This window comes from Apteryx rowi, unplaced genomic scaffold (assembly GCF_003343035.1).
Source record: "Apteryx rowi isolate R43461 unplaced genomic scaffold, aptRow1 scaffold_247, whole genome shotgun sequence".
NCBI lineage: Eukaryota > Metazoa > Chordata > Aves > Apterygiformes > Apterygidae > Apteryx > Apteryx rowi.
Window position 1 is genome coordinate 654,867 of NW_020448830.1, and position 131,546 is coordinate 786,412.

The 131,546-nt window shown below is 41.5% G+C and overlaps 2 protein-coding genes across 2 annotated transcripts; one reads left to right on the plus strand and one right to left on the minus strand.

The window, feature by feature from the left end:
• Nucleotides 1–36,859: 36,859 nt before the first annotated feature.
• On the plus strand, nucleotides 36,860–46,910 carry NCALD (neurocalcin delta). The gene is made up of 3 exons (XM_026066735.1): nucleotides 36,860–37,249; nucleotides 44,912–45,017; nucleotides 46,595–46,910. Exons 1-3 carry the CDS (start codon nucleotides 36,872–36,874, stop codon nucleotides 46,690–46,692), a joined length of 582 nt encoding a protein of 193 aa, XP_025922520.1. The 5' UTR covers nucleotides 36,860–36,871; the 3' UTR covers nucleotides 46,693–46,910.
• Nucleotides 46,911–65,330: 18,420 nt separating this feature from the next.
• GRHL2 (grainyhead like transcription factor 2) lies at nucleotides 65,331–120,913 on the minus strand. The gene is made up of 17 exons (XM_026066746.1): nucleotides 120,846–120,913; nucleotides 119,236–119,425; nucleotides 116,194–116,261; nucleotides 114,197–114,581; nucleotides 110,715–110,767; nucleotides 109,504–109,509; nucleotides 107,293–107,446; nucleotides 104,362–104,473; nucleotides 97,569–97,663; nucleotides 88,072–88,230; nucleotides 82,104–82,191; nucleotides 81,879–82,018; nucleotides 79,604–79,635; nucleotides 78,056–78,150; nucleotides 72,263–72,348; nucleotides 66,755–66,819; nucleotides 65,331–65,445 (listed from the first exon to the last, which is right to left on the minus strand). The coding sequence occupies exons 1-17, from the start codon at nucleotides 120,911–120,913 to the stop codon at nucleotides 65,331–65,333; spliced, it is 1,911 nt and encodes a 636-aa protein (XP_025922531.1).
• Nucleotides 120,914–131,546: the final 10,633 nt, after the last annotated feature.

Sequence of the window (131,546 nt, forward strand, 5' to 3'; positions counted from 1 at the left end):
GTCATAGCTGTTTATCTTGTGTGGGTGTTTTTTATATAAAATCTGTCTGACCCTACTAATGCAGTCACATCTGAAGGATAGCCTGCCTTTTTGTAGACTTATTTCACAGGCGAGTGTGAACAAGAAGACTCTAAAATTATGGCTGGCCAAGGTATATCTTTCAGTATAACCATGGTCTCCTCTTGCTTGAACATTATCGCTAATTTTGCACAGCACTAAAACCCTTCACATTCACTTATTTCACTGCTAAAAATTTAAAAACATTATTGGAATTTGCAGTTCTTCCTTGCCACATTGGAGGGTTAACCGAAATCCCCAACGAGAGTATCATGGCATGTAATGTTCAATGGCACATGATGTTAAATCACTTACAATTCTGAAATCCTTTTGGGATTATTCAGTTACTGAGTTATGCAAGAGCCACTAGTTAGTTGGCAGTTCTGCAGAAAGTCCTTCTAGGTTTTGTTTTGTCGCTGCTGTAAAAGCTCTGCTGAAGGAGTATAGTCACACCTGTGAAGGAGGCCTCACTTGTCTCAACTAAGGTAAAAGCTGAGAAGCAGAGCTAAGTGAAAGAGAGAAGTGCTGTAACTTGGGAAGTTCAGAGGCAGTGGAAAGAGGAACTGTTCCATTTCTGAACAAAACATAGATTTTTCTTTCCTCATACTTCTTCTGAAAGGGAAAATTTAGGGAGCAGGGGTTTTGCGTATGTTTGGAGCTTTTTTCCTGAAATAAAACAAACCCTTTTCTGAAAATTCAGAAATGAGATTGAATGTGAGAGTGCAGCCCACATCCCTGCTGCTACATGGCAATGCATGGGGCATCCCAGCAGATGCAGACACAGCAAGGCTGAAGCAGAGCAGTAAATGTTTAGGAACTGAAAACACAAGAGCTCAGATCTAAGTTGTTCTTCCTCCAGCATCATCATGGCAGCAGCTCCACCACATTTATTTGTTTCCTATCTTATCTCTGTTTTGCTAGGTTTTAGCCTACACGGGAAGGCAGCAGTTCCCTTTTGTSGGAATTACTTGCAGAGCTGCCCGCAGCCATAGGCCAGACATCACCTGTCTTTTCCTTCGGTGAAGGACCCTGTAGGCAGGAGAGTCATGCTGCAAAAAGAGCTTGCAGACATGTGGTCATACTGATGGCAAGCATGAATGAGAGTTGATGAAACAGCAGTAGAACATGGTCCACAGCAGCTCCTCAGTGGGCTTCATGAATTTATTAAGTATACAATGGCAAATATTTACCTAGGTTTGCAGTGTTGGTGGATTCAGTTTCTTTATTTGTAATGATGAATATCTTTTCTCTGCAAACCAGAGGCTGTGAGTTGGTGTGCAGGGTTAAACCCCCACTCACTATGTCTGCTTAACACTTGTGATATCCCAGTTTAAAAAATATGGCTGTTTTAAATACAGCAAAAGGTGATGGAAGAACTGGTAGTGTAACTGCTTCCTTGATTTTTKTTCTGCTTTTCATTAAACTCTGGGACCTTGCAGAAGCCTCCACCTCACTTAGTTCATAGTGTCTGATCAAAAAGTGAACTGAAGTTTGCTACCCATTCACTGTGGTGGTGCTCCCACACCAGGAACTTGTAGTAAAATTGCACCTTCAGTGCCTGACACTCTGGCCATCCTTTGGAGAGAAAGGCTCTCCAGCATGAGGCACAGGGGAGAGCTAACTTGACCCATGTGCAGGGCAGTGGGGCAGCAGGCAGGAGAGAAGGAGTTGAACAGGTCATGATTAACAGTTTGAAGCATTTTCTAAAATAGCAGCTTTTCTTTTGTTTGCTGAATTCCCCGTGCTTTTACAGTGCTGTTCCCATTATTAATTTCTTTCCCAAAATAACGTTTTTAACCAAAGGAATGGCTTGAACTCTGAGAGCAGGGGACTCTGTAGCCAAAACCGGACAGCTGCATGCTCTCCTGTGTCTGTGTCAAGATAATTCTGAGCTGTCATTGGATGTTAATGGACGATTATAAGGCAGGTGGCAATTCCCAGTATTTAAAGCAATTTTGACTCCTCAACCACTGAGCCTGGTAATTCTTTTTTGACAGCCATCAGTGGTGTTTCTCAGGGGTAAGCTTCAGTTTTGCACTTGCAGCTGCTATTACAGAGAAACATTTATTATTCTTCTTTCAAACGGGAAGCTTGAACGTGTCCAAATGGCTTCCAGCTACAAAGGGGGTGTGTTGCTGGCCAGTGTGGTGGGAAGGTGGCCTGGAAGGCAGCATACCCCTACCCCCGTACAGCGGCTTTGCAGCTGGGCCTGGCCAGAAGCATTTCTTGCTGGTGGATGTTCCTTTCAGGAGCACAGAGGGCAACCATGTGGGAAAATAAGATGAAGGGACTATCGCCCCGGCGCCAACGAAGCAGGTGGATACCACCGAGCTGCTGTTGCTGGAATGCAGCTCCAGCCCTCAGGGTCCCTCTGGTGTCCTGTCTTTGAAAGCTGACCTGGGAAAGCAGCTGTTTCAGAGGGGCTCCTGGCAGCACTGAGCCAGGGCTGGCTGGTGATACCTCCCTCTTGCCACCTCGTCTGCCGCATTCAGGCACTTGGACAAGTTACCTCATGCTCCAGGACTGGGTGCCAGTGCTCTGCCCATGAGGGTACAGAGTAGAGGAAAGGAAGCCCTGAGAGGACCTAAAAATCACAACCTCATGGCAGTGTCTTGCTGTTGCCACATCCTCATGGTCTGCCTTCATGTGGCCTTCCAGCTGTGAAAGTGCTGCATGGGAGGTGAGGACCTTCCTGTCCTCATTCCCCTCACTGGAGACAAGCCTGCCCCTCTCGCTCTGCCCAGGTTGAAGTGCAGGAGAGGAGCTGCCCCATGCTGCACACTGGGATGCGTTTCCGCATGGAGGAGCCCATAGCTCTGCCCTGCTGGAGCGAGCTGTGCCCTCCTCTCTGTGAAGGGTCCCCAGCATCAGAGTGAGAGGCACCACGGGAGAAGGTGGCCAGACCCAGATGAGTCACGCACCTCTTGGACAGAAGGTGTTGCTGCTAAATATGAGGCACTGGGAGGCTGGACCAGCCAATCCACACCCATGTGCCTGCACACTTAGCCCTCCTGGGCTTGCTGGCCCCATCTCTGGAAGCTGCCCAACCCTGAAACCTGCTCAGAGTACCAGAAAGTTCACCTCAGAGCCCGAGGTCTCTTGCAATGCATACTCCAAATCTGGTTTGCTCACAAAGATTTAGGGCCCTGAGTCTTGTTCATAACCTGACCCTTTTCCCAATGGGTAATAGCTTGTTTCCCCCAAGTCTAGACATTTCTTATTTTTTCATTAACATTAGGGGCAAAAGCATGTTCAAGTGTATGATAAGTTATCTAGTTTTCTTGATTCGATGGCTGTGTCTATATGCGTGTCCCTGTCAATTTTTGTTTGACAGTCCCTTCCACAATTTTGTTCCCGGATAAGTCATATCCTCCCAAGGTGGTGCCCAAGCCCAGTTTGGGGCTTAGCTTGTGCAACTGGACCAGTCCCAGGAGGCAGTTTGCACATAGTCAGTCTTCAAAGTTTAATCATATGGATGAGGGTATTTCCAAGCAAGTTGGCCCCAGTTCTGGGAAAGCCACCCAGATGCATTTACTTCACAGGCATAGGTGATGTGTTGTACCTCCGCACCCATATCTAGGTGGAAATCCTTGGAAAAACCCTTAGAAACAGAAAGGTGCTTCTCTGAAACCCAGAGCTCGGGAGAGCTCTTGTTGCAGCCACCAGCAGGAAAACAGCTTGCTGAAGCATGACAAAAAGGCTGGCAGTTCAAGTCTGTTCAAACAAAGCAGTGGTTTTTTAATAGGACTGAAGTGAAGGAAGTGAAGAACATGGCTAGAAGGAAGGATAAAGAAAAACCACCACTTAGTCTATAGAGAAACAGGCTCCTTAGCCACCTGTAAATCACCATGTACACTGCKGGCCTCATTCTGTACAGAGTGGTTTCTTTTTCGGTATGTGGGTTTGATGCTGACTTGATATTATTGCTTGGTGCAAATGCTTCATACTGCTTGATTCAGTTTTAAAGCTTTTCTAGTATACAGTGCGTTTATTTTAAAGATGTGAAAATTGCAGAGATGGATATTCAGTATCACCCTTCCTTCTGCTCCACAGTTTCTCCAGAATTAGTAAATTGTTATCATCTGTATTAACCTTGTCAGCTATAGGTTGACATGTTCCATTTTTCTAATGTTTATTATGCTTAATATCTGTTTTTTAAACCCTCCCTTGCCTGAAGTGCACGCTGTGCGCTGCTTAATAACATTGCAGCTTACAGACTTCCACAGCCCAGCACATAGCATTAAGTTCGCTGTACAGTGCTTGAAGGTATTTTGTATTTCACTTTGCAGGAGGAAGGTGGTGTCCAGGTGCTCTCTTCATAAAACTTCAGTGTTGAAAGAGGTAGAAAACAAAGAAGATTTCTGAGTGCAGTTTGCTGCCAGTGCTTCTATTTTTGTTGAATTCTACCTTTATGGTTTTGGTCTTGGAACATGATGTCAGTGGAGTTTCGAGAGAGCCAGGGGAGCATTTACCTACTTCCTTGCCCTTGGCTTCTCAAGAGTGTTTGATTGTTTTTATTAATTCCTCTGTTTGACATGGAGCGTTTTCCACTTTCCTCAGATTTCCCAGTCAAATCCGCCTGCTCCCAACTCGCTGCCCACCCTTCTGTTCAGGACAGCAGGCTCCTTTCCTCGGGGCAGCACCAGCCATGCAGCCAGTACAGTGAGACCAGGCTCAGCCCCTGCTGCATGCTGGAAATGCAACTGGTTTTTCAGATGCCGAGATGCTGAATGGAGGCAGGCTATGTCAGTTGGCAGCATGCAAAATCTGTCATGCTGGGACTCTTCAGGCTGGGTCCTCATTTAAACCCTTCCACTGACTCACTTGTGACCTTAGGCAAATCACCCAGTCAGTGTCTGAGGCCATCCCGGTCAGATGAAGACGATGACAATGATGTCTTGGCAAGTCTGTTCATGGAGGCCTTTACCTAAGCCTCTTTGTTATTACTTACAGCTTTACATCAAAGCCCTGTAAAACACCAGGTTATTGGCTGGGATATGTTTTCAAYGGTGGGGGTTGTTGAAGCAGGACCCCAAAACACGGCATGAAACTGAAAAGTTTTCCCCTTTCAAGTGCAAACAGYGTTGCTGTGCTCTATTTTGCTCCAAATAATACAAGAGATTTGGGGAGACTGGCATTAAGACATTTTTCAGAATCACTGAATATGTTTTAATCCTTATTAGCCTTGAGCAATTGTCTCCCAATGAACTTGCAGAAGGATAGGTATAATTAAAGATTTGTCCTGTGCAGCCTACCATGCATTTATAGCTACACAACTGCTCTCTCTAGTGAAAGTGAAATGTCTTTCTAAAAGAAACCCAAACAATAGGAAATATTTCTTTAACAACAAAACTGAAAACAAGTTTTTCCTCCAAGTATCATCAGATAAAAACAAAAACTTTCTTAAGATTTCTAGTTTCACTGAATGTCTGTCTCTAATGTACGATTTCTTGACTTTTGTTCATTTTTTAACCAAAATGTGCTCCTATTTTAAAGCACAGTTGTTTCACTTGGCAATAAAAGCCTATTCAGCTGTCTGTGTGTTTCATCAGTGTTTGTAGTCATTGTTCTATATCTTTTGCATTTTGCTCCAATCTTTCCACTCAACAGTGTTGTCCAAATTGCCACTGCTCAACTGGACATAACTCACTATCGCTTACTAATTAAAGTTGGCTATCTAATTTTGCTGGTGGGCAATTTTGTTCAAGATTTCACAGTGTATAAATTTGTACCTGCAAACAATTCAGTGACAGGCTTTTCTCTCAGTCATTTCTGAACTCTCCCACTCCACCACCAGTTGCAAAGCTTAATAATCGCTGCCTTTTAGGTGTCTGGCACAAGTGGAAATGGCACAGTCGTGTGACGTACTCGTTACTTCAGGCATTAGCCTTGAGAAGTGCTGGATAATTGGATGGATTGTCACATTAGTTTAAGCATATTATTTCTAAAACTCCTCCTCCCTCAATCAATAAAAGACTGTAAAATTGCTTAAATATGTTAAGAAAAATGTGATTTACTTTAGGAATCTTTATTGCATTTAATTATAAGCCACTGAATCTAATATATGAAGGAGATCACTGTAATTGTAAGTGGACAAAAGGAAGATCTACAGTATGCTTCCACTAAGCAACTTTCAGCAACATGCACCTTCTTCATCAAATGCAGTTACATAAACTAATTAGGTTTGGTGTTTCTAATAGGAACATTGGTTAAATATATTACATGCCCTCTGAGAGAAATTGGCATCAGATCGATTTATTAGGTATTGTGGTATCTGTTCTCAGCTACTTTTTTTCCTGCCCTGAGGAAATTCATGCGATAACCAAAATGTGAGCAGAGAGTTCAGATGTTGATCTCCCTGTCTCATCTTGAACTGGTTTCATTTCATTAGGTGATGCCTTCCGTGTGCTCATCAGATAGCAGGCTTTCTCTTCGTTTGCTGTGCAGCATGTGCAGGTCTAGCTTTCATTTTACAGAAAAAGTGAAGTCTCTTGATATCATTCACTGGTGTTTTATACTTTTTTTGCTATTTCAAATCCAGGGCCGATAATTTCAGGGGCTGAAAATGGAAAACTCCATGCAAGGCTGCATCCTAGAGCAATAGCTCCCCTCCAGTTGTGATCTTCCCCATTATGTGGACAGTTGACAACTTTCATACAGGTTAATTCCTTAACTATTTGCACATAAGCACCTGTCAGCTAAAAAGCTGAAASGAACATCTCTTGTACCCTGCAGCATCCAAAGAATCTGTGCTATTTACTACAGGGGCAGCCCTGCTTAAAGTTGTTATTTACAGTATTTGAAATATCTAAATAATAAGAAGACATATTGAGGGGGGAATATTAAGTTATTTTATTGATGTTTGTCATGCTGCTAATTACTGCTTATTTATTACAACAACCTACARAGTATTTCTCAGTCCTTAATATCTGAGGCTTAGCTTTTGCCTTGGGAGGGATGGGGGGTGCTGAAGGCTAGTGAGGAAAGAAGGTGGTTGCTGTGGTTGTGGTTAGAGCATGGATGGGGAGGATGCGAATAGGGAGAGCCAGTACACCATGGCCATGGGAGATGAGGAGCCCCATGCTCTCAGGGTGCTGTGAGACCTCCTGCTGCATCAAGGCGATAAGCTGAGGGGTACCTCCATGTTCATTGTGATGGGGCTCATGCGGGGAGCACAGGTTGAGACATCTCACAGCTGTCACAACTGAGATGGTCCTAGGCATGCCCTAGAGCAGAAGGACGGGCATTAGGAGACTTAAAGTAGCAACAGCCTTTGTGCCCTGGGACTTCAGATGTCTGCAGGGTTGGGCAGTACCTGAAGAGCACTTGTCCTGCACCTAATCCCGTTGTGAGTCTCTGCGGATCCAGCCCTAGGAATCAATCGGCTCCTTGAGCTCTTTGAAAACTGACCCCTGGTGGTCTAGGAGCACTGGACCAGCTGATATGAACAGTCACACAGACATTTACAGAAACCTTTCCTCCCTCTTTCCGAACATCAGTTCAGTCAAGACTGAAATGCAGGTATCGCTCAGCAATCTTTGTAAATGTTCAGAGATCTTCAGATGAAAATGCTATGTAAAATAAATGTTACTGTGTTCCATCCTGGGGAGGAAGGGAACACCTCGAGAAAGAAAGGCTGTAAAAAGCCCTAGCTGCCTAAAACAAGATGACTACTACGTGCCCCATCAATACTGGATAGAAACTGGGCACATGGTTCACTTTCAAAGAAAACTGAAAACTTACTATTTCACAGATTTGGACAACATGTTCTGTAAAGCCTCTTGACTCTAAGGTTAAGCCCAGCCAGATGAGAATTTTACTGAGGTTGCTTTTAAATCCTAATTTCAATTAATTTTTGAGCTAATTGTATTGCTGCTTCTAATGCTCTTTAATGCTTGAATTGACAGAGCTTACTGATTCTTTTGACCTATCTGCTTTGTCCTGGCACTCACTCATCTGCTTATATAATCCTCTGTTTTACATTCTTGCTGCACCGTATTATTGATGTGCAATGGTGGGATATTACATAGTGCAGAGGAAGACAGAGACATTGTAAACACGTTTACTTAACATTACTGCCTTTGGCTCTCCTCTTGGTGACCCCTTGTGCCAGTGGTGCAGTAAATCCCATACATTCTGAAAAACTCTGTCTGTTTTAAAAAACATTTTTTTTAAGATGCCATTTCTCTTCTAGAGGAACACAGGACAGGAGGGGACCTCCTGAGTCACCTAGTCTATTGCTGGTAACTATGTCATGTAAATCCTATTCATGGATTTTTCAAACTCCTTTTTCACATGATTTAGGCCGTTTTTCTTATGCTCTAAGGAGAAGGCTGTTCCACAGACTTTGCTGCTCCAGTAGTTAGAGATTTGCTTCTCATTCTCAGCCAAAATTTATTCATGGCCAGTTTATACCCATTTGTTCTTATGCCAGCATTGTCCTTCAGTTTAAATAGATCTTCTCCTTCCCTAGTGTCTACCCCTTCTGATGTATTTATAGACTACAACCATATCCCCTCTTGGCCTTTCTTTAGCTAGGCTAAACAGACGAGCTCTTCTGGTCTCCTCCAAGAGCACAGGCTTCCCATTCCCTTATTTGGCTTAACAGTCCTCTGCATCCACTATGTGTTGAATCCCCTTTTCTCAAACATGATTTCCTGTCCTATTGTTGGTCATGTACTACAGTAATCCAGGTGAGTCCTCGTATCACCAAACTCTTGTACAATGTGCTGTATTTTGATTAATAGCATTGATACTTCCTAGTGCTGGGACTCTCTCACCAGATTCATTGCAAAGTTGCGTTTGTCTTCAGCAGGTCACATTATACTGATGTTTTATAGTTGTCTTATGGCTAGATGGGATCTTCAGGTTTTTCTCCCACTCTGTCACTTCCAGTTAAAAGGATGAGTTCTTCCTACTGGTCCCTCAGAAACTGCATTCTGTAATGAGGAATTTCATCCCATTTTCACTATTCCAGTGCTAAAATCATCCCATTTTTCTTGTGTGATAGCTTGGCTCTCTAGCTGTACTTCCCACCTTGGTGTTAACGGCAAAATCACTGCTTTGAGATTTTGCACCAGAATTATTAATGAAAATGTTAAATAAGATCTATCCCAAGACTCATCTCTGAGGAACTCTATTGTAATCATCTTCCACTTAAGATTTCCTCTTTCAGTTCAACCCATTATCCTTAAAGAGGAAACATTTGTCCTATTCTGTCCAGCATATTCCTCAGCAGGAATCATTTACTTTGATTTTACCTATATAGTTTTGAATTAACCACTTTTTAAAAATGTATCTATTAGAAATGAGAGCTTATGTGTTGGTTTGAAAGCTAGTGCAAACAGACTTTCTATGAGGTTTCCATATAAGGTCAGTTCTGCCAAGAAACTTCGGTTCTAACCTCTAACATTTCTACAGTTGCAGTTTGAGATCTCTCTTCAGCGGGACTTGCCAATTGTGGTGCTCAAGTCTGGGTGTTAGCAGACGTGTTTTGCTCTGCTTCAGTCTCCCAATGGGTTATGAAGCCAAATTCATGATTCAAATAACTAAACTCATTATGCAGGCTTAGTGAACTTTTTAATGGGAATTTGGAATGGGGTGAAAATTCTTTTATGCTCTGGACTGTGTTGCTAAGATCTTGGCCTGCAGAGGAATAGCAAAAATGATATTTGTACCCTTTACATTCAAAATGGGTAAGACTAAAAATATCTTGTAGTCCTAAAACAACATTCCTGCTAGTTCCTCAATTAAGACTGCAAGACTTCTCCCTCAACTTCTCCCTGCAATTCCCCACAAAGATCTGACTATCTTCCTGTCTTCCTTTGTGCCAGAGGGTTTAGAGACTTTAGGAAGAATTAGTGGTGACATCACACAAACCTGAGAACAGAGCTGCATCTCTTTTAGGTGCAAATGAAGCAAGAGAAGAGAAGCTATTGAATCTTTGGCTTCCCTTTTGATGACAGCAAAATGCAGTGTTTGCCCTCCTTCCTTACAGCAGTTGAGGTGCTGGATATCTCTCAATGTTAGCATCTACTTCTGAATACCTTGTGTAAATAAGTGAATGATTCACACTTTAAAAAAAAGAAGGAAAAAATCTTCAGAAATATCAAATGAATTCTTAGTAAAGAGTGTTCCCTGCATTATAAATACATTTCCTTATTAACATTAGAACATTCTCTGATCTGAAGAGTAAGCTTTCATCTTTGCATGTTGAGGGGTGGTTGGTGAGCCTTCATCTCGTGCCTACATCTGAGCTGTTCTAAAGCCAATGACCAGGTATCCCCATGACAATCCAGACTTCCTCTTACTCGCTTGGTGGACAGTTGTCCTGGCTACAKCTCTAAGAATAATTGTTTTGAGTATTTGTCTGGTGAACTGAGCTATCAGGCAGAAAAGGCTTTAATTTGGCATGAGGCTGCATTTTCCATCTCTTTGTGCTAAAATGAAGGAACCCCACAACAACAAATGATATAATTTAATTTGACATTGGTGTTTCAGAATAAACTGGAACTGTGACCTCCTCAGGGAGTTCTGTGAAACTAGCCTCTAATATTTCTGTTTCTGTCTGAAATTAGCCAATGAACTTGGGATTGAGTCAATCACTCTCTAAACTCCAATGATAGTATTCACTAAATTTCCATGATTTGCATGGAGGGATTAGACTCCTGCACCTGTAGACACCTAACATTAGGTTTCTGAATCTGGAGCCATGTCCTCCCTGCTTTCTGTAGTTAGGTAATGTGGAGAGTTTGATGCTAAAATGGTCACCTCCTAGGCTGATATCCAGTTATCAAAGGATATTACTTGTAAAAGGTTGTGTCTAGATTCAGAGCACTCTGTGTGTATCTGTACACATATGCTCTGATACAGTCCAGTGCCCTTGCTCTGTTCAGGCAACACCAGAGGCTCTGGCTGTGAACTTCCAGGGGAGCATCATTTCAGCAGGGCAGTTGGGTCCCCAGTGGATTTAAAGCTAGTGGTGTTAGTCAGAGAAATCTCCAGGAGCTGCAGACCCTCAAGCTACTGTGGCCAGCTGGTGCAGAGTCACAGTGTGCACCCAGGTGCCTGAAGCCTGATCTGTCCACCTCTCCTTTCCTCACAGAGCATCATCTGTTGCCAAGGAAAACTTGGATATAGGGAGCCTCCAACCCTTAACCTGTGGGGAGGGGACTGTATAAGACTGCAGCTACTTAGCATCTCAAAGGAAAGACTGAATTCCTTGTATCTGGCAATCAAGATTCAAACAGTCACTTTATTGACAGAATTAGTTCATATTCCAGTCCATCATGTGTACAGATAATGCACTGTAAGATTAAGCTACTGCAGCAGTAAATTTGCTAACCTAATTTTAAAACATAAAAGCTCCATTGAAGTGAAGCCTCATGGCACACTCCACTCCATTCGATTTCTAACACTTCAGAGGAGCGGGAAATAAAGCCCTCCCTCAGGTAGCTGTGACGCTGCTCTGATGTTCTCGTCTGTAAGCAAATCTTCAGGGGAAGTAAATAGAGCAGCACTAAAACTTCCCTCCCTCTGTATATGAACATCTGTTGTCACTCTTCACAGCTCATGTCAAAGGCAGCACAAAGCAGGGTTTAGAGAAACCCTTCAGGCAAAATAGAGAGCAATATTGTCCTGCATGAGAAGAAGACCTGCCTGCCCTTGCCCCTTCTCACCAGTTCCCTTCCTTTCCACATTCTGCAGCTATTCCTGGCCGCTGCTTTCCACTGCCCTCCTCTCCTTTGGGTGTTCGAGTAGCCAGTAAACACAGCCAGCTCAGCAAAGCCACTGGTTTCAACGCTTCCAGCACTGCTTGGCCTCTGTGCTTCTTGAGGCCAATAGCATACCTGCTGCCTGTCAAAAGTCCTCTCTACTACACATACAAACACTGGATCTTCTTCATTCCTGTCCTTCTTGAGTAGGCAATGTGAGTCGAAGTATAACAGGGAAAATATGTCAACTAAGCAAGGCTTCTATCTGCCATCTCACTGGTCATTTGGCTTCTATATTGCATCTTATTTCTGCCTCCACCACCTGTCTGCTCTGTCTTACATACCTCCACCCTTTTTAAAAATATAGGCTCACAGGACTGGGATAGTCTTTGAACATTTGTGGCACCACAGGTGACTAATTCATTTGGGTTGTTGCAGTATAAGTAGCAAGAAGTAGCATTAGAAGGTCTAGAAACAGAGTAGCAGCCCGTGAAATGCTGATGTTGGGCAGACATCTCACTGCCTGCAGGGGCTGTACACATGCTTCAGAGTGAGGAATGGCTGAACCAGCTGGGCACAAGGTCAGATGGGGTCTGGGATTTGCCCAATAACCACAGGCCTCTCGTGGCAGCAGTGAGAGGCAGGCTGATGGGTTGGTGAGAGTGAGAGAGAGACAGCAACATGGGCTTTGTCAGAAAATGAGATTCTGTAACAGGGTGCTCCATGGGGACAAGGCTGTCCCAATGAGCAGTCCCAAAGGTGGTGATAGGAGAAATTTTGCAAATGATAAGGAAATCCTAAGAGCTGGGAGTGTATGGGAGTGAACCTGAATGGTAGTTTGGACTTCAGCAGAGAAGCTCCTGAACTTGTTTCTCTCTACAATCCAGGAGAAGGGAAGTAGCTCTACTGAGGTGTGATCAATACCTGGGGAAGGAGATGGCTGCATATTTACAGGACAGCTGTGAAAGGGGCAGTCAGATGCTTGGTGACCCCACAAAAGATATCATAAGTCTTAGCAGGTCATTAATTTTCACTCATGATCAGACTGTCCTGCATTGTTAGTGGGACTGAATTTTCTTATGCAACTTAACCGAGTTAAATTCTTCATCTGGCCACATTATGAAGATGGTGTTAGAAACCACAGGCGTGAAGTCCATGTAACATTGGTGGCAGTAGCTCTATGTAGCTTTATTTCTGTTGGCCATGCTAGTGGAGTTTGCAAAGCAGCACCAAACTTTCCCTAATGTTTAGCTGACTTCATATTTGAAAAGGGAATATTTACATTGTAGGCTCTAGCAATGTGCTCTGTATGGGCTATTTTAATGTCAGTTTGGAACCATTATTGATCAGGACAAAAAGAAATTCTTTTCTTGGTTACGTTGTCTTGCTTTATGAAAGCCCTAATGTACAATGCTCCAAACTGCATTCTAAAAGCATTTGTTGTTAGCTCATAATGGAATCTTGTTAATGTGAAACCCCCCAGGAAAAAATAAATATTGCTTCTATATTACCAAAATCCTAATAAATTACTCCTGTTTGTGCTATTTGAGCACTTACAGTGCACAACTCTTCAAAGGGAAATTACAAAAAAATTAAAAAATGAACATTTTCAGTCACTCCCACTATGTGCTTAATTCTTGCCTGTTTAGGAAGCCATTATGACCTATTTACTCACACCTAAAGCAAGAGACAGGTTCACAACTACTTTCCAGACAGCAGCTGCGGTTCACCCCAATTATGGATGTGAACCTCAGAGCAATTTTTCAGGAAACCTTCAAAAATAGCAACTGGTGGTTTTAGTTGGGTTCACCAGCTCCCCAGGCCTTCCTTTGCCTGCTTATTTTCAGGCCTCCTAGACATTTTACCATGTGTGCATCTCAAAGAGGAGTGTTTGTAATTTTTGTGTGAACCATGGCTGATATTGGACAGTTGGGTGGAAAAATGTTTTTTGCCTGGACTCTTCAGTCTATATTCACATTGCTTATAAGTTCCTGTTTGAGAGAGTTGTCACATGACTGCACATAACTTGTACATAAACATTGCACTCAGAGAAGGCTTTTTCTTCACTGCTGACTCTTGGTACGAGCAGTTTCRATCATCTTGCACAGTTCCTGATCCCCTTTATCAGCTCTGTGTGCAGTACATTTGTGTAATCTTCCACCACCTCTGCTTCAGCTTGTCCAGCCACTCTCTGTTGTGGTTTTTATTTTGTTTGGCTTGGTTTGCCTAATGATCTTTTCCTTCTCAAATGGTACGTGCCTGAGGAGCTGCAAGGTAGAGTGAACTATCTGATCCAYGGCTCCCAGGCAGGACAGTGTAAGAGGAGACAGAGGATGCATTAGGAAGTGACCAGTGTTGGATGAGGATAGGTGTTTTGGGGGAGTTTCATCAGTTTCCATTAGTTCTCCCCCTGCCAAATCAAGTTCTCAAGGCTTGGTTCTGTATTGGAGAAGATCTGGCCTGCTACCACCGCACTGCATTATCATTTTCTGAAAAAGCATTTACCAGCAATTGCCTCAGTGAATTGTCAAAAAGTAGCAGTTTTCCTTCCTTCAGATAAGAATTAATGTAGCACTTGAGACACACTGTGCTCTTATAAATGGTAGTTTCTCACAATAAACATGCAACATACATATGAAGAATCATAACAGAAGGACCAGAGCATACATCAAAGCTTTGACTGTAAACTTCCAGCTCTGGGATGGAGATGAGCAATCTTTATGTTGAATTATAACTTCAGATATTTCCTTCTTCCAAAGCTGATGTCTGTTACCATGGCCACAACTTTCAGAATTTTCTGGATATTTTGCAGTCATTAATAGGAGTAAAAGAGCAAATGCTTAATTATGTCCTTCTTATTCCATTCACTAAGGTACAGGTGACATATTAAAAGTCTTCAGTYGAAAAAAATCCATTTTTATTTTTTATAATTTTCCTAGAGAAAAGTTGGAGAAGATAATTAATATATGCCAGCATGCAAGCAGGGACTTCATGTACAACTTCTAAGTGCAGGGTGAAGAAACCAATTTCTTTACATCTTGATGACTGAATACTTGATAAGAGGAACAGTAAGAAGCATGCTATAGAAAATAGAGTGGGAGCTTCTAATTCTTCTCCTGGCCACTGATGGCCCCAAGGGTCTGAGAAAATCTTTCGGACCCTCTGTGCTCCTGGTTTCCCACCCAAAGAAAGGCTGTTGAGCCAGAGCCTCTCTCACCGTGTATTTGCATAATGCTGTCAGAGTCTTGCATGGTCCCTGCAGGTGCTGCTGTTAATCTGTCTCTATGTTATAAATGTAGTCCTACCCTCAGCATCTCCACTGYGTAGACAAACTCCCAGGAGTTATTAAAAAATGGTACCTTGAAAGAAGTTTCTCCACCACATTGTGGCACTTCTGGTTCATGAAGAGAAATAATAATTATCAAAGAGATTGCTTGGTCAATAGGACTATTAGTATACTCAATCTATTACATCTCTCATAAACTCTTTTTGGTTTGTTCCTATTCACTTAGATAATGTTACAACACACATGTCACATAATACAGACCTCTGCCATCAGAGCTTTCTGGACAGAGAAAAGCAAACACAGGCTTGATTTTCTCTGCTCTTTTTGCCCCCTCCCCTTCTGATTACTGAAAACTTCTTTCAAATTCTTCTATGCAATCAATATTTGCTTTTGGCCTAAAGGCAAACAGTTTTGGAAAGTCTGAGGAAAAGTCTGTTGTTTTGGAGTTTTTACAGGAAGCCTTATCATTTTAAAAGAAGAATTTATTTTCCGTGACTTTCACTGGGGATGAATTGATAACTGTGACTGCCTTGTGGAGAGGCACACAGATTACCAGAAAGTGCCAGGCCATGAGCACCAAACTGCATTGGACAAAATATATAGGAAGGCTGGAACTAGTGTGTTGGTTTCTTAGTGCCCGAACTCCTGGACTCTGCTTTCTGCCTCCCACACAGTTTGGCTAATGAAACTGGAATTCCTTGTTCCACAGAAACACTGAGCCATCAGGAGGGATGAATAATTTATACTTCTTTTGCCTATGGGATATAAGGAATATTCCTGAAAATCAAAGATAATAGGAGGAGAAGGCTTAACGTGGTTAAGAGCTGCAAGGCCTATGTTTAATGTTTTGTCCTTTAAGTGGTAGTGACCCTGGGATTTCATGAGAGGCTTAGCCTCTCTCTGTGCATGCCTTCCAGATGGACTTTATCAAGAGTCTTAGCCAAAGGAACAACTAGTTTCTGGATCTCCAGAAAAATTGCATATGGGATAAGTGCTAGGCCCTATTAAGACTGGTATATATAACTTGGATTACGTTGAGAGATGTGATTAAGAAGGCAATCTCTCACATCTGCACACTTCCAGGGACAAATGACAGCTGAGCAGGACCTTTCAGCTCTTTGGTTTGGGCATGTTTGTGTGGAGGGGCCCTACTTTTCATCTCGCTCTTACTTTAGGTGTCTAACCCTATTTGGATCTGCTTCTTGTTGCTCTGTGCCTGAACTCTTCATCAGAGACTTCCTTGGTGGACGGAAGTGTTGGGAAGATGAATACCCTAAAGGAATGGCTCCAGAGCTGTGACACATAAATTCAGATCTACATATTCAGGCTGCTGTCCCATTCCCTTCTAAAGATAGTTGCTCTACTCCTATGCTACTTGACTCCCTCTTTAGTATTTTATTGACTTGGAGCTGCCAGGTATCACCTTTTTGATGAGTTATGAGTTTTCATTGTTTTGCTGTTGTTGCCTGGCTCCGCTTGGTGTTGGAATTTGCTCTAGCTAATGTGGTTGCTAACTTAAAGCTATCCATGTATTAAATGGAGCATTATGCTGATAATGGAGATGATGCTGATGAATACTGATTTAAAGATTTTGCAAAACAGGGAAAAAGACAGTGCCACCTTTCCCTCAAAAGCAGAACACAGGCCTATCCAAGGATATGCAGCATAAGATTCTCACTGAAACCCTGAATGGAAACACAAATGCTAAAAGAGGGTTTCTTGGTCAACATTTGTGGAAAGTTCCACAATGACAGAGTTGTGGTCAGCATACAGTAGCTTCTCACAGTCTCTGCTGCTATGTAGTCCTTACAGCATCTCTAGGCACAGCTGCCTCCGGGAGGGAAGGGGAGTAGCTGGCAGGCAATGTGCTTCCCAGTGGTGGAGGAGAACAGGCTGGCTGCTTAACAGTCACTTCTCCTTCAACCATGTAAATGCTGGCAGTCACATTTTTGTCTTTATTTTTGGCCACATAATTATTTTGCTGAGCTGGAGTTGCAATCCATTTTGTTGTTGTAAAAGCTGACTAAATGAGTCCCCTCTCATTATTTCATGCCCCAGCATACTATCTAAAATTCATGCATTTTCCTACACTTTCTTCCATTCGCTTGTTTCTTAGGAGTGTCATCTTCCTGGTGGCAGTGAGTCCAGCTCATAGAGGGAATGAGCTTCAGGCTTTAGGAACCTTTCTTTCCACCAGAATAGTGTGATGTTATGGACTTATCCTAAATAGTTTGGCCAAAGCTTAATAACATGCTGCCCAGCTTGGCTGAGTTGATGTAGGAGAGAAATAATCTGTTACTCACATAGACCAGAAAGTCTCCCTGGAGCAGGAGAGGGACCAGGAGAGGATTTGTTCAATGGACAGCACATTTTTAGACAACCCCTTACTTAAGGCACATTTTTAGGTTTCAGTCATGGAAAAGGGAGGCAAGCACCCAGCTATCAGCATCTGCATCCTATTGAGTGGATGTCTGATCACAGCTCTCACTGCAGCAGCTTAACAGACCTGCAGCTTCAAGGTCAGATGAAAGTGCAGTCAATTCTGTACAAAGCAGCTTTGATGGCTGACCTCAAGTCTGTCCCATCTGGGGATGTGAAGGAGCCATTTGATTCTCTCCTCAGAGCATGAGTACTTCAGTTTGGCATCCCAGCTGTGCAACCTAGTCCTCACTCAGGTTTGCTCTAACCTACCTGGTAAAAAAAGACCTAATCAGGATGTCTCTTGTTTTCTCCTCCTTTGAAAGTGCATCTGTCTTCCTATATTATTGATGCTAATGTTGTATATATATATTGTACATTAAAAGATAATGGTGAATTTTAAAAGTCAAACAGTTGAGTTTGGAAAAGCTGAATTCAGGTGATCTGTGCTTTTATCTCTCAACTCTCTTAGCTTGCATCTATTTTTATAAAATTATAGCATATATAATAATATAGCTAGATTTGTCTGTCCTTTATGCTTTATTTTTGTGTCACCCCTTTGAAATTACTTGCAGAAATTCAAGAGCAGAATCTCGCTGTGAATGAGAAAGACTGATTTGGAGAGAAGGAATTTACCTGTAATTCCAGAGCTGTGCTACCCTTAGCCTTTTATTCAGTGCTTCCTCAGACACAGGAAGACTCTTTATTTGCAAATTGGTGGAACCTCCCCTGCATATCACCACTAGTCCCCCCTACCCTGCATATTCTGAGTGTGTGTGTTGTGAGGGAGGTACACAAATACATATATATATATCACTATCAAATCAAGTGCAACCTTACCCATCCACTTGAGTATGGGCCTGTACACATCTCAGTAAAGATCTGCAGAGCTCCCTATTTCAGACACCCCAATCTGTATATCTTTATTGGAAATAAGATGCATCCGAACATTCTTATTCAGTGGTGATTACCATGCATCTTTCAGCAGGGTTTTGGTGTGTTTCTAGAAGACGGTCTCATGGAGGAGCCACCCTTTCTTCTGYGAATAAGATATTCTAGACATTTTTCAGTCTAATTTTAATTAACTTTTTTTTGGGGGGGGAGGGTGTTAGCAGCTAATTTGGTAAAGGAATGGTTTTAGAATATATAAAAGCTGCAGAACTCCTAGATTCAAAATATAATTTCCCAAATGACCATAGGATGGATAGAGGAGTGGTAATCCACAGAGACAGAATTCTGTAAAAAAAAACAACAAAAAAGTCTTCTTATTTGGAACTACTTTCAAAGTGAATGTGTTGTGTTTTTTAGGGAACGACATACTGTTGAGTTCAGTGAYAATATTTTCGTCCTTCTTTGCATCAGTTATTTGCTCTGCTTAAATTTGGGTGTTTAGATCTGGCAACAGTACTGGAAAAAACAGTCTGTGCTTTCTGTATAATGTGTGTATATGAAATACAGCAAGGTATTATACAAATCTAAGCAAACTATTCATTCATCTCTGTGACAACTAATATGGTGGTAATTCAGCAGGTGWACGTAGAATGACTCAGAAATGAGAGACAGAATCATCCTTGCTAGGCATTGTATCAAACCCCTTTCGAAGGTGGGATTTTTGTTCCCTAAAATGTAACTCTTTTTGTCCTTTCTCCAGCCCAGCTACTACACACAGAAAGTACTTTCTCTGAGCATCTCACTCATATTCTGAAGGATAAATAATTTAATGCTAAGTCTGAGCTGCCTAATCTTCCCCAGGCATCCTTGTTTACTTTTAACCCACCTTAAACTTGTGCTTAAAAGGACTGACACATTATTTAATAAATAATAAAATTGGATTGTATGTGATGTGTAAAATACTGGGATGTCAATGCTGTGATTCGAAGGGAAACTGGACATGCCATATTCTGTTTAGTGTAAGGCGCCCTGCACCATCTGGTGCAGAAGGCATTTGGAGGTATGTCCTCAAGTCCTTGCTATGGGTTTGGCCTAGGCAATGCAGTTCTGCCTGTCTTCTACCTTGGGGTAGAAGGAAAAAGTTTCTTCTGCATATGTGTATAGTTGAACAGCTTGAAACTGTTAGTCAGCAAGATGCTGACAAAGTTGAGCCTCTGCTTGCTTGTGAGATGCCTGTGTTTAAACCCATTATACCATTTGGGAGTTTCCTTCTCCTTTTCTTTATGCTATACTTTACTGTAACCAGCCAAGAATTAGACATGGGAACACATGTGTTTGTGTGCATGGATATACTAGTCCACATAATGTGGTACAGGTGTTATTATGATGGCTTGAGAATATAGGAGATTTGTGTGGGAGCAAATATTTTTATTAGATTAGTTCATATACTAGGAAAAAACAGAATGCCTCTTTGACACTTACTGCTGAGTCTTGCAGGCTGGAATCTATATGGAGAAGTCAAAGAATAATAGCCTGTGCAAGAATGAGATCACACCTTGAAATACATTTTCCCAGAGCTCTTCCACTTGATTTCCGACAGCTGCCAACCTTGCCCAATTCACCAGCTGAAGTATATTATCCAAGGAACCAAGAAAGATCAGCTGAAAACAGCCTTTGCCAGAACCCCCCCAAGACCTTCAAAAACAGTGGGTTCTGTACATACCTGTCCCCAAATATGATACATATCTTCTAAAGCATTAACTGCCTCCTTTAAAAGGAAGAATGTGAGACTACATAATGTTCAAATGTCCGAATGAACTGACATGGATGACTGAGAAGGACTTTATTGGGAAAATCACATAAACGTGACTGGGAAAATCTTCTTTAGTGAAATGGCCGCTCCAATGCTGGCCTTACGGGAAGGCCTATATAATATCTTTAAAGTGAGCTTGAAGCATCTAACTTTGACCATGGTCTTAGGCGTGACACAGTTTGTGGCCCCTTGCAATTTACCCCTCTCCACACTTTCACTGATCCATCACTGCTTTTCAGGTGCTAACTGCCTATCTCTGTTTCATAGACGTTAATGACTGCCTCCTCCTCCACTAATACCCCTCTCTGCTCCACACATGCTAATTACCCTTTTCTGACAAGTTTCTAGCATGCTTTGAGGGATTAATTTATGGGCAATCTGTTTCTGTCCTGTGTTTTGCTTAGGGTTCACTGCTTTGTCTGACCTGCTAAGGTACCTGTGAGAGTCTGTTTATTCTGACTTCATTAGTTGCTCAGGTGAAAGTTATTACCTTTCTTCACAAACACAACTTCTTAGCAATGGTATTTATCCCTTCTCACACAATTCTGTGGTATCTAACCCTTTCTATCTATTGCAAGCATAGAAGAGGGGGATGACAATTTTTGTATCATCAAGGACTACCTGATGGTACCCAGCTGAGCTGTGGCATGTGGAGCCTTCCAGGAGCACTCATGTAGACTTCCAGTCAGAAATCAAGCCCACTGTTGGATTTTCAGATGCATATCTAGCCAGCAGGTGGGGAAGGCTACACAAAACATGTTTGGAGAAACCTTTGTTTCCTTGAATGAGCAAGAGGAAAAATGTAAGTGAGGAGACTTCCATTTTAACAGCAGATCCCTCAGTTTCAGCTTTGTGCTTGAGGTGGCTACTACAAGTGTTTTGCCAGTACTCCAGCAGAGCATGTCATTCCCACGTGGATCTGGATGTGGCCTCTTGGCCAGCTCCAGTTCTTTACCACCTGGTAGCCACATGCAAACCTTCCTTATGGTGGAGTTGGTGTCATGAGGTACAGATTCCCTTCAGTGCACTCACGTTCCTGGTGCCCCCGTAGTCCCTCTTCAAGGCCCTAATGAGCCCACATCCCACACTCCCTTGGAAGGAAATACAGATATGTGGGTGAGACGAGTGCTTGCAGGCATCTTGTGCTGCATAGGGAGCTAGTCAGGATTTATTCGGGGTCTGGGACTTGGGGGCTCACCATATGAGGCCCCCACCCTAYAGCACTGATGCACATGTTGTTTCTGCTCACATGTAAACTCAGAGTAGAGGGATCCTATCGTTTAAGTGAAGTACGTGTAGTTGAACTTTGACCTCTACTGCTTTGACTACAGCAGAAAACAAGGGTCTATAAATAAGGAAATGTTTGCTGCTTGGAAATTTTCTAAGCAATTAATCTAAGAATTATTGATGTTTCTAGTTCTGTTAGCACAGGGAGGACCATCAGTCATGCTCAGAAATGCCAGCTCTTTGCTGGTAAGTCATAAAGTGAGAATGGCTGTTTAATGAAATTGCCAGGAGAAAGGTTTGCTGCCAAAATCTAGGATATTGCTCTATCCCACTCCTACTCCTTTGCAATGATAAGAAAATTCTGGCTTTCTCCCCAAGTTGTTGTGTAGGATTTTTTTGAAGGTTTTTTTAAGTGCTTGAAAACCAACTTCAAAGCCAACTTTAATGCTAGCCTTTCAAAACTCAGAGAAATGACAAGATATGATAATACAAGGTTTCATAAATCATTATGAGGTCACTGAAACCAATTCCGGTCTGATCACAAATGAACGATGCGTGGGTCTGAACTGTGTTCATGGTATAATGACAGTTACATCTTTCATTTAGACTAAATAAAAGATTGAGATTAAATGAATCTTACTGAGTGCCAGTTAGTAAACTGTTGAAAAGTGACTGTTTTATCATTCTGTGGAAAATAATGTGAAAACATCCCCCTTTTAATTTAGCCAAGTGATAGATTTTAGAGCACCTTGCGTGAAATATATATTGCTTCTTCATGAATGGCTCATTTTCCTAGAACATTCATTAAAAAGCAGTAACTCTCATGGGGAACATCCTCCTTCTAATAAAGAAAAAGCAAGTAGAAAGGCAGAAGTTCTATATACATTTGCAWAGTTATCAATTTCTTAATCTTTCTTGGAGGATTCCTTTGGCAATTCACAGGAGGATTCCTGTGTTACTCACTGATTTAAGTGACTTTCCAGTGAAGTCATTAGAACATTAAGATATGAGACATGTTTTGTGGAACAGGATGTGCTTTTATTATTGAATAAGTAATTTGTATGGTGATTTTATATGGCACTTTACAAACAGTGGGCTGATTCTTCAGTGTTCATGCTGTTTCTGTGCAATGAAGCTTCACTGATTTTCATAACGCTGGTAGTAGAGGAGAGAATTAAGAAACATTAGATGCATGAAGTGAGAGGAATTGTGGAGTGTTCAGGGAGTGGGTTGGGAGATAATTATTGGTGAAGATAATGTGAAAGAAAGAGTTGTTACCTGAGGATATTTTAAGGACATCTTAAGAGGTATATGTAGCAGACAGTGGGAGGAAGACAATTTCAAATGCAAGGCCTTTATTTTTATAAGATATGATACTGAGGATGTGAGAAGTTAAGGTTACTGTAGGAAGATTATATAGGGGCATACAGAGCAAGAAAAGAAATTGGAACAAATAAGGCTAGAGATATAGATATCAGTGAGATTATGATTATGTAACTGCATACTTTGCTGAATGGATCTGAAATATTTACCATTATGTAACTGATTAATCTTCCATTAATGACAGGCAAAACATTTTGATTAGAGTCAGCATTTCACATACTGTTTCCACTCCTTTCCATGTCTGAAAAGTATTGCTTCCCAGCAAAATGAATCAGATCAACCATATCTGAATTTCTAATGAAACTTTGGTTGTGATGCTGTGAAAAGTTCAGAAACTGCTCTCAATACCAGCTGTACTTATACTTTACCATTAAGACAAAGGCAGCAAGACAAAAGGATATGGCTGAAATGGGAATAATTTGCAAAGAGTTAAATCCAGAATAGGTCCTCACTACCTATTTCTTTTGCAGATGATTTCATGAGAGAGAAAGAGATTCTGCTATAGATGGCCTCCTTCCAAAGTTTCCAAACCCTGCTGCTTGGGTCATAACATATTTCTTTGTTAGGATATTGTTTCTACACACTGTACAGTCTGGGAAACACTAACACTGGGAACAGAAATACAGACGAAATAAAGAAAAATTGAAAAGAAAAGATGTGACATGGACTTTTTCAAAGATAATAGAAAAAGGAAGAAAGATGTTTGCTCTAAGGACTTAAGAAATAGCAGATAAAAATCAAATAAAAGGGAAAAAGAGAAATAAAAAAATCAAAGGATTTACTGTGTAATCAAGGTTACTGTGTTATACCATAAGACAGTAAACAGAAGTCCTAGGAAATGAAAAATGGGGATAGGCAGTAAAAGCTACATACATGGGAAGCGAATTGCAAACTGAAATCTCAGAGAAGCTGACATCTTGAAAACAGTAAAGAGGCAAAAGTAAACAGGCCTGAAAATGTAATAGGAGCAGCATTTTTATTTATTTACAATTGCTAAGAAGTGGTGGAAAGTAACAGTTTATTCAATATTGGATAATATCTGTTATTCCTGAAGTTAAACTCTGGAAAGAAAGAAAGGGTTCTCCCACTTATGCTTTTCAACAATAATATAAATTGTTTGTTGTTTGCATGAGAAAAAATGGTTTCTTTGTCTGAAAACAGTTATCTAATGAGCTTTGTTTACTTCCTCAGAGGATGTTAACCCATTAATTTGCAGAGGAGTTCATCTTGGTTGGCTTTGTACGAAATAATTTTTAGTGAAGGCAGAAAAGCATTCAAATAGATAATTTAGATATTTCAGTCTAGATTCAGTCCTGATTTTTCTACAGTGTGGGTGATGCTATGAACATCCAAATATTTTTTCTTGACTTAGTTGTTCATAAATGTTTTTTTGTTTTACTAAAGTCTATATTATGACTAAATTACAGATGCCATTACAAAGTCTCCTTTGTAAAACAGTATTGTTTATAAGAGTAGCTACTACCTGTGCTTAATATGGAGAACTGTTAGTGCTTTGCCTATGGATAAAAAGTAATAGGGAGAACACTAATCCATCATATCCAGGCCAAGTTTCCCATGAAGTTAGTGTGCAAATTGCAGTCAGAGGGAAGCAAATCCAGTGTCTCTGCATCAGACGCCTCTTGTAGGGACCTGGGTGCAGCCCACCAGGWTCACATTCCCCAGACAGTCAATAGAAAGAAGCAAGTACGCTGAAGATGTGCCGGTGGGAGACACCCCCCCACTTAACTTAGGCTGTTCCCTCTTTCCATTGCTTGCATAAGGAACAGAGGTGCCTGAAGAGGGCAGATTAGTACACGTAAGTGAAGTGTTTGCCTCTCCCATGGGGAGCACAGGGTACCTTATCTACAAATGGACACCAAGAGCAGTACAAGCCTCACTCCCAAGGTGGTTCCCTTCATGTTGAGATGGCCTTAAAAGATACAGACACCCAAGGATCGGGGTCTGGAGCCCAAGCTCTTTTCTCACCCAAGTGAGTGTCCAGTCTACTAGCTTAGAGTGAAGCTCTTCCTTGCCTGCTCTACCCCATGACTTACATTCATGGTTGAAGAGCACTCAGCTACAGAGGAAGAGAGAGGATGAGTACCTTCCTTGGGCTGCCCACTACCCCGTGCTTATGGTACTGCTCCTATAAAGGGGTTTTAATTCTGGTTGGGTTGAGTAGAACCTTGATGAGTGGCTTGAATCATCAAATTATTAGAAGAAAAGGAGGCACCATCATCACCAAAGTTAACTGCATTCTTGTCCACATGGAACTTTTCAGGAGACACAGCTGAGCTTAGCAAGTAGACTGGATTGCTGTACTAGCTTGGGGACAAATATGTGTTCTTCCCATACCTTACCTGCAGCATGAAGAATATATCTGTAAAGACAGGGAAGAGTTTTTAGGGAAAATAACACAGGTGATGTATTAAACCAGAATCAAAATGTTATTTTATTTTGTTGGTGCTAAAATCCATCATGTCAATATGACTTCTCAAATAGAATTCAAATTATGACTCATCTGAGTGATGAAAATTGAAAACAATTAGATTTATCTTCCTGTTAATGTTCAAAAATAGGAATTTGTCACAGAGAAAATAGCTTATTTAAATTATCAATTTAAAACCTTTGTAAAATGAAAGTAGCTTACTGTACTGTAGTTTGGGAAGGATCTATCTGCTTAAACAAATTATCTTTGAATGTAGGGGCTGTAGGCTGTGCTATATGTCACTGGGAGGTTATTTTCTCATACATTCACAGGAAAATCTTGGGTTTGAATGATCAATTCCTTGAATTTGGCAATACAGTATGAAGAATAAAAATGGCTAGCCTCAAACTTTCCCTAGACTACTAGGAGCTATAAACTTGCCATATGTCATTGACTTCAATGAACTATGCTGAAGAGCAGAATATTACTCTGTTCTGCAGTGTTGCATACTGCCCCAAGTCATTAATACAAAGCAGATGGCTTTCTTGTTGATTAGGGCTGGCTAGAATCTGAAATTCCCATTCCACAGGAAATTTTGACATTTATATTTATTTTCATAACAAATTGGAACAAAACATCAAAATTTCCCAGTGGGATGGAAGTTAAAAAATAATTTGAAAACACCGAGTTATTTCATTTCACTGATAATGAATTGTTTTTTCAATAATGTCAAAACCATTGTAACACTAAAACTAACATCTAATATAAACGTCAAAACAAAATTAATAAAAAGATAAAGTCAAACTGAAACTTTTCACTTTATTAAAATGAAATGGTAAAGTTGAAATGATTAATTCTGACATTTTCCCAGAATTTATTTTCCTGAATGTGACACTTTCCCACAAAACATTTTTGATTTCAACTAAGCTGCATTATCTGATAGAAACAGGTTCTACTGAGAAAATGTTCACCCAGTGCTTCTTCCAGAGCCGGTAATTCACATCCTCATCTTGCAAGATCAAGGACTTAAAAATTATTAGAAATGCAGCAGCACAGTGAAAAAATTAATGTTTTCTCTGTAGTTCAAAAACTCTTTTCTGAAAACTGTTTTCAAAATTCCTACAATGACTATGCCTAGTCATAAATATCATCCGTTACATTAGGATCTCTTGTGTTCAGTCAGACTTGACATGGCTCAGTGCTGAACAAATAATCCTTGGCATGGACATTCATATTTATAAACCTGTAAACACCAACATTATCTTAGTGCATCTTGTTTCTATCTCCTTACAAAATTCTGATCCTGGCTGCCAAAACCTCCCACTCCCACTCTCCTGTTGCCTGCTTTCCCTGAGAAAGTTCCACTAAATTTCTTCAAGACGGATCAAAAACTCACAGTCGCTCTCCAGCTAGAAACCTCCACTATCATTATTTTCCCCATTGTAAGAGCATCTTTAAAAATATCTAGTTTGCCAGTTAATGGCTCTGTTTTTTTCAGGATCATGCTTTCATTTTATCTGTCAACACYGAGTCTCTGCTGTGGGATAGGACACCATCTGTTAACAATTTTTTAAGGGTAGACTAAGCACAAATGTCACTCTTTGGGAATCACATGCTATTTATTTACAAAGTTTTTTAAAAAAAAMCAAGATCATGAATTCACATAGGCTTCTCATGTTACTTTGTGCAATAGTAGCTTTCTGCTTTAGTTTCCACTACCTTGCAGCAAAGGTATTGCATATATGGTTACATAAAAGGACTGAAGGAGATGTAGGACAGATTAGAAACCTGATAAAATTGTTGCTAAATGAATTCGATGACTGGTCTACTTGGGTGTATTGGGGAAGATTTTGTTACTGCCACTTGGTGCCTTATACAAAGGAGAGAGGCACTTCAGAAGAGGGGAAAACAAATTCTGTTTGATGTAACTGAAGATGTGAATATCAGTATAAAGACAAATTGCAGTGACCCAGACATGTAGGTAGGCTGGCTTTTCTAAAGCACTCAGGTCCTTGTTAGGTACTAAAATAAATGGTGTGATTTTCTGGGTGATCTCAGTTTACCGGGTACAGATTCTTTCTGAAAAGCTGCCTATTGCACAGGTGTCCAAATGGAAGTCATGTTCCTTTTCAGAAGACCAAGTTTAATTGTGGGTACTGAGCACTTGAAAAATGCGACATTAAGCATTTTAGAAAACATGGTCCAGAAAGGGATTTTTAAACAAAGAAACTTTAGGCTCCCATATTACTCTCATAACAGAAGGCTCAATCACTGCAGAAAAAGTCTGTCATTGAGATCTTGATATATGGTCTCCTTCTGAAAGAATGCCACTAGATAAAGTCACCCCCCAGCTGGACCTGGCTGAGAGATACTGCCAGCTCCCCTGCTGTTAGCTTAACACCAATGTTTATAAATACTCCAAATATCCTGTGCTTAGTGAAACAGTTGAATGTAATAAAAGCTGGAAAAGTACCCTCCCAAGGCTGTATGTCATAATGTACTGTAGCAAAGTCTCTGTTCCCCTTTAGCTTGAAAAATTAGGCAAAGGCAAACATACTTTTAGAAAAATGCTCTTTTCCAGAGAGTTTGAAGAAATCGAATGTATAAAAATAGATCTAATTCCCAAAAGAATTATCTGAAGTCTGGAAGACAAAGAGTTAGTTATTTTAAAGACTTTAGACAGTTCTAATCAGGATTAATGAACAAATCACTTTTTTCTTACAAAGCCTATGGTAAATTGTTGTTCCTCAACTCTTCCTGAAAGAATAATTATGAACCAAAAAAGCGCATGAATATTGATGTGATTTTTATTCTAGTGAGCTCTCTAAGGATGAGGAAGAAATGACATCAATAGTAGGAATAGTTGGGAATCTGGAAAGAGGGCTTAACCGTATTTCCATGAGTTTTCTCCCTTTTGTTTGATTTCTATTTCTTGGCAGTCTTTATTGCTTGTCTATCCCTACATGGAGATACAAGTTATACCTTAACTGAGTAGAAAACCTGCCTAAAAGTCTCCCTAGAAGCTGCACTCTGCCTGAAACAGCAGAGATTTTGTGCTAAGGTGAGTGAGCTCCACCTCCTGTGCATGGTGGCTGTGCTCTCAAACCAGTAGGAAGTAGCTGATTACCAGTAGTTTACGAACAGACTTGGACCATGTCCCCGCACTCATTTGTAAGGCAAAATCTAATGAGGGGAGATGGAACAAACAGAGTCTATTCTACGAGCAAATACAGAGACATTTCCCTTCAATGCATGGATATACACCAAGTTTCAATTARGAGTAGTTTTACAGACAAGCTCTATGTCCTAAATTCAGGGCTTTACACTGGAAGAGTGACAGACCGTGAACGAGAGTGGAGTTACTGCACAATGCGCCATTCTATGCAAATCTGCATAACGTGGTCTTTGCATCCACCTCTTAATGCTATAAATATTCATGCCTAGTCATATGTTCCTGTACCACACACTCAGCCCTACAGGAAACGCTGTGGAAGCAGAGACCTTGTGCGGCAGCCCCGCTGGCTCTGAAGCTGGTGCAGAGGTGCGGGAGGCAGGAGAGGAGGCATCTTGATGCTCCAACCCCTAGCACCACAAGCTTGTCAAAATGATCCCAGCCAAAAGCGTGAGCGTTGCTGAGAATGATGTGATTAAACACTAGGCTGTTGTCCAGTGAACCCAGTGATGCTGAAGATCCTGATGGTAATAAATCAGCATTTATTGACGAGACACTGCCTTTTTGCTTCCTTCCCTCTCCTTTCCTCCGCCCCCACTCACTGCCAAAGTGTACAAAGGAATTATGACAAAGAGAGACTGGAGACAACGTGGACCAGCTGTAACATTTCTCTGCCAGGGTAGATCTAAAGGGACGAGAGCCTACGCTTTTGATGTTTAATGTCTGTAAGYGTCTCCAAGTTTGAAGCACATGAATGCTGTGCAGCTGCTCCTGCTTGGACTGCCCRCCTCGCTTAAAGGACAGTGCTATAAGGGTTTTATTTTTGATTCTTGTCTTTAGCTTCTCGTGGAGGCTGTAGTAGGAGAGCACAAAACCTAATATTGTCCAAATAGCAAAGAGGGGCACTTTCTGCAGGGGAAGGATTAAGGTGTTGTAAGACATTTGGAGGAGCAGGAAGGTAACATGAAACAAAAAGTAACTTGCAGCAGCAAAAACATTAGGATCCTGGAATCAGACCCAAGAGCCTAGTCTAAAATCAGTGAAATTTACTGTGACTGAACCAGCTTTATAAAGCTGAGTAACACACAGGATATGAAGTAGCCAATGGCAGTTTGGTCGTGTATGTGCGCAGTGTGTCTTCTGTTAATAAATAAATTTCTTCTGCTTTTTTTCCTCTGTGTTCCTGCATGATTCTTCCATCCTGTTCTGTATTGCCAGCTATAATTTAAAGAGAAGTTTTGCTCTGTGGTACGTGTTTCAGGCATTTTGTGCTTGTTATATTGCACTGCAAATATATTTTCTGCTATTCCTTGTGAATATTCATAAAATAATGCCAGACTTTTTTAATGAATCTTGCTTGTGAATTTTATCCATTTTTTGCTGTTTGCCAATATAAGCAGATTAATTGAGGATGGCAGGCTGAAAATTTTACTCTGCATTTTTTTTGGTTAAGTCCCTGTATGCTTTTTAATAAGTTTGGTTTTCTTTCAAAAATATGTTCTGAGATGCTGCTTTAAAAAAACTAAAYAAAAACCTTTCCTGGCAAGTACCACCATAGTGGTTATTCAAATGAAAGTATGAAAACAAACTAGAAGGTGCCAGAATGAAACAACATGGATGCTTTCAAGGGGCTGTGGGATAGTTTTCCATAGAACTGTGAAGAAAAGCCCCTTGACCAGATGGAGTCCGCTCTTCACTGCAGGAAACTAAAACCAGAGAAGTTATTCTTTCCAGTGCAGTTACTGCTTTACCAAAAGCACTATGTCCCAAGAGTGGGATCCTCCATTGGTATTAAACTGTTCACTTGCACCAGAAAGTAGACAGCACAGCTGAAAGTATCTCTGAGGCTATAAACAGCAGAAAGGCAAAATCAGAGCAATGAGAAAGAAAAGTGCTCTGCCTGACTTGCTTATCAGGAGCTCAGTGAATGTTTACACAGCTTTCCTGATGCTGCAGCGCTGCAGAGATCACTGAACACAGGTTCTTACCTTGCTAAGCTGAGTTTCACTGGAGAGTTACAAGATGACAAGCAGTGCATTGCCCTCATACTGGTGCATTTACTGTAGGACTTGCTTTCATTACCAGGCCATGGCAACATCAGTGTTCCAGGGAAACAGTATACACAGATGGGAAGAAAATGTGTCATTTTAGCTAGCTGCTGCTTTGAACCATCTCATTACATAGCTTGTAGAGCAGTTAGGAGTATTAAAGCCTGAAGGAATAATTGACCTTATGAGGGAAACTCAGCATCTGTCCCTGAATGTGCTTGCTAAGACCTTGACTTTTGTAAATACACATGCCTTCCCCCATTCTGTAAGGGAACTGACAAAGAGGAACCAGAGAGAGGCATCTGGAAACATGCATACATTTGATCACAAATTGCTGCAGAATTTTCAGAGACTGCCACATGCTCTAAGAGTGAAAGTCTTTGGTATCTAAAGCTTTACCAAGCAATGACAGCAGCTGGCAGACAAAAAGGAAGAGAGTAGCTCCAGCTCTACAAAAAGTGTTGAGAGCAAGGCAAAATTCTGGCCTGGAAACCATGGGAATATGCAACCAACCCAGCCTCCACTCCATGACTGTAAGACAGTGTCATAGGGCTGGTCCATGAATGTCCGGGTCTAAACTTACCCTTGTGGTAGGGTTTGAGGTCTTCTTCGCACTGGAGTGAAGTCACTGGAGAAAGAGAGCAGGAGTTGGCTGTACTTTTCCAATACAGGCCAGTAGGCAAGATAAAGGGGCTCAGGAAATGCACGAATGCATCTGTCTCTGCCTCAGCAAATACTTGAAAACAAGACTGACCAGAAGGCCAGAAGCCAGAAGAATTGCATCTTCCAGGTGAGACATCTATTTCTTCCCAGGAAAGAGGAAAGGAGACCTGAGAGACACTATAGTCTCCCACAGACATCTCTCTCACTCCCCTCCCCACATATTCTGTCTTTATTGCTGGGTAGGGGGATCCCATGCTATAAATCCTTCCTATGAGATGGCTTGAGATCTGGTTGGTCAACCAGAACAGGGCAGCACCCTTTCTTGGAGCTTGTGACACAGACAGAGAGGAATTACACAATGACAGGCAGAGATGTTAGTAGAAGGAGAAGCAGAAAGTGATGGGAGGAGAATTTAGCTGGAAGGAGCCCTATACACTGAATTGTGGAGGCTGRTATGCAGTCACGGGAGATGACTATTGGTGGATAAAAGTGAAAGAAGTTGAGATCCCTGCCATGTCCAGATGTGTAGACGGACCGAGAGATAGATGGTGTAATGAGCCTACTTGTCACATATCCAGATTTTTGTAATAGTCAATAGTTACTCTGGAGGAAAAAGGACAACGGTGATGGTGAGTGGAGAACCATGTAGGCTGCAGAAAGCATTCATATTGTAGACAAGCCATTAGGCATTGCCATTGGGGGTTGACTCATGCCGGAATGCTACTTTCTTGAGACTATTAGGTAGTAGCATTGCATGGAGGCAGTGTTGTTTCAGAAGTGATGTTGTCTCGTTAAACCTTTGGCTCATTCCAGCAGTTGTCAGGAACTTCTTCAGCTGCCTGGCAGAGACCAAAATCCCACGATTGCTATTCTCAGGGAAATTCTCAAATTATGTGTTAGAAATGTTAAAGACAGCATTGCCCCATAAGTGGATTTTTTCTTGGAAACAGATCAGACTGTGTGTATAAAAGAAACCAAGAAATGACAGTTTCTGAAGACAAATGAAAATGAAACAGAGATGGTTCATCCTCATTTTCTGTAAGATTACACAGACATACTACTAGTCAAGTGAGCTGGTCCTGGTCTCAACCAGGCTCTTGTCTCTTGGCTATGCCAGAGAAGTGTCCTGCTTGCTTTAGTACTATGCTGCTGAAGTGTTCTCCTTCCATGACCCAGAACTGCCTTTGCGTGAATCCTGTGCATTTAGGATTTTATAAACTGACTGTGTAAAAGGCTACCTGCATTGTCTAGTATATATCTCTGCCACTGAAAGATGGTTGCCCAAAGCTTTTTTGTTGCTGTTTTGTGCTTCCTAATTTTAAATTGTATAACAGAACTGGAATCATATAATGGAGTTCTCATTGTTTCTTTCTGAAAAGTTGTCTGCCTTCATTTTTACACAGATGGTCTTTGTAGCCAAGCCTATGGTGTGATTTGCCTTGTTATCCCCACAGCAAACATCTCCAGCAGGACATCTCTCCAGGCTGGTTCTTTACACCTTTCAGGGGCTTTGTACTTTGTTAGCTGCAAAGTACCCAATATTCTAAATTCTCCCTTCTTAGAGCAATACTCCCCCAGAGAAGTGCCCCTTTCTCATTATACTTTTTCTCAGCTGTGGCCTTTCCTGCAACTTAAAGCCTAAATCAAAATTAAGATATCTTGCTGTCTTTGGCAGGCTGGGCTCAACCAAAAAAAAGGGATGGGATGTCTTTATATGATGGCTGTCAAGATAAAAGAGCCACAGTTCTTGCAGGCAATAGAAGATACAAAACTGTTAGCACATTCCACGTCACAGCCATTGTTAGAACTCTTTCTAATACTTGCTTACGTTAGCTACTCCCCAAACAAAAAAAGCAAAAAAAAGGGGGGGGGGATTTTTTAAAGAAATATGTTCAGATGGTTCCATTGCATTAACGTGGTGGTGAATTAGCTTCAGTTCAATGGCACGCTCTCGGCTGCTGCAGTCTCCGGAAGGCAGGTTCCCAGCTCCTGCGGGGCTGCTGATTGAGCAAGGCAATATGTTTGCCTTACCTTGAGGTTTCAGATCTAGGTAACAACTGTAAGTGAACAGCAGCAAACTGCTGGCAAGAGACACATGATAGGATAAGGGTTCATTGCCATTCTGTCCAGTCAGTTCTCTCTGTTTAAGTAGAAGGCTATAAAAAGCATTAAGGTTTGTCTGCACACCATATACTGCACTGAAAGTCAGTTGGTGTAGTGTCAGTCATTTGATTTATTTATTCTCCTAGATGCTGAACTGTCACAGCCTGTTGTCTGTCAAAAAGCTCTGTCTTCAGTCTCAACTTAAAAATTCCACTTCTAGACCTGATTAGAGCTAGCTCTAAATATTTACTTTATGGAGCAGCTCCTGTGACATTTACTATAATAATCATCACACACAGTTTCTTTCCATAGCAACCGCATAGTAGTGATAGCTTCCTTTTTGATCTTATGTAGTTGTTGGTTGAAATTATATCAATCCTTCAAGCCATAAATGTATCACCAATACATTTTTAACACATAATATTATCTTCAGAATCAAGACCTTAATATTTTTGTTAAGTATGTCRTGTATTCCCATTTAGGAGGTCATTCATGTATGTTATGTCTAGCACCACTGCATCAGAAGAAGAAATGCAATTAAACATAATCATTAAACACTTAATTTCTCTTTGTTTTGCACACCTCCAATATTTACTTCTGGGTACAGTCAAAATTTTACTTTGCCACTGTAATTGTTATCCGTTTATTACTTGCATGGTGTATTACTAACATTTAATGATTTGTAAGAATTTTGAAGGATCTACAGAGGCAACATACCATGGAAAAATGCGTAAAATCACATCCAATTTTGTTTTATTCTATGTATTTATTGTTGTCATTGTTAGCTGGAAGTTCCTTAGCCCACTGTACTCTCTCTATAATCTAATCTATCCTGAAGAGGCAGGCAGCAGTGATTATAAGGATCTCCAAGTGTCTTCAAGGATTTTCTGTACTTGGACTGCAAAAGCATTTTGATCTGTTGTTGATAGAGCAGGCACAATAAATCCCATTGTTATGGTTCCTAGAGCACAACCTATTAATAAGGAACAATTCTGAAGGCAAAGAATATGATCCAAATTTATCACAATTGGACTTGGAAATAATTCTACGGATTTTAACTATGTTGTCTGACATCACAGTGACTGAATTTCAACCCGTTATTGCAAGTCATATATAGTTAGTTCTCCCATTATGCCTGGAGAACATAGTTTTTTTCTGATCGTGATACTTTGCACTTAACAGTAGACTGCAGTGTGTTCTGCTACGCTATGTTTTTTATCATTCGGTAAAAATATGTTGCACCTGCAGGCTTGTGCAGCTATAAATACATCTTTTTTTTTGGAGTGAAACACATTTATATTAGCTATCTCTTGAAGGCCACTGCCTAAATGTTGCCTCACTATCTTATTTTTCAAAAGATTCTGGGTTGGAATGTGCAAGCTGAGTTTTGCATTTTCAAATGTTTGAGATATTAAAAAACAGCAAGAGATTATATTGCTAATGCCAGCTCACTCCTACTGCAGCTGGCTTGCACATTATTCAGGCATCTTCCCTTTCTACTGCAATGGTCTGAAAAGCGTGCAGCCCTTGGGGCCATGTAATAGTTGCGGACTGTGGGTGTGGATAGCTACTAACTACTGTGGGATTTTGCTGGTTTGTTCTTTATTAAACTGGTGCTCCATTAAATTAAGCCTCACCACTTCTCCTGTCCAGTTGCTCTTCCATCCTCCTGGCAGACCCAGCTTGTGTCCTTTTGCCTTACATCAACCCATCTGACTGCTCTAATGTAATCTGTTCAATCAGCTAATTCCCGGGTTGTTTATTATAGACCCCATCCAACACCCACTGAAGGTAATGCAACCCTCGGCTGCCCTTAGCAGCTGTCAGATTGGGCCTATAAAACAGCGGCTTCTTTGCCACTTTCAGAGTATGAAGAGCTTGCAGTCTTCAAAAATTGTAAGATATGTTTTGATCAGGATGCAGGGAGGAGAGGCAATAGAAATATTTACCTTTGAGGTGGCATTTTCCATCTTGCAAGTGTTTTGGAGACACTTTGGGAAGAAAAGGCATTATTTGGATTAAACTAATCATCTAGGCCCCTGAAATGGTCGGGAGATGGAGAGGCTCCCAGCAGGCAGTACTTCTCACCCCTTTAGACTCCTCTCTTGAGTAGGGGAGCCTATTCTCCATCAGCCTTAGATGCAATAAGCTTAGACTAAACTTCTAGACAGTCATCTGTGGATCCTATGGAGACTTAGAGGCATCTAAGATAGATACTACCCTTTTGCCTTTGAGAAAAAAAAAATTTTGGTGGCTCTGATACAAAAACACAGGAGATTAAGGAGATGATCCTCAAGCTGCCTTGGGAGTTCAAATTCACTTTGGGGAGAAGTGGAATGCACCATAAGAGACAATTAGCATCAGTYGGGGGAGCCTCAATTTGTTCTTTCTGGTGCCAAATAGAAGAGGCAGTAATTAGCTACAAATGATTTTCGCTAGTTGTTGCTGCCATTTAATGATACCATTTTATTCTTCATTATTTAAAAATATTATCTTGATCTGGAAAGGATATCTTATTGAATGTTCATTAGCCACTCCAGACATCATTGTTCATAAATTCATCTCTATGGCACAGAGACTCCATTAATGGCCTCCCATAATTCAGGGACAATGTTAAATTTCCAGTAAAACTAATGATGTTGTTCTTCAGAGCCAATATGCTCAGGCTTCAAAACTTAAAACCCAAAGGGCATCAATCCTTAGTAAATATGCTGAAAAAACGTGATATGTAGCAACGTGCCTTAAATAAAATATAATTAAGGTGATTTAACTGAAACACTGGAGATAAAAGTGGTATCCAGGAATATTTCTTGGTGGTTAATTTAAGGGAAATGAATTTCCAGTTGTATGCGTACTTTTTTCCTTTTCTTTTTTTTTTTTTTTTTTGGTCGGCGAGAAATTTTTTCAAAGAACCTTGGCCACCCAGCTTACTATTACTTAGAAGCTCCCACTTCTGGCTACAGGAAGAATTAAAAAACACATTTGTAGTTTATGGAGGGAAAAAAAATACCACTGCAACTTTTCAGACTTTATCCGAACTTGAAGTAAAATGGGAATTGCTCCATGCTGAACAAGGGAGGCATCTTAGGAGTTGTTCTGTTGCTCTGACTTTGGCTACAGAGATGTATCTAGAAGTGCTTCAGAGTTCCTGATTTCAGTGTGCACTACAGATGCATATTGATCCTATTTTGGAGCAAAACCAAGGTAAAAACAATCCTTTGTAGCACCCTGGTTTCCGCCAGAGGTACAAAAATATGCAGCTCATCCAAGCCAGGTCCCTGAGACAACTGGATGACTAGGATGTAGGCTGTGTTGTAACACACAGCTACCAGTCAGCCTACACCCTGTAACGTTCTTTGCTTACATTGCGATTTAAAAGGTAAAGCAGGAATGGCAATAAATTCAATGTAATTACTGTTCTCAAGACTGTAAAAAGACAATGTAATCAACATGTAGATTGGGCTTGTTAATTTTTTCGGAGTATACATGTAGTAGTGGACACTGCCCAAACTTTAAATTAATTCCCTGGAATCAACTGTCATTAGAAAACTCAGAATCCAGCACACTGCTCTTCTAAAGCCTCCAAGCTAATAATTATTATTAATAATAAAAAATAATAGTAATAATTTATGTATTTATTTTTCCTCTGCAGATAACATTTTGACACCATGGGAAAACAAAACAGCAAACTACGCCCTGAAGTCATGCAAGATTTGCTAGAAAGTACAGACTTTACAGAACATGAGATCCAGGAATGGTACAAAGGCTTTTTGAGAGACTGTCCAAGTGGACATTTATCTATGGAGGAGTTTAAAAAAATATATGGAAACTTTTTCCCTTATGGAGACGCTTCTAAATTTGCGGAACACGTATTCCGCACTTTTGACGCTAATGGAGATGGAACAATAGACTTCAGAGAATTCATCATAGCCTTGAGCGTAACATCAAGAGGTAAACTGGAGCAAAAGCTGAAGTGGGCTTTCAGCATGTATGACCTTGACGGGAATGGCTACATCAGTAAGTCAGAGATGCTGGAAATTGTGCAGGTATGTTCTGCTCAGAGGCACCCTTACACCGCTCTCATTTCAAACAAATTGTGAAGCAATGTTGCAAACAGACTGAATGAAAAGCTCTGGCAGCATTTGAGGGCTTATGCTCTCSGATCTCAGTAATGTAAAATGTTATTTCATTTGGCAAAGATCTTATCACAATCCAAACTCAAGCATTTGATATGCACTGCAAGTTTTCCTGAGCATCACATTTGCATGGCAACTCCTTTGGGAGTTCTTCAGCACAACAACTAACCTGCTGATAAATGTGATTTTGTCCTCTGGGAAGACCTGGCTTTCCAGTTAATTGCAATTGGCCTGAGTAGGTATCTCAGATTAACCAACTCAGGTAGTGTGCTGCTAAGCAAGGCAGGCTCCCTCTACAATAGAAAACAAATCTACTTTGAAATTATGTTGTTATGAAGAACCAGTGAGCAAAACCAGTGATCACATATTTTAAAAGATGTCTGTCTGTCTAATTCAAGCAAGATCTTCACGCTTAATGTCATATTAGCTATCTTCGTATTAGGTTGCCACTACAGATAAACCTTAACTGGGTATATCATGATKCCATACACAGCTACCCTGGATGCATTTTCTTGTGTTGCTAATAGGAGTTCCACCTCATTTTGTCTTTCTCTAACATGTCTTTACCTTTAAGGCGCATCACTCTACTGAAAGCTTTAAAGCATTTTTGGTTCTGTAGTATATTTACACAGCTTGAATCTGTGCAATGCAGCACTGTTAAAGCCAGTTATCAGGATCCTTTATTTCACTGGAAATTTTGAAGTGCTAAATATGTACTGTATTATTCAGGTTTATATTTGTGCTAGAAATCAAGTGAAAGAAATGTCCACAGATTACAATCTGTGATGGCAAACTGCATGTTTAGAATCATTCTAATGCATTGTCTTTCTTGTCTTTCTTGTCTTTCTACTGGGGCTCTTTCAATGTCCTCCAGACAGTAGCAAACATTAGCACTCTCACAGTTTCAGTAAGACCAGAGACAAGGCTCAGCTGCAAATGTAGGGGGAGGGTTTTCCAATTATTCTTTTTTGTGTTCTTGTATCTGAGTTAAAAAGCAGACTCAGACATCTCCCTGTCTCAGTGTCATTGCAAACTCCATGGAATATTTGAATTAGAAGATGCTGTACTCCTCACAAATCTTTCACTCTTCTCAGTAAGGTAACCAGGCTGTCAGTTATTGCTTTTTTCCAACTGTATTGCTCTTCATGAAAAAATAAAGAGAATCCCAAAAGACCTGTCAGAGCACAAAGCAAACACAAGGGAGGCCAACCCAAGCAAGTGTCTCGTCAGCATGAGRAGAGGCCCCGAAGACCGCAGAACCCCTTACTGTTGTCAGTTAGTCAGGGAAGGCCTAAGTGCTGAACAGCAGTATAAACTCCTGAGATCAAAGGACTTGCAGACATGGAGAACAAGGCCACAACTGTGTTCATGTCAAATCTAATTAAAATATTGATGGCTGGATTCTCTGTAGCGATCCAAGCAAGGAAACATGGCTGTTTTTTTCAGTTACCACAGATTTGCTCACCAGCTTGTTTAGATGCTGACATGTTCTGCCTCCTATTCATTGTCCTGTCGGTATCAACTCTAGCATCATTCTTTGCAGTCATGATGTCATCATGAAATGAAGGTGCAGCTTAGGGATCAGTGTAGGGTTATATTTTGTTAATTTGGGACACTTGATGGAAGCGATCTTTTTGTTTAATGTTTCTGAAATTGCATTCTTTGCAGCCAAAAGGGGAAAAATCAAATGGATGTGTGAGTGTCACATGGGGCTGTGYGAGTTACTACATGCATGCAAGCTGACTGACATGTTCTTCCATTTGTGTGCATTACTTGATGTGAGTTTTCAAATGCTTTTTTCACAAGGCTCACTCAGTATATGGGCAAAATTACAAAACATAAGATAGCAATGAGTCCAAGAACTCACTGGGGTCAGAGAAACTCAGGATCAGAGGAGCCTGACCAGTGTCAGACCTGAACAGCCCTTGAGCCCTTTCTCAAACTGTTACAGACAGCTACCTCTCTCCTCTCCTTCCACAGTGGCTGCATACATAGTTTTCAGCCTGGCCCTCCAGCCCACTTGTCCTTTCTGCTCCCTCGCTGCACAGCTGCAGCACCTGAGAGACTCTCACTTGCTCTGTGGCTACATTCATGTTGCATGGCAGGCACATGTTGCTCTCTATCCCTCTTTTCTAGCACTGCATTTCTTGTGAGGAGGTTTAGCTCTCACCTCCTTTCAGAATGCAGACTCTGAGAGAGTTCTCTCTAAGAGATCCATGCAGAATGAAACTCTATTGACGTATGCTTTCTCTCATTTACTCTCACCCAAAATTTTGAAGGACCATATAAAAATTGCTTATGGATACAAACAGGTTCACACGCCTGAACAGCAGTCACTTCTGTATCATAGACCATCAGTCCATACAGAAGAGCTGCCCTTTGTGTGATAGAGTTTCTCATGAGGCAATTTGCTTGTAGATCTCAGCCTGTTCTTTTCTTCCAGTTTTTAATGCTCATACTGAGCCTCCTGTATTGCACTTCCCATCCATAGCTCCTCCCAGTGGGGTAAGATTTGCTGCAGAGCGTCTGGAAGCATGTTTGGTTGATAATGTGAAACTAAAGTAAATGAGCATATTTTCTTGCTTTATTTAGCTGTTCCCTTGATGTATAGTGATTAGATTTATTTAAAAAACAGCTTTTCACTTACCAATGTTTATTTTTGAATATGGAAGAACAGGACTCTGCTTCAAATGTGTTCCAGGGGCCCTCAGCTGTCACAGTCTTTTTGATAGTGAAAAATAGAACTCTGTTATATCTCTGATATAAGTCTCACAGGAACCTATTGCAAGTCCCTTATCTAGCATACATTTGTATATTGATATGGTAGGATTTATTATGTTTTCATCAAGACTTTTGCATGAGACAATACATCAAAATGAATGCTAAAAGAAATACCATCAATTTAAAAGTCATAGCTTCACTGAAAAATGCTGCCCCCATTATTGTTCCATGGTGCCCCTGGGATTACTGTATCTGAAAAAAACATAGAGGCAAGACATGCATTTCTTGTTTTCCAGTCTGCATTTCTTTGTGCTTTGAAAGTCATTTCTCTGTAGTTCTTTTCAGTGTCATGTTGATGGCTACTCGCATTTTCTCTCTCATGCTCTGGTCTAATCTAACATTCCTGCTGGCAATGAAGGCTTTGCTCTCTTGCTCAACATCACAAGGTGTTTGCTGGAAACAGGGGTAGCAGCAACACTGAAACCACAGAGCTATTGGGTTAAGATGAGGGAGAGAGGGTCCTAGCAATAGCATGAAATCAGGGCTTAAGGCTTTGTAGACAGCATCAGAAGCTGTTTGCAGACTGTTCTGGGACATCATCACTCCCTCCCACTGCCAGGCAAATGACTGATTTAGCCCCAATACCAGCTAACGGACACTGGTCCAGGATCCTCTTTCATAGTAGAGTTTCAGGCTGCTGGATTGATAAGCACCGTGTATAGCAGTGCTCCTGTCTGTCCGAGAACGCCTGTGCAGCCCACCATCTGGGCACACACCATGCATGACAATCCGGTGGGACCCTTCCTCAGTCACCCAAGGATATTTCAGGGTTCTTCTGCCACAGGAGCCTTTGTGACCACCAGCTGYCAGGGAGATGAGCATGAATGGTCAATAGCAGCTTTTTGAAGCCCAATTTCTCTGCAAAACAATGGACTAGAGGGCAAAGCACCTGCATTCCTTTAAGCTCTGTTTACCATAGTACTGTTTACTGCATACTCGTAGCCTGTAACGCACTCATCATCCAAAGGGCCTGCACATGACCTTCCCCTAGACAAGTCTCCCCAAAGCTCTTCTTAGAGAAATACATGAACCATCCACATGTATGGAGCTGGCAGCACAGTCTGGAGCACCACATAACATGAAGGGTGTTAGTGATGGACTCACTGTTGCCCCTCACAGAAGCTAACGAAAGAAAGTCCATGGGATAGTGTTATACCTACCCTCCTGACAGACCTTGCCACAGAWCTTCTCAGATTGTTCTTCTCTAGAAATGCTTTCCATGTCTCTCATCTGTTTATCCACAATCTAAATAGCCCAGGCAACTCAAAAATAGCTGAAAACTAGGAAAAGATTTGTGTTTGTTCCCCTTGCTGAAATGGGACATATTTGACAAGATTTTCTTAAAATAAGAGTTAAAGTAAGAGATGGAACCTAGTGCTAAGGGTACATTTTATTATAGTGTGGAATCATAAGGCACCTTAAGAATATTGAGCCAAGAGATGAGACTAGCACTTTCAGTTTATATACAAACACAGCATACCCAATTGTTTCACTGGGCTAACATTTTAAGTCAGGAAGAAACAGAAGCTGATATGGCTCTCAGTAAGGACAGTATCAAAATCCCCATGAGATGGAGAAGAGAGCAATTTTTTCAGGCCAGTTATTCTCTTCATGAGACCATTTTAGCTGTCAAAATTCTTCCATTTTATTTCAGCAGAGTAAAAAGGATTGCCTCAAAATTTGTGCTGTCATCATTGTCATCGCCATAAGTAGCTCTTTGATAATTTGCCAAGTATAGCAAGAAAGTGCAGTCTACACAAAGGTTTCTGGACCAAGTTCAGCAACAGCAGACAGAATGGCATAAATTCCACACTGGACAGCAGCTGGGAGCAAAACAGGTGTGAATGGGTGCAAAGGGGTGACATTTGCACTAAATCATCCATTGCCATTCATGCAAATATAGGTGGAAAAACAAAGGGGAGAGCTCAGCAGGGAATTAGCCAGTTGATGATGAAGCAGGAGTCTATGCTTGCTCCAGTGACACACACAGGGGTCCTAAGGCATAATTTCCTGGTGACACTATGGGCCTCAGGGAGCTGTATCAGGCCCTCCTGATGGATGCCTACCTGAGAAGGCTACCCTGACTCCAGGCGACTCTGCTGATGAGCTGCTCCATACCTTCTCCTGCTTAATGCCACCAATGCCTTTCCACCCAAGGAGTTCTGTGCCATGTGGAGTGGAGAAAGCTCTCCATAGCCCCTGCAGCCTTTCATTCCCAGGTTATATAGGCCACAGTTAACACTTTCAAGCAGTTCCATGTTGTTATTGCATGAAACCTGCTTCCTTTGAAAGCTTTCTCTTTTAAACACACAATAAAGAACTCAGCATAGCTGCACTGAATTAATATGGGGCTAGTCCCAAGTCTCTTAATCAGCCTTAGCTGGCTTTTACTTTGGGAAAGCTTCCCACTGAACTTCTGAGTAACACCATAAGAATTTGTCCAGAGTAACCATTTTCAGTATGAAAAGAACGTTTACTATGTTATTCCCATCTGGCTTTCCTAGAATATCTCATCTGTTATTCCCTTCACACGCCTCTGTGAAAAGGACCCTTTAGGATGAAGTCATGTTGAAACAATTTTTTTTGTCCTAAAAATCTGCATATTCTTACTATGGTTATTTTGATCAGAGCAAACACGACTGCACTCCCAGTCCATGGCATTCCTCCCACACTTTCAATACAGATTTTCTGCTTTGCCATCCTCTCACCCAGAGTGAGGGAATGACCCCCTCCACCCTTCCTTCTATCCCACACAAAAGCCAGACTGGAGATGCTTAAACACTGGCAGATTTATAAGCCTCATTTCTGCTCTGACCCCTGCAAGTCTTGCCTGCTGACCAGGAAGAGGCAGGTGTAAATTCTGACYGTCCATCCTCTCCTTTTTTTCCTTCCCCCAGCCCCCTCATCACTATGTTCATTTGCTTGTATATTTGTCCCTTCTTCTCTTCTCCTGGCTATTCGATCAATGTTGTGTGGACAGCATCCATATCTGTGTTAAGAGACTGCCCAATTCTGTAACATCCTAATTCTTTTGGGAGTCTTTGGGCACTTGCAACAGTGCAAACCATGATGATGATGATTAAATGGATGCCCATCACTTTTCCATTCAGCCAGAAATTGTTCATATTGAAATGTTCTTCTCTGTTCTTCTATTTATTTGGTTCTATAACCAGTGTTACAGAATTACTGGCAGACCAGGAAATCTGCGGCCACAGCATTACTGACATAACTGAGGGAGCAGATGTTTGACTGCATTGAGCATAAGAAGTGATGAATATTTAATTAAACAGACAAATGCCATTCTCAGGGTGTAATGCTTCAAGTTATTTAAAGGCTAGGAGATCTGAAAGGTGAGCTAGTTCTGCTGACAGAAGAGAAGCCAGTGAGATGGCTAAGGAAGTGGATGCTCACTAGTGCGAGGGTAAAATGTCTGAGTTACCTAACAGCRTCCTCCAGCTGGTCAGTCTGTGCTGCCACGCTGCAGGAGCAGTCCCTTTGGGAATCCCCAGGCCAGATGACTAGAACAGGCAAGACAGAGCGCTTTCATGAATGGGAAAGCTAGACAGCGGAGGTGAAGGGAGTAATCTTGGGCCTCGACCAAGGATCAAGTCTCCCAAAGCAAGAGAAGCAAAAGCAGAGAAGAAGTAGCTGAAGTAATGATGTCTGGAGTAAGTTATCAACTGACTGCTGCAGACACTGTGCTGGGGGGAGACATGAATTTGAATATCCACATCTACAGACAAGGACTGGAGGGCAAGCTGGCTACCCAGTGCAGTGCTGGTTAGCTAGAGCCTAATGAGCTGGAATGACAACCAGAAGGAGCTGGTCAGATGAGGGCAATGCTGCCTTGGGCTAATATATCTGCCTCTCAAAATGTCTGAGAGGCTTCGCCAAGGCCACCACACTACAGCGGTTTGACTGCTTCTGTTGTCCCAGCTAATCTGGATGCTCTGCATGGCTCTGTAAAGCTATTTCCTAGGCAAAACACCGGTTTACTTGTTCTGCATGCTCTCATTTGCAGGCAAAATTTGGATAACCAGTTCAGAGACCATTACTCTCTCTTGTTTTAAAATTAACATTACCTCTCTTTCAAGTGTGGCTAATACCATACATGACTAATGGATTTGCCTGTACAAAGAATAGCTATGGGTGGCACCAGCTTTATCAGGGATTAGAACATCTGCTCTCTGTGGAACAAATTGTGAACAGGTTTTTTTAGCTGTGTACACACAAAAATCCTAAAGGAAAAGGCCACCTTATCGTTGGTCAAGTCTTCACTATATGCCACACACTGCAAAATTAGGGAGTGAGTCACTGCCCTCCCAGCAGGCAGAAAGTCAATGGAGGGAAAGCAAACATGAGGTAAGGGGAAGGCAGAGTGAAGATGGAGCCTGTGAAACCAGCTGATAGTGGCTGAAGCATGAAGGACACTGCAGGTGGTTGTCTTACCATTCCCCCAAGTAGTGTCAGCTGCGAGGACCTAATATGCTGTAAAAGGGGTAAATTAATCTGAAGACTATTTTAATATGGAAAAATGTAACCTCAGTCCAAACCCAGATTGTGTTCAACGGTGACTAAATAAGGAAACACATTATTTCATAAATAAATATCTCGCTGAAGAGAGCAACTGTATATTAGTGCCACTAGACTCCCATAGGGAGTCTGGAGAGCAGATCCAGGCTGATGTTCCTGAGATATTTTCTACTTATTTCTTTCACCATGAAAAAATCATATCACTCCATTAAGATGATGTATTTTTTACCAGCTCTTTGCTCCTGTCATATCACATAGGCAATCTATAAGATGGTTTCTTCTGTAATGAAGATGCCGGAAGATGAGTCAACACCAGAGAAAAGGACAGAGAAGATCTTCCGCCAGATGGACACCAACCGTGACGGTAGGCTTGCCAGCAGGCGCCGGAGGGAGCATGCCTACCTGGGGGACAAGGAGGCAGGAGGTGCCCTGGCCACTTCGTGTGCCCATGAGGAGTCCCGCTGAGCCAGACGCAACCTCCCGCGTCCTTCCGAGCAGAGCCATGGCGGATATGGCTGCTGCAAGCGCAGGAGGCTCGGCCAGGCAGGAGGGCACGGGGAGGGGAAGAGGAGCGGGCCACGGCCGGGGAGCAGCCTCTGCGGCGGCGGGGGCACAGAGGTGCCCCGGGGCCCTGAACCACCTGGGCAGCCCCTGGCGCGGCCCCTCCATCGGGATGCAGTGCCATGACAGCGCGCGGCAACCCCCCAGGGACCGGGAGCCCTGTGGCCCCCTCTAACGCCAGGAGAAGCAACCCCACATCAAGGAGAAAGGTTCTTTTCCTGCACTTGCTGGTCTCATCGCAGCCGTCCCCGAGCACCCAGGTCAAAACCTGCAAGTGTTGTGCAAATAAATAGCAAGTGTCGTTAGCAGGTTAAGAAAGGCGGGTGGGGAGGGGGCTATGGGGACGGGAAGCTGGGAAAGGGCCGCTCCTCAGGAGCGTCCGTCCTTCGTGCCATTTCCTCATTATAAATGTTTACTTCTTCACAGTGCTCACTGAAGCAGCGCTCTTGGGCTTTCAAGCAGTCTTGAAACATTCATCAACTTTGGAGGCTTTAGATTACGCCCACTAATTATACAGCTCACCAAAAGCCTGCATGCAAACCCACGGCCTTATCTCCCGTTTCATATTTCAGGCCGTCACTTTTTTTTTTTTTTTTAAGAAGGAAAATAAGCAGCCACTGCTGCTCTGTGAAAGCAGCCAAATTGAGGTGAAATAATTTGCAGCTGGTGAGGCTGTTTGAAGAGAGGCGCTGCTTGAGGAACATCGCTTAGACACGTGCATCAGGGKTTTTTTTTCCCTAAAATTAATTTTTTTCCTGACAATTAATGAACTTAACATTGGGGAACAGAAATCTTGTAATAAATACCCAACACCTTTCACTGAGGCACAAGGTATGGATGTGCCAGTGTTCTGGATCTTAGGTTTTTAAAAATCCTTTTCAGAGACCACAAGTATCGGCTTTTACCTGGAAAGGTGGTCATTGAACGAAAGCGAACAAAACCACTCTGTACCTCTGCTATACAGCTTGTCTCCTCAGTACTTTACTGCGGTTAGTTTGCGTCCCCGTCAAAACCTCATGAAATTATTGAACGAAGGGAAATGCTGAAGTGGCCACGGCTGCGGGTGGTCTCCGGGGTTGGCGGGGTCCCAGCGCCGGGGTGACCAGCTCCTGCCTCTGCCGTAGCTCGCGCTTGAGCCCTCGCCCTCAGCTCAGCCTTAGCCCCTGGCGGGGGGATTTGGGGACGCTCCCGCCTCGGCAGTTTCTTCAGACACCGCCGGGAAAGCGATTCGGGAGGCACRGGGGAGCGCTGAGGAAAGGCAGGGCTTTGCTTTCCCAGGGATCCTCCTCGCGTTCCGCTGATTCCTGCGCACGGCGGGAGGCTCGGCAGGTGCGCGGCGGCGGCGTGGGTGCCCTGAGCGAATGTGTGTTTCTCTTCCAGGAAAGCTCTCCCTGGAAGAGTTCATCCGAGGCGCCAAGAGCGACCCGTCAATCGTCCGCCTCCTGCAGTGCGATCCCAGCAGCGCCGGGCAATTCTGAACCCGTTCTTTGGATGAATTATGTATCTGCTTTTTTTTTTTCCTTGCCAAACAACATTCACGGTAGTGTTGCCTCTGTATGGCCAATTATGCCTTCTTTTGTGGCATCTTATAGCTTCTTTTGTTGTGGATTAATTATAAGAATGCTGAATTGCTCTTAACGGTTTGTCCAGAGCACGGGCAGTACTGTTTTAAACAGATATTGTGGTGTTATCATTGTTTTAAAGATTTTATTTTGTTTTTGTTTTAATGTGTCTGTTTTGGAAAGTATGCAATGAGAAGGAAAAGAAAAAAAAAAAAACAACAAAACCCTTGGCAGCAAAACATATTGACAGATTTTAGATTGCTGCTTTAGTAGCTGAATAGTCACCCACAGGACCTGAAAGTGTAGTAGAGACTGAAGCAAAAGGGTTACGGCAGGTGTAGAGTTCATCCAGACCTCTGTTTCCTACCCAGGAGGCACCAGTTAAGCTCAAAGACAGTATCACGAAGAAGTACGCACGTGCAAAGTTGGTGAGGACTATATTGCCCGCACCCCTGCACCTATGCCTCGTTGTTTCAATGCTGTGAACATTTTCAAGGTTGTGAAGGAGAAGGAAAAAACAAAGATCAATGGTCTTACTAGGTTTACAATGGTTGATTTCACGTGGCTTTATCTGAAAATTCAGCAATTCGCGATCCTGATTCCAAAATCCACAACAGACAATACCTCTTGCCATTTGGGGTCAGCAAAGGCAGACACAGATATTGCAAACTGGGTCTTGACAATGAATTTAAGGGAGATACATGTTGAATGTGAATTTTTCAGGTTAGTAATAAAGCAGTTTCTACTAAGGAGAGTGGGCATTCAACTGAATAGATAATGCAACACCTGCAAGCAGCTAAACCTGAGGCAAATCTGCTGTTCTGAATGCTCTTGTGTAGTATAAAGTTTTGGGGGTGTTTTGTCTCTCTCCATGTAGTTAATGCAGTTTCTGGGCCTGCTCTTGGAGGAAGGCTATCATCAAAACTTGTTTTAACCATAAAATTGTAGCATTTATATTTCATTTATTTTAGTAAAGTTCAAAAATCTGTACTGAAACAAGGAAATGGTACTCTTTATGGTATATTTATATATATATAAAAATTAAAACAAACAAAAAGATCAGCTCTGAGAGAAATGTTGAATGTTTATCTTTTCACCTAGATGCAGGAGTTCTGAAATTTGCTGCTGCAAAATTTTATCCTTTGGTCAGAGTTGCTGTGTTCAAAGCTAGTATGCATGTGTGGGATTGCTTAGTGGCTTTACAAGCACTGCTGCAACAGAAAAGCTTTAGCGACAGGAGGCATTATGCTGACTAAATTGGAGTTAGTCTGTCGTTAGCTAAAGTCTGCTCTGTGGTCCTGTTGGTGAGTTATCCATGTAGGCAGTGCACAGTGTTGGGAACTGGTGAGCTTGTTAGAGTAACCCCTGTCTGAGCAGCAAGGTTGGCACTGTGTCAAGTGACCTTGTAGATGCTAATCCCCAAGTAGCCTTAATTTAAAATAAACTAAGTAAAATAAGTCTGCTTTGCAGATGAGGATTAGCTAAGCACTAATTAGAACTCATGCAAAAGTAGCTGAGTTATGAATAATTTTTTGTTGAACGCGAGCTAGCATGCACAATAATAAGAGATAAAATATCCTGGACTTAATTTTTCAATACCATTTGCTTTGCCAGGTCTAATATGAAGAGCATAGTAAATCTTTGATTTACTTTTAATTTAGATCAAATTCCTAATTAGTTGTACTAAAATTATTATCGGTGGCTAAGCACACTTGATAAATACTTTTAGACACACACCTTTGTCTCAAACAATCACAGAGAACCAACTGATGACATATTTCTGCAAAATTCATTAAAATTCTGGGCAGAGGTGTGTGTGGGTATATGTGAAAGTGAGAAGGTAAAAGAGGCCCAAACACAGACGCACAGATGCAAACAGATTACAACACTTAGTGCTGGTAGCTGTTACAAACATCACTGGCTAATTTTGCGTCAATTCTTCTAGTTGATGGAGATGTTTCTTATTTATTTCTTCCTAATCTTCATTAGACATCCTGTGCGCAAATCTATTCCTTCAAAGAAAAGCCTGTGCCTACCTTTCTCAAGATAATTTTCAGTTTTACCTGGAGAGGTTCTGTGTCCATCCCCTCATGCATATTCAAAGACATGTTCTCTCTTTAGCGCTTCGAGTGTTGTTTTTCAGTAGGACGAACCTGGCTAGATTGCTGTGAATTGCTCCATGAAGGTCAGTGGACATACATTGATTAATATCACTTCGTCAGATATAAGCAATCAGTCCTGCTGCACCAGCCACTTCCTGGGATGCTCTATCACCACCACTACACAGGGAGAATTAAGTGATGTGTTAGAGGAATCCTCAAGTCTACTAAAAAACACTGAAATTCTAATCTCTGGGTTCAGTGCAGGCCTCCAGATCAAAAGCAGCCTGGTAAAAGTTGACATTTACTGAAGATGAATTTGGATACCTTCTACAGTTCCATCTTTTTTTTTTTTAATATTGTGGAAGCAGCTGCATTTATCTGAAACTATTAAAATGTTGCCTTTTATTTAAGCAACTGCATTCCATCTCCTTTTAGTTTTATAAGATATTTCTGGCCCAGAACCTAATCTTCCAGTTTGTTTTAGCTCAGTAGTTTTGGGCTTTTTGGGCCAGGCTTGCCTCATGTGTTAATACTTTACAACGCGTGTTTGAAAACACAACCTACAATATGACCCCAGGCCAGTGGAGATGTAATTCTTTCCACAGTTCACAAAATCTGGAAGAATAAGAATTAGCCTACAGCTGCAGAGGACGTAACTGCAGATAAGAATATTGTATAAACATTTACAGAGTGAGCTAAGGTTATTCTTTACCTGACTACCACTGATGATTGGTATTGTTTTAAATTATTAACTGTCCCTTTCTATCTCTTCAAAAATGGACTTTGCACGTACTTTGAAAGTGACCCATAACTGAATTTGTTATATGAACATCTGCAGATCTTGGATCAGCAAAACAGCAGTGGCATGCAGTGTGTTGGATTAGAATTTACTGTTTTGCTACTGTTATCATTTACAGTCATAATAGCCTTCATAAATCTCTTGAAAACAGAATGACTTATCCTGTATAAAATAACACGGCAAGTTAAACATTTTTAAGAGATCTATTAGAAATATTCCCGTACCTGAAAGACGGCAGGGAGTACATGCTGTTTCCCATCACCTCTCAGTGCTGCAGATATGTTCTCCAGTAATACTTGCATGTGCAAGAGGTAGCCTTGACTCATGTGTTATCCGAATAAAAGAATGAGTATGTCCAGCATACAGACTTAATTGGTAGAAACGACAGCCCCATTTACCCAGCATTCCCAGTCAGCTTACCAGGCTGATCTAGATTCTGGGCCAAAAGATGTGAAGTGAGGACTATGGCTTGTGCTATCTGCAGCAGCCTGTCTTGGTTTTACTGTGCTCTGGGACTGGAAATGGGGAAACACAACCTTTGTAAAACTAGCGTGTATGTGCTTTTGTGAGCACTTAGGGTTTGAGAGGGACTGAAAAAAGATCGATATCTTAACATTATTTGAAACACTGTGTGTTCACAGCAGTGAATGTTCCTGAGGTAAATGGAGTTGTGCTGTTCCTCTTACTATACTTAGGCATTTTTAGGATTTTTACCTTACTGTTGAGGGAGTTCATCCTTCATTGTCCTCTGTTACAATGCATGACCTCCATATTTTCTAGGTACTGCTGCTTAAAACAATAAGCTGTAAGAGCATAACTTCTATAGCTGGAAGAGGTCTAAATGCAGAAGTAGTGTGTACTGGCGCAAGAAGTGTTCACACAACACCAAGTCACCACAGCTTCATAAATTGCCCCCCCCCCCCCATGAGCTGTGCCACAGGAATTTTCTGTATGTGCTCTCTTAACTCATGGCAAGCATAAAGTAACATGGCTTAGCTTAATTTTCTTTCACCATAGACTAGGCTAAGTCGCATTACCTTGCATTCACTGTGGGCTGAAAGCACGTACACGGAGAGATACCACAGCTCAGCTGACTCATGGAAACTTGGTGAACTGTGGTAACTCGATCTTGAGTCCTAATCCGCAAACTAAGCTGAGATGGGAACTTCACCGTGGCTGTAGGTCTCTGTGTACATGTGAACCAGGGAACCCTTTGACAGCGGCAGGCTCGCTGGGAGCGCGTGGTTGTGGGGAGGGAAACCTTTACATCAGAACTAATGCCCTAAGCTGTGAGCAGTTTCCCCTTTTTTAAAAAGCCGTCTGGTTTTTAATAGCACTGATGAAGATGTAACATCACAGCAATGTAGCACGGTCAGGATGAAGGAGGCATCCTTGACGGTCCTAAGAGTTTCCTTTTGAAGCCTGGTGTACTAACACCAACTGAACAATGTGGAAGGGGAGGGTCAGGCCAAGACCTCTCCCAAAATCTCACTACATCAGCACCTCCTGTTGTCTTTCTAATGGTGCTTATTTGGTTTTCTGTGATGAGATGGTCTTTGGACTCAGGAATTAGGTATCAGGTAATTGGTGCAAGACCAGGGGAGCAGAATATTTCACCTGCCATTTGCACAGGTATTTCGATGCATTCTTTACTCTGTATCTTACTGGATATGATTTCATGGAGCAGTCTGAAAGTGGGGGAAGTTGGTTTCCTTGGCATCATGGGCAGGAAATGTGCTTAGAAGCATAAAGAAACTTGGCAAGCATCAGACAGTCAGGCAACGCTCAGAGCTGAATGGCAGAGTTTTCCATTGACTGTGCACCAGAGACATAAGATACACAGCAGTGATAAATCAGACCCATGGTATGATGTGAGACAGGACTATAACAAAAATGGCACCTTCTAACTGAGCAGCTCTGTGTTCTGTGCACCCAGAGTCAGGCATGCTGACAAAATACATTTTAAATACCTTTAGCATGAGCATGCTGCTAGACAAGGACAATAACTCTGTTTCTTCTTACACATCAGCAACAGAGCTGTTCGATGTGCCAGTTAGAAGTCAAACAAATGGGTGACAGGAGGACCAGATGGCATTTCCTAAGCATAACTGAGGGCAAAATTTTGCCTGCAGGAACTTTCCTCCTGGTCATGGTAGACAAGAAGGAAAAATTCTATCTGACTCTCAAAGCCTCAATGCCATTTTTCAGGCTGCTGAAGGTGAAAAGATCTTCACCTGCAAATTGAGAATGTTTGATGTAAAATGAGTGTGAGCCACTTACAACACAGAACCCCATGCTGACCATTTTACAGCAACTTTTTAAGATAAGAGTAGGATGTTAGGCAGGAGAAGAGCTGTGCTTTAAGCACATGGAGGAAAAAAAAAGAACCAGGGTTTGTAAATTGGCATGAAAAGCGGTCACACTAGAAACTGGGACCATTGTGGGAGAGGTCTGGACATAGTTAGATCACTCTGAAATTCAGAACAGTAGGATGATCAGTCAGCTGCAAAGTGAATCTTCTAGTCCCTTCCAGAAACCATCTCTGGCTACTTGAGTGTCTCAGTTAGCAACATCCGTTATTCCAGTTTGGCTTCTGCTGTTGTTGGTCCCAAATTATCCATACTGAAATAGAAGTTGTTTCAAGGCTGGGGATTTTCACAGTATAAGGTGTACAAACTTTTCAGATATACTCTGCACATCTTGAGAAGTAATAGCCAGAAAGTGCAGATGTGAGGTTTTTTGGGGGGATGTGCAGATTTAATTTCCTCTTTGCTCCCACAGGTCATAGTGTTATTTTAACATATATAGTTGAGATTAATATATCACTTGTAAAATGCTGACTAATGCACAATAAACAAGGCAAAAAAAAAGCTTGGGTTGTAGTGAACAATATGAAAAGGTTAGAGAAATGAAAAACTGTAAGTCACATCACTGCCTTTAGACTGAAGTCTGAATTCACAAGGTGAAAGTCACCCTTAGCAATAGTCAGTGCAGAATAGCTCCTTTGCACCACTTCAGTCCATGTGACTTCCCGGGCTGCTTTGCCCCCACGTATTACCCCAGTCCCAGCAAAGTCATGATGTTCTAAGGCTGGGAACTCTGTGTCCTTCCACAAAGATTGTCATTTGATCTTTTTCAGTCCGCTGAGCTCTTCTGTGGTCCTGAAGCACGCGATGGCCACCCTCTCTGCTGAGTTCACTTACTGTGGAGTTCAAACATGTCTTAGATCTTCCCCTCTTGCCCTGATATTATACCAAAGATGCTCTCACTTTCCCAGGGCAGGCACTCAGGGTGTCAGGCCATTAGAGGCTTTATTACCATCTTCCAATAGCCATCCCTATCCTCTCTCTCTGAATGAATAACAAACACTAGCCCATGACATCTGGGGGAGCCAGGCTTGACACTCTTATGTGGAATAGCTTCTGATTTGGTTCCCAGCCTTTGCCCCCTGGTGTGTACCTTGCCAAAATGCTATTTATTTACTATTATTAAGTAATGGTATTAATAGTATTAAACTTTTCAAGAACACATTAAACCTCTGGAACAATGTGGTTTTCATTATCATATATGCATTTGTTGATCTACCGCAGACTGAACCCGACCAGTGTTTGTTTTCCACTCCCATGGTTTATTCCGTAGAGAACTGATTTCTTCCAGGCAGGAACAGTGTCTCCCTATGCRTCAACATTCAGCGTGCGGTGCCCTGGTGCTGCCTGGAGCATCCAGCTGCTACGGTCCAGGAGACACTCTGGCGCAGCAATGTCAGGCTGATACTCTTCCAGCCATCTGTCAAAAGCACATGTGAAGGGGGTGGTGTCTGGTTTTCTCTGTCCTGCGGATAGGGGTTTCAACAGTGTTCAGGGCTGGCCCCACATTCCCCCACTGGACTGGATGACAACAATTAGTGAACCCCCCTGAGAAAATCCTCTTAAATTCTAAGCTTTGTTTCTTCTGTTAATTGACTGCACGCAGAGGAAGGATTAATGGATCCTACACACTTATCTGGGAGAGAACTCGGAGTTCCCTGACACAACCACCTTTTTATCTCCTGTCATCAGCTTATTCSTGTTTCCAGGGCAGCCAAGCAGTTTTTCTTAGTATCTGGAATTAAAAAAAAATGAAACCAGAGTTTCAATCTGATAAAGATCTAAGGAAGCCTACTAAAGACATGATGCTTCGTATTAGTCATTTGAATGCTTTAGAAGATCGTGTTTCATTGTTTTTTTTCTGTCTGATTTCCTTATTCATGTTTTAGTTATGTTCTTGATTTTTGTTTTTGGCTGCTCTTAGATTCAGTCCTGCTGGTCTTTTAGCTTATATGCTAGCAAAATCCCAATGATCCCAAGAGCAGATYTGCCTGAGCAACTATTCTAGAGGTGGCTGCACTGTGCCTAGTAAAAATGAAGTGCTTCATTAAGTTGGGGATCATATTTGTCTGCACATTTCCTGCAAGGGGAAACTTGGATTGCATTTCAATATGCTTTTTTCTTCCACTTTCTCACTTCAGCTTCATCCAAAAGGTCTTACATTTGGCATTTGTACATTCAGTTCTATTTTGTTCTTGAACTAGAGGTGACTAATATTTGCCTCTTTTGATAGAAATACTTGATATTTTTTGATTTTTAAATGTTGCCCAGTAGATGACATGATAGATGCAGAAGAAAATAGTCGTAGACTTGTCTGTGTAAATTGGGACAAACACTTTTGATGCTGTAAAGACTAATAAATTGCAATACACCATGGCCAAAAGCTGAATGCACTCTAAGTACCCAATTCCCCTTGAAGTCCATGACAACTTCATAAAAAGATTATTCTTGTCTGTGTTCCCCTAGGCTGTTTCTACATTGCAGAGTAGAGATACCAAATGTAATTTTTAACAAGCTACCAAGAGCAGACTAAGTGCAGCAGCATGGAGTTCAGCATATTCTGTGTCTTGGCAAAATTAGATACCTCTCTAGATTAATGCTTTTTAAGCAAACCTACATATATTAAGAAAGACTTTTACAACTCAGAAAGGAGAGGCACAAATATTAACTAAATGAATTTGGTCCATATAGCTTTTTTATGGCTGTCTAGAATTGTCAGTGTCCTGTGTATACTTACCTATAGCAATTGTGATGTGTTAATTTTTCTCCCCAGTTCTGTTGTAAACTCACATGGTGATATTCTGAGTCTCCAGCCAGTCCTTAGCTGGGCAAAACCCGCTGGAAATGACATCTAAGGGTGATTTGCCTTCAGAAAGACTGAGGGCAGCTCTGGGGATATGTCTCCATGCTGTTGCATGCTTTAGGAATGTGTGCCTGCAGCGTGATGTGTTAAACCCCCCTGGAAATGAAAGTAGATGATCAAGTCAAAGAGGAGATAGCGAATTTGGTGGAGGGTTGTGTATGTGTTTTGTGCCCCTCAGCACGCGCATCATTTCCCCTTCTATCGTAGTGTCAGAGTAGAGTTTTCTTATGCTGATAATGTATTTGTATTATGCAACTTACTCAGAAAAAAAGCCCAGAAGATTGTCTCTCAATGACTGTCCTCTCCTCTCGAGAAGCTGTTCTCTTCTGTACATATGATATGCAGAATGTATGGAAGTCTTACCAGCGTTGGTTTGCATTTTTAAGACTGTACTAATTAATGTGTTAATTATTGTGTTTTCGTAGTGTCATCTTTGGTGTAAGATGTAAAAACTATTTAAAATGACTTTTTTGTTATTGCTCAGCTTATAGAGATAGCACAAAGAAATGCATGTTCACTAGAATCAGCCTTTTTAAAGGACTGTCATAGCTGCACACAGATGCCATCGTTTTACATAGAGTATAATACCTGCATTCTCATTTCAATAGGGGTCAGTTTTGAGCAGAAACTAGTTCTTCCTGAAAAGTCTATTTTCTGTCTTTTTCTCTCACGGATTCAAGCTTTTTATTACACACTGTGTGCCAGACCCCACACAGTAGGCTGCAGTCAGGGTTACAAGCGACCGAGATGGGGTGGGAGCTCAAGTCATTCGCCCTGTCTTGAGTTCGCGGGGGGAAAACGCGAAGATGGGGCCTCGGCTGCCTCCCCGGCTCAGGCACACTGCAGGGACCACGCCAGCAAGCTTTTTCATCCCTGGTCTCGCTCATGTGCATGCTCTGTTCCCTTTGAGACTACCATTGGCTGCATCAGGACAAAACTGATGGCTTTACATTTTAAGACAGCTTGTGTAAGTGACTTTAAAATTAATCAACTAAAATTTAAAAGTAATTGCATATTAACAATTAAGAAAAAAAGAGCCTGAGCTGCAAGTTTGGGGTGAGAATCTTATTGGGGTTCTTAATGTAGGGAGAATTTGAGGTCAGCCCATAAAAGACAGGACCATTTGGGAAGTTTAGCTCTACATTTCTTGTAAGGTTTGGAGAAGGATTGGAGAGGTAAGAGCTGTTTGGATCCAGCCTTTCAGGCAGGCTAGACTTGTTCAAAGTGAGATGTCTCCCAACTGTGTCCTGGGCCAAAAGACAGGACATGCTGCAGCTTATGAATATTTTTTTTCTTTTCTGTTTTTTTTTTTTTAAGGAGAAAGCAGTTCAAACTGCACCTAGCAAAATGACTGACTTCAAAAGCATGTTTTTCCTTGTTATATAGACACTCACAAAACATCATTGTCTGTTTAAAAAGGCACGTTTGTGATTGATAGTTTTTTTCAGTGCCAAAATATATAAGCAGTATTGTTTGAAGGGAAATAAGAATTTTTTTACTGTATTGTTATTACTGTTGAACAAATATTGTTTTTAAATGTTAGATTTTGAAGAATTTTGTATTGTAAACTGTTTTGTGACATGGTGCTTTTTCATACTGGAATTACTGATTGCACCTAAATATGAATTATTTTGTTTTCTTATATGAATATGTAACCTTGAACAATCTTGATGAAAACCAATATACGGTGGATACCGAAGGTTCAAACAAATTCTCCTACTGAAATCCCCTAAATGTTCTTTCCTACTAATAAATATTCTGCTGCAGCTAGCTACGTGGCATGTGCCGGTGCTGTGTTCACACTGCCACCTGAAAAGCTTTATTTACCCCTGCAGTCTGGAGAGCAGGTCTCGGATGAGCGTTTGCCACCGTCGCCGCTGGCATTGCGCAGCCTCCCATCCCACCAGCCGGACCCAGCGGCGCACCCAGGCTCTGCCAGCAGCACCGCCGGCCCAGGACGCGCAGCGGCTCCCCTTGCTGGGGCGACGGGGCTTGGGGAAGAAAAGGGACGGTGCCAGGCACCGCGGACACACGTGCTTCACCCCAAGGCTATTCTCAGGGTTTCACCCTCAGCCCCCAAATTTGGAGGCACRGTGGGGGCAGCAAACGTGCAGCTGACGGCAGCCTCAAGAAAAAGGGGAAGCTCTTTCCCGCGCCCCAGCTGTTCCGAAACCTGCTCCATCCTCGCCAGATAAAGCCTGACTCATCTCACAACTCATAACAAAGTGGGAAATAAGTCCCGGCAGATTTTTCCTTTCAGAGCTGACCCCGCGTGCTCGGCACCSCGCGGGAAGAGGCCCAAGGCGCACATCACCGCGCATGCGGGGCGACGGRGCAGCGCTCGGGCCGGGGTAAGCCTCTTTGGAGAGCTTAACGCCATCTTAAACCATGCATCGGCTGTGGGCTGGCACGTTGCAGCGGGCTGAATTGCACCGCCAGCGTCGCTGCTAAGACAGTTTTCTGAAGGCAGAGGGCAAGGCACAGGGCCCGCTGTGTGGCAAGGCATCACGAAGCAGTTTAGGAAAAAAAAACAAGGGAAGGACAGCACAAAGCTGAGAGAGTTGGTCTTGCCACACTGGGAAAGGCTGATTGGAGCTTTCCCAGCCATGGATGAATCCCTCTCCAGGTTTCGGGTATTTTTTAACCCCAGATGAAGAGCGCGCAGCCTGGGGGCTAGAAGCAGGGCAGGCCATGTGCTGGTGGCACCGCAGTTGGGGTTGATGGCTTTGAGACCTGACTCTGCTGGGCGCACAGGGATCTCTGCCTGCCGGGGAGAGGCAGCCGAGCATTGCCACAGGGATTTCTGGCCTGCCCTGGAGCGGCCTTGGAGGTGGCCACATCTCACGCTCCTGTTGCGGCTCTGTGCGTGGTCCTTAAACTCCTCAAAATTTTACCTGGGTTAAATTTGGAGCTGGGATTAGCACTGGGATGCTGAAAGTAGTTTAAATCCCACTGGAAGGTAACTGAAACCAGTGCCTATTTCCTCTTGAGATTAAAAAAGAAAAACAGCCTATTTGTGGAACTGCACATTAATATGGGCTTAAAATGGTTCGGAGCCACGTGGCTCTGCTGGAGCATCAGTGAAATGGCCCGGGCACCCTGCAGGCTCAGCGCACCTTCAGGCTGGCTTTATTATAAGAGCCTCCAGTGAAGTACGTTTTCCTCACTCTCTGTTGGGGTCATAATACAATTTAGCATCAAGCTGTAAAAAAGGCGGAAGTGAAAGGAGATCTTTCTTTACCTTGGGACCTTGCATGCCAGGACAGTGACGTGGAAGGGCTCCCGGGGCCGCAGCACAGCGGGTTTCCCGCGATGCACACGGCTGCGCACACATTGCGCCCCGGTACCATCCCTCCCGCCTTCCTTGGAGGAGGACAGCGAAGGCTCCTGGCCYTCGTCCCCACGGCTTGCGAGCGCTGGGCCAGGCCAGGTGGGGCTCGGGAGAGCACCGTCTTGGGGCAGCCAGAGCTTTGGGCAGTGTGAACTGGGAACTGAGAATGGGAAAGATGATGAAAAACATGGCTTTGCTGCCCCACCAAGTCCCCTAAAGATTCACTGAAGAGCCGCAGGAGGAGCGTTTTGTTCATCTCTAATAGCAGAGGGTCAGTTTTTCTTAAAGTCCCTGTGAGTCACACTGCTAAAGCCTTGTCCAGCTGCGTCAGAAACCATCCAGCCTTTGCAAATGCTGCAGGTGCCACAGTTCCCACCAGCTGAAACGCTTCTCCTTGCTTCACCACCCCACAGCCTCTGCAAACAGAATACTTCTAACCACTCAGCTTGCACAGCTTTCACATCTTAAGAGCCACTCAGTAAAGTGACTTCCCATAAAACATTATTAAATGTCTATAGCAGGCTGTGCCCAGGAAATGGGAGTACATTAAAGACCCCCACACGGTGTGTGCCGTTCATTGGGACATGCGGGGAGCGCAGTCTGGGCCGCCGCTTTCAGACCCTGCTGTAGTCCGTGTGCCGACCGCTCTCGGGGGGCAATGTGCGCTGCGCTGGAGACCGGGGTCAAGGCAGAGCATATCAGAGGAGGGGAACAGGTTTCTGTGGTTTCCAGGGCATCCGGAAAAATCTCTTTTACTCCTGTTAGTCATTCATACTCATCAAGCTACTGAGTACCCAGCTGTCTTACTGTACAATAAATAAATGGATGACAAATACTTTTCAAAATGATCGGAAGTCACAAAGTATGCAGGGAAAGCCCTCTTCTTAAATCTCTGCTGGCTGGGAAAAGGCTCTGACAGCTGGACGCAGGTGAGTCACAGAGTTTTGCTCTGGTGTGGATGAGGCTGGGTGCGAGTAAGTTGGGCTCTTGGAGCCAGCCCTCCGCTGGCCAAGATATTTCAGGCAAATTGACTTTTTTCCTCATTGCCCTGGCATTTCCGCTGCCTGACACAACAGGAGAGCTCAGGGGCTGGCTCTCCCAAGGCAGCTTATCCCGCTCAGGACTTGGCCTTGATGGGGGGTGTCCGTGCAGACCTTTGCCCCCCTCTCCTCCGCGGCACTGCAAGTCTGCCCTGCCGTTGCTTGGGCAGGCCCCGTTTCCCCACCCAGAGGCTTTAATTCCCTGGTAATTGGCACCTACTAGGTGTTCTCACCTCCTGGGTTCTTGTTTAAAAAGACGAAACCAAATGGTGGAGAATAAAATAACCAATGAAGATGTTTACTGCAAGAGACAGTTCAATGTGTTTCAGTGCTTTTGGCAATGCAGGCTCACAGGGAGCAGATGAGAGTTGAGGATTTCTCATCCAAGGTGCCCTGTAATCACAAAGGTGTTAGCACCAGTGCCTCCAGCCATGTTCCCAGTGCACCACAACATGGCAGGAGACCAGGACTCCTGGGAAAGCTATCAAGTCTCCCACTGCTTTACGCTGGAAATAGGTTGCAAAAGCTGCTACACATCTACAATTCATTATGGCCATGAGACATGCTGAGGCTCTGTGTGTCCCTCCTGTGGGCCACAGCTGCTGCCTTGTTTGGGCTGGCCATAGGAAGAGCCTAAATGACCATTGTGGCCTAGACCCCACCTTTACATGGGTGACTGAGCCAGCTGAGGGTATGTCAGTATCAGAAAGGTGCAGGGGGAGGACAGCGCCTGGACTGTCTTTATGCTTGACCAAGTGAAAGTCAGCAGGTCATCCATTCCTCAGGTCAAGCATCTCTGTCTCTCTGCCCCTCTCCACTGACTATAGAGAGAGCATAGTTTCCTCCACTGGACTGAGCTCGTAACACAGGCATCTCCATCTGGCAGCATGAATGCAGGCTGCAAAGACCAGCCCCCAGAGGAAGCCAATGTCTCGCTGCACCTTCACGCAGAACACAGGTCCTCAAAACCCCTGCCCACCCGGAGGGATCTGAGTCGGAGAGGTGCTCCAATGGCACCAGCCACACTCCAGTCCAGCCTATGCCCTTTCCAGACTTGCCGCCCTTTGCCAGGGAGGATGGGTCTACCCTAAAACTCGTCAGGAGTTCAACTCTTTTCCTGATTAACTCACCCAAAAAGCCAGATCTGGTGGGTCCAAGCCAAGAAATAGAGGTATTCTCTCTCTCATCCACTTGCTCAGTAAGGTAGACCAGCCTTCATTTTCTCCTCTGCTTGAGAGTATTTGCATCTGAATAATTCAGACGAATATGACAATCCCACTTGCTAAGGACCTTCCCAGTCCTTCCCACTAAGGCTGTTCTACTTTGCAATGATAATTAAGCATTCAGTGGAAAAGGGTGAGGGGGAAGGAGAGAGAGAGAAACAGAGAAAGAAAGGAAGAAAATGTGTGAGCCCTCTGATTAGGGAACTCACTTAGGTAATGGGAGACTGAAATGTTACTACATGTACTATAGATTAATTTTTTTCCCCCTTCTTATTCATCACAAAAATCCRCTGAATTGTACTTCCCATGTTAGGAAACCACTGCCACATTCTTTTGGTTATGGATTCAAAATCTGGAATAAGCAAAGGGAGAGGGAGGGAAAATGATTAATAAACTTGCATCAATTTTGCTGATGAAAAACTGACATTAACAAATGTATTTCAGGGGCCTGTATTCTGCTGGGACTAAAATTGACTCAATTTTCTGCCTTTGTTTTCCAAATGCTGCTCACAGCCTGTGTCCTGTGAGCCCCCTCAGCAATGTCACACTGCAGCTCTTATACCACAAATTGGGGCCACTTTTGCCACCAATAGGCACTACTTAAAAATGTGAAAGCTAAACCCAAGTTTTGGTGATTAATTTTTTCAGTGTCTTCTTCTGTTTTCTTAGTAGCATGAATTTCTATTTTCTTCTTTTCAGAAAGTTTCCTGGGCTCAGACATAGGAAATTAATTCCCAGTCATACACACCACACCAGTGGAAATATTATCTCATACACAGGAATATTTATTTCTTTCCTTCTTAAAAATGTACAAAAAATAAAATAACTGTATTTACAGTTTATCAAACCCCTCTCCCAGTTACAACACTATTAAGTTACATGAGCTATTTTGTTAATATAAAAGCACACTATTTATACATAAAGCTTCCTTGTTTGCCAGAGAGAGGGACTGTCACAAACTTTGGCACAAACACTCCTGTTTGTATCATCTTGTCTCCGTTTATAGGAAATGGAAGAGGGTATAAACATTTCATAAGCTTTACATTTTAAAAGTCATAAGATACTCTCTTCCAGTTCCATATCAATCAATATACAGCACCTCTGACAGCTGGAGAGTTTAGTTTTTACTAATTGTTTGAATTCATTTACAACATTTAAACAATCCATAGACTGAAAGAGGAAAATATACAAGAAGGATACTTGATCTCTGAGTTCCATTGACCAAATATTTCATGAGAAAGATACATAGAAAAAAAATTATTTTCTTTGTAGTTAACATTCAGTGGTAAAAAATCTCCAAAATTTCTTGATAGGGATTTCATCATACATGAATAAAGCTTCATTGTAAGGATGCACTTCTTGGGGTTATAAGCACCTGACTATGTAGAAGGAAACTATACTTTGAGATTTTTGGTTTTCATAATAAAACATCAAATGGACAGACACATAGCCAAATCTGTGGCAGGAACCAAAATTAGAGCTTAGTACACTGCTTTGTCATTTGCACAACATCTTTGTCAGAGTCTTTCAGAACTAACACAGTATCTACAGACACTACGCTGCTCTAATTCTGCATAAGGAAAAGGAGCTGAGCAGCAAGCCACCCCTCAGGCTGCCTTAGTGAAGATTCAAGACTTCCATCTTGAAGGAGGAAAGGAAGTGAGAGTTTTGTTCCTTTAAATAAACAACCACAATAATGCCACAAAAAGACAAAAGAAGGCAACAYAGACATTTCTGAACCCTAGCCAAATCTCACTTCCATTTAACTCACACTATTTGGAAGATAAGGTGTTCATCAATTTTTATCATGAAACAAAAGCAACATGTATATTTTAAACAATATACATATAAATATTTTGTACTACTTGTGGCCTTTGAATCAAGCAGGGCGCAAGGCAGGTCACCATTTTAGAAGTTTGAATCACTCCTACTGGCCCTTCCCTATCACTCTGAAATCCTATTTTTGACCAGCAAGCCCTTACAGGTGAACCCTGTGAGCATGTAACTTGCCACCACCAGCATGCAAGGCTCAGTGCCTCTCCAGCACCAAACAGGTGCAGGGAGTTGTGCTCTTCATAATGTTAGATGCTTGTGAGACCATCCTCTGGAGCAGAGAAACGAAGCCCTTCGGTCCTAGCACATAAATGAAGTTAAGAGAGACCATCCATAACTAGTTCTATTGTTTTAAAATACTCTTCCCATCAGAGCAAATCCTATTCATCTTTCTCAACCCTAGAGTCTTGCTACCTTCAGTGAGACTGTAAGAAGGAATTAAACGCAGGAGGGAACAGCTTTCTTTTAACTGACCAGGAATTTACACACTTCAGAAAGTGTATTTAGAAAAGCTATCAGTTCATCTTGGAAGCAACTTCCCTTCCCTGGACAGAGCCTGACCAACAGCTCCTAAAATGGCATTAGGAAAATGGCTCCTCAGCCCAGTATTTCCTGGAGTACTGCATGTCTCACTGATTCTTTACCGCTCCTTAGTGCAGGATGCTGCAGGGAAGTAGGATACCCAGAGCATCCAGCAGATACTAGCTCATGTTATAGAGAAGAAAGGCCTGTCCCTGTATAAGAGAAGAATAATGTTAACCTGAGTGCTGGTGCTGCAAGGACAGCCCTGCCCTTCCCTGTGAATCTCAAATGCTACCCAAATGCTCACTGACCTCTCTTCCTGCAGCACATCACAGCCTAGGCCAGTCCCAGGCACCATCACATTCAAAGTAAGAGAGCTTGGATGGCAGGTTTGTTAGGGGCAGAACCAGGGCTTGACTCTGCCTGCATTTACTCACACACTCAACTTGCAGTTTCTGCCAGGACACCATGACCAAGTGAGAGATTCCAGTTAAACTCCTTAGGATCCCAAACACCATCTTCAATGGAGATATACAAGAACTAACACCACTGCTCACAAGCCCTGTCTGCTGGTCCCAGCTCTTAATGTCATCTGCCAAAACTGTCCTCCTCAGTTGTTTTTTTTTAAGGAAAAAAATATCTGGTCTAAGTCAGCATAGACTTTTTTCCAAGCCTGAGCCAAGTAGAAGCAAATTTAACCACCACAAATCCCTTGTATTCCCAGGATGCCTGTTCTTAAGCAGGGTAGCAAGGGCATCTTTGCTGGAGTATGTACTTATGAAAAGATAATGGAATTACCACATAAGTCTGACTCATGGAGAAAAAGAGTACACAGCAAAGGAAGAGGGAGGGAAGACGGGGACTGCATATACAAAAGGACTCACATTTCTGTCTGCCTCATAGAATCCATACAGTGCACGTGAGAATGAAATGCTTGCAACTGAAACTCACAGGAGTGTAAGTTGAGTGAGGAGCTTTCTAAGATAGCCATAGGAGCTGGAAAGGAGAGAGGTGCCAGGTTTGGATGTGCTGGAGACACTGAGCCTTGAACGCCTTTTTTGATATGATTAGCCTGCAACTTTCTTTCCCACAAAATTCATGAGACAAGGTGGAATTTGATGGAATAACCTTGTAGTTCGACTTGCATTCAGATCCATCCTTTGTGAGGGAGCTCTACCTCCACACCTCAGTTGTGGGCTGCTCTCAAACTCCACTGGTGAAATTGTTCCAGTTTCTATAAATTATTTACATCAAGCCCAGGTTTCTACCTCATCCAACTGTCCTAGGAATTAAAACAGAATCTTTCACTGGAGATACAAGAGCAAGTTCCCTTAAGAAGAAAAAGAAGTATTTGAAGTCCCATTTCTTACAGTCTAGAGAAATGCTTTAATGAGCAGGCTGTTGGGAAAAGCACCTCTCCCTCCACTAGTTTGAGAAAGGCCCACCGTGATGGCCCCTGCTGGCCAACAAAACAGACAGAAGTCCCTTCTGTACCTCTAGGCATGCCAGGCAGCAGACATATGGGTGCCTCGAGGATTTGGTGACAGCTCAACAGGGCACTCAAATATCTACAACTGGGACTTGGGCACCTAAGACGGATCTCATTGTGACAGAGCACTCCAATCCCCGTAGCACGTTTTGCTCCAAAATTTCAGTATAAAATCAGGTGGGTAGGGGTGGAGTATACGAGTGAAGATGCAATTATCAGCTTCTCAGCACACACTCCTTAACAGACTGCAGAAATCTAATCYTCTAGGAAAGATTCTGTTAAACCCTAAACCCAATACGTATAAAAACATAGTGGCAGTAAACATGCCCACATACAGTAGTTAAAATATATTATTGCATATTATAAACATTATATACAAGGTTTAAATGGTTTCTTTACCATTTACTTATAAATGACATTTTTAGCTGAATGCCTTACTTACAAGTCCTCATTGCTACATGCTGAGAACTACCAGAGGTATTTGGCAAGACTATACACTACAGAGAGATATGGATCAGTCAGAGCAAGTGAACTGTCAGCCACCTTCCCCATCTTTAGCACTGCACCAGCTTTTTCACTATGGTGGAGAGGACTACTGTTAAAGTGATTTATACCAGATTTCTGAAATTGGACCAGCATGGTGCCTTAACATGTTTTAGAATGAGCTTATCCACACTAAAGCACGGATTAAAACGCTGCATTTCACATTTGCGGTGGGTCATCTGGTTACAAATCTGGGGGCTGGTAACTGCTTGTACACTAAAGAGTGAGGAACAATAAATAAGGGTTCAGGTTAACATGAGTGGCCTTGTGCTTGACAAACCCAAGTCTGTATGCAATGGGTGTGCATGTGCAGAATGGACAATGTTTTCAAAGCAGTCTTGTAACAGTTTCTCTTATCAATGTCTGTCAAGTTCCTGGGGAATCTTCTGCTTTCCAATAAGGATGAAATGCTGTGGTTCCTTATAGAAGTGCTCTGCCCGAGGCTAGATCTCAGTCAGTGTGATCTTGAAGCCTTCGACCATGCTCTCCATGTGCAGGATGAATGTGTCCTCATTGGAGTAGTGCTCAATAATGTTGTCATCCATGTTTACCAAGATACTGGTGACAAAGGCAAAAATCAGTATTTTTATGTACCAGGGCAGTGAAAGGGAAAGCCAAACACTCCACTGCATGTGCTCACTTCACTAACTATAAGCAACGGAATAAGACTCCAGCACATGTCAGCATAAGGACAACAGTGGGGAATTATCAAGATCTGCGCCATTGCCCCTTATAGCCTTTGGATGAGAGGCTGCTACTTGCTGAAGTAGTTAAGGTAAGAGACATGCCATGGCTGGGACTTTAACATGCCTCATAAGCTGCCTACAAGGCGAGCTGCACTGCAGCTCTCTGGCAGACCCAGCTAGCTGGTATTTCCCTGGCCTGGCATTGGCTCACCCAGGTACATCTCCGTGCTGCTCCTCAGCCCTGCAGGCACATACATACACAGGAGCCTTATACATGAGCCTCTCTCTCCTCCTCCATGATGTGAGTCATTTACAGGGTGAAACAGTGTAATTTATGCTTTGCACAGAGCTTGCAGGCCTAAGAACTCAGCTTACATGTGAGAATACTGACAAACCGTTTTCCATTCTATTTACTTAAAGTGTAAGTGTTTTCTTCACTCTTTACCATAAAGAGCTTCTTCCAACAAAGGTACCACTTGGAACCAGTGTTACAAAGAAGCAGAGCTTGAGAAGTTTCATCTTTCTTTTCAAAAGTTAACAAAATCCCTAGACAAAAGACTGCCCTAAGCTAGAGTTATGGCTGAAAGTAACTGATTGATTTAAAATGGTATCACTAGAATATTGTGGTTATTTAGAAGCAAAAAAATTTAAAATGGAGAATTTCATGTTTATGGCAAGGTTTATGGCCCAGCTATTCTAAAATCACAGCTGTGATGCTCACATCTAATTTGACTCAGTTGGAACTCCTGCAGCTAACTGCCCTGAACTTGCCTGCCTTTCAGATTTGGGCAGTGGCCTACTGCCTCCTAGCATTGCAGGGAAACTCCACATTGCATTCACAGTAAAGGCTGGGCCCCTCCCATGCTAGTGCCCACAGTGTTATTGGGTATATAGAGTCTACAAAACAGACTTTATTCAAATATATTTTTCAAACACAAATTCTGTCCCTCCACAGTACAAATACTGGTCAGACATAGACTGGAAGTTCATGTTTCCTCCTCTGCCACCTCTTGGTGTCTCCACAGACAATAAGACTTTAGGGTTATGGGCTTGTGTCCTACAAGCATTTATAATATCAAGCAGAATGTTACTCTAAGCATCACTGGGATCTCTGGATGCTTCTAAAGGATCCAGCAATAGTCCCTAGCTAGTGTTAGTCCCTAGTTAGTTAGTTTACTTACCCCTTTTTGCTTTTCTTGTAAAGTTTTGCAATCTTTTCGACTGGCAACCCATATTTCTCAGAGATCTGAAATCACCAGAATAAAAAAATTACATTAAAGACTAATGAGGCATAGGATGTAATCACATCTCTCTTTACATAAGACATTAAAACACAACCCCTGCAAACTTCAACATGATGTAGAAAAGTCACTCACAATGATACAATAGCTTCATTTAAGGACGATTTGGGGAGGAATAATCCTAAACATTTTGATTAAAAAAAATACAACTTTTTCCATCCAGAAACTTGGAGACTATAGTTTTCATAGGGTGTGAATCACCAAAAAGAATAAAGCAGAAAATATAGGAAAGCTTTTGAAGGAAGACTTCTTAGCTGATAAATTACCAAGAATAATAAGCACTTCATTGGGATGCTTTGGCATTGCTTTGCAGCAGTGTGTTAATAACTTGTTTGGATGTCCATTCTGCAGGAAGCCTGCATGTTGTTCATGGAGATGGTGTCCTTGAGTCCTCAGTCTGAGCCCAGTTTCCTTTCCAAATTTTGACTCTTCTTTAAGGGAACAGTTCTCATGGCTCATTTTTTTAGAAAAGGATTGTCCCAAAAGGCAAAATAATTATAGACAAGGGGCTTTTTGTCAGTGATCGATGTTCTGTGGTACTCTACGTCAACCAAAGTAAGCTTCCTGCTCTTCCAAGGTGAAATGAAGTTGCAGCTAAATAGCTGACTCTCTCTTCTGCATTAGAGAACTGAAATGCACAATTAAAAATCCATTTAAAGATGCCAAACACCAGTCACTGTAAAATCCTTTTTTGTGTGTTTGTGTTCAGACTGCCTTTGAGAAAATATGTTTTAGAAAGGTAAACTAAACCAGTCATCATGAAATGAAGAATGAAAAGGAACTAATGGATAAAACTCAGCACCAAGGACAGATTCAAACAGCCACAATACCCCAAGCAAGGCTTCCATCCTGACAGAGCCAGAATTTTCCAAGAAAGAGAATTAATTAGCTATATATTGCCTATACTCATATAACTGACATCTTACCTAACATACAATTTTGTACTTAAAAAGTATAGTGCAACTTCAGGGTTTTGAAGAACCAATAAAACTTTTTCACTGAAATCAGTTTCCTCTGACCACAATATACATCTGTGGSTACAAACAGAAAGGAAAGGATATATATAAGGAGTAACTGATAAGATACACTAGACTCACTCACTCTTTATGTTTTACACCTAATAGTGAACAAAATGCAAATTAAGTTAAGTTTRGTGAGTAGTATTTGCTGCTTCAGTTTTACTCACACTGGCATGTTTCACTGCCCCTCTGGATATGGTGCTAGAGATACTGATGCTAGTCCTGGTTCCATCCCTTCATCTGTTTTGGGAGAGGCCTAATTCAGGCTGCAGGAGCTCATACACTGCACCATCACACACTCCCTGCTGCGGGGAGCATTCTGCTTCACACATTTATGAAAAGATWGGCTTCACCCTCCTTGTCTTGTATCTCACACGAGTGTCCTTACTACTATAAGCCTATAAAACCAATCTTTCTCTATATCACTATACGCACAGGGTGGAAATGCTTCCACAAGGAAGACATGTACCCTACCTACTCAACAGCCTGTAGGTAGTCAGCATACTCACATGAGATACAAGTTCAAATCCTTGCTCCAAATAAAGCACACACATGTCCCAATGTTGGATGTCCTAGCCTAATTCTGGCTGCTCTGCTTTTCCACAGACTGCACAGGTTGCCCCACCTGGCTTTCATGCACAACTGACCCAGCCTATGCACATAAATTCAAGGAAGGATCCATGGGGCAGGATTCCTGGTAGAGGGAATYACCTACCTCTGGCCAGATGCACTTCTGTAAGTACCTACACCTTGCCTCTCACTCTGCACTTTACTCCTGGCTCCTCCTTGGCCGTGTTTCCAAGGCTGCCTTCCTCCAATATCTCATTTTGTGCTGCCCCTGGGGGGTGGCTCCCTGTCTTGAGGCTGGTGAATCCTCTCGGGTACCCAGGTGCAATAGTGTTAGGGCAAATCTTGACTGCCTTAGAGAAGTTCTTTCACATCCTCCTTTTATTCCTTCTTACCCTCTAGCTTTGTTTAGCATGGTCTAGCTGGATAGAATAATATCAGATAAGCAATCTGATGCTGAACTCTTGTATATACGGCTTTGATGTACCCCTAAATTTAAGCCTTCATTTAAAGGAATAATAAAAATGGCTCCTTTTCCCACAGTTGAAAAAATCCTTCATAATAGAAGTCAGAGGCAAACTGCAACCTGAAACTGCAGACAGTGTCACAACAACTGTGTGAACGTGAGGAAATGCCATATCTATCTCTCTAGCCTGTTAACTCTGAAGCCTAGTGATATTCTAAAGATTGGTACTTAAACACACTTTTCTCTGACTCCATGCAAATAAACAAGCAGGGAGAAACCTTCTTGTGTCAAGTCTGTTTAACAGCAGCTAATATACAGCATTCTGCACATTCCAAATAAAACTTTCCTAGGATATCTGGGATACCTAACAAACACTCCTAACAAATGTTCCTCAAAGTGGCTTGGGACTTTGGGACACCATTTTCTATGTAAGCTATTAGAGGYAGTGCTAAGAAGGCCCTGCCTGTCACACTGCTTCTGACAGGTGTAGGATTTATATAGCATGTAGGGATTAGTGAGCTTTGGGAAAGACTTCCAACTGACTGAATAAGCACATTTCTCAGGGACCCCTATGGATTCAACCAATTATATTAAATGTTGAGCTGTGGAAGCAAGGCTCAAAGTGGGCATATGGGACAGCCTCCCACTCACAAGGCTCAGAAGACAAGTCTCCAGTGCAAATATGCTAAGTCCTGTTGTAGAATCTGGGAAAGTAGAGAGCTAGCATCTGCTAGGACATCTCAATTAACACCCTCCTCCGAAGCAGGTTTGTTGCCCACTCAGAAGGAAAACCGCTACTGTCAACCACTGTACAAAACATCTTCTCACCTGCCCCCAAGRAGACTACAATGCAGTAGAAAAGATATCTTTATTTATTTGGAATATTTTCCTTTCTCATCTTCATTTTCCTCCTTCCAATTTTCAGAGCAGAAACTCTATCCTTCCCTTAGGGTGGCTGAAGTAGTCACAGCCTTCAGGGTGGCACCGAAACAACAGGACAGGTGTCCCTTTGGGCTGCAGGCCACTGGCATGGCAAGTCTGTTTTGTAGCACACATCTGATTGCAGAAGCCACCAGAAAGACTTCCTCTGCTGGGGGCTGGGAGACAGAAAGGACAACATCTGGGCTGGTTGAGGTATGTAGGAATACATGTTTGCCAACTCATTTCTATGGAATAGCCTGGTGTGTGGCCCTACCTTCGCAGATGGGACACATACATAGACAGATATCTAATAAACTGTGGTCTACACAGGCTCTGCTGAACTCACCTATTACTTTCTAATTGTAGAAAGACATTGGGAGATGCTTGAATTCCCAACTTAGATTGCCCTCTGCAACTTGAATATATATTTTATTCTGCACAGTATAAAACTGGAATATCTACTGAGATCCACAGAGTTAACTTGAATTTGGATCAGTCTGAGAGCAGGATTTGGAGCTGGTTTGTCACCACATAGTTGCACGATGTTCTGTGACTGGTGATTGTTTCAATATTTTTTGTTGATCAAGTCTGACTAGTATAGGATGCAAACATCTTAAGAAACAAACATATGCATCATTTTTTGAGATTTGCCCTATCCCTGGAACCTGAAACCTTCCGATATTTGTCAGAAGAAAGAGATCTCAGAAGAAATCTGATTGTTCTTTTGGAAAGTGAGTATACAAGAAGAATAAAATAAACATAGTATCTAAGAAAACAATGYCATTATTCATGGAAAATCAGGAGAAAGCCAAAGACCAGGAAATGTGATAAACAAAATGTGGGTAATTCACAAACAGAGAAGCAGGATATGATTCARGATCATTGCCTTTCAGACCTGGGGCTATATAATGTTCTAAACCTTGGTTTCTAAGATCTTAGCACTGAATTTAGAATTCAGTGTTTAAAATGTGTACAATTACAGAATTACACGATTTGCTGAAAAGAACGTAGASAGAATACTTGGAGTATGCAATCTGACAGCTTTTTGGCATTGATTTATTCACTATATCCTACCAAAGAGAATTAAAATTTTCTGAATGTGTTCTTTTCAATGATCTGGGACATTTCACAACAGATCAGATTTCTCTGGTGCTGAAAATATGCCACTGAGTCAGCAGCTGTGCTGACAGAGGTATGCAGAAACCTTTCCTGTCTGCACCAGCTTTGTTAGTTTTTGTATTACACAGTGGTTGGAAAAACAGGCAAGGAGATACACAGAATAATGAAAGTAAAATATTCATGTTAGCTTGAAGGGTTATAGAAGGATTACAATATACTTTTAACTTCCCTACAAAGACAAAATCAAGTCACGTTACACTTTTATCATGAATCAGACTGCAGCCTCTTCAAGCAAAACCTGGCTTTTACTGTTTTAGTGTTACTGTTTTACTGTTTTATTTTCTGCCTAACCAATAGAGACCCAGTCACAGTTAACAAACAATATTGGCAAAAGCACAGTTAAGTCATTATTATAATGCAACTGAATATCCTCAGAGAACATTGATTCRAACAGGTCCTTTAAACAGCTTCACTAATCACAAGTCTTTTGCCTTCTGCTATTGGCCAAATAAAGGTAACTCAATCTTTACTGCTTTCTAAGTGTTTGGTACATGCAACAAGACTGCGATAATTTTATGAGAGTATAAATATATTATTTTTAGCACTCAACTGAGCTCTCTAGAGACACGCTCATCCATCCCCATCTTTTCTCCTACATGTAGCCAAGGTTGGAATTCAGCTCAGCTTCCCACATGTCAGTCTCACATTAGTCCCCCCACCTAAGCAGTGAGACACATGACTGGTTCTTCACTGTTCCCTCATCAACCTTCACATCTCTACTAGACCTCTGCTCACAGGATTAAATTCAAAATATCCACTCATGATCACAGCTAATGGACAACAAGCAGAAAATCAAGTCACAGAAGCAGGCTTGAGCAGGTCACTCTGGGAGTGAGAGCTCTTTGTCAAAAATAGCTATGGACGCGCTGGTAGGCATTACAGGAGACAATTCAACAGGCTCTGAATCACTGGTGCAGAAAGAGGCATTTCAAAAAACAGAGTCTGATTCTTCCCCTGTCTCTGACACTGGTTAATTACTGCCATTCCTCAAGGCTCAGGTCTCCAATAAATCAGCTCTGCAAGTCTATTTTATCTCAGCAACCTACTGACAGCACTGAATCCAGAATATGCCAGCATTTCAGATAGAGGCACGCTCTAGAAAACCTTGATAAAATACTTCAAATATATTTAAGAATAATTTCATCTCTATGTTATGTTTTATCTCAATAATACATTGAAAATCTCAAGATTTGCTTACAAAGGAAGATAAACAATGTGAGGACATCGGATACTTACCGCTTCCATTAGCCCCTTTACTGTGGGTGATTTCAGCATCAAAGCATCAAACACCTCATCTGTCTCCTTCCTCACATACAAAAGCACTGAAACAGAAGAGAGTCAAACTTGGAGCAGGTCCAGTCAATTGAACAGATGAAACAACCTACACTGAGTAGAAAGACAAATATCAATCTATGACAGATAAAAAGAAGTGCTGAAGATGGTTTGCACCATTAAAAAAAAGGTAATCTCATGTCATCAGCAATCTAAACATGGAAGACACATCATGGTTGCTTTGAAAAACAAAGAAATTCCAGCAGATTTAATTTAATGCAAGTAATCTATATCTTCAGAAAYTTAAATCTCCATTTACTGAAATAAGAGAAGTCCCAGCTGAAAAACCTTGGGCTTTGCTTTGTAGAAATTCAGTCACTGAGGCTCTATCCCTCGGTCTTATGACAAAAAACACAAACTGGTTCTTCCTAAACCTATGTCTCAGCTTGCACCTCTCCAGCCTTCATCCAAAAAGCTGGGAAAAGACATTCAGAAAGGGCAGGTCTGGTTTGCCTTTAGTTGAGTCTCTGAGAAAAAAGCAATGAAAAGAAGTAGTACTCTCTGATGTTATCACATGGATGACTTTAAACTGGCCAGTTGGAAAATTAGTCATTTGAAAGGATGAGTCCAAGTCATTTGAGGCTTTACATTCAAAAGCATTACTGGCGGATAGGCATTTTATTGCAGTGACTACCCCTACTCAGGTACCTCAATGCAACTGGTATTTCTGTACATCTCCTCTTCCTCTCCTCAGACATCCTGTCAGATCTTAGGGGTTCACAATCATGTTGTCCTACCTATTCTAGCTGTTCTTCTTTCCTTTGTTACTGAGCTTCAGGCTTGTTCAGGCAAAAGTAGGAAACTCACTGATTATGTGGCAAAAGCAAAGCACACAGGTACAAGAGGAATTAGCATAATAGTTAGACAGATATTTTATATGTAATCTCTTATTACTCAGATAAAACAGCAGGTTAAATAAGATGTTCTGAAATCGATTTTTCCCTAACAAATAGTCTTTTCAAGTAGCAGTATTGTATGTCAGGGACAAATACAAATGCATTGTTAAATATTTTATATTTCTAGGGGACAAACTCCATTGGTAATCATCTCTTTTGATAGATGGGAAAGATAACTTTTGAAAGCTCTAACCCTTACAGTCCAGAAGACATCATCGCCAGATTAGTTAATTTTACAATATATGCAGATAAACTGAGAAAGATGATGGTATTTTTCATACAGAACCAATTCTATGGGAGCTAATTCTCAATTTAAGACCGCAGCAGCATGAACTCAGAGCTATTTGCAGAGAACTGTAGCTTCTTTGCCTATGTTTTCAAACGACTGAAAAAGGTTTAAAATTTGGTTGGTCAGATCAGTCCCCAGTCTTGGTCTACAAACCAGACTCCAGAGGCAATGGTGGGTTTTCTTTTCTCTTTAATTTAGAARTGTTAGCCACAAAACTGCTCCCACAAGCAGGAAGAGCCAGATCCTTTCTACCACATTTTGGTATTTATTTGGAACCTGCCTGATAGTGTCCTTTTTAAGGTAACAGACTTAGAAGATGAGATAACTTTGGGTTACAACCTAAATAATTGTCAGTATATAAAAAGAACAAAGAAAAATCCAGAGCAGCTGTTAACTTTTCTGGTTTTGAAATGTTTACTTGCATGAGCAAGCACTTGCTCAAACTGCTAGTTTTACCTGGACTAACACTTTTATTAATTCTATAATTCTCTTTTTGTGACTAGAGGGCTGTCCTGTGACTCCCAGCCTTTCAAACMTCTGGACCATCTGCTAGCCTTAATAATTACAAACATGTATCTGAAAGAAGGAATAATCACTCAGTCTGAGGTTAAAGTTAGGGACATTATACATTACAAATCCTGAGCTTTAAATCTCTGTGTTGTGCTTGGCTTGTCAGGGAAAATTATGTTGAATGAAAGATCCATTACAAGGATAATGGAGAACTTGAATCACTGTTATACACACAGAGAGCCAGGATTAGTAAACATATGGGGGTTTGTTAGGGTTTTTTTTTCCCTGACAGGTGTGAAAACCCTGGCTTTGATTCCCTAAGGCACTTTTCCATAAACGACTTTTGGTGACAATGATGGCTTAAGAAGTCCCCGTCTCATTCCTGCCCTTATGCTCTGTTATTCTGACCTGTCTCTATGAACTTTCCTGGACAGTGAACTGTCTCAAAGAGCAGATGCAAGAGAAAAAATAATCCTTTTTTGTGGTTGATCTTCAGACAGATGAGGTCACCGCTTCAGTTTATAAGGAAGGCCCACAAACATTTGTGCTGGCACAACAGAAGGGATGGCCTACAGCAGGAAAAGCAGTCAGCGAGGAGGGAAAAGGGCAGCAATGACTTGATTTGGCTCAGCAGTATTGCCACCGAACGTCAAGCCATGATTAAGATGATGTGACACAACTAGTACTTATATGCCCTCTGATCCTGCTGTCACCATGTTCATGTCATCTAGATGGTCTTACTTTAAAAGTACAGATTGCGATATTTGGAAAAAAAAATCTTTTACCAGGCAGTGAGCTATTTTTTGAGAGCAAGTCAGATAAATTCAACTTTGTCTAACCTCTACACTACCTGGCTTCAGTTCTAAACGTTCTTGCCAGCAGTGAAAGCCACTGTGCTCCCTAATGCTTTGTAGATGTTAAAAAGAGTTGCAAAAGATGCAGGTGACGAATTTATATTTAGTTGCCTATGAAGTAGCCAGATTTACAAAATTGCAGAGTGGCAACTAGCTTTTGCTGAAGTCAAGGGAGATTGCTGCATCTGGGGAGATTTTTGGAAGCCAGGCTACTAAACTGGGGATTTAAATGTGAATGCAGAAGAACAATGCTAGTTATTTCTTCTAAAAAGGTTAACTGCTTGGCTCTTGATTGACAAATCTGCCATGGCAGAAAACAAGCAACAGGTACGTGGCGAAAAGGAAACTAGAAACATGATGTAACACTAAAACCTTCTGCCATGAGCCATGTCTGAGGCCAGGCACTACCAATGCCCAATCAGACTGACACCATGAGCTAAAGCCCAACTACTAAACTCTTTGAAAAGTGGCCTCTGGAAGGAGATGTGGCATTTAGACAAGACTGGCAGCCAGCTTTCCTTTTCTATATTTGGGGTTTTCACTAATTGCCCAGGTACAAATTCTCTAGCTAGACAGAGCTACAGAGTGAATTATGTTCTCCACAGGTACAGTTCACCTAACCCTAAGTCTCATGAATCCAAAATATTTTAGAGTAATTTAATTTGACTTTCCTGAGAGAAAAAAGCTAGAAAAAAATATGACATTCTTCAGGCTGAGGCTTACAGGGCTGGAAATCTCCCTGGTCTGTAACACAGTTGCTACATTTATAATTAATGGGAAACTCCAATAAAATCTGAAAGGAAAAGTGATTTGAAAACTATTAGCGAGAACTCAAAACAGGAAAAGGCCACAAGTCTAGCCAAGCAACTAGCTGTGCTGCACAGCTGGTACAGCTTAACATACTTTACATTTCTGTGTCAGGCACTTGTACCTCCCTTAGAGCTCAAGGAGATGAAAGACACAAATTCAAAAGGATGCAGCTTGCTGTGTGAGAACATGAACTTTGTTTTACTGATGGTTTGCAAACCCCTTCAGATCTTTTCTCTTGAGGGTGGCCCATTAATACTTTTGCTTCCAGCGGACAGTATTACAATTAGATCCAACAGGCAGAGGTGAAACTGCACAAGGCAACACCATGCACCACTTCAGTTCTTCAGCTGGGATTGGCTCTTCACTGGATGCTACCAACCTGAGTGGTTCTGATAATGACCCACCTTTGGATTACATTCCCTTTAATACATGTTTTCACATACAAAATGTGTTCTGTCTTATATATTACACCCATCTATATCAGCTCTCCAGAGTTATTGATTCTGCTGTACCAAATAAATCTGGGAGAAAAAAGGCTTTTAGCACAGCTCAGCCTGGCAAAAATAGCAGAACATTTTATTATCCGGTGACTTCTGTGGCAAAGATAGTATGGTCAAATGGGTAGCCTCAGCTGAGCTATGCTCCATTAGCACAATCCCAGATGTGGGGTTCCTGATGGCAGGAAGTTCACCAGAGCAAAGGCCAAGCTGGAAGGGGCTTGGCTGCCCGCCAGCACAGTCCACATTGCAAGAACCACTGAACAGGAAGGGGATGTGAAGAGAGCATCCTCCAGCTTCCCTGAATCCATGCCTCTGCTGGATTTAATTATTTAACATAGTTTTGTCACCAGTTGAAAAAAATTTTTTCTTTCAAATCTTCCCCTTGAAATGGTTGCAATTCCTGGATGATATTAAAACAATTTATCACAGCAAAGGAGAGGAATAATCAAAGCAAACCAATCCCTCCTTGCAGGCAGCTCTCCATGCTTCTAGCTGGGAAATCCAGGTGAAATTGCAGGAGAAGAAGGTTCTTTACACAGCTTTTGTGGCTGTCCCCTTCTGCTTGATGGAGCCCACACTGATCAGGTGAATTTGGTCAGGGCTTTGGGACAACCAGATATAAGTCTGTGGCCAGTGCTGACCTTAAGTAATTAACTGAAGATTAAATTAAAAGATTATGTTGACATTTATTCCAAGGAGATATCTGCCTCCATGCTGCATACCTTGCATGCTTGCCCTGGTTCATGGACACCATTCTAACTAACAGAGAAACTTTGCAAGTGCAGGCTCATGGGAAGTTGTTCCTATGAAGCTCAAAGGAGTCTTATAGATGGCATAGCTAAGAACAACTGAGTTCACCTCTGTGGCTTGTTGCCTTGCTGTCTCACAAACTGATGGATGAACCTCAAAACATCTGCAAGTTTGAGTTACATGAGTTGTTCACACCCCTGGAGTCTCCAATAAACTTACATGACAGAACTCATGAGATTGAAGAAATGACAAATATTCTTCAGAGTGTCTAACTGTGGCAGTGCAAGAAGTGATCACCTACAGGTCACTGCTCCAGCACTGCATGGGAAGTGACTGTATGCAAAGCAGATATGGTGGACCAAACCCCATATGCTCGTCCTTACCTTCACTGCAAAGTTTGACAGCTTTACCTAAATCATTGTTTGAATGCTGTTCAAGTTAACCTACACTGTAGCGGACTGGTAAACAGGAGCTTGCCTAGTATAGAATATGAAATGTGAGTGTGGTAATGTCACTTAGAGCAGTAACAAACAGTTAAGGGAAACAAATTCTTAAACACTTTGGTTAGGTCTGCTAGAGGATATCTGATCATGCATTAACTTTCTAATTGGGTAGAAAAGTTGTGAGATGTTATTCAGGCTCATCTCACTCTGTAGTTGGCAGGAACTTGCCTGTGTACGGTCTCTGTATTTGACCCAGTGTATTTTTCATGTTTGCTTGTGATCCCAGCCAGAACAGAAAAGATGAGCAAAAGTTAAAAATAAACAATGACAGATTTGCTACTGGAACTATGTAGTGTGGCCAAGGATCAAGAAACTTTCCAGCTTTTTTATATTTTATACAAACTTGTTTATTCATCCCTTCTTGAGACAGTACACAACCCATTTTATTGTCTGCTTTTAAATCATTGTTAGCATTTGACAAAATGTTTCTTTTTATATTGGCAGGTGTAATGCTATCTTCTTACATCCACCCCACAGTTGCACTAGCATCAAGCAACCAGCTTGGTTTGAGCCAACCCTACCCTTTGCAGATTGAGGGCATGAATCCCAGAGTGTTATTTTTAACTCCTGACAATTGACCGTTACCTCTTTTCAGACCTTCTTCTTTCATTTGCTTCAAAGGCGATGGGCCAAACTCCTCCTCCACAGGCCGGAACATCCTTTTGACCAGGACACTGCTACTAGAAAACACACCACACAAACCATGTCAGGGTAAAGCTGCACTCCCGACAAGATAGAAGACACCAGCAACAGATATGATTCACTTTGCACTCTGGCAAAAACCCCACTAGCTATTCAAGTAACAGCAGACCCGAAACTACAAGGATTTAGCTCTTGATGCTTATCTGAACTCTCCAAGCCTCTCAAATTGCCCAGACTGACTGACTAGGACAGGTAAACCCGCCCCGAAGCTGCATATGAGTTAGAAAACTCAAAGGCCTTTAAGTGTTTAAATATTTATGGAAGAAGAGGGAAAAAAAGTAAGAGCTAAGYAAGGAGGCAAACCCACATTTAAACATGGATTCACCTTCCCTTTCARGTCAAGGAGACAGCCTCAGGAAATGCTGACAAGATTTCTGAAATAGCCAAGACCTTGCAAGCCAGTGAGTTCAGAAGGAGCAGCGCGGGGGGCCAGGACCAGCTGGGTGCTGTGATACGCCGTGCCAAGGAGCTGCTGCCCCCAGGCTGCTGCCACCGCAGCCTCTCGGCAGCTCCCTGCAGGGCTCGCGTCTCCGCGTCATTGCGGAGCAGGGAACTGAAGCCAGCGCGCTTGGCACAGGGACACCCTGTGTTTCCCAAGGTCCCCTGAGCCTCACCAAGAGCAGGAGCTTCACAAAAGGAAAAAAAGGGCCTAAAGTCTGGAAGTCAATGTTAGCTGCAGGTGCACAGCCGCTCCCTCCTGCAGGCCATGTTTTGCACGCATATTTGTGAATTCAGTTGTCTTACTCCATGCTCTCAGACTTGAGGGTTTCAAGCAACTTATAAAAGTAAGGGAGTTGCAATTGTTACAGTTAATGCTGGCCGAACTTCAGCCAAAGACATTCAAGCCCTTAGACTGTGACATCTGTCACTATTTTAGGGACTTTCTGCAGTTCTCTCAGTCCCCCCAAAGCTCAATACTTTGTGCTCCCCCTTCCGATTCTCTCCCTCCCCAGGATCTCCCATTCCCTTTCTGGCTTTCTCTTCTGGTATTTGGGCATTCTCTCTGCAATTCCTATATTTGTCATACATACATGTGTGCTGCTAAACAGCTTTCAAATTTCAGTGCTTTACTAAACAATTCCTGGACAGACTGTTTTTGAAGTGATTTGGGAACCTTTATATAAAAGGTGCTTTATTATCAAATATATTGTCCTGCCTCTGTACTGAACCTTATGGCTTATCAGGCCATTTTACTTGGAAATGTACAAACAAATAGATATTATAAAAAGCCAGTTCACACAAAGAAAAAAAAAAGTTACCATAAAAGAAACTTCTACCAGTTCTACATGTTATGTACCTACAATTAGTGATAGAAGAATATGAAGGAAGGGGGAGAAAGGAAATTAATTTTATTTGATTTTGTGTTTTGACTCTGCTTTCTAAGGGTTTGGACTGCTAACTGTAAAATTTGTGGAACAATAAATGTCTTACCCTTCTCTCTCATCATCCGTATTATAGTAAACCTAGAAAGGTAGAAAAAAAATTATTCCCAAAGCTCAGACACCTGCTGAACAGAGTAACTTCAAAAGGGAGTAAAGACAACAACCAGTTTGCAGTTCTCCATCTGTTAAAAATGCCTTTCTTTCTATAAAACAAAACATCTATATTTCTAATGGTGATCTGGAGAAAGTGCAGCTTAGAAAAACTGCTGTTGAATATTGTCTAATGGAAATATATCAAAGCACTTCGACAGATGCTGTCTTGTCCTCTGGTTTATATCATTTTTTCAATTATTTTACAGTCCTGAAAATCAGACCACTATTCACCTAAATTACCCTTAATATGATTTAAGCCACAACACTCACGAGCTTTTATATGTATTTAATACTGTCTGAAAAACCTAATTAAACTATAAAGGCCAATATTAAACTACAAGCCTAATAGAAATCCAATTACTAATGGTACAGATGATACATATCTATTTTGCACATTCTGTAGATAGATGCACAAGTCCAGATCCTTGTTCAGTGTAAATCAGCATAATCCACATTCATTGAGACCAAATTTACAACAGCAGAAAATGTGGCTAATATTTGCAGCAGAGGTATAAAATCACAGTCCATTGTCAAAAGCTTTACAAAACAGTCAGTCAAATTCCTCACAACATGCCTGAAATGCAGGTCCGTACCAACAAGTACCTGAACATTCAGCTATTGAATTACAGTGGAAACGTGGGGCGCAGGCATAGCACCAGAGTCCTGAGCTCTGCCAGAAGCAGAAGGAGGGACCTTGGACAAATTTCCAGCACTCACACTGGCAAAATTCAGAGCACATTTGGCTTTCACTGGGACCCTCAATGCTTAGCCAGATAGGCCTTTACTTTAACCTCTGAATCCAAACAAGGAAAATAGTTCAGAGGTGTGTGTGCAAAGCTGCATTCCATAATATCTGTAATTTATTCCAAGTCCAGGAGCTGAAAGTGGCTACAGAACACTGTCAGAATAAACCATTTTTCTGTTAAGAAATATAAAACACAATTGAAAAGTTCAGGATAGCAGAAAGGCCGATACCACAACCAATATAGAATTAAAAGTCAGGACTGAACATTGCCTAAGAGCTAGCAAACTGGGTATCTTCCAGTTAGTTTAGAAAATTATTTACAGGATTCCATGTACTAAGAAATGCTCCACCTTCTTCTGTTTTGAGACAAATCCACATTCTGATTTGAAAGTCATGAGAACAGAAGGTACCCAGCACTGATATGTGAGTGGGAGTCTTTCCAATTTTGGAGAATAAGTCAGTGACAGCTGTGATTGCAATGTCTGCGGTCTTTGTGCTTTGCTCTACCACAATCCTGAATGCTTTAAAATAATGACAATTCAAATTTAGTCTCATTTAATCTTCATTACTTTCATACTTTATAGGAAGATGCATATAAGATTTGATCATCCACAACTTGTCTTTATAAACACACATACAAAGGTCTCACTCCGCTCCCTGAGAGCATAATAAATAGCAAGTTCATAKCTAAAAAATTGTCAGAGCTGATCCTAAATTCAGGTTTGCAGTTTCCCCATAAGCAATAAAGTAGGTCTTAAAAAGTCAAGTCAGCAAAGACTTTGTCACAGTTACTGGTAATAATGACTCCATGACTTCAGCAGTAAGTCACCACTGAACATTAGAAGTAGCATGGTAGATTTTTACTCCCTCTGCTATATTTTAGAGTCCGAATATATTTTTCTAATGAATTATCAGATCTCTAGTGGATGCCTACAGAAATATACAGAGGTGTTTAGTGAACCTACTCTTGACCTCATTATACATTTAAGAGTTTGGTCGTTGTTTTCAACCATCACAGGGAGGGGGATCTCTTCTACCACAAGGTGGCACTTTATTTCATCAAGCCAACTAGCATTTTCAAAAAACAGATTTTCTGTCAGTCACAAATCAATCTTCTACTTCTTGATTATTTGTTCCATTCTTTCTTGTTAGCAGAAGAATGACAAAACCAGAACAAAACACAAAACAGTCTGTTATTAATGAAGTATAAACTCCTTTCTTGCACCCAGAACTAGGAAAGGCATTTGTCTCTYATAAGGTCTTTGTTAAGTGCACTCAGTGCCAGGCTAGTCAAGAGCCACATTTACCAAAACTGATAGCTGAAATAGTCATCAGGAACAGTGCTTTGTTTTTGTAAAACATTACTCAAAACGTGCAGCCGGGTAGCAGGTGGACACCTGCTCATCTCATTATTATTATTTCCTACCTGTCCAGTTCTTTGCAGGTTTCCAAAATGAACGTCTGGTATGAAGAGAACTGGCTGAGAATCCAGGTCAGTCATTGTTTTGAAGAAGGTGATATCGCTCTTTTTTTGCAAAGGGAGAGTACTCAACTTCCCTTCAGCTGCTGGGAAGATCACAAAGTCATACAGTCATGACACAAGGCACATTAAGCGGACTTAGCCCAAACGAGAAAGGCTTGTCTTACTCACAGTTACTACACGGGGCCTGAGACGGCTGGCCTTTGCCTTTCTTTCTGTTCTGCTTTCTCTCTTCATCCCGGATTTTCCTTTCTGCTCCCTGATGCAAAAAAAGACAAGCCCCAGGTATTACCCTGCGAGGAACCCGTGTGAGCATCGACTCCTGCGGTGCCCCTGAGGTGCACTGGAGTTCCAGGCACGCTGGAAACACCGAAACACTGGTGAGCCCAATATCCTGAAATCCACCAAGGAGGTTTGGAGATGTGGGACACCAGCCAGCTCCGGATGCTGGGGCTGGCAGGCTGCACTAATCCACATGCCTCACGGCTGGCTGGGACCCACAAAGCAACAGCTCGGGCAGCACACAACACCCACCACTGACGGCAGCATGGCGCCTAGCACAGGGCTGGTGGCACCACGTCACATGCAACACAGCCCTGAAGCCAGTGCCTCGGCGAAGGCTGGCGCACTCAGGCCTACGTACTTCTTCACAATACGTGCTGACAGAAAGCCTCTGCAGGACTGCTATCGTCTTAGATCATGCCTACACTAAGCTTTTTCTGAACTCTCCTCCACCCACCTGGACTTGGGGTGGGACTGCCCCATTGCAGCCAGTTTTGTAAAGGCCTTTGAGATCTTCCAATGCCAGAAGGCTACATTAACAGCTTGCCAATAATGCAAAGGCTCTTACAGAAACAGGCATTTCAAACAGGGAGAAGTCCTCGAGAAACTTGAAAGCGATGCAGCACTGCCCTATTAGGCCCCAGGAACTCCTGGGAAGTTGCAAGCTTCTGCTATGTAAATACATTCCCAACAAGTTTAGAAAATAAAACTTGTTATTGACATAAATAGCAGCAACACCTCCTTTGAAGTTCTAATTTACTTTATAAATATGAATATAACCACGTTGTGAAGCGTATTAAAGATCCATATGCTACCAGACAGACAGCATGCAAAATTAAAGATTTTTTCCAAATTAAATTTAGAAGTTTCTTTAAAAGAAAACGGGGAGGGGGGAAGCAAAGCCAAAAATATTCACTCAAGACAGCAAAATTTACACATGAGCCAACGATCTGAGTTTGAAAAAAATGCAAGAAAAGATACACTCCCAGTTGTGACCTATCAATGGCTTTCCAGAGGTTGAAACAAGTGGAGGAAAAAACATCTCTTTAAAGAACATCAAGGTGTCTAATAGAAACATCACCTTTGCAAGCCAGTTCACACTGACCTCAACCACAGAAGTTGCCTGAATTCCAAAAGATTCAATTATGCCCTTAATTGTCAAAATTGTGTCTATGGGCACATCTCTGTTTTTAAAGGCCTCCTGTTCTTTGACAGAAGGGAAAGAAATATGCCTCACTGCCTCTGTCTTGAAGAAGGCACATGTCTGGAAGCACTGTGCTGCACAGTGGTATCCTTGCCATGCTGGTGACAGCCCTACCTTTCTGTTTTGCAGCTGTGATGATTGCTCTCAGGTAGACGGGTGAACGTTCAAAGGAATTCTGCACACTGCGAGGAGTGTGAGTTTCCTCTCAGGAAAGTAAAAGCTGAGGAGGACTCAGCCTTCTGTATGTGATAAAGAAGGTATGTTTTGCTGATTTTCTTTGATATTCTCTGTAACTATGAACCTGGGAAGGTGCCACAGCTTCGTCTCCTTTCACTCAAGTCAAGATCACCAAGTCGTCGGGGATGCAGGCAATCCCTGAGCACGCAGCCACTCCTAACCGCCAGTGTTTATTCATGTCACGGTTCCCATTAGAAGATGCTGTACAAGATGGGGAAGTGCTCAGCATTTTATAGATTTCGGTTCATATAATTCACTTCCAACACCATTAAAAAGCACAGAACAGCGTGAGGCTGGGCTTGGCTTGCACTCTCATGTTCCCCCGTAGCAGGGCACAGAGGGAGCAGTCCCACAGGACAGCTTGAGACCCTTTATCAGCTGCCCCCCACCGGGGCTGCTGTGCTCCCTCTGCCTCTCCTACTCCAGCTGCTCCCCATGTACTGGTCCCAGCACTTTCTGGACCTCTGTGAACCACTGCAAGTCACTAATCCTGCAGGGAACCAACAAAGGTGTGGTGAAGAGTTTTCTGCTGGGTCCTGAAATGGGTCATACGAGAGTGGGGGTGGAAGCAGCCAGATCTGTGGCAGAGCCAGACGTCAGTGCCAGCACGCCAGTGGGCTGCCTCAGCTGCTTGTGCACACGGAAAATGCCTGAGCTAGGAGCAGCCTAGCAGACTTTGYACAAATGCAACAGGTCTAGTACTTGTGTTACCATCCACTAGCAAACCCCAGTCTATGAATTTCAACTGATTCAAGACATGTTTGCTCTCCAAGTCTGTAATTCATTTAGGGCTATGTCTTGCAAGGAGTGAAGCAGTCTAGCTCCAGCCCAGCTAAATCCTTAAGTAAGGACCATCACTGCTACAAAGCCCATGTCTATGCCTTCTTCTAGATCAAGGCCCAAGTATTCCACATTTGATAAAATAGGCCTACAAACTTCAGCTTTCTTCTCTCTAAAGCTGAAAACCGGTAGGCAATTAGATTTGCTCAGTATCCTATAATAATCTGTTTTCATTATTACTATCCTTATTGAAGACTAGAGGGCAGGAACTGCATATATTCAAAACAACAAGCAGTTTTTCCCGAGTAAAGAAAACAGGATTAATTTATTTGATTTGGAAGAACAATGTTATGGTATTTGCCCAGTCAAATGTTGCTGCTTCTTTTTAGCAAAGCTAATCACATATAGAAAATGAAAATGTCTCTGAATCCCCACTTCTTTCATACTCAATGGTTAAAGCATCTTGCAATATATAAATATAAATAGGCCTGGTAGCAAGTTTCCCTGACAACCTACTTAAGGAATAAAAATAATATTCTCTTATGATAAAACAGCATAAGTGATCTGCACATGATAAAAAGACTGCAAGGGCAGAGAGAATTAGCACTGAGCAAAAAAGATGAGCACCATAACAGTTGATTTGAAGATTGCCTACTGGAAAATAAACATGGACAAAAGACTGGAGAATGAATTGGGAGCAAGCAAACAATTACAACCTTCGCAGCCTTTACCTCCGTGCATTTATGTTACATAAAGCACATGTTCAATCTGAGTCTGTGATGCTTTCTAATTTACAGGCAGAAGAATAGTAAATTTAAGTAACTGCCTGAATAAATACTGACATATATATAATATGTATCACTTAGCTAAATGCAGTTTTAGTTCTTCAAGGATGGTCTTTCCACAACAGTTATGCTGTATTTCAGCTGAAGGACATTAATTTAATCAGCAGATGTTTTTTCTTAAAAACTAGACACATCTACCTGTGATTTAACCAAATTAATATATAAACACTACTACTGGCCCTAAAGAGGCACCATCACTGCAGAAAGACCATTTATAACGATACTATCAGACACAGAAACATTTTTTCTTCCATGTTTCAAACTAAGATAAATATTTAAAAATGCAATTATATTTCAATATTTAGGCGGGAGGAATTCACTGTGCAGTTCCTGTAATCCAGGCAATTGTAACAAATCAGGCACTTTTTTCATGAGTTTCTCTTTACAGCTGTCAGACTGGAGCACAACAATGCAATGTATACTTTTAAAATGTATAAAAATGATTATATGTTTGTTCTTCTTTAAAATGGCCCATAATACTTTTTAAATTAAGCGTGACAAAGAGTAGGGCAAAAACCAGAGTGCTGCAGGCTCATCGCCTTTACCAAATAGGCAGTAAGTCCTATCTTTGTCACTAGAGGGCGAATAATGGACTTGGAAGAGAAACTGAGCCAGAGACCCTCCATTTAGCACCCTGTCGACCAGTGCCCCCCTAATTTTTCTGGCAACTTGGAAAAAGATGATGGCATCCTGCCCAGGCACCTATCTCCCTCGGAGCACAGTGAATTTTTCCAGTTGCTTCAGGAGGTGGAGGAGAGCACCCTGAGCAGCGTGGGCTGTGGCCTCACTGAAACGGGCACAGTAAATCCAGGAGCAGGGGCCACTGTGCACACAGGACGGCTCCTGTGCAGGCAGGAATGTAACCTCCGAGCTCAGCCAGTACCTGAGCTTTGAGTCTCCAAACATTTATTTCCTTACTAAAGCACTGTGACAACCTGAGGTCAGTAAAGAGGCACCATCGTAACCGAGTGGAGAATCTGGCCTCAGTCTCTTTCAAAAGGGCCAATTAGCACAAATTGTGATGTGAATTGACCAAGATAATTTTCATTCATTTTCATTCATTTAATTCATTTTCAGCCCTGCACCAAGTTAGCAAGCACTCTGTGTGTGTGTGTATACATCTGTATTATACAGATATATATGCCATTACCAATCCCCTTGAGTGTTTCAGTTCCCACTTTCAATAGTTTTGATGTTCTTAACACTTTACCCTTGTGATCTTTTCTTCTACTCTGAGACAGTTTTGATTAAAAGTCTCAACACTCATTTCCTGCTTCCTATTCAGCAAATCTGAAGTACCAATTAAGTCAATAGAGGCAATGAAAATGTATTATTCAAAATCTCAATTGTGTCTACTGGTCACCCTAGATGAGTTTGTGCTCTGAATTTCTTTCCTTTTTTTTAAATAATTCAGATTTTTCTAATTGCTTTTCCAAAACAGGTAGATGAAAACAACTTGTTACTTTGATATCAACTGAGCTTTTAACAGCCAGCTGTAGCTTCAAATCTCTGTAAATATTTGACATTCAAAGTTACAATTAAAAACATAACACTTTGGCTGCAGGAAGACCTCAGTGCATACATTTACATTCATTACTTTCAAAACTTCTCCTCCGGTAATAAAACTAGTTAGCCCTCMAGATCCTGTTGTCAAGACAGCAAGAAGGGAATTAACTGAAAAAGGGGAAGGAGCAGCAGCACAGAGACCTGAAACAGTTGAACTCTTACCCTTTCTTTAAAAGTTAATGCTATGTATTGCCTGGGGCATGGCCTTYTGCCTTTCTATTCCCATCTGTAAGATGGGAAAACTAATTTGGATAACTTTCATAGTCACTTAAATAGATGTAGGCTCCTGAATCCTTAAACCTTGACTAGAATCTAAGCATCTACTCTGCTTCAGAAAATCCTTCCCAGCAGGGATAAAGTCCATTGGCTGGCAGTTGTAAAATATAAATGAAAAGTGGTCACACTACACATTTAAGAATCATCACTGAGATAAAATTTCTGAGCAACTGTTTCTACTTGGTGGTACTTATAGCTGACCATGACACTGTCAGACTCATTTAAGCTGTGATCTGTTTTGAAGATGAGGAGTACAGCCAAATCTTACCAGTTCCAAAGAACTGGGGAAACCCACTGTGAAAGGAGCAAAAGGACCAAATTTTGCAAAAGAGGGCATAAGCAAAAAAAAAAAAAAANAAAAAAAAAAAAAAAGTTGCTGAACCACAAAATGGGAATGGTTAATGTATTTTTGCAGAAAACTCTCACTGAAGCTTCCAAAATAACTGTTTGCAACCAAGCAGAAAAAAAAAAAAAAAATCAGCTGCATGGTTGGAACTCAGTGTTTTCTACTATATCACAAAAGACAGCTTAGCAGGCCTTTACAGAATGGTACATTTCTCTATCAGAGACCCCTGCCTCAAAGTATACATATTCCCTATCTCGGCTGCTAGAACCAGCAGAGAGATCATCAGACCAGGCACTTGCATGACCCTACGGTCAGTACTGACCTCCCAGAAATCCTTACATTAGGACTGTTTCCTATACCATGTCCTTATGCAGTCCAACTATTCCACATAAACTGAGGAATTGAGGTCCAAGAGGCTGCAAAGTAGTAAAATAATTGGGTGATAATCTGTTAGATTTATAATATAGCTGGTCCAAATTTTACCATGAAACATTATTCTTTGGGAAAAGAAACAACTTTTAACTAGGTCTAAAATGCAGCAATACCAATAAACTGTCTAACAGTGTCCCTCTTCTATCCATTGTAATTCTGCTTTCCACTTACCTTGTCACAAAAAACTTTGATCTGGCAGTAGGCTCGGTGGATGGGTTTATTGCTGCGATTGTTGTAGCTGTACGTATCTATCTGAATCATCAAAGGAAGCCCCTTTACTCCTTTTTGTGAGGAGAAATCCGTGCTCAGGCAATTCACAGTGATGAAAATCTGTKTACCAGAGAGATTGCTTTAAATACATGGTGCAAACAACTATTAAACTTCTGGAAACACATGGCAATTAATGGGAAACATAAAAAGCAGATACCAAAAAAAAATGCTTTTAATTCAGCTACTATCTCCACTCTGACAATTCACACATTTATTCTCCACTTCTGTCCTAAGTCCAGCCAAGGTGGTATCATGTTGGGACAGGAAGGCAGACTCCTACGGTGTATCAATGTTAATGCTTTAGTTTGGATCAGGAGTTCAGGTTTGAGGTGAATCACTTGCTGGGCTCAACTTACTGTGCTTTGGTTYCCACCACAGAGCTGCTTCAGAGAGCCCGAGCTGGATTCTTTTTGGAAGAGTCAGACCAGAAGATGTCTTGGGCGCACATCTCGTGGTTCAGCTGCTAATGGTTGCTCAGTCTCTGGGAACTGACTAGGGATAATCTGAGATAAAATGTGTTTCATGYGGATGTCAAGTCTTTAATCCTGACTGTTTCACCCTACAAATCTGTTCTGTATGTTTGCACTATTTGTTAATATAGTCAAAGCAAAATAACCTTGCATTGTCCTTTCTAGCCATCTTTTTGTTTGGCTTGTTCTTCTGACATCTCATAATTTAAATTCAGTGTGGCCAAACAAAAGTCCTACCCTTTTTTCACAAACACTTTTTTCTTTGATCATATGGAAAAGTATTCAGCCCCATAATACAAGTTTTTGCTTCCTCATAGCTAGGTTACTTTTAAATCTTACCGATTTTTTTCAGTACGGTCTCTTTTAAGATATGGCCTTTCCATCCTCATAGCTAGGAAACTAGAGAAGGGTCTCTGTGTTTCACTTTTTAGTGCCGGCACCATCACTGCCTGGCTTTGACAAATCTTTTCTTGCTGTTCTCATATCTATTCCAAACAGTGGTGCAAAGACCAGTCTTTTCCTGTACCACTTTGATGACTTCTCTCTCATCAGCAGTTTCCCTTCCTCTGTCCCATCAACAGACGTTCCTGAGTTTCACTTTAAAGTTCCTTCATAGTCTTTCTTCAATTTCAAAAATGCAGCTCACCCTGTCCTTCAAACTGGGACAGAGCTCTTCACACAATTATAAAGCTACTTCCTATCTCTTCTGAAAAATCCCCTTCATCATGTAGCCTCCATATGACTTGGCAATGCCTGTGGCTTCTGGCGTGCTGGAACCACTACCTGTCTTCTACTCAGAAACCTGTCTCGTGGTTTCCTTCTATGCCCACTTGTGTCTGTTGATAGCCACTAGCTATCTCATGCCTTCTAACCACCATCACTACTGTGGGACACAGACTGTCTCTTCTGTCCTCTGTTTGTACAGCACCTGGCAGAGCGGCCTCTCACCACCAAGTCTCCCAAGGATTATTTCAGTGCAAAGAAAGCTGTTACACGATCTGAAAAATCACTCATTTCTTCCCAGTCAGGATAGTGTGCATGAAATTTGAGAGATAAAAATGTGTATTAAAAATCCAGTTATTCTTCCCATGAAGAACATGTGTCAATATATGCATTACATAATAATGAGCACTGATTACATATTAACATGATTCTACTTTTTAGTTTTCCTCAGATTTTAAAAAACAAAACACACACAAAACCCCAAGTACAGTGAACTATGAAAAAGAAAAGAGAACACTGCCAATACTCATTTCCTGAACCATGACAACATGAAAGCTTCTGCAGGACAATCGACACAGTCAGAAAGGACGAGCTTTGTGGGACCTCTCGTGAACCCGCTCCCCACCAGGACCGGGGGCGCTGGTGTACACCTCGCCGGGCAGAGGAGACATCAACAGGCCCTGGGCCTGTGAGGATTCAAGAAGACAGAGAGCGAAGGAAGCCCTCCCCCTGCAAACCACAAGCAGGAAAAAAAACAGTAGGGCTGAACAGAATACTAATATCCCTAAGGGGAAGGACAGCACAGAATAAAGAAGGGTTGCTGTACAGGTGGCAGAGGGATACTTTACCCTAATGGCAGAAGTTAACATTACAGTCAGTTTTTTTTTATGATGGAGCCAGAGCAGCTTGTTTGCCTGACTGAGCTAATGGCACCTCCACATTTCTGCTTCTGATTGTATCACAGAGCTGCATTTACAAATGAAATAGTTGAACTTTAACTGAGGGGAGAGGAGGGAGGCAGGGAAGGGCCCTAGGTGAAACTCTGATTTTGAAACTGATAGTGTTATTTCTGTTTCAAATTACAGCTTGGTCTCTTCCAGATTCAAAGGTAAGTGTAGATACGGGTGCATATGCCTTTGAAATATGATGGTCTGAATTTTCATTTGCCTTAAGTCTCCTCTACAGTGTCGGGGCAGTGCTTTAATGTATGTATGAACACAGAGCAATGGAATGAGGTCTGATGTAGAAAAGAACCTATATTTTAGCCCATGCTTCTGCACAAGCATCTTGCAAACTGCATATTAAAAATGTGAGAAAGGATGCGAAGACTTTGCATCTATGCAACAGTCTGTGCATCTATCACATCTGCTGCACACGCAGCTGAAAAATAAAAAAAGTCATTGTCCCATCTTAATCAACTACATACACTGTGTGTCATCTCTTCCACTGCCTCCAGAAACCTAGAGTGTAGTAGGAGTGACTGGGAAAGACAGACTTTATTGTTTTAAGAGTCCCAATACAGCAATAACAGATTATTCAGCATGAATAATAGATTGACGCTGTAAGATTCAATATCCTAATCCTGACACCGTAATACATCAGGATCTCTCTGAGGAGCAATGACTGTACATTCATGTGCACGAAGTGTACTATAATTTCTGTCATACCATTTCTGCCATGCGGATAGACAGATGTACTTGAATTAACACAGATCATTTATTTTTGGAAGATTTTTTTGTCTCCACACAATCTTCTATTAGCTTTTCTTTAAAGCACAACACTGATTTTTGATTTGGAAAACAATTTAAAACAAACCTGGCTCTGTGCACAGAGAGAAAGGGAAGAGGGCATGAGTTGTGTTACTCGAGCTGATTTTAGGGAGGGGTTTCTTTGCATTACTGAAGATTTTCACCAGTTATAGCACAGTGGTACAGCAGGCTTCTAGGGTGAAACAGAGGCAGGGAGCCCTTGGGCCACGGCCCTCTCTCTGTCCCCATCCTGCCCCACAGCCTTCGCCTCCCTTAGGCCGTGGCTGAGGAATGCAGCCTGTTCTGGGCAGCAGCAATGATTTCACTTACCTATCCAAGCACAGCCACTTCGCCCTGTGCAGCCTGCATCTTCCCCTCCTTTGCAACTGCACCCGTGAAGCAGGCAAGCTACTCGCAGTGAGACTAGGAGCAAAACAACGCCCAGGCAGCCAAAAAAGACAAAGTCCTACCCTACCTCTCTCAGAAGAAACTTGGGCTTAAGAGCTGTCTTACTCTGATCTCTCGCATGGTGGTTATATGGTTAGAAAATGTAGATTTAGGTAGAAATGACAGCAGCAGGAGGAGAAATCTCTGCTGTTTTCCCCAGGGCCCTGTCTACACTTAGAATTATTTTCACAGATGTGACTATGGCAGTACATGAATTCATTTACAAACTTTTTTTCCTGCGCAAACTGGATTTTAGCAATGTTTTGCTATCAGGAAGAAGTTTGGGTTGTCGTTATAGCGATTGTCTTTTTTAAATGTCAGCATATCAGAGCAATTAATGATAGAGTTCCACCCATCTAGTCTCCAGCTCAGGCATGCTATTGGCAATGAAAAACTAATTTGGAGAAACATTTGATGCCTGAAAAAGTTTCAAAAGTGGCCTAAGATAACGACAACTCTTCTGTTTGTTATAGGGAATGTCTAGAAAAAGCGCTCTCTCTTTCGGGGGAGGCGCTCCTCCACAGCGTAGCTGTTATTATGTGAATTACTGACTGTTTGTTAAACACTGCAGCATAATTAGTGAGGTACAAGACACAAACACRGTAATCTGCCTTCAGAGAAGGCAAGGCTCAGAAATGCATTTCCCCTTTTATTATTTAATCCAGCCAACATGACTCCTGCTGCAGTCTCTCAGCTTATACACTTTAAAGGTCTACAGTTATGAAACCTCTAAATATAAGCCTTTTATTAGTATTTACATTTCTGGCTCTCATCGCCTCAGAAAAAGCCAACGGCAGAAGGGAGGGAAGAGTGGGTTGTATCATAAAATTAGAAACTTTAAGTAATTTCTCTACTGAATACAGGCAATATATAGAATCTATGTCTAGGGGATTGGTCTTTACAAAATCCTAACAATCCTCAGTTTTAAAAAGGTTCATCCCTCCATACTGTAACAACAAAGAGTTAAATGACTTGTCCCTTTAATGAGTAACACCAATCCCATCATTCCTCGTATATGTAAAAAGTGTGAGTTTATAGTTTCTCCTGCCAGCCGTTACCTTATAAATCCCATACAAAGGTAAGACCTTTGTTTTATTTCAATACAAATGTCTCCAGCAAATGTTTACACTGCTCTTTTGAAGCTTCCTCAACCCACACCACACCCTGGCAACTACATAAAAATGCCATTTGCCTTGAATCCCAGATGCATACTTACTGAACCGTTTGTATACACTGAAATTTCAACACTATTTGCTACCACAAGTTAACTCTTCTTTAATATAAATATGTGTGCATGTGTGTGTGCCCATGAATGCATGCATGTATACATACATTTATATATATATACATGCACATATGCACATACAGATATGGCTTAGTAAAGCTGGCTCCAAGTCTACTACTACATAATTTCTGGTACTAACTCCCCAAAATAAAGTCTCTCTACCTCCAATCATTAAATTTTGAGAGTGTAGAAAATACCAATTTCCTTCCCAATGAAATGAAAGTTGATGTAACTTAGGAAGGAAATGAATAATTAAGAACATCATAAATCTTACACTAGTCAAAACTTGTACTAAATATCCCTACCAAATTAAGAAAAAATGGATTATCACAGCACAAATCACTGCTAGAGACTGTGTGGTTTCATCAACTTGATTTTACAATTGTGCCCACTGGAATCATGGCTCTCTTTGGCCCACAATGTCTAAGAGCCTAATCCAGCAAATCACTCACTCACTGAAAATAGAGCCTATTACTCTGTGGGCTATGCCAAAACTCATTAAATAACTGGAAAAGTTCCCAGGGACTTCAGCATGCTTTGGATTAAAGATCTACATTTCAGTTTAATATACGAGGACAGCACGCAAGTATACACAACTATTGCACAGCACACAACTGCTATACCCACCAAAAAGCATGTGCCAGCACCTTTGTGAATTACATATCTGCCAAGATGTCTGTTTACTGCATGTCCAATTGCATGTCTTCGCAGAAGTCAGTAATTTCTTGATATCACTAAAAGCTATTTTTTTGTGTGTGCTTTAAGGTGATATTCTCTTTTACCAACTGTTCACTGAGGTTGCATTGTTGACTTTACAGTAAAAGTATGAACTTACTTTCAAAATAACATTGTTTCAGAGGTAACATCACCCTAACCATTTTAAAATAGCAAAGCATTAATCAGAGTGAAGACTTATCTGAAAGAGTTGGTACAATTTATGAAAAAGAGACTCTTGTTTGACCAAGAGTGTTCTGGTTCTTAATTATCTTTCTCACAAATTCAGTTCTGTCAGCAATAAGACTGCAAGCAGGCAGATGTATGTCTACTGAAAAGGAAGCTAAGCTCTGTTCAAAAGCCTCCACAAGAATTTTGTCAATCTGCCAGATGCTGCAGAAAAATCTTCTGCAGATCAACAGCAAGGTAGTTTTAGCATATCACCTTTTACAAATCATAAAAAAACTTTTAAAAGATGGCTGAAAAGTCAGCTAGTTCTTATTATGTGTTATTTGTTTTCTCATCTTCCTTTAAAGAATTCCTTTAAAAACACCAAACATTACATTCAGGTTTAACCAAGGGTAAACCAGCAAATCACCCTGCTTATAAATCATGTTTATCTATATATAGGAGTAAATGGGGGAGTGAAAGGATAATGGACCATACAAAAAGTGATCTTCACTTCCTACCGATGCTTCCTTACTGCAGAGTGTTTTTGTCTTAAGGAAGCCTAAGGAAGAGTTTAACGTGGCTATGGACCCTTTCCCTTCACTCCCCCATATCCCAATTCTAAACCATAAATCTAGGGGAAACTCTAGAGAACGGCCGCAGTAGAAAAGGTTGTCATTGTAGGAAAAGGTATGGCTGTGGAGGGCCCAACCCTGCTCTCCTGGAGGGCAAGGGGACTGCTGTCACTTCAGATACAGCAGAGAAAACTCTTTAACGGGGCAGCAGTTCTGATTCTGGAGCTGTTTCCTCTCATCCACGGGAAGCAACAGGCAGATTATCCCATAGTTTAAGTGTGCTAAACAAGGGTCCCTCTTCCCTTCTGTGCCTTCAGGAGCAGTCAGGAGAGAAGAGAGCAGAGCCCACGGAGCCAGAGCCAGCCCTCGGCTCTCCTCAGGCTCCCAATGCGATGGCGAGAGGCCTCTGCCTGTCTTCTACAAGTTCCCATTTCTTYCACGTAAGATCCAACTGAAATGCTGTCTTATAAATCCTTAGCAGACTCCCTTTGTTAACAGGCAGATATGGGCTGTCACACTCAGGCTGTTATACCTTCATCCTAAAGGGCTTCCAGGAAGAAGGTACTACTCAGCTTGAGTGTGGGAGGAGGAATCTGGCTTTAAATCAGCTGCCCTCCAGGTGGAGTACCGAAGTGAGGAATCTGATGCTTGAGATATGTTTCCCTAGATGCAGGATTTAGTCTCCCAGGATAGACAGGGATATTCAGTTAGGTGATTTCTTTGTCTTCTTTTTTATTTTTAAAGATTGCTCCCCTGTGCAGTTCCAAAGATTGGTCTGGATTATTTTTTCTTCCTCCTAGGCCAGTGGAGAGCTTTGTCACATAACATCTTAGAGGCCCTGGCAAGAACTGCTCTGTACTGCTTTTGTCTGACTCAGAAGAGAAAGGTCTTTGTGCTTGTGAGGTTAGTTTTAATCTTGAAATTGTGGAGAAAAGGGAAAACAACACTGAGCAGAAACAATGGAGCCAGTTTAAGGATCATCGTTCAAAAAGCTTAAGAAAGGAGAGTCTGTAATTAGGTCTTGAAATTCTTTAGCTCTCTTGGATGAGGTAATTGCTGGAGAAAAAACAGTGTTCAGTGACGTGACTCTGAATACACAGCTTTCAAACACCGCAGGGGGATCCTATGGGAATTCCCAGTCTGAGCATGACTGGTTATTTTATTAAACTTTTCAACAAGAGCAAGCATGTATGTACATGTACATGTGTGCAGGGCAGGAAGAATGCTTTAGTGTATGGTGATAACCTTAAACACACAACCTGACTTATACTTTAGTGCCCAGTACCAAGTAATGCTATGAACACTCTCACTGCTATCAATACATTTTCAGTTTGAGCTCCTAAAAGATCAGACATTTAATAATTACCCCCCAAAATAAATCAAGCATAAAACAATATGTACTTTAATGACTACTTCCTACAGAAATACAAGTGGCTCTCTTAAATGTCACTCCTCACAATTTTTTACTCTTGAAACAATAATACAGCCATCATTTTAAATTCTTACTATTTTTACTCCCCAAGATTATAGTGAGAGTTGTATTCTTAATGTTTTGGCACCCAGGGAGGGAACAGTGTGAACGATATGATATTAGAAAGGAACAAAACGGCTGAGGGTAACACCTGATATTAGCACAGGAGACTTTCTTGCTCCTAGATCAATATGCTGTGTTGATCAGTCTGGCTTGCAGCTGCAAATCAAGTGTGTTAAAGAACTGTTAGCCCTGGCAACGGTGATGGGTAATCACTGCTAGGAGGAAGAGATGGGACTGCTGTGCTCTAGACCTGTTAGTGCTTCTGTCAGAGCACACACAGCCAGCAGGCTTGTGAAGGTCCCTGATGTTGGACATCCCAAATGAATTCTGTATTTGCTTGCACAGTGACCACATGCACACAGTGGTCATCTGTTGTGAGTGCAGGGGACAAGATAATACCTTATTTTTAAATGGAGTCACATAATAGCCACATCCTCATTTTAGGGGAATATCTGGGCTGGGGAGAGTGAGTAAACATGAGTTTTACAAGAGTAAATATAGCATTAATAGCAACTGGACCAAGTACAAGTCTGTTTACCAAGGCCCAGCTTTTGAAAGAGCTAGGCAGTTTTCGGAACTATTGTCTTTTCTTTACATAGTGCTCTGTTCTTTTAAAATATGCATCAACTATGAAAATCCCTCTTACTAAAGCCTTCAGCATCTTCAGTTAACAACCAAGTCAAGATAGCAAGCGTTAATGCTCCTGCTCAGTGCTCAATGCAGTCCCCCACAAGGAGGACACTACTCGGTTAGAAATGCAGTGGGGAACTGTGCATGAAGCTCTGCATTTGAGAGATCCTTAGTATTACCTGAATGTTGGGTGTTTTGTATTCAGTATGAAGACAGTAGCAGGAGTTTGCTAAGCTTGGCAGCATTTGCTGCTTATTATTTCTAGATCCCCGAGAACCCTGCATTACCCCCACCCATTTCACACAGCCCATCTCCCTTGCTATTTGCTTGCTGATGATTACCTGCAGCTTTTCATTTCTGTTCCACTAGGTCATGCAGCTAAAACATTCTGCTACCCTTTGGATGTCCTTATCAACAAGATACTTGATAAGGTGCTCTGCTGTCCTGGTTTAGAGGTTCGCTGTAGCTGTCACATCCTCAATTGCAAAATCCTATGTCTGAGGGTATTTGACCATTAAAAAAAAAAAAAAAAAAAAAGAATTCACCAAAAATATGCTCATTTCCAATTGCAAGGCCAGTCTGTGTTACCTTCTGGAAAACAATGGCACAAACACCAAGGACAGCATAGTCTAGCATACAGAATATTGATTATTGGTAATGTTAATAGTGTAGAAAGATGATAATCTGGAGAAAGGAAACATTCACCTTGTTTCCTACACTGACCTTGCAGGTAGGAAAAAACCTCTTACTGCTTCTCAGGCTGGGCATATTTTAAATGGAAAATCACTGAAAGGCCACAAATAAGAAACTATGCTCTGACAGCCCTGCAGGTTTTCCTCAGGACTGCATCTCCTTTTATTTGACAGGGATACGCATGTATATGCAGTATCATCCTGACAGCTGTTACACACCACCTTGCCTTTTATGAATGACCACAATCCTTGGAGACAGTGACAGATCAAGGTTTGCCAGTCTTTGAGGAGAGCGAGCTTTCTCACCTCCACTTATCTTTCTTATGTTGGTTATAGAGGAGAGAGGAGTGGAACAGTGACTGAGGGTGGATGGTTTTTATAAACAAATACCATCTGCATAGCTTTTCCTCACCTTTGCTTCCTCATTGACATCCCAAGTAAAGGACACAGCATTGAATGCAATTTCTTCAATATTCCCAATGGTGTTAAAACTCTCCTTGTAATCAGCTGTAACAAATAAAAAACAGAAAAATCTCGTGAAAAAGGATTCTCTTTTACAGCTCATAGTACAACTGTGGAGTTGCCCTTTGCTTTTTCAAATGGGTTGTCTAATACATCAAAACTACCTAATGTATTGCTTATGTATTGTTATTAATAAACTTATTTGCAAAGAGGTAATATACTGCAGCTTGTGTGTAATGCATACTACTTCATTAGCTAATGTTCTTGCAAAATACTCCTTACTCTCAAAAAGGAATCAGTATGACTGTGGTGAGTGGGTGCATTCATTAGCTTGGCAGTAAAAAGGAATAGCTAAGACTGGAAAATTAACTAAGGCTATTGAAACATTTAAAAGGAACGTCTCAAGTTTGACGTAAAGAAATGACATTATGGTAAAACCTAAAGAAGATTTCTAATAGCTTAAGAGACAGCTATTACCCCTGTCATTGAAGGAAATAATCAGAAGTGTACACTTCTTGCTCAACCTTTTTGTCTTTTCTAAGAATTATAGCACCAGATGCTGGATCTCTGTCGAATACCCGCAGAAACCATTTCTCCAAAGTGTAAATGATACTAAAATAGCAAACAAAACATAGAGATTTTTAAATTGTCTGAATACAAAACCTGCACCCTTTTCTCACTTATTTCAAAAGGGCCTTTGATATTATCGAGTAACTAGCATTCCTAAAAGGAGTAAAAAGCAAGAGGGAGGAAGCCTGAATTTCAAAGACGACAGAAAAAATAGTAAGAGGAGAAAAGCACATAAGGAAGAAAACTTCCAGGTCTTTCTTATAATCGAAAAGCAAAGTAGGAAGGACAAGCCCCCTTTTTTCTTCCTTTGCCAGACAGTTTAATGCACTTTGTTCTCTGTGATGATAGACTGAGAGAGAGACCAGGTTTGTATGGAGGTAATACCTGCCTGATTAAAGGAACTTTCAGATTCTTCAGGAAGAATCTCTCTGGTATCTATACACTTCATTAGAAGCCCTTGAGGGCTGTAATTGGTCTCAGTACCAGAGAGCTCAGATTATGCAATGCAGCAATCTTGATCTTTTTAACTTTTGCTCAAATCTGTACTTCAGAAGCATGTTGATTCTTAGCTTTGTATGCAGTTGYAGGAAGACAATGGTTTTGTATTCTATAAATGAGAAACCCAAATGGATGCGGTATTCCTTTTCTTCCCTATTTAACTTTTTAAAAATAAAATATAGGTCTCTAAAAATAATAAGATAATAATTGTTTCAAAAGCATTTATAACAAATCATTGTTGCAAGGAGAATGATTTAACATAAAAGAGACACAAGCAATCAGTATACCTTTCTCTCATCTGGCAGGCAGGGATGCTGGGATTTACCAGGCAAGTGAAACTGTGCACTTGGGATACTTGAAAGGACTTTGGACACTGTAAGAAGTCCCTGTTCTGACCTTAGGCTTAAGCATAACAAAGACATTCAGTGATGCAGCAACTGAACATGGTGTTTGAGAGGGCTGGCGGGTTTTTATTCCCTTCATGAACTCAGATCCCCTTTCTAACCAAAGTCATTGGCTTCACTATCTAAATTCAGTGTAGGAATGCAAATGAGAGGAATTAGAAGACACATAAGTAGTTTAATATGCATGTGCACACATCCACCCACCCCTTAAATTTATGATTCACCAAAAAAGTGCCTCGTGCAACTGCCTGCTGCATATGGGCGTGCTGTGTAGGTGCTCTTTGGAAAGACATGAACAAGATGTCTTGTAAAGACACATGTTTTCTTCTCAGAAAAGGCTGTCAGAACATAGCATCCCACCAACCCTTCCCTTCCCCCAATGCATGCCCCCGCTTCCTCAATTACCACACACAAATCTCATGAACTGTACATGTGACGTGCTGTTTAAAAGCAGAATTGCATTCTATTCCCAATAATTTACAAATAACTTTAAAGGATCCTTAGTAGATTAAGAAAGCATTTACATCCAAGTATATTTGAAAAGTGTCAGTGTGACTATGATTTCTCCTCTCCTGCTGCTGTGAGTTACCAGAAATAGAAAATTGGGGTTCTTCGATATGGAAGAAAACAGCTTTACAGGAATTCCTTTCTCATTGGGTAAACTGCATATTAAACAATGACAGATTTCAACATTAAACACTAATCATTTGCATTTATTACATGCCATTGTAATAGTTTTTGTATTGAGCATATAAATAATACAACCTATGCTGGATAAAATATGGGTAAAACCCTGGAGCACAGATAAACCCAGTCTAAAGCTCCCATACCCACTCTTGTACATCTATGCTTGAAGCTGTTCCAGTATTGGTCAAATTATGGTACTGATTCTGAGCAAACAAGTACATATTTGCTGTAATCTACTATTGTATTCTTTATGCTGCAGTATTTTAAAAGGGGAAACTCAATGCCACTGCACAGTACTGTGGAAAATTCAGAAATAATTCTCACTCCTGCTGCTAGAAAGTGTAGAAGTGCCTGCTTTTCCACAAAAATCCATAGTTGCACAAAGCCTAAATTCTGGAAAACACTTTTACTTCTTGCTTAGTAAGTGTCAAGTCCTCAAGTCTACTCCTCAAGCACCTAGCACCTGCTTACATTTAAGTACCTGCTTATCCTATTAATGTCAATGTATCTTCAGATCTCATATTGAATCTAACCCATCCAACCAGAATTAGAACATCTGAAGTTCATTTGATGATCTGATTGCTAAGGACCTTTCTTATTACTAGCTGCTTAGCACCAAGACCAGCAAAAATTCTGCATAATTTCAGTATTTAGTTCATTGCCAAAAGAAAAAGTTCTCTTGTGCTGAAAGACTTACAAAGCTGTGTGATTTTACCACCAACCAGATATATTTCAGCCTAACTCCAGAAATGGTATCCTGATACCAAAGAATATCCAAATACTGATCTATCAGTCTTCTACGGACCCTCACACAAGAGCAGACAGTTTTCTGAAAAAAATCAGGAACAGCCCAGACCCAAAACCCAGCTCTGTAACTTCTCTGAACTCAGCAGTTTCATATGCTCAATTTCAATTTGCAGCTGATGGCCATTACTAATTAAAAAAATCAAAAACACATAAAGTAAAAAAAAAAGTTCAAAAAATGATTAATATAACTGTTTATCAGTAGAGAGAAGTTAGCAGCATGGTAGCTATCACTCTTGAAGCTACCACCAGTGCATAATAGCTGAAGTTAAGAAAAAAAAAAAAGCCTTTGTCACCTTTTGTTATTCTGCAAGTCACACTCTAGATTAAAAGTTCATTCATAAACACTTAAAAAGGATTCACAAGTGTTTAACATGTTATAAACATTTAAGTTAACATAGTACTAATGGTTATAAGCATGTCTATGGAACATGTTAAATATATTTAYGGCTATTCATATATAGATAGTTTAAAAGGAATCTAATAAAAGATTAACCCTTTATATATGCTTCATGGTAAATTTTTTAATCTGAAGTGTGGGCCCTTATATACTACACACCATGGCACTGTGGGCACCCAGTGCAACACATACTCAAAATCCCTGATCCAAAGTGTCTCTTCAGCAAGATAAGGAAAATGACACATCAAATCTGGGTGAGAAGACAAGAGAAGAGAAACAGCCATTGGAGTAGGAGGAGAATACAAAATACATGCCAACATACTGTATAAGTCCTACCACACCATCAAAGATACTTTATAAATACAGAACTTTATATGTAGCCCCCAATACTGTACCCTGGAAATGATAAAAATTAATATTTATTAACTTCAGGTAACAAAGGTTATTTTGCTATAACTTTAATCTTCAGTGATTGCAAATGATCCCAGAAGCTGGGACTCAGACCCTGATTAGTGCCCCAGTCACTATACTCCAGTGTTTCATTTACTTTCATGAGCCCWGTCCTATCTCTTATTTTGTGGGTCAATGATCACAGGGAACAGGCTTTAACAGGAAAGCACAAGGACTCCCACCACTGCCACTGCTCCAGACCCGACTCCAATCCCGCTCAGGAGTGGGGACAATTTGGGGGGAGGCGAGGGCAGAAATTTCCTTTGGCTACAGAAGGAACTGACCCTAGGCATTTCTAGGTCATGGGTAAAGCTTGTATAAAGAGAATCTCCTCCTTTTCTGCTCAAGTTTTGAAAAAGAAAAGAATGACTTTGGGGAGGAAGGGGAGTAGTTCACGTATTTATGCATGCTGGCAGTATTTATTAAAGCAGCCAAGCCAGTGGTTCCAAACAAGGGGCCACAGCTCCAGAAAGGGACACAGACCAGTAAAGCACAAGCCTAACAGAGATTTGCCTGCAGAAATGTGGCTCATCCCCAGGAGTGGGACCCAGAATAACAAGCAGAAGTGGGGCTACCAGCAGAAAGAGATTGCCAGCCCGTCCCCTGGAGACAGGCAGAATCTGCACGGAAATGGGAAGGTGGAACGCCATTAAATACGCCTGTCCTGAGCAAGCCTCTCTCACTGCCCCTTTAAATGGCTCTCCAGGGAGCATCCCGGCACATGCTAATCTCACTCACAGTCACGTAACTCTCTCTGTTCGCTCTATAGGGTCTGGGCCCTAATTCAGTATTCAGGAGCCCTTCAAGGATCTGGGGTGGAATTTTTAAAATCTTTGTAGAATCACAGAATAATTTAGGTTGGAAGGGACCACTGGATGTCATCTGGCTCAAGCCCTACCCTAGCCCCACTCAAAGCAGAACCAGCTTCTGAACTGGATGAAGTTGATCAGTTAGATCATCCCATGAGAAAAAYGGAAAGTTTTGCTAAAGGGAGCTTGATGCCTATATGGGAAATCTAGTTAGGAACCATTCTGTCCTAAAGGGGACAGCAAAACTGACAGCACAGGAGCCAAAGGTCCACAATTATAAGTCCCATATAAAAGGAAAAGTGCTTTAAAAACACTTTATTTGCTAAGAGCTAAGGCCATATTTCAACTGTTCTCAAGAAAACACTACTTAGTAACATTTAGGTCTTCTGAAAACACTGAGGTAAACTGTGCTCTTAGTTTTTACATCTGACAAGGAATGCTGTATCAGCAAGTCCCATTACACCAGGCTTTGCTCATGTTTGCAGTCTAAATAGAGTACACACCAAAGTGCCACAAAAGTCAGAACAGACTCATCTCATCTCAGTTTCCTCTCAAATTAGCAGAAACATAAAAGACATTCATTTTAACACAGGTAAACACATAGCTTGTGCACAGCATTTGTTTCGCAGGGCACTGTTTTACAGAATATGTTTCACAGGCTGACTCACTTGGGTAAGGGGACTGAAATGTGTCAGGGACACCGTGAGTGAAATCCTGCTGCAGCAGTCGGAGGGTGTTGGCACTGCAATGGAACTAGCTTTTCGGCACATACCTTCGAAGGTATCGCAAGCTTGTACAGACTAGCACAAAAACAGGTAGGCTTCAGAAATAGCTGTGACATGACATACTTGCTCTTTTAATGTGTCATGATAGAAGTCATTTGGTCTGGGGTGAAAGTTTTACTGCCTTAAGTACTCCAAAGGAGAAAAAAAAGAGTCGGGGAAACATTTCAGCCAGAACTACAACAACAGGACAAGAGGCAGAGAGGAGATTCAGGAATAGTTGCCCAGTAGCTTTGACCAAATACACTTGACTTTAAATAATGCCAACCTCACTGGAGGCTGCAGCATTTGAAAGTCAAGAGGCACTATGTGAGTAGGACCACTTAGGGACTGCTTCCCAGGGCTGGAGATGTTTGATCACCCCTGAAGTCCTGTAGTGCTTTCCTCAGTGCTCTCTCCAAGTCACTCTGCTTTTTTTCCCCCCTGCCCCCTCTCATTCCTGCCATTCAATGGTTTGGTTCCCTCAGGCGGTCAAAACAAGATAGACTTTGCCTGCTTTGGTCTAGCTGACTCCTTCGACTGGAATCCACTGCAGTGTGTAAACTGCATGTGGGAGGGGAGAAGCGCTTGAAGTCTAGACACTCCCACAGATTTCAGCTTTAGGCTCCTTGGCAGTAGGTATATGTTCTTCCTCTGCTGAAAGCTTCCCAAGCATGCGGATAGGGCAGTTGTGGCTGAAATGGGCTTGTAAATACCTTAGATGGGATGAACGGTAAACAGTGCTCTCAGAATAGCACATCAGAGTTCAGAGTTTCTCCCTTACTTCTACGTGAGACTGACAACAGTCAGAAACGTGGGTGCGGGAGTCCTCTGTGCTCATGTGCAGTCCCTGCAGGGATGGCAGTGTGACTCTGAGGCTAGTGACACAACACCAAGGCCTCTGCAGCAACATGGGCCCAACGCATTCACACCTTCCCCAGCCCAGCAGCGCACTCCATCAGATTAGCTAACGTAACTGTTATATGGGCTGTCACCAGATCAAAGAATGGATCAGTCTTTGAAAAAATCAAATGAAACAAACACCCTGGCCACTACTGAGGAGGTGCAGACATGCATCCCAGCAGCATGGGGATGGGAAGGTGGAACACCATTAAATACGTATGCAAGCAACGGCCTGGCATTGTGCCTCCTGAGGACCACTCCTGCTGCAGGAGCACAAGTCTTTGCTGCTTCGTAGCCCCCCTCGCCCAGTCCTTGCAGGGATGAGCCATTGCTAAGAACCATGGCACAAACYTTGCAGCTATTGCCAGTATATCCCACCACATCTCTTGGCAAGGTACCAGAGATTTCAAAATTCGGTAATCTCCTCTGAAACATCCCGAGATCCTCTTATACTTACCAATGTCCAGGACTCTCTGTTTAGCTGTGTGCTGCCGAGAATGCCAGTATTTCCAGTATTTCAGCTGTTCATCTCTGTTTTTATCTTCACTGAAAACAACCATGACCACACTCTAAGAAAATCAACAGAAGTTGCATTAATTAATATGCATTCAAGATCCAGAAACATAGAAATAAAAATCTCCCATATGCTCTAATGCTCTCATATCTCTCTAATGCTGATCCAATCACCCCTCTCCCACAGTACTTAGACTGTAAAATATCACTGAACTTTATTCTAGTCCAATACTGCAGTGCACTTAAAATCTCAGCGTAGAAGAAATGTAATTTTAAAATACTGCGTGGCTTAGGATTATGTTCTTGATAGTCTAAATAAAATTTAATCACGTTCTTAGATTTAAGAAGTCTAGTTTACTTTAGGTAAAAAGTGATCATTTCAAAGTCAGGCGATCCCCAATTCCAATTCTGACCAAAGCAGGCATTCCTTGTGCCTCTGGAAGATCACATTAAGCTGTAAGAGGATGTGTTGTTATAGAGTTCAGGCTTGCCTGGCTAAAAGCAGGTCATTTTCAAAGACTAGCTTAGTAGTGCATGGGCTACTGCTGACAATGCTGTGCAGAAATCAGAACTTGAGAGGGAAGCTTCATTGGGTATTGTCTTGCCATTGGGAGTAAAAATGGAAAAGTCAATTTGTGTGGATCACATATGTGTAAACGTACCCTGACAAAAGCGTAGTAGTTAAGTTGCTGTAACCATCAAAAACTCAAATAAATTTTATTTGATAATGTATCTGAGCACAATTAAAACACGAGTGGTAACACAGTCGATACTTTTTTTTATCTTCTTTCATGAATAGACAATTTCAGTATTCTTAGTCCAAATACCCTTCTTATGAGCAGGATGCTTGCATATATGTATTTAATGACAAACTCAGTGTGAATATTTACTGAGTTTCACTGAGTTTTTCAGTTCAAGTTCTGAATTCCCATTGCTTAAATTGTATGATTCAAAGGAAACAGACTGAAACTTTATTGTACAACTTCACATGAGTAATAAAAGCTTTTTTAAAAAAAGCATTCTCTAAGCAAGCAAAAGTAAAAACGTGAAACAATAAAAGAATGCTCATGCTAGGTAAATGGGAGTGAAAAGAAATCATGGAGAACAAAATGCACTTTTCATCTTCTTTTGTTCTAATTCTTCCCTTAACCCTGAGTCATCAAGCTCATAAAAAAATACTAACAAGCAGTTTCATAAGCAGAGGAACTAATGATTGATTCATGACCCACCTTCACCACAGTAACCCTGCATGTGCTCTGTGACCTCCTCCTTTCTACGTCTATAAGCTAAACTTCATCATCGTGTCTTCCGTGTCCTCTAACTACTGTCTGGGCAAGAGGCAGTATATGCAATGGATGGGTCTTGAGTTATGCATATGCACACTGGCTGGCCAGCAGGTATGCACTAGCTGGCCAGCTTGGCACACTGATCAGAACTGGCAGTTCAGGCTGTAGCTTTTCCCTCAAGGACAGGATTAATTTGGGTCTTTTTCCTCTATGAACCATTTAAATGGAACTTGTAGAGGTTTAGTATTTTGAAAACTTCTTGCCACTCTGTTAAGTCTGGTTGCAATCAGCAAAAAATTCAAAAGCTACTTGAGTACTTGAGCCTGGTGAACAGAACCTGACCGTGAAAGTTGGCTGTGGTTTCACAATCTTCTTTAAACCATACAGCTGCTAAAAGAAACRGTCTCACTACTCCCTACCCCTACCATTTCCACGCTTCTGCTGCCGCAGCTTCAAAACTCATGTGGTTATGCAGTGAATCAGAATTATGAGAACTGGTTGTCAGACAGATCAGAGAGCTGACCTGATTCCTCTTTCAGCTGTACAAGTAGTAGATCTGGCACCACAAAGGGGGAAGGCATGGGTAGCCAGCAGCGGGGAGAGCCTTTGCAGCAGTAGAGAAGTCTTACATCAGCTTTGGCTAAACTTTATAATCAGTCTCATGTCATTAGGAAACCAGGCTAAAAATGAACCACTATTCAGGTTTATAAATCATAGCCTTTCCTTAGGAAGAGTCTCACTAAATTTCACAGACAATAGAAATGTATAGGCTGTTGTCTGCTTCACAGCTCATGTTAACTTTCATTGGTTCCTGCGACTAAAGTCACAGCATTTTTATGGTACTTCATTTATTTGGGTGGAAACACTTTTGCAACCTCATACATATGCAGCCCTTTCAGCTTCAGGGTGAAAGTTGCAGGGCAGCAACTCTGAGACTCGTTGTTCTTTCCAAGGTTACTGGGTTAGGATTTGCTTACTCAAAAACATTACCAGGGAAATCAAGTCTATTCACTAGTCAGATGTTGCTGAACACCTAGTTCCAGTTCTGCTTTCAGAATCTGAGAAGATGCTTTAAGTGAATATCAAGCAAAAGCATGCACTTTTATAATAGAAGTATTTTAAATTTTATGTCACATAGACTTTCAAAGAATGGCTTCAACTCCTAACAACTTCAGTGCCAGAAAGACTAAACTAGGTTTTATCTGAAAGGCACTGGACAGCACCTGCTTAAGTGTATGACAGAGTAACAATGGACTTAAGAGATTTAGCAGTTCACTGATTTTTTTTTAACCAGAGCAATGGTAAGTTCACCAATGTCAAGCGCAATACATGTGCAATTAACTTTTGCCAAATCATAAACTAAGGCAAATACATATATAACTGACCAGCTCATAAAATCGGACATTGAAAAAAATGGACCAGAACATATTTGAAATCACCAGAGATTACACTCTCCCACCTTATGCTGGGCATAAGAGTGAGGTTGTTCTGTCCTCTCCCATAAGAAAATAAAAAATAAAAAACAACCAACCCAAACTACATTTATCTAAAGAGCTCCATTCCCGTCTAGGAAAGAAGTTGGACTATACCCTGACTTTGCTGATCGGATGCCGGAAACATTTGTTGTCACCCGTCTCGCTCAGGGTAATGGCGTAGAACTGTCCTTTGTTTAAATAGGTCATTGGCCCTTCCCCTTGCTTTTGACGCAGAGATTTGGTAGCTTCTAGTGTATATTGAAAAGTGCTGTTGAAAAGACAGGGAGAGAAACACCAGCAAAATCCATATCACTTTCTCCTTTTCTCTTTGTCCCTATTTATTATATATTTCATACATTATATAAGCATGGCATGAACCAATAAGAAGCTAATAATATATTCCAGGAAAAGGTCACACTTCAAGTATTAAAAAATATAATTTCTTTTTGCAAGTTCATCAGATCTGGCAATTGAGCATAAGCCTGTTTGGTCTGTAAGTCTCTTCAATCAAAGACTACATCTTTGCTTTCTTTGACAATAACCACCATAAAGTACAAGGCTATGTAACTCACAGTGAAAGGACAAATGCTAAGAGGGAATACAGCATAATTTGCAATATTACAAGGAAATCAGATACCTCCACTGATATTTAAACTTAGAAGTGTCACAGAAAGAGAAGTTCAAAAAGAACAGAATAAAACTTGTTGCAAAAGATGCATATGGAGAATGGAAAGTCCAACTGCTACTTTCAGAACAGGGCAGAGAAGGAATACAAACAGGAGAAGGGACAGTAGATTCATGTAAAGACAATATGCAATCAATTTTTTGACAAGTATTCTTTTCAAAATTAATCAGACAGCACAAAATACCTACATTTAATTGGATTCTGCAATTAAAAAACCTCCCTTAGAAAAACAGAATTTAGAGAAAAAGATACAGTTTGCCTTTGTACCAGAACAGAGATTTTAGAAAAGACCCTCCTTCATAGGAGAACCTTTCATCACCTTTAGAAGCAGTTCTCAGGCCATGAAAAGTTTAAAGCACCATTACTAGTGAACYGTTTGCTGAATGCAATTCTCACAGAGCCTCTTCCAGTAACAAGCTTGAACAATAATCCAATAAAAACTATGCCTGAAGCTTCTCACATTCTCTTAAAYGAAAAATAATGTTTGCCTTACAGAATAAATGTTCTCTTCAAACTGCATTTGGTCACCACAGGAGGTTTAATGCAAGGAGTCACTTACAGGTTGTCCCCACAAATTGGGGATGGGGGGAAGCATTTTCACAAAGGTCCTAATTCAGCAAAATATTTAAGCAGTGCTGGAGTAGCACCAAAAGGATGGATATGCTGGTCTAAAACAAAAATGCATCCTTAACTTTCTAGTTCAAGCAAATACTCCAGGACGTCATAACACTGCCATAGCAATATGGAAATAAGGAAAAGACCAGAACATTTTTAGTTCTATTTAGTTCACTATTCAGTGAAAAAAATCACTGAAATGCATGAATAATAATAGCATTAAAATCCCTACTTGAAGAAAAAAGAAGTATCATGGTCTACTTTCTTTCTATCCAAAGAAAGAAGTTTCAGACAGTTTAATATCAACCTGAAATGAAGACAATTTCCAAATGCTTTTGATTACACTAGCTTATATATGTAAAGTCAGTCATCTTTCTAGTTGCTTAAAAGTTATAAATCAAAGCAAAGTTAAAGTGAAAAATAAATACTATCACATACCTAGTACACCTACTGATCACAAGTGCTTCCAAACAACCAGTGGAACTGCTGGCGCTGAGTACGCCGCATCCACCCTGTGTATGCTTCAGCAAGGAGAGCACTTTGGACTAGCTCTTGTCTTCTCCTATGGCCTGGATGCCCATTAGTGGTAGGTGCACATCCTCTGATTTAGCTTGACATGAAGGGAATGCAGATTGTGCACTCTGAGACTGCTGTACGCCATGAACCCAAGCCCTCTAAGCATCCTGGGAGGTGCACCTCAAAACCTCTGACCAGACAGACAGCCGAATGAGGACACCCTTTAAGAAGGGCTTAGGACAAACCAAAGTCAGACACACAGTGTCCTAACAGAGCTGCCTAAGTCTGCAACTCCTTGGTCTTCTGTTTATTGGTATTCTGTATGTTTCAGAAAGCTTTTAAAAATGTAAATCCCAGACACACCGCACTGGCCAGTTATGCAATCTTTGTGTTGTACCACAAGGGAAATTTCTTCTTGATCCCAGCTGGCAATCAGATTATGCCCTAAAGTGRGAGGACTACCCTTACCCTCGTAAACCTAATGCAATCATCACTCAAATGATTCTAACCCTGCTCTGAAACTCAACATGGGTCTTAGCTAAAGCCCTCCACATTCATCAAGGGAGCTTATATCAGGCCTTCAATTACTTTCATATTCCCTACTTGTTTTTTTAATCTGAAGATTACATTTCTGAGCACCTACTTCCAGGTAACTCCCTAAAAAGATGTATTTGCTTTTCTGAGTGTGCATGTGAAGGTTATACTCTAAAGCTGACTTGTGTTATAGCATGAAAGATTTTAACTTCTGAGAACTGTTAATGATGCCAATGTTCCAGAATTAGATTTTATGAACATCCAGCAGAGCAAGTGAGAACTCTTTGCTAAAGATCAGCTTCATATGTGCTCTCTGTATAATGACTCAGTTCTGAGCCCACTGAAGTTACTGATTGTTTCAATATTCATCAGAGAAAAGATCAGGCTATAAAAAACCTCCACTACAGGAACAGTCATATGCCTACTCCAGGAAAAATCATGTAGGCATTTTCCTGTTTCTAAAATGAGAATAATCTCTCAGATATAAACAACTATTCACAGGCACAAAATTAAGCACCAGCTTAAAAATTTCATTGATTACAATCTTTATTAGTTAAGTGACTATGTTTAAGTATGCCCATTCTATGTGTGCATTTTTCTGTGCTTAGCAAGGTTTTTGAAATTTTGGGGGTTTTACATGGTTTGAAATAGATACTTTATTTATATTATTCATATCTAAAAATGAAGTACCACAACAAATACTGTAAAAAGACAAAGGGTTTCCCAGAAAACCTACTAGCATGAGGAAGAAATAAAGAATAATAATAAGAAAGGAATTGCATAAAGTTGGTGGAGCCAGTTCAGCCATCCTGGACATCTGAATTGTGCATCCTGCCAATCTGAAAGGTGAGGAAGATCTTCCATGACCTGGCTGTCAAAGCTGTGCCCTGTACCCGGGGGATCTCTCTTAACAGTTTTATTCTTGCATAATTCCAGGGACTCCAGAGGAGTTACAACTTTAAATGGTGCTGGGGGAAGATAATAAAGATGTAAAAGATATAATTCAGTTAGATTCAAAAGCTAACATGCACAGGAGAAGAGGGGAGGAGCGATGCTGGTGAGCATCAAGGGRGCATTGCAAGGGCCCCAGGCAAGGAAAGGCAAGGTGGGAAATGGACACAGGGAGCTTCTCCTTGATACATTTTTATGTGATGCCAGTCAACATATTTCAAAGGTTTTGCCATACCTGGTTTGTTCGTAAATATATTCTTCAGCCCCCACTGACACACTGCGATACTTCTGAAAAATAAAAACACCAATTAAATATAATTTTATATAAAGTAAATGAAAATTACCAATAAAAGTAAAATTATAGTTATTTAGAGACCCCTCAGAGGAAACCATCAGCCATTTAAAACTCAAAATTCCTCTTGACTGGAGTGGACTCTACATGATCTTCAAACTGGAATTGATAGAATTTATTTATGCGAAGCTTTTGGATTTTTTCATAACCTATCTAGTGACCACAGGAATGTAGCAGAAAAACCTCTTCTGCCTTATTGAACTCTTTGCCTACACATTAATATATTTTAGAACAAGCCTATAAAAACACACCCCATCTCAAAGACAAGCAGACTTTCAAATGAAATTATAGTTTTTTCCAGAGACTTCACACTATGTTCTTTCATTTTGCTTTGTTTAAACATATTTACATGGCTGGCTGTCCTGAAAGTCCACACAGAAATGYTGGGAAAATTTTTTATTATTATACTGCCTAATTTGAATAGGTGTGGTGATGCAGGCTAAGCAAGTATTTTATCTGCAACATAAGATTCTGTTCAAGTGAAATACACACTCTACAAATTGAAAGTAGATCTACAGTCACTTTACAAAATGAAAGCACACCTATCAAAAAAAAAATTACACCAAGAGGCAGAATTCTGAAAAATTAGGTCTTTTTGCGTAGACTAAGCAAGAATTTTTGCTCTGTCTTCCTGAGCAAACGAGCCCGTTTGCACCCTACTGCGTAAGCCTTGCTTTTTCCTCTTGGCTTGCCTTTTGCTTGAAACATGTTTTTGCTGAAGCCTCTCTGATTCACTGACAGATCATTACATTTAATCTCCAGGATTTCTTTTGTGATAACTACTCAGCAATAAAGAGCTCTTTTGTTTCCACAAGCATCAAGTTAGGTAATTTGTAACACAGTTTTTAATGTTACATTATACGCMATTGTGCCACAATCCATTCAGATACTAGTAAAGTGCAAAGGTATTGTGTACGGGTAAGGAGTATTTCCCGAAGATCAAAAGTCAAGGATCCATGTGCATTAAAACATGTAAGCTGAATACTGTAAGAAATCTGACATCTGGGGTGTATTACAGTAAAGAGGGTTTCATATTAACATTTAAGTCACATTTTATATAAAGTCTATAAGTAACATTTTCAAAAACATTCAAGTGATTTACCCGCCCTTGAAAATTTTGGCCTACATTTTTAAAGAACTAATAAATTAATCATAGCTATAAACAAGAATATGAACGATATGAGAAGTATATTTACATAGATGGCTGAAATTGTATCAGAAAAACATAGCAAGTTATGGAAAGGGCATCCACTGCCACAGGGAGCTATAAAAAGTCAGCACTCCTTTGGTATAACAGATTTAAGTCATTCAATAAACATTTTGAATCAATTTATAAATACGCAGTCACAATGTTTTTAAATTGAGCGAGTATCAGAGCAAATTCATTTTTCATCAGAGCAAATGTCATTTTTACCAAATGAATAGGAAAACTAAGAYGACCTACTTTTTTTTTCTTACTCCAAACATTACTTTAACACAAGTTCCCCTTTTGGTATGTTTTGACGTTTTGCTTTAGGCTGCCTTGGAGCAGTCCCCAGAGCAGCACGGGGCTGGGGCCGGCTCGTCCCAGATGGGGGCACTGGGGAAAAGAGCGAGTGATGGGGGCAGTTCCCAGCACAGCTTTCGGCAGTGGGGTGCAAAGGCCCTTCCCTCTTCCCTGTGCCACAGGCGTGTGAACATTTGGGGCTAGAAGGCCACTGACAGCAGCACTCAGCACACGTAATTTTTAAGCAGCTCAAGGTGGGGACCTGGTTAAAGGCAGTTGTTTCATCTCCCCATACAGTGGAGAAGAGAGCAAGGAGGGAGAAGGAAAGAGTGCTACAGGGCAATTCATTCCCCCCACTTCAGGCAACCAGATTTGCTCTGCCTCATGGACTCTCCATGGACTGCAGAGAAAGCCTAGATGACAAGTATCATACTTTGTTTTTAAACATACTGCAAAAAGTGACTAATAATTTAAAAAAATTACGTAACAACATATTACTGATATCATAACCTGGATTTTGGGATGCAAGGCCAGCTTGCAGATATAATTTCCCTTTTTACCCCCAAAGTCAAACAACTTTGCACATTTGACAGCACTTTGTACAGAACAGACTGCCTGTTTGGGTAACTTTCAGCAGCCTGTCCCATAAGAGACCAGCACGCTGAAATTGCTCTGACAGCACCCGCGGGAATGCCAGGTGTACATTATCACTGGACTCCCATAAAAAGTCGTTTACCAGTAACAATGAAATAATGTGATTTGATAACGCAGAGTCGTGTTTCTAAGTTTGATTTTACTGATCTTTTAATGGCAASCTAGATTTCTTTATTAATCATTTATTCAGTTGACCTAAATGTGTGTTTCTATATCTTAACATGGATTTCACCTCCAGATGTCCTGATCTATAATGCTTGTTTAGAGACAATTTACTTTTTTATAATACATACACACAAACAGACACTAAATTTCTCATATATTCAGTCAGAGTAACACGGCCTTAAAGTAGCTTTTGTCTTGTACTTTTGTATAAATAAAAATTTCATGGAGGAGGAGAAAATCCAAAGAGCAATTTACCATATAATATCTCTAATTATTTGCAGATGTACTATCAGCGTTAAATGATTTTTACCTTTCTACAGTTCTGGCTTGTTTGCATTATTCTGCAGCAATCAAAAGCAGCCAGAGGGTACTTGCAGTATTAAGGCTGACTTTAAAATTACTTGCCTCAGCATAACAGTGCAAAATAGCTACAAGGCAGCTCCTTCTCTCTCCTCTCCTCCTCATTCCCCGGCATACATATGCATCTGACTCTTTCCCTGCCTGTTAACCTTTCCATTCCCCTCTAGTCACCTAATTCTGCTAGTTTTGCTCACCTACCCACATTGAGGAGCACTTTAGCACAATAGACAGCTTCTGAATAAATTATTTAGTTTTATCTAGCAGCAGAGGCCGACACTGCTAATTTGCACTTTCAGGAAAACGTCAAGAAATTCCCAGTTACAAAATGGCTATTATTTCTTACTGTTATGAATAGGTCTGAAGGCAGATCTTAATGGATAACTGATCTTCTTTCAGAATGGCAACTATCCTCTGCTTGGTACAATATCCCTGAAGACACAAGATGTTTCTTATTCAGTATCTATTACTCTCCCAGTTTCYAGTAAGCACAACTTAAAACCTGTCTTCTGAAACACCTTATGATGTTCCTCTACAATTAAGAGCATAGAAAGAGAGAGGAACATGGCAAGGAGCAGAGATGAATTTGCTGAAACTGGCATTACTATTCTCCTCATGGTCCTTGTGGACAGCTTAAATCTACTTGTCTTGTTTACAGCTTTTTATAGAGTTCTTAAATGCTAATTTGAGATGCAAAACTTACCTCCGTTCCTCCATCTTTGAAGGTGTCACTGTACGTACTGTCAGGAGTACTACGCTGGTCATCTTTGAGATAATTTGTGTGGGGTGCAATGTTGGACACTTCGTAYGGTTCAAAGATAACCCCTCGGTGCTCCTCATTTTCTCCCCTTGCATAGTGTGCTTGTGGGGTCATAAAAACAGGGGTGAACTCCTCTGCTTTTACCACAGTCACTCCAGTCCCTGTAATTGGCGTTGAGCTCCCAGATACATTTGYGTTGTATTCCCTTTTGGATGACTCCAAAGGATCTTGGTTTAAGGAAAGGTTAACAGGCACTGTCTTCAGGACTTGCACACGGTTCTCACCCCCACTCAAATTACTCTGAGCTTCGGTGGTATTAAGACAATTTCTGTGAGACAAAAACAAAACATGTTATGAACTGCCCTGACAGAGCAAATCTCTTCCTTAAATAACTCAATGTTCTTAGATGGCAGGGAAGGAGATACGTGCGTTTACAACTCTGATAAGCCATTGCCATAACAAGTAGTACATTAATAAATATTAGGCAAAAGACATTGTGAGGCAAGTAGAGAGGTCTGGAAGTCTTTAACAGCCAGGAAAAGACAATACATTTGATTTGACCTATAACAGATATGAAGTAGTATGACAAAATTCTGGGTATCCGGGGTAACTTTTGCCTTGGCTTATTATTTGGATGCAAAGTCAATTCACCGGTGCCTTCGGGCACAAAATAAGCATGAAGAGTAACATGAAGTATGGATTACTGACAACAGAATAATCCCCATGTGAAATAGGTAGGGGGAACATCAACAGTAAAATTCCTATGCTGATGCATGCTCTTTCAGGCAGTCGATGGGTCACCACTGTTTGTGCACCTCTGATACTAGTGTACTTCTGAAAGAACTTACCAAGGGATCCCGCTGTATCAGAGCAGATCAGTAACTATAGCGGCTCTGAGGGAACTTCCAGCAGTGCTCCCATRACTCTACCTGGGGCTGCTGCTGCAAAGTATCTGCTGTTCGCAGTAGTTGCGCTGATGTAAAATTGTCCACTCATAAAACTTTTAGTAGGTATAACATTCTGCTTTGTTTTCAGCCCAGGAAATCTGCTCTGACATTACAGTTCCTTTSTGCTGGCTTTTCACTGGAGGACAGTTTTGCCAACCGCACTCAACTGTGGAATTTCTCTGGAGTTAGCCAGAAGTAAAACTGTACCTCTAGGAAAAGTTTCAGATTCTCTGTCATGAAACAGTGAATTTAAATACCAATAAAACTACCCAGTTAAACTTTCACCTCACATGGCTAGTAGAGACAGTATAGTGCTATCCTGAACTAGCTATATTGAAATAAACCTTGTGCAGCTTGCCTACACTATAATTTTCCATGAACATAGCTTCCCAAAATGTAAAAACATAGCTCTTTTTACAGCAAATACACACTCTTGTCCACAAGTCTTAATAAAGGCAGTGACTGTCAGCTTCTGCTGATTCTTCAATTAACTTTTAGCCTACTGAGGAGGGCTGAAATTTGAGAGGAGTGAGAAAAACATTTTGAGGGAATGATTTTACTTTATCTGCTTCTAGGCAGAGATAAAATTATGTTAAATAAAATTGTACAGAGCAGGTTACTGAAGACAAACTACTCGGTTTTTGCTCTAGAAAAAGAAATTTGAAAGAAAAGAAATAGTCAATAACCTATTGTCAATATAATCTCATTTTACTATTAGCAGCAGCAGCAAAGAACAAAACAAAACATGGACAAACCATGAAACTTTCTGCTAACTTTTTGCTTTCATGCAAATTTCATGTTTAATAATCCTGTTCAAATTTTTAATAAATTAAAAGTAAAAAGGAGTAAAGTTTGAGTTTGCCTCCCAAAACAGTCTTCATTCTTTTATCTTTAGGAAGAAAACCATAAGCCTTCAGGCTCTCATAGTTCCTTCAGTTCACAACTAATCAACATTGTTAGCATTTGGGTGTATGATTTTGAATAATACTGTACCTTTTATCTTGGTCTTCTTGATTATCACTCACTTTGTTAACAGACAACAGCCTTTTATCTCTGGGAACCTGAGAACAACATCAGGCATAGTCAGGTAAATGCAACTGTCAGGTATTTGCAACTTCAGATTGGTCTAGTGTAACAACTGGAATATGTAATCAAATCAGTGTTGTCTGATTCACAGATGTCAGGAGTTGCTTTTCTTTGGGAGATTGATCATGAACACAAAGATAATTTGCAAAGGGAAAAATGTAGGAATTTCTTTCTTTTTTAGTTCTCGGGTACACAAAAATCTGGAGCAAAGCACTCTTCTATATGTCTTTATCTTTGAAATATCAAGCTATGCTAAAATCCAAGCTTATATTCACAAACACACACACACACACACACACTTTCACTGAATAATAAAAGCTGTGAATGAAAGCATGTTACCGCTTTGATGAATGCTGCATGGAGACCCTTTTAGCTCAGAGGAAAAAAGAGTTTTCAATTAAACCACAAGAGCTTGCTGAGGAAGTCCTCCACTTACGGAGCAGTCTGGAGGATGCAGAACTAGTGGCCAGGGGAAGTTCGCAGCTCCTTCTCTTTACTAGCACAGGGACAGGTCAGGGACATGCTGGCAAGTCACCAGAGAACACTGACATCTGCTTTGCTGAGTGCATTAACAGCCATGAGAAGTAAAGATCGAGTCAAAGCTGGCCCCTCAATAGACTCAAAATTCACAATAAAAGTGACTTAGAGCTGTTTTCCCACATACTTGTTCCTGAAACTGGCACAGATATGAAATCACCAAGGACAAAGTTGCTGCTCTGTTTTTTTTCCTTGCTGATCCAGCAGTTTTGGAACTAACACTCCTAATATATTTTTCACAAAAGAAGCTATATACACTCCATCGCAGCAGTTAACTGACAGGATTGCAGAGCAAGGATAGACCTAAGAATGAACTAAAATTGTGCCTATTATCTCTAAATACTTTAAAGAAAGATCAGGAAACATCTCAACTTAGAGAAAAAACAAGACTACAGTACACTTTAGTAGCCAAGGTTAACACCAGCTATTTCTCCAAGACAGCAGCAGAGTCAGAGTGCTAGCCAGAGCCTTTCCTTCTCTCAGGGTCTTCCTCCCTCTCTATTAAGTGTCCTGCTAGTTAACAAACCTCCTTCGTATATTTTCAAAGTGGGATCCAAGCCACTGTTCACACATGTTGATTTCCTTGTTAAGATCACATATTTACCCTTGAAGGAGGGCCAATGTTTAGGTAAATATCATCACAAGAAAGAGAGAGGAGAAGGAAAAAAAAAGGATTTAAGGTCAAACAATTCCTATCGACTGGGAAAAGCACTTAACAAAATTACCCAGCACGTCAGACAAATAAGCCAGGCAGTAAATAAGGGCAATTTGAGAGAGTCTTGTGCACTGGAAGTCCCCATCTACACTGACATAGTACAACACCGAGACTGAGGTTAGGTTTAATTTCCATTTTGAACACATCATCAAGAGTTATCCTTTTCTCCCACTTCAAGCCAGAAATAGCTATTTCTGACTGCTGGTGATGGCTTGAGAGTCACACAGCTTAGTTGCAACTGTCTGAAACAAGGAACTGGAAATGTCTCATGGAGCATAGTTCTGAGGAGGAAAAGGACTGTTCTCTGTTCTTATAAAAAAAATCAGCAGATTAATGACCTGCTACATGTAGTACAAAGGTATTACTAAGACAGAAGCCAACGCTTTCTCATACACATCCTGCATTTTATGAAGCCACATAACTTCATGGACTCTGGTGCTGTGGTAACTCTGTCAAGAACGGGACCTTTCTTCTTTCTCCTTAGGAAAAGCCTCTCTCTACTGATAACAATACACAACAGCATGAACTGTCTCTTGAAACATAATCAGTAAAGAAAAGAAAACAATATTTAACTATAAGACTGGTATATGGCATTTTGCCTACAAGCCCTCTCTCCTGAATACTCATTTAATGATTGTAGTAGAGACTAAAAAAAAAAAAAATTTCTCTAAAAGCATTTATACTAATAAATATTAAAAGCAAAGGTTTTTAATTTTTAATTTCCATTCCTGCCATTTCCTCATGAATTACGAGGAGGTGCTGTCACTGCTCTGCTGACTTTCACAGAAGATCCTCTGTCCAATTCAGGCATAGATAGCTTCAACATTACTGAGACAGTTAAGTGAAATGAACAATTTTATATTTCACTACTTGGTAGGCGACACCAATTCTTGTTTGCAGAGTATAAGAAGGTCAGCCTGGGTTTCAGAGTGGAGTGTCTGCATTACACAGAGATGCACCGTGTTCTCCTCTGATTTCAGCAGAAATCTCAGACATAACCCCACTTAGACACTATGAAATATATGAAAAAGCAAGCTGGTCTCAAAATTGGGGATAAAGCCCAGGGCTTAGAACCTGACATAAACTCAAATTGTATGTCAATGCTTCCCCCGTAAACTGAATTAGACCTCTAACTATGTGTCCAGCTCCATTTCTGTCCCCCATCTTTCTATTTAGACTGCAAACTGCCAGTGCAAGGGCTAGATCTCACTATATGGTTTGTATACAGCCTATTGCAATCCTAATACAAATAAAAATAACATGGGAAACCRTTAGATGAGATACTCCAGTTAAAGAGCAAACTAAAACATGTGTGTCATGAACCAGAAAAGCAGACATACCTATAGATGTACAAGGCCTCTCCTTTCCTATTTTTAAAGAATATTGCAAGTATAGGAGCACAAAAAAAAGGGGGGATTATTCATCCAAGGCTCTTAGAAGGGGAGAATAATATGTTGAAAAAGAAATCATGGTTGCCAATTTAATATGAGAATTCTGATTTTGTTTTTTCTCTCCAGAGCTAAATACATCAAAACATCCTCCAATAGGCTTCCTAAAAGAGAAAGCATGCTTCATACAAGTGTCAGAGAGAAAACGGGATGTAGTGACTTCTGTCTTTGAAAACTGGCTCTTTTCATGCCTCTTAAGAGCAGGTCCCTGTCAGTGCAGTGGGGAGGAATAATGATGGAGTTACCTACTTTATAATAGTCATACAACAGACCAAGAGCAGCAGCACTGTCCTCATCACCATTTATGCTCATCATAGCCTTGGTAGCTGCTGTTAGGGGATTCTCCAGATACGACTTCCAGGCTTCATCTTCGCTGGTGTAGGCTCGTCTGGTGTTGAATGAAGTGTCATTTGGCACTAAGGCCACAAGTCGCTTGTTACTGCATAGACAGGAAGAATAAAATGGTGACTCAGAAGGGATTATTTTATTTGTAATTCACAAGGCATGTTAAAGAACATCATATAGCTGAATGAAAGTGATATATCAAGCAAGTATCTCTGTATTAAACTTGCTGTTATAAATGTTTAGGTAGATATTTTAAATATTTACTGGATATCTTCAGTACTTAACCAAAATTTTTTTTAAATGTGTGCATATCTTGCAATAATAAATCAAATGTATTTTTCTGTTGTTATACTAATAATACAATTATAGCTATTGTAAATAATAATACATTTTTGCTAAACCTTTTTTAGCAGCTAAATATTTTTAAACTATTAGGAAATAAAAATTTAACAATATAAGAACAATTTTGCACTGATATTTTTCCTAGATGTCCACTTGACTACGGAAAAAAATATATACATAGAAAATCAGTTACAACAAGACATAAACAGAAAAAAACATAAAAAATTAGCATCAATACTAATCTAGTGTTCACCTAAACTGAGTATAGTTCAGTATTTCATAAATGGGAACATTTTATAATTGAGATAGTCTCTGCTTTTGGAATGCAATTGGTCAGTAATTTCAGATAGCTTTTCAGTAACAGGGTACAAGCAATGGGTTCAGTGGATGGAGCACAAGAAGTCAGCACATTGGGCTCAATTCCCACTTTGTCACTCACCACGTGTAGTTACAGACCCACGGCAAACAGGCCAGACCCTGAGAAAGTGGGAGCTGCAGCAGAGCAGCTTCCTCCAGCCTGAGAGARGTGGAAACTGCCCAGTGCCCTATGTATCAGGCAAGGGGCTGCTTTGCCACAGCTATGGCTGAAATTTCCAGTATAATGGAAATGCAGATGAAGATTGTAGTGCCTGCTTTTTTAAAACCTCAGTAAACTCAGGGATAAAAGAGCTATGCAAAAAAAAAAAAAAAGTAGCATCCCTACAACCCAAGTTAGTATGCAAACAGATTAGGCTGGGAAATAGTTGAAAGAGAGGTGCGTTTCTTACGTGTTGCAAAAGCACTGCCAGATTTATGGGTCAAGTTACAAGGATCATGCTGATACTTTTAATACATTACACCTTAAAAACTGATCCATTTTAAGAAAACTACAAAGAAGGTAGAATTACTTAGAAGTGAATGTAATGACGTAACTGGCCAGACTAGCAGTTACTGCCTGTGACTTTCATATAACATTTTTTGCTATCTTCTACATAAAAATTGTTCATTATTCAGTCTCTTCTTTTTGTTCTTCCCCTAACTACAGTGGTCCCAGTTCCACAGGCCTCACACAGCAAACTTTAGTTGTAGCAAAAAGAGTTTTGGCTCATTCAAACACTATGCACCTGAGCTTTATATTTGATTTGAGAAATGGAATTTCTGGGAATGTATTTTGTCTACAGCTTTCAACCTACAGGGAACTGGCAGGCTCAAACTCCACACTGAACTTCACTGCTGCTTGAATGCAGTCTATAAAGTGCATTTTGTGTTGTGTAAGGAAGAGGAGGGGGTTGGTGGAGATTATCATCTCTATGGTACATAGCACTGTTTATGAGTTACTTTATTTAATGAAAAACAAAATAATCTATCTGGTACATAGAGTAGAGTTTTATGAACTCAGGGGGGGAGCATTTATTAGCTTCATATCACAAAATACACCCAATAATTACAGACCAGATATTTTCCTTTCTTCTAAATTATCTGGATTTTTAGAAGCTTCCTTTCATTTCTGAATGCCTTTCTTTCTCCCTGGCCTTTTGCTGTCCCTTCTTAAGACTTCTGCCCTCCTTCTTTCCACATATATATTCGTGTTGCTATAGGTCTCCTCTGGCAAACAAAAGCTGAAGCCTATACGTATTAGGAACACAAGATGCAGAGAACTGCTAAGTCTGTTTTCCTTTTCAATGCTTCATTGTTAGCGACCCCAAACAGATGTGCAGCAGCAGCCCCACTGTTTGGGCAGGAGGAGCCGTAGGCCTGGCGGGCTCTGGGGCAGCCGGTGCTCCCAGCTCAGAGGGAATCCTCCAGGCAGAGATTCTCCTCGCCTCCCCCAAGCTCCCCTTCAGCTCAGCCTGCAGGCTTTGCCTGCATGGGCCGCTGCCCACCRCAAAGCACTCGCCTTCCTGTGGCAATCTGCACTTACACTCAATAACTGYCTTTTATTACTTGGAGCTCTCTCATCCATGTGATAGTCATAACTGATTTATGAGCACTGCAGGCAGGCTGCAAGCTGCCCTTTAAAAACACCTTTTAACAGTCACAYGGTGCTCACCTGCAGAAATGCTAGAGAGAAGGAGTCAGTCTGTCCTGCTCTAACTCAGTAAAGACAATCTTAAAGTGATAAGAAGAGAGGGATGTCCCTGAGAGGTGCCATAAATGATTGTTTTGGGGAAGAGTTAAAGTGAAGGGGATGAACGCTCTAACACCAACCAGTGAGCGAATAGCCTGGGGGACTGGAAAGCCGCAGGTGCAGAGACCCAGAGCCTCCCCAGCGTCTCCCCACAACACATCTTCTCTAAAAGCCAAGTTTTCACATTTAAAAACTAAGTATTCTTCTCTGGCTACAGAGATAGTCTGCAACGTAATCAGCTGACACACTCATTGTGTTTACTCTACTAACGGACTGAAACAATAGCACTAAGAAAAATAAAAAACTTCCTCCTCACCCCCATCCCTGTAATCAGCTCTGTGGGAGGTTAATGGTCAGACCTAATTATCATGATTTAACATAGTCAATCATTTCAAAGATTATATCCAAAGCAGTCAGCCAAAACAACTGTGCTTGCTTTAAGAAAACTTCTCTTTTAATTAAGGTCGTTTGGATAGGAGGGAGGGTTTTCCTTAAGAAATGAGGCTTGTGTGCGCACATGCCATCCCCCCCTCCTTTTCCATGATTTCTGAACCTCCTGGACAATTTCTGCCGAATGTGACAGAGGGGTAGCAGCCCCAAAGATGTGAAGTCCCCCATAACTAGAGGAGACAAATATGTTATGTTTAAAGTGCACAAAGAAAATCCGCTCTGCTGAGTGCAGACCCTGCATGGGTACTTCCCCTTCACGCTCCCACGAGTGCCCTCCCATGTGTGGGTACCCACAGCAGTTGCAGCTGTGTAACTTATGACAGCCAGCAGCTGTTTAGAGGAGGGTTACATTGGCAGCATCCTGAGCATGGGAAAGACAAAGTGTGACAGCTATCAGATACCAGAGAGTTGGCATGAGAGCCATTCTGAACACCCCACGTGTGAGAAAAGCCTCAGCTGGAGCCCGCACTTACCACCACATCTAAAACTCCAACTAAAAGCTRTAAATCCATCAGCACCAACCTCCCTCTGTTCCCACCCATGGGGGGAACTCCCTTAGGGAGGGAAAAGATTAGAAGTGGAAGACTCCCATTCAATTTGGCTCACAAAGATGGAATAGCAGCAAAGCTCTTCTGTAGCCTGAGGCATATCTTCTAAAATAGATTGCAGCCTCAGAGCAAGTTAAGCAGTGGAGAACAAGCCCAACAGTGATTTTGCCCATTCCTTACATGGGCTGGCCTACAGCCCATGTCTAGCTGTTGTCAGGATGTGTGGTAGCAGGAATAAAGCTAGGAGGGGCATGTCTACATACACCAAAATCACTCCATTATTTTAGCATGGAGATACACCTTAAAGATTGAGGATACTTGGGGCGTAAAAGGTGCAAATTCCCTTTCAAGGGATCAGTTAAGTTCCTAATGATTGCCAAATACTTTTCAGTTGTTTTATGTTAAACAGTGGTAGGTGGTTAGGTATCTTAACTTAACATACCTGAGAACATAACTTATAGGTGTGTAAGGATGAAGGTAAGAGCTAGATTTCCCCAACACTTGAGCATTTATTTCAAGACTAAACTTCAGATGACCTTTAGCTTTGCAAAATCTTTTTTCCCAAGCTGTTTAGTACAGATTTTCTTGTTTGTACCAGCCTTACATGATTTGCGGTCTTTGCTCTTAAGAGAAGAAATAGGTAAGATTTACAGATTGATACCAGTTACGGTGATTTGCCATCTGGTAAAATGATATTTTTGAGCTTATTTTAAGATGAAGGTTATGGAATTTTATAAAACTAGATATTATAAGAGTAGTGTAGAAATAAAGATGTCCAAAACTCTGGTGCTCAGTTGGTCTCATTTCAGTTACTGCAATACAACACAAGAAGGACAGCTACATTGTACAGTACTCACTTTACCATCCTAAAGTCAATAAATAATTGAATGGATGTGCTGGCATTTCAAGTCCTTCTTCAGATTTGAGATAATGAACTTTCAACAGCCACCACTTGGGGCTATAAAATCCCACAACAGGCACACGCTCACATGACTTGATACAATTTACAAATTAACTTACATATAATCTTAAATATACATTAATACATTCACAAACAATGGTGAAAGAAGGCAGCTCTGTGATTGGAGTTTGCTTTTTACTCAGGAAGAAGATTTCCTGAACCTCCTCCCACCTGTCCATCTCTTTCAGCCAATTTTGGTGCGCATGAGCCTTCTGCTGGATTTGCAAAGCTCATGCAGTCCTCAGTCTCTTTGCTAAATCTGCCACTGAACGCAGAGTACAGGGATGCAGCTGTACTGGTGGAATCCAAGTACAACCCATTGATTTAACATGAGGACCACAAACACCCAAAACAAGAACCCCATTCATCTAGGCATGAATCAAACCACAAGGTTTGATGCATCCCTCCTTCCTTGCCTATTAATAATTGCTAGTGCAAGACAAGGCCCCCAAATATGTTGACATGTGAAAACATCCTTAACATGAATGCATGGATGGACCCAGACACAATATAGCTGGGAAACTGTGCAGTTATCCTACCCTCCTCCATCACATGCTCAGCATAACATGCCATACCATTTGGTGCTAGCAGAGAAAAAATCCACTCCTTGTCCCCYAACTTTCATCTTGCCCAGGAAATCCACCCCGAAACACATAATAGACTGCTGAAAGTGCAAAGCCGAGCACCAAGCCCAGACATTTTCTGGGGTTTGATTGCTTGTTTAGACAATGCATTTGTTCTTTTAACAAACTTTAAAGAAAAAAATTGTAAAAATGGAAATGCTCCCTGCATGTCACCACAGACTTCTTCATCCCTGGGTGATGCATCAGTAGCATTGAAAAACAGGACTTCCCCCCTTCCGGTGCAGGCCAAGTGCTGAGTGGGAACACACGAAGCAACATGTGTTAGACAGCAGGAGAACGTGAGGATTCCCAGTTCGCAGGTTACAGCCCAGGCCTGAGCCTGCCTCATCTTAGCCTGCGAGACAGGAGCGCCAAGCATGGATACTCAGCGTTCTCTGTGGAAAACGCAGCTTGGCTAAAGACCTGGATTGTAGACCTGTCTTTTCACAGTGAACTGTGCAAACTCTTGGTTGATTAATCTTTAAACTGTTGCTCCAGGAGAGGAGATATGAGGCTTTGGTCCACGCTACTGTTACAAAGCACACATATGTATTAACACCAGTCAAATAATTGGAAAAGGCAGGACAGACTCCTGTTTTTTTGGCTCCCATACTAGCACATCAAGACTACAGGACACTTTTATCATACAGTTCTCTTTTGTTGGATGATACGAAGATGCTCAGATGATACAGGGCACCTGTCTCCAACGTGGAAATCCAAGGTGAAACAGAAATTTTAGAGTGAGATGATAGCCAAAGAGGCTACTTTTATATTACTGTGTAGACACGCACCATGTCACATTCTGGGTTTCTGATCCCTTAATTGTACAGATCTGAGACCTGGCTGAAGTATGCTGTGATTTAGTGTGCTATGGGAAGAAAACCTGCCCGCTTAGGTGTCCCTACAGTGCAAAATAACGGGCAGGGAATTTAAAAATGCCAGTATTTCACTTGGTACGACACCAGTAGAGTAACACTCTGCCACAACTAAGATTTGGGAAATGCTTCCTCTTCAGGTTTGACATCAGAGAGCAGAGTGTGACCATTTACAAATGAGTGGTTCAATAGCTCTAAAACCCTCTGTAACAGTTTAGTTTTCACTTACACAATTCTCTGTGCAGCTATACGGCTACTATAAAACACATTTAAAACAAATGTTCCTACTATTTGTCTTACAACTGATGTTGTACATATGAACTCACAGGCACAAATTAAACTACTATGACCATTTAAAAAGCAGCTAAAGGACAGATCCCATAGAAGCTGGGTAAGTTTAACAAAATTTAAATTCCAGATCTTCACTGTCTGTCTGTGCTCATCATACAAAGAGCCGTAAATCAAAGCTAGTCTTAATTCTCCCAGTGCTTGAAAGCATCTTGGATTAAAGATTCTAAGGTTAGCCCAAATCTACCTTCCGCATACTGCTTTGCCTAGGCATCAAATTAAAATATATATATATATATGTCTGTCTCACAGCAGGTTTTCATTTATTTAGTTTTTTAAAAAAAGAAAGTTTAGACTCCTCAGTATTTATTCCCAAACTTACAATTGAAAAGTCAGTAAAATCTTTGCTTCAGTTAGACAATAGTGTTCAGTTAAAACTACAAAAGAGCATAAATATTTAACAAACAGGAAAATAATGGCTCTTGTGTCTTGGTATTTTATCTTTCATAGCCCAGAATTCCATCTTCCCCAGGAGCATGAACAGGTCTCCAAAATGCACTTAGCCAAAGCCACACAAATGACGAGAGTAAAGTGAAATCAAAACATTTAGATCACCAAGAAACCAGAAGATAAGATGTCCTTTGGCCCAACCAGCAATCCATACCAGGGAAAAAACTCCCATTAAAGAAGTAATTTTGCCTACTAATGAATRCAGGTTTGGGACTCTTGCAATTTTGGGGCAATTATTCTTTTTGAGTGCAATGACAAATCTGAACAAGATCAGACATGTTAAATGATTAAAATATAATTTATTTTACCTTCACAAAACAGTCTGAGAGGAAGTAAATTATACTGAGAGCAGAAATATTGAATAGTAAAACAGACTAATTAGACAATTAGATACCTGCTAGAAGTTTTATTTGTTTTTACTCAGAACCAAAATAATTTAAACATGTAATAATGATTAAAAAGATTAAAATAAATAGATGATTCATTAACCTTGACAAAAAAATATTAAGTATGTCAAAGTGGAGTTACAAAAAAGATTAAATACACACAGTAAATGACTAGTGAGGGTATCTCAGGCAATCAATTACTCATCTTGAGACAGACTTTTTATACCTATGATTTCAGAGACTGCTTTGTTTGACTTTTAATTAAAACTAATTTCTACCAGACAATCATTTTTATTAGCATACTGAGTATTCTGCCCTTTTTCACACTTTTACAAAGCAGAGAACAGTCTCAAAAAAGGCAGGTTTCAGCATATTTGTAAAACAAAAATAAAAACAAACAAAAAACAACACTGTGACATCTCCTCAGAAAATGAGATACTCTGGAGCTCACAACATATCTGCAAAGGCTGACAGCATTGAYTGGCATTAGCAGACACTGCAGCAGCTGCAGATCAGGCCGCACCCCGTTCCGCTCAGAAGCGTGCTTGCAGCATGCATAGCACACACGGTTGTTTTAGCTGACTTGAAGCAGCTAGCAGGAGACTTTAAAGTTAAAAGCAGGTCATGACAAAGCTTCCTGAACTTGCTGCAGTTTAACCTGACCCTTCACCCCGCAGCCCTTGCTCATTCATTACTCCCATGAAAGTTAATGGAGATGTAACAGTTACTGCACTGATAGCAAAGATTGCTGTTCTTTTCAGAATAGGAAACCTTTTCCACAGTCAAAAGAAAAACACAAATTCAACAACTGAACAATCCTGGGGGGTCAAGATTTTCCACAACATTAAAAATGGCACAGGAATCCAAAAATATACTTTACAGAACAGCTAAAACACATAAATACAGAAGATGCCATTGTCTTCCACTGTTATGAAAATTAATAAATCTATGGATAGACGTAATCTTTAACATTAGGCTCATATTCTCCAGTTAGAGGTATGTCACAACATTTGACTTCTCCACAGTACACAACACACTTAATATAGTTTCATTAGTTAAATATTTCATAAGTAACAACTCTTTATGAAGTTGGTACAATTAAAGAAGAGCATGACAGTGTCCCAGGATGCTASGACATCTGAACTAATTAGCCATTTTCTTTTAATTAGCTACTACTGTCCTAATCACTAATTAGAAACTAATGAAGATTTATCCCATGATGAATTCCTAGATCAGGATTTGAAAATGCTGGTGGGGGCAAGAGGTATGTGTATACACACACACACGAGCACACACAGGGCAGCTCTACTGGCTGCTTCATGATCACAGGAGAAAATATTATATTTAAGGAAACTATCAATGGTCTGCAGTGAATTAGCATTTCTGAAAAAGACAACAAATGTCAACTGATGTACTATCGTTTCCCCTTCACATGCCCCTGCCAAAACAAGAATGATGTCCCTACTGATCCTTCCACAGGGAAGAGGTTATGTGATCACTACAATCAAATAAGTGGCCTGGGAAAACGCCCTCCCTCCTCTTCTGCTTTGATCTTTGGCCTGCTCTCAGACTCCAACATTAGAGAGACACCAGTGTTACAGCCAGACGTGATCGTTTGATACCCTTAATTCCTCTCAGGTAAGTCTGTGGTAAGTTCTCTGAGGTACAGCACACTGACTTCCACCTCCCTTGTACAGAGATAGACGTTTTCTGGGGAATATCCAAGACAGCAAGTCTGACATTCAGAAAGTGCAAGCACTGAACATCACTAGTTCCTCTGTTTCTCCATCCATTCCTAGATGAGTAACACATTGGAAAATTCAGCTTAATGGATGCCCTAAACTGGACATTCAGCAGGGTTTAAAAAAAAAAAAAAAAAAAGAACTGTGTAGTGTGTGGCCTAATTGTCACTGAACATCAGCTGATGGGGAACATATTTGGCCTTCAAAGAAAGAATTAAGTATAATTCACAAAATCACACTGTGAGTCATAAATACTTCTGTTGTTATACTATTGGATGCTTAATTTAAATATTATGGAAGCAGCAACTACATTTACATAGTGAGGGAGAAATATGAAACCAGGGCAAAATTACTCTGTGTAGAGTCCAAGAAAGACTTTAGTCACAGACACTACCAAGTAGCAAGCTGGAYGTGAACATGTCTACACTGACAGAGGGGAGCAGGTCCGAACTTCTTCCCACCTCCAGACTTGCTCTCCACTCACTTATTTACTCATAAGCACATGCTCAGGTGTGGACCCAGGTTCCCCCCAAAACCTCCTTAATGTGGTCAGCCTGAGCATGTCCCAGCCCCATCTACCTGGTGTCCTGAGTAGCTCTTACACATCCCGGAGCTGTCTGGAGCCTCACTAGCCTGGCTGATGGTCAGGCATGTGGCTGGCCAGCTACCGTGAGAACCACAGGGATCAGCACGCTCAGGCCTGTTCCTGAGCCGGCTCTGCACGCAACTTCAGCCCCAGCCCACATGGGATTCACGGCTTTATGCAACACAGAGCAGAGGGGACACACACTTGTGGCATTTACCAGGCAGGTCACAAGCTATTGCACAATTGCTGCTCCTCATTCACAGGAGTAGCAGCAGTCTCTAAAACACTGTTTAGTGCCGTAAGTACTGAAGCCATAAAGTACTGAGCTTTACTAATGCACTAGACCCATCAATCTGGAGTTCTACAAGCGATACATAAATTACTTCTATACGCTACAGCAAGAACAAAACTTTTCAGTTTATAAATGCCAAAGTTAACCCTGTAACCCTTACATCCTGCAAAGAGTGGGACTCCCTCCTCCCTGCCCTATGCCCCCGGCAACTATTGCATCCCCAAGGTCCTCTCATGATGGCTCTGGGAATTGGATGGTAACAGGAGCAGCTGCAGCCCCATCTGAACTATGGAGCTTTGAAACATTCATAAAAAAGCAAGGACATGTGTTTCTTTCTGCAGAACCTCTAGTTTAAGCAGTTCTGCCTCTAGCCATTGGCTTGCATCCCTTCTACTGCACTAGAACATTGCAGGATGGTATGATGAACCCAGACCGATGAAAAATACACACTGAAAATAACCTCCAAGGGGAGACCGGGCTATTCTCAGCCCAAAACTCCTCTGACCCAGTTCTCTAGCAGCACAAACAGCTCTATTGACACAACTTGGGGGGGGAGGAATGGAGGCAGGAACAAGTGGTCACAGCCTGCTGAAGTCAGTACTACACCTGAAAAATGCATGTGAAATCATGCCTTATCTCTTCTGACTGATAGCAGTTTGTGGAAGAAAGCAGGCAAGACTGATCTTAAGCAGAAGAGCTAAAGACAGGGAGATACGCACAGTATCTTAAGGATAATCTCCCCTTCCAAGCTCCTCAGTCAGAATTAGAATCAAATGACTTATTCTTTAGCATTTTCCCCTAAATGACCACCTTCCTCCCTTAAAGAGGAGGGTGCAGGTAGCACTCACAGAACCCACTGGCCCAGCTCTTCCTTCCTACAGAGGGACACTGCATCCTGGGCAGCACCACGGTGCACCAGGGCACACCACCACTCCAGAGCACAGGGCAAATCCCACTGCGAGATGAGCAGGGGAGATAGTTTTCCATGCTTTCTATACCCCACTGCTGCTACCTTCTCTGCTGATGTAGAGAATTTCCCTAGCACAAACCCCACAAAAACTTGTCCAATGACACTGACAAATTAACTGACCTCGAAATAATGAGCTTCCCTACCCAGTCTTGCCCGTAGGGGAGATTTGTTTTTAAGTAAAGGAAAGGCCATGTGGAGGAGAATAATGTACTAATCTCCAGATTAGGTTTTAATTGAATATAATTAGAACCCAAGAAAAAAAAAAAAAAAAAAAACTTCCCAGGCAAACTCACTCCCAATCTGATTTCTCATTCCACCTGGTCATCTTTCCTGAAAACGAATGTATTTGTCTCTTCAGGTCTACGGAGGCCAAGGGATTTCTTCACTTTTGATTTCCTCTTCAAGCTTTAGGCTACCACCTATCAGTTTTCTAAGCACTTCTAACCAGAAACCACTGCATACCTGCAGTGGGCTGTTACTTTGGGGTATATGCTCTACAGGGCTCTATGTGCTCTTATGTTCTTCATAGCAGTAACATCAGCAGGGCTACACAGAGCAGGGAACAAAGAGCATTAATCCATTCCTGCCATACTGATACTATGGGAAAGGACAGATAGTTTAGTAACATCCTAGACCCGGGAGAGGAACACCGAAGCCCTAGTTTCCAGTCATGCACACAAGTCAGGCTTCCAACTGCACTGCTTTTCTGCTTCAGAGCTGACTGAGGTAGAGTTGCTCTTTCCCCCCCCCCAGATTTCCCTCTCATTTCCACTAAGTGTGCTTGATGTGCTGCAGCCTAGTTTCTGACCCTTTAATGAAAGTACTGGCAACTATGCTTGGCCAGGAGAATAACTTAAGAGCCTCTTTCACCTTCTTACGGTTCTGCAACTGCCCATTGCTTTTGGACACACCTCTGCCCCTGAGCTCTTTTGCAGCTCGTCTGGCTCCCCACCTAACTCAATGACTGCTCTTTCAGCCGCTCCTCCCTGCCTCAGCAGTACCCCTCAGGGCTCTGTCCTTATTCCCCTCTTGCATTTAAATCCTTTACTGCTCTTATCTGGCCCCTTAAGGCATTAGTTCCCATTCCCACTCAGATGAGCTCCCAAGTTCCACTTTGTTCCCAACTCCTGCCATAATCAGTTTAATTTCACCTCAGTAACTGCCTTTGCACTATCCCACTGTCAGCTCGTGTTTGAAAAGGCCAGGACCAAAACTTATCTTTCTCCTCCGGACTGTCCCTTCTTTTCCCTATCAGGGCAGTCAAACCTCCTCTTTTCTTTTGTCAGATAATCTCTTTCTCTCACTCCTTGACAGGCGGGCTGTCACCAAGCCTTTCAGTCCCTCTCTCGGGCCAACACCTCCCGCATCGGCCGCCTCCTCTCCATCTCCTCTGCCTCAGAGCCAGAGCCGAAGCCGGAGCCGCAGCGGGAGCGCAACGCGAGCGGCCCGCGTGCGAGCAGCAGCGAGAGCTCGTTAGTGACCGCGGCGCCCACCCATGGCCAGAGGTTCAGTAAAGCAAAACAGCCGCCCCCCGC

Bases quoted from the DNA above. Each gene is read 5' to 3' on its own strand.
- NCALD (XM_026066735.1), top strand. From the start codon at position 36,872: ATGGGAAAACAAAACAGCAAACTACGCCCTGAAGTCATGCAAGATTTG. The intron at 37,250-44,911 runs GTATGTTCTGCT...CATATCACATAG, and splicing joins AGATGCTGGAAATTGTGCAG to GCAATCTATAAGATGGTTTC. The intron at 45,018-46,594 runs GTAGGCTTGCCA...TTTCTCTTCCAG, and splicing joins GATGGACACCAACCGTGACG to GAAAGCTCTCCCTGGAAGAG.